This window comes from Cornus florida, unplaced genomic scaffold (genome assembly GCF_030987335.1).
Source record: "Cornus florida cultivar Cherokee Brave unplaced genomic scaffold, ASM3098733v1 CherokeeBrave_3.0.0_Hap2_Chr11, whole genome shotgun sequence".
Lineage (NCBI taxonomy): Eukaryota > Viridiplantae > Streptophyta > Magnoliopsida > Cornales > Cornaceae > Cornus > Cornus florida.
This window is the reverse complement of record NW_026775581.1, coordinates 139,481,923-139,617,991: the sequence shown is the minus strand read 5'-3', so window position 1 is coordinate 139,617,991 and position 136,069 is coordinate 139,481,923. Positions and strand designations below refer to the sequence as shown.

The window sequence follows — 136,069 nt, the reverse complement described above, 5'->3', positions numbered from 1 at the left end:
TTTTCTCTTTTCTTATTCACCTAATGTGACCCCAATCTAAACTCTATCCGTCTCGGAGGTTCATCCCTCTCTTCTTATCCACTTTCAATTGCAAGTTTCCCTCTCTTCTTGTTCAGACTCAATTGCAAGTTTGTCTTTTCACCCAATCACTTTTATGTTTGATTTTCTGTTTCTCATGATATTTTAATTTGTTTGGCAGAACTCAATAATTTTTGGTACATGTGCGTAATTCCAAATAATTGTTTTTTTTCCATTGACGTTTCAGGTTGTACTTAATTGATTGGTTTGAGGATGAATTCACCTAACCCTACCTTGCCGCTCCATAGAGGTCTTCCAATCATACTGAAGCTTGTTAAGGCGGAGAAGAATCAAAGTGATGTTCAATTTGTATGAGCAAAATTAACAAAATTGAAAATTTCTAATGAAATTATATGAGTTTGGTTATATATATAGTATTTCAGTTGCTAGGATTTTGAATCATAATTAAATTTGTTAATTTGATCAGTAGTTGTTGCAATAGTTACCTTGGAGTTTTAGTTCAAAAGTAAGATTGTGTTAAATGTATTTGTTCATTGCCAAACACATTTTTGCTTAATGTTTACAAAATTCAAGAAACAAATAAATCTTACAAAACGAGTAACATATAAACACAAAAAATACCTCTTAACTTTCAAACAAAATGTTTAATTTAAAAGAAGTTTATGATACAGTGATATATGAATGAAGTCATGCGATTGTGTTCCATGCATTAGTAATAGGTTAATAATATTAAAATTAATTACTATTGACAATAAATAAAAGTTTTATTATTATTATTATTATTATTATTATTATTTGTTCAGAAAAAAAACTCGTACCTATATAGAGAATTAAATATTTTAAAAGGTGAAAAAATGCTACTTTTGTAAATTTTTTATTTATTAAATTATTATAATAGTGTGAAAAATAATAATAATTTTAATAAGATAGATAAATAAGAATGCAGTGGAACATCTATGGTTGTTGACACGTTGCTCAAAGATACTATTAACGAGAGCCACATGGCACCAATATATAATTGCATCTAGAGTAACGCATTCCGACATGCACAGAAAAACGTAAACATTATCATGTTCACCTTCAATTAATTTACTTGATTGTTTCTTCTATATATATATATATATTTTTAGTATTTAGCACATAAGTCCTACAATTTTTTTTTAAACAGTTACACTTTGTAAATAATTTTCAAAAAATTGAATTAACTAAAATTTTTGTATAATTTTGTAAAAATAAAAAATTATTCTCAAAATTACAAATCAAACAAACTTTAAAATTTTATTGTTTTACACTCGGTTCAATTTCGCACTCATGTTCCATGTGACTTATTTCGTCCAAGTCTTCAAAAATGCTAATGTTGGCATTTAAAAAAAACACACTTGGGCATTTTTTTCAAGTGCCCAATCTGCCCTTTTGTTTGTCGGTGCAATCAGTGAGTGATTTGAATGTAAGACAACTTAATTTTGGTATTTGCTTCAACATGTGATTGATCCAAATTTAATATGCAATCATTGTTTGGGATATTACATTAGTAGTGTAATTTATTTATTTTATTGGGTCTTACATGTTTAAATTAAAGAAAGCTCAATTTCACCATTTATCATCTTTCTTCTTCTTCTTCTTCTTCTTCTTCTTCTTCTTTTTCCATACAACAATTTAAGTCATTAGAAAATGCTCTAATATAGCATGATCCATGCAAATGGTTAGTTACTAGGTTGAGTAGGAAAAAACATTATTACAAGTATATATATGCTCATCGAAAGCCATGTAAACCCCAAAAAATTTCTTTTTCCCTGTTAGGCAAAGGTAACAACCTAGCCAAATTTTATCCACATTAGGATTCACAACAACTACAGTAGAAACATTTTATGCCACAACAACACAACCAACAAGACCAACAAAGCAATGGAATACTAAAATCTTGTGCCAGGATTTACACCTGTTCAATACAATAATGCTCAAAGTTTTGCTTCCTTCCATTTCCATTGAGTCTCTTGATTGAAAGTTACAATCAAAAAAGTCCACAACATGCACTTGACTGCCTATTGAATATTAAATAAATAAAATAGCACTATAAAGTTTACTCTAGGTTAACATGAAAGCAGCAAATATGATAATTAAAATTTCCCAATTTATTGTGTTATGCTAGATGATGGTTTCCATTAAATATATGGTTGGAAGTTATCCCCCAATCCCCTTTATCACCTCGCGTGAAGAGCAACAGCTCATGTACATCTGTTGCCGTTCTGTTCAAAATGCTACCCAGAAACAATTTTCATTGAAGCAAACAGAGCATAACGAAAATATGTTTGGTTTCATATACACCTCATAGTAACACATTACTCGATGCTTCCAGTCACAACAATTACAGGATAGGTGTTGATGGAAAAACTTACACATGGCTGCAAGTGCTTTTAGTTACAAGATTTGCGAGTGTGGTCCTTGTGAGCTAAAATGGTCTGGCAGCTGCTTCCATCATCTTTTTAACTCTCGTCAGTCTACCTATCTCCTTGAGAACCTGAAATTATCATAAACGGAAAGAGGAATCCCCTGTAAGTCTGCTTGTCTAATTCAATTCAAACTTAAGAACATGTTCACAATGCATATATATTTCTTCACCTCCAAAGCCATGTCTTCTGTGGTTACTGCATCCAAATCATCATAACCTAACTGAGAAGCCACCTCTGCTAAGACAAGTAGCCATTAGAAACAATGGAACTTAATAAATTCAACATAGCATAAGCCTAAGTTGCAGAAAAATATACTTGGTAGTGAAACAGTAGCATCCGCTATAGCATATCCACCCCGCATTTCTTCGTACATCACAGTTAGCTGAGTCATCACCTGATTAGCATTCCTCATAAATAGTTAATAGAAATTCAGGAGTGCTCTAAAATGCCGAAAACAATAGCTGGAAGTTTGAGTGGAAAGAACAAACCTCAGAATTAGGTACAGAATTAAAATTTTCTGATGCAGAAAGTTGACATCCATCTTCTACGAACCCCCTGGCTACCATGTCTAAAGGGACATCTATCCATATAGAAATCCCATGTCTCAAAAATGCCCTATAAACGTTAATTGGTGAATAAGTCTTAAACAATGAACTTGTGAAGAGCATCATGGTGAGCAGAAAAACTATAGACTAGTACAATCAATGTTCATATAGATTGACTAGGGAAAAAAAAAAAAAAAATTGTTCATACAGATTGGCTGCACTCTGAACTGCACCATTTCCAGCACAAACAACCAGACGACCCATGGAGGATAACTGCTTGAGTACTTCAGTCTGCAAATAAATATCAATTCAAGAATTAGCCAGCTAATTAGATTCTTTAGAAAAGCAATTTGCAAAATTGGTGTACTTAATGTTAGCCACTAGTCATTTTTAAAAAAACTGGAGTCTGTCCCCATGTAAAACAGATGTAATTATCTCCTTTAAGCATGATAACAAATGAAATTATAAAGAAGTCCACCTCTGATTCATGAAATCCCTTCTCATCTGTCTCTCTAAATGATTTGGTAGCAAAATCACCAGCAGCAGCTTCTTCCACCAAACTATCACTGCTTACAGAGAAGACAAAAGAATCACTTGGGCTATAATATGTGGAGCTACCCTTACGTGATTTTGCAACAATGAGAACACATGGATACCTGTCAAAGTAATAATATCGCAATGCCTCTGCTAGAAGTTTCCCCAGACTAGTTTTGATGGTGTTATTTATCCCTGATGTTACAGTAATTATTACATCGAACATACAAGTACACATACAAAGTTGCCATTAGATTCAAGAACCGAAATTCTTCATTCAATACAAACTGAAGCTTACCAACAAGAAATATTGAAGTTCCTTTTAGTTCAGAGGATATCTCTATTGCCTTCTTCTGAATTAAAACTGAACAGTTAAAATGAGCACTTTAAACCATCTGAAAACTATTTAACGCCATATATCATTGTACTGGAAAAATAAGGTAAATGATAAACCCCAATAGCCTATGTGGGTGATTCAGAAATAGAGGGAAAAAAAATGGAAGAAGAAGATAATCCTTCATTATACAGAAAACTTCTGGGAAAAAAAAACATTCATTACATATATATTGATAAGCAAAAGTTCTTAATTATATAGAAACACTGAAAGCCCTTTCAAAGACTTCTTTTTTTTTTTTTAATCAAAAAACCAATTCGGGCCTTTACAATTAGGTTAGGTAGGCTTTAAGGTCTTACCTTCAGTGTTAGAGAAGAATCAATACCAACAACGTTTGAAGCTGAACCTTAGAAAGAAGAAAACATAAACTATGTTAAAAGAAAAATAGATTTATGAGTACAACGTATAGTTTTCAGAGACTGCACTTGATATCTTAGAACCATACCCAACAAATTTGAACAGTCAAATGCCTTAAAATAGTTGAACGTGAATGTGACAAGTTAAAAAATAATTCAAACAATACAGGAAAATAATCAGGAAAATAATTCAAACAATACTGAAAAATTTCATAAATTAAAAATAGGAACACAAAACTGGCAGCAAAATATTATCGAACACTTGGTATGCGAACTATCAAGGTTACCAATTAAAAAACGAGCACAGTAATAATTAAAAAATTGAGAGTTGCAGGCGAAAAACAAAAATGGCAAACAATAATCCAGTAATACTACTACTTTAGTCAGTAACTCCACAGATTCGTAAGAAACAAATAAACTAGTATATATATGTAGATGATATGGAATCAAAGGTTTTCTAACCACCGGAAGCAGCTTCATCTGGGAGTGAACGGGTTGTGCTGAGTGGTTTACGGAATGATTGAAGACGAAGTTGGGGGTTTGGAGGGAGAGGCGAGGTTGGAAGTGGTGTGTGAAATGTGTGGTTGTAATTATTAGAAAAAACGGAGGAGGAGTGAGGAAAGCCAAGGCTCAAAGCAGGCATTTGAAGATGGAGAAATTGGAGGTTGCTGGAACTCCAACTCCAACTCCAACTCCAACTTGCTTGAATTATCTCCATTCTCTCTCTCTCTCTCTCTCTCACTCTCTCTCTCTTCTTTTGCTCCCAGTTTCTAACACCCTTCCTCTCTCCTTGGGGCTCACTAGTATTTTACCCAACTTCTATTTTTTCTGTTTTTTTGGATTAGTTTCTATTTTCAAAACCCGAAAAACATTTTTTTAACATGAGTTCATTTTATATTTCAATAGGGGGCTATTTCAGGTTTTTACAAACTTGTGTTTTGTATCACTGGCATGCTGATTTTACTCCTCTTTTTCTATTCCGTCTGTCCTTTCCCCATATATTTAAACCCAGTTTTTGAGGAGTAATTTTTAATTTACTTGGTATCAGTTTTTTTTTTTTTTTTTTTTTTTGCCATTCCAAAAAAAACTTCCCTATTGTTGAACAACTTTGATTACCTTAGAAATTTAATGTATCCGTAACTGTACCCTTCCTTCAAAAAAAAGACTGATCTTCGTTGAGGCATTCAACTAATTTCTTGCTCAAGTGTATTTTTATTCTAAATCATCCTCCCAATTTTTTTTTTTTTTTTTTGTTAGGTTAAGTAATGATTATTCCATCAAATAACTTAACTTGTCCAACCTCTCACCCCAAGTTTACTGTCACAGGCCTAGAGATTTGGCGCAGCGGCACGACCCGTGCGGTACCAAGGCATTGCTTCAATTTGCGCAAGCGCCCTGGTCAGCCACTACGACCTGCCCTCCCAAGGATACATGCTGACTGGTTTCGGCTTGCCTTGACCTCGTCAGGGGAACGGCTCCAGCTCCCAATCAGTTTGTACAGGGATGACCAACTCCCTTCTTCATAGTCAAGTCCACGACTAGGGACAAGCACCTCGAACTGAACCAAGTCGGCCTCCCTGAACTCTGAAGATGTACCATCTTGTGGTCCTGCACGCCCCTTCCTTGGAATCATTCCTAGTCAATGAATATTCTTAGCCAACCAGCATGCATATCTTCTATGCTCATGGCGTCGTTAGGAATCACAACGTGACACTCTCCCACCTGAATGCTGCGACGACCTCGTCGTATTACAGCGCTGACTCCACTGCGTCCAACATTCTAAAGTCTCTCTCCTCCAAGTGGTATGCTCGCCTGCCCACCATCGCTTCCTTGTACAACCTCTAGCTGCACTCGCCCAATGATAGGGTTTCGGGCTAAAGGGACGCCTACTTTTTCGGGACGCCTACTTTTTCGGGACGCAACACCACATTATGCTGCCTCTGCGACACCCCGAGCAAACAAGGGCCCTCCGGCTGACTTGATACCCGCCCTTCACAACGGTTTGCATGCCTCTTGAACTTGCAAGAACTTTGGTGCGCGCGGCCCTCCGACTTCAAAGGACACATCTTCTTGGGGAGATAGAGGCTCTCCTCCAACAGCATTGATTGCCCATCGACGCTTTAGTGCACCCACTTTATTCTCAAGACCCCCGGATTGACAAGAGGGCACACCTCTGTGCTTTGCCCCAAGTCCTGTTATGATACCATTTGTCACGGGCCTAGAGATTTGGCGCAGCGGCACGGCCCGTGCGGCACCAAGGCGTTGCTTCAGCTCGCGTAAGCACCTTGGTCAGCCACCACGACCTGTCCTCCCAAGGATACATGCTGACTAGTTTCAACCTGCCTTGGCCTCGTCAGGAGAACAACTCCAGCTCCCGACCAGTTTGTGCAGGGATGGCCAACTCCCTTCTTTATAGTCAAGTGCACGACTAGCGACAAACACCTCGAACTGACCGAGTCGACCTGCCTGAACTCTGAAGAAGTACCATCTTGTGGTCATGCACGCCCCTTCCCTGAAAGCATTCCCAGTCAATGAATGTTCTTAACCAACCAACATGCATGTCTTCTATGCTCATGGCGTCGTTAGAAATCACAACGTGACACTGTCACGTACTTGGACCTTTCCAAGCTCACATGCGGCCTTAGACACTTTCAAGCTCCCTTGAAGCGCTAAGTCAGCCTACCTTAGTGTGCTAGCTTAATGAAGACTAAAGCTAAACAAGTGTTTTGCTTACTTAGGTGTGTAGAAAGAGATTAGGCAAGTGAGCAAAAGAGTTTGGGAATGTATAGAACTTGTATTGCTTGAGAGGAGAAGATTACAACTTGGTTGCTTGGTGAGGGGCAAATGAACTCCCACCTCTTATTTATAGGCCTTTGGCCTTATAAGAACATTCTAGATATGTACAAATGTGTGGCTTAGAATAAGTTTCTAGAATCCTCTAAAGATATATCTACACAATTCTAAAACTATCTACGATGTACAAGACAAGTCTAGAGAATTCTAAAGAATTCTATACAACTCTAGACAAGTCTAGAAAAGGCTAGACAACTCCATACTAATCTAGAGAATTTCGGAAAGTTCCATACTTGTGTAGAGAATTCTAGAAAGCTCCGATCCATGCAGGCTCATATCATCGTTTGCTGGGTGTCTGCGTGGCGTAGTTTCTTAGTTGCAGGGCGTGACATTCTCCCCCACCTAAGCTCGCGACACCCTCGTCGCGTCTTCTTGCTTGAACCGCTGGATATGCTCCGCGAACTGCCAAAGTGTATCCTTATGCTCCCAGCTCGCCTCGCTATCTGGCAGGTTCTTCCATTTCACTAAGTATTATGTATACTTGGGTACACCTCTCCTGCTCATCACACGATCTGCAAGGATGCAATCAATTTTCTTGTCAAAGAATGTGACAACGGTCGTGGGTGCCCTTTGCGATATGCCCCACGTAAGGTCTTCCATGTCTTCATGATAAGGCTTGAGCATACTGACATGGAAGATTGTATGAATCTTCAACTTGGGTGGAAGCTCCACCATATAGGAGACCTTACCCACCCTTTTGACAATGGGGAATGGGCCCTCGTACTTCCTTACTAACCCCTTATGAACGCTCCGTAGAGACTTGAACTGTTGGGGTAGTAGCTTAACCATCACCTGGTCTCCCACTATGTATTCCACCCGTCTTTGTTTGGTGTCGGCCCACTTTTTCATCTTCTTTGCCGCCTTGTCAAGGTACACCCTAGCCAAGTCGGACTGCTCATGCCACCTCTTGGCAAATTTGTAGGCCACCAGACTCTTACCATCGTAAGTCGAAACAATGGCGTTGGGTGTCATAGGCTGCCGTCCGATAACAACCTCAAAGGGACTGTGATTGGTAGCCTCACTCCGTTGCAAGTTGCAAGTTGCAAGAAAACTATGCCACCCCAAGGAGTTTGGCCCAATCTCACTGGTTGGCACTTACATAGTGCTGCAAATAAAGCTCCAGGAGAGCATTGATGCGCTCCGTCTGCCCATTCGTTTGGGGGTGGAAACTCGTAGAGAAGTTGAGATCCGTCCCAATCTTTTTGAAGAGCCCCGTCCAAAATTTACCCGTGAAACGCGGGTCTCTGTCACTGACAATGTTCTACGGAACTCCCCAAAGTTTGACCACATGGTCGACAAACAGGTATGCTGCCCTCTCTGCCATGCAATCTGCTGGTGCGGGTATGAATGTGGCATACTTGCTAAACCGATCTACCACCACTATAATGCTCCCGTAACTCTCTGACTTGGGCAAACAAGTGATGAAATCCATAGAGACGCTCTCCCATGGTCTCTCTGGAATAAGCAGTGGCTCCAGTAGGCCTGCAGGATGCTGTTGCTTTATTTTGTCTTGTTGGCCCACAAGGCAAGTCCTTACATACGTCTCCACGTCATCACGCATTCGAGGCCAATAGTAAGAATCTTCTAGGAATGCTAACGTGCGCCCTATACCTGGGTGGCCTGCCCATTTGGTGTCATGACACTCCCGTATTAGCTAATTCAGTAAGTTGCCCCACCTGGGCACAAGACTCGGTCCCCTGTAATGAGGAGTAAATCATCCCTTAGCCAAAAACGCCGAGTCTTCCCTTCCTTAGCCAGCTGAATAAGGTTTTTGGCTAAAGGGTCATGCTGCAACCCCTCTTTGATCCGCTCCACAAGAGGGTGCTGGGCTGACTGATAGCTGCGAGCTCGGCCTTACGACTAAGCGCATCCGCCACAACATTGGCCTTACCCAACTTGTATTCAAAATGATAAGTGAACTCCGCTAGGAAGTCCTGCCATTGAGCTTACTTGGGGCTGAGCTTCTTCTGTGTCTAGAAGTAGCTGGTGGTAACATTATCCGTCTTGATCATAAATTGTGCCCCGAGCAAGTAGTGCCTCCAAGTACGTAGGCAATGGATGACCGCCGTCATCTCTTTCTCCTGCACCGTATAGTGCTGCTCGGTGTCATTAAGCTTGCGGCTCTCATAAGCTATAAGGTGTTCTTCCTGCATCAGCACGCCCCCAATAGCAAAGTCTGATGCATTCGTGTGCACCTCATATGGCTTGGAGTGGTTGGACAAGCTAAGTACCGGCTCCTCTGTGACTGCCCTCTTTAAGTCATCAAATGCCCCTGGCATGACTCTGTCCAACTCCAAGCACGCGCCTTCTTAAGAAGGTCTGTCAATGGGGCTGCTCTTGCGGAGTAACTTTTGATGAAGCGGCGGTAGTACTTGACAAGCCCAAGAAATGAGTGTAGTTCTGTCACCTCAGTGGACGGCTCCCACTCTTGAATGGCCCTCACCTTTGCCTCATCCATCATCAGCTTGTTATCCCGTATCTTTTGCCCTAGGAACAACACCTCTTCTTATGCAAAGGAGCATTTCTCTGTCTTCACATATAGGTCGTTCTCCCGTAGGACTTGGAAGACCGCCCTCAAGTGCTGCACGTGTTTCTCTAGAGTGGTGCTATACACAACAATATCATCCAAGTATACCACCACAAAACGATCCAGGTAGGGATGGAAGAGCTTGTTCATTAAAGTACAAAAAGTAGCAGGTGCATTGGTGAGACCAAATGGCATAACAAGGAACTCATAAGAGCCATACCTCGTCACACATGTAGTCTTAGGCTCATCCCCATCCGCTATCCGCACCTGATAGTACCCCGAGCGCAAGTCTAGCTTAGTGAAGTAGCGTGCTCCACCAAGCTGATCAAAAAGATCGGCAATAAGAGGAATGGGGTACTTGTTTTTGATAGTCACCTTATTTAGCGCCCGGTAGTCAATGCACATACGCAAGGACCCATCCTTCTTCCTCTGGAACAGTACTGGTGCGCCATATGGGGCCTTCGAGGGTCGAATATAACCCGCATCTAACAGTTCCTTGAGTTGCCTCCGCAACTCCTCCAACTCTGGGGGTGCCATCCGGTAGGGCACCAAAGTAGGGGGTTTAGAACCCGGTTCCAGTTCAATCTTATAATCCACCTCCCTCCTAAGTGGAAGCTTTTTGGGCAGCTCCTTAGGCATCATGTCCGTGTACTCGTCTAGCACGGCTCGTATCTCCTTAGGCACCTCTTCTTGTGGGGAAGGGACTAGCTTATCATCGGGCGTCTCCATCTACGTAGCAAGATAGTTAGTCTCCTCCTTCCTGAAGCCCTTCTTGAACTGCATAGCTGACAAGGCTTGGGCTTCCAACTTGGCGCCTCGCTCTACTGGCACCATGCATGCTGTGTTGCCTTCTATAATACACATAGCGTTAGTAAAAGGAATGGGGAAAGCTCTCACCTTGTCTAAGAACTCCAACCCAATGACTAGTTTGAAGTCGTCCATGGGTACCACCGATAAATCTATGTGGCTACCCCACTCACCAATGCATGCTTGGACGCCGTGTGCCATGCCATATATAGTCTTTGCTGCCGAGTTAACTGCCTTCATGGAGCCCCCTTCTTTGCTATACTTGAGGCCCAACCTCTTGGCCTCGTCAAGGCTCACAAAGTTGTGGGTCGCACCCATGTCCACCAAAGCACGTGTGGGTGTCCCATTGATACTCGCCTCCACGAACATTAGCCCCTTAGCCGCTGCCTTAGGGACTTCAGTTTTAGCCTTGATGGCATTAAGGATTTGTAGTGAACCCATCTGCGCCTCCTGTTGCTGTTGCTGCTCCTCATAGTGGCTTGCGCCATACTTCTTCCTCCACCATAGCATGGCATGGTCTGTGAGGTAAAGAGTCGCCGTGCGTATCTTGATGGTCTCATCTGTCATGCCAGTAGCCTCAAAGTACTACTCCATGCTGAATAGGAAGTTTTCCAACTCCCTCGCTACCCGGTTCCCACCATAGCACTTAAACTTGGGAATATTAACCCGGGGTGCTACTACCCCCGTAGTAGCTATGCCGGACGCCACCGCCCGTTTGCACAATGTCCGCTTGCATTTCCTCTATTTGCTAGCGGAAAGTGCCAAGCTCCCGATCAACATAGCCACGTAGGGTGGCAAACTCGCCCAACGTAAGTTCTCAAAGTGCTTGGAGCTCCTGCCGAAAGTCACCACTTAGGGCATTGAGCGACCCTTTGACAGCATTCTGGACTTCAGCGTCCTCCGACTCCAGCCCATCCATGCACTAGTGAGCATCCTCAAGCTGCTCTTTCACGTTGGCCATGGACTCCTCCATGTTTGCCAGGCATGTCTCTAAGCCCGCCATGATGTTCTTCGACCTAGCCCTTGTCCTCACTCCGACTGGAGGGAAATTTGCTTCCCTACCACTTGTCTCCTCCTCTTGGGTATTAGTCATGTCTGATAGCTCCGCCATAGCTTCTTCCACACAAGGTGTAACGCCTCACAACCTTAGCTCTGATACCAACTGTCACGTACTTGGACCTTTCCAAGCTCACGTGCGGCCTTAGACACTTTCAAGCCCCCTTGAAAAGCTAAGTCAGCCTACCTGAGTATGCTAGCTTAGCGAAGACTAAAACTAAACAAGTGTTTTGCTTACTTTGGTGTGTAGGAAGAGATTAGACAAGTGAGTAAGAGAGTTTGGGAATGTATAAAACTTGTATTGCTTGAGAGGAGAAGATTACAACTTGGTTGCTTGGTGAGAAATAAATGAACTCCCACCTCTTATTTATAGGCCTTTGGCCTTACAAGAACATTATAAATGTGTACAAATGTGTGGCCTAGAATAAGTGTCTAGAATTCTCTATAGATATATCTGCACAATTCTAGAACTATCTACAATGTACAAGACAAGTCTAGAAAATTCTATACAACTTTAGACAAGTCTAGAAAGCTCCGGTCCATGCATGTTCCATGTTATCTTCTGCTAAGCGTCTGCGTGGTGCCTGCGTGGCGTAATCTCTTGGTTGCGGGGCGTGACATTACTCTCTATATAATTTATTCCAATTGCGAGGTAAAAGGAGATACATTGGGGTACAGACCTTTCTTTGTCCCAACATCGTCATTTGATGGGGGTAACTAATGAATACTCAGTATGTAATTGCTGGTGAATGATTGATTATCAAGTATTACAAGCACCAAATCCAAAATTGTAAATTATGAATATTACTTGGATGAAATATGTTATAGCTGGTGAATGATTGATTATCAAGTATTACAAGCACCAAATCCAAAATTGTAAATTATGAATATTACTTGGATGAAAAAAAATGACTCTCCAAGAGCAATGAGCTGGTAAAACATTTTAGAGGATGCACCACAGAGACAGACCCCTTTAGATTTTTTCTAACAGAAGAAACAACAGCGTGTCTATAATTGATATAGTTCAAGTCCTGGAGACAAAAATAGTATTAGTAATAATAATAATCAGCTGCATGAAGAAAGGAGCCACAGGCATTTCAGGCTCATCTCCTGCTCTGACTCGATCTGTTGGGTCATGACAGGGTGTTGCTGCCATCCTTCTCCACTATTCCAACGGCACCAGCAACTGAAGTTTTTGAAGGTGGAGGTTCAGCACAGGCCTTCAACACAGCTTCATTCTGCAAGACCATTGCCACATCATATGATACAAACCCTTTTAGGAATCATTTTTATATCCTAAAAAATAAGACAATCATGCATTACGCTCCCTGATGTCAGAAAGGTAAATATAAAACCCAACATATGTTACAAATAGACCAAACCAATAATTTATCAAAAAAACAAAAACTCGGACAAAAATTAACTACAACGAATGCAAAAGGTGAACATATCAGGAAATGCCAAAGGGAACACATGTAACTTTAGACAGTTCCCAATTGACACCAGACTTTGATTAACAAAAAACCTCAACCTATCCAATTGATTAGAAGCCAGTTCAGTACACCTGAAATATTATCCAAGTGAGAAAACAAATAAAATACAATGTTAAGTATCTTAAGGGCATAAAAATTCTAAAATAAAATTTACATAAATAAGAAAGTGTATTAACATTAACATGTTTGATATTGCATCCAACTATTAACTAAGTAAATTTTCAAAAAGTTGAAACCACTTGCAGAGTAGCTACTACCTAACAGGTATGTAAGCACAACAAAAGTGATCAATCCCACCTACTTGGTGTCAGCCATATCGATTTTCTCCAGACCATTCTAGGTAAATCCTTATCGTAGGTTTAATTTAAGGCAACCAAACTTTTCTCACCCTATGTTAATCAATTAGGGGTAGCCTGGTGCTCGGAGAACTATATTGGTGAAATTGGGGATCAAGAAAGTGTAGCCATCAAACAATTAAAAAAAAAACCATCACTCAAAGTTGCTCTGGTAGAAACCTGGTGCTTGGAGAACTGGATTGGTGAAATAAACTTACTCTCGATATTTTGACTCAGAAGAACTACTCTTAGACTTGAAGATGTATCATCACACTTGGCAGATGTAGAAACTAGAAATGGCTCCTAAAAAGTGAACATGGAAAGTGGTCTAAGTTTGTAACCTTCATTTCCCTATATTCTCGGGATGTGAGCAAGTTTTTTTAATTTATTTTTTTTCTCGGATAAGCAAGTCTTTAAGTTGTTAAGCCTCTTTTTTAAAGTTGTTAAGCCTTTTTCTCTTTGGTTTTATAGTTTCTTTAGCTGAGAGCGTGCTATATCATTTCTTCTTCTTTTTTCTCTTTTTGGGAATATAATACACAAAAAGACACACACACACACACACAAAAAAAAGAAAAAAAGAAAAAGGAAATGGCTCCTAAAGTTAACAATACAATCATAATATTTTTAGTTCTAATACATATAACAAATAAATAGTACATATACTTCAAAATGGGTAAAATAGAAGAGATTTGATGACAAATATAAACACACATCTAGAAAATACAAGGTAAGAAGAGCCACATGGTCCTCCATAATAGATTAATTTGCTTGATAAAGGAAAAGGCTAATATTCGATTAACAAATAACCACTTCCACTTGTGTCATAAAAAAGTTACAGCACTACTACCATAAATTGTCAAGTTTCGGATGTACAACAACCATGGACTTGCAAATTCCAAGTTGTTCCTCCAAAACAATAGTGGCCAGGCATGAGGTTCCACATTAACTATACAACAGAAAAGCTTGGACATTTGTAGCTAGAGTGATGAGGGTTACGGTTACCCCATCATAAAGAAAGGACACCAAGGGAAAAAAGGATGTCTTAGTCATGAGCTCTTTCAATTTCAGATCCTCTAGTAACCAGGTACTGGATGAAATTTCCTGCCGAGGAGAGGTCAATCAAGATAATTGGATGGAGTATTTTAAGGTTGAAAAGAGGACTATACATGACATGTTTTTAATGAGAATGCCTTCTAGAACTTTAGTCCGTCCACAAATACATGTAGCAATGACCTAACAGTTGAAAATGGATCAGAATGCCTAAATAAAATAACAAGATTGAAATGAGTGACCCTCACAGCCCTAAGGCTTCGTTTGGATATATAGGAGAGAAAAGAAAGGAAATGATTATAAGAGAAAAGAAAAGAAAAGAAATGATAGTTATAGTTTATATTCATGTTTGGATAGATAGGAGAGAAAAGAAAAGAATTGACAATATTGTTGTTTGGATAACACAAAGGAGAGAAAAGAAGGAAAAGGATAATAATGAAATTACCATCTTACCCTTATTGGTAGGGTTAGTAGGGCAAAATCATTTCAGCCTCCCAATCGTCTCCATTGTTCTCTCTCTCTCACCTCCATCGTTCTCTCTATCTCTCTCTCTCTCTCTCCAACTGGAAACTACAAAATCTACAAGACTCAGAACATCAAAACCTATATCTCGGCATATCATTTCAAATTGTTCCAAAAATAAAAAATGATCAATTACTACAGAACAGAGGTATGCATCTCTCTAGCTCATTCTCTATTCAGTCAACCATGGCTTACACATTCTGGTTCAATTAGGTATTTGGATTAATTTCAGTTTTAGCATCATCAATTTTGTCTTCAGTCGCATGCATTTCCTCAGTGGATTAGGTTTCTCCTCTCTCTCTATATATAGACACATATATTATATATATTACCTGTGAATCATTTAGAAATCTGCGCAACTCTCTCTTTCTCTCTCTCTCTCTGCAACTGCACATATATATATATATATATATCATGCTCCCCAATAGCCTCCATCTCCTTCTCAGCCTCCCTCTCTCTCTGCAACTGTATATCAAAACCCAAACAAGTATATCATTTCAGATTGTTAAAAAAATTAAAACCCATATCAATCAGTTTCTTGTTGTTCCAGTTCGGTCGCCATTCGCAACTTCAGCTGGCTGTCTCTCAACTATCTTGCCCCTTTTGTAAATTTGCTCCATTTCTCTCCAAATCCCTCCAAATCTTGTCAATTTTGGAGAGATTCCAAATTAGGGATTTGGAAGGATTGCTATTCCTCCAAATCTTTTCTTTTCTCTCCTATTCCTCCCATCCAAACACACTCATTATTATCCTTCCCTTTCTTTCTCTCCAAATCCCTCTAAATCCCTCAATCCAAACGAAGCCTAAATATCTCTTTCAATCTATATATCGTGACAGGTAGTGAAATGTGACAGAACTATATATACTTAAGGGAGAGGGTTCCCTGATCTAAATTTGATGTTAGGCAATGGTACAGCTTTACAGCATAATATAACGAAAGTGTCATTTGTTGAAGCTTTAGACCAAAATGCAACATAAAGTTTTCTTACGTTTTAGGGGATAGATGTTAAACTTGATGTTCATAAGCTTTCGGGGATAACAGTTAAACACTTTACTCATGAGGGAGCACATATGTCCATAGATTATTTTGTTAAGTTTTTGGGCAATGCATACCTTTACTTCTGAATTTGGTTGCGTATTTGAAGCAGCCATTTTGGGCAAAAAATAACACAAAAATTTAGTTATGTCTTCAACCTTTCAGGGGTCATTGTTTGGTGGAATGCAATGGTCAAAAAATTAGGTTGCCTCTTTTTTTATAACCAAAGGTACATAGGACAGTCCCCCTCCTTCCTTTGTTTGGCACTTTTTAGTGGAATTTATTAATCAAAAAATAAAAAATTAAACCATTTTCTCACTACAATTAAAAATATTTACCACCAACTTCAAAGGTAGTTCTATAAAATAAAATATAAAAAAAATAATAAAAAATAAAAAATAAAAAAAAAAACCCATTTTCGTAAAGACTCTACTTGCTTTTGTAGAAGACAAATTTCAGAAAAAAATTGCCTAAAAAGATATAAATTTAAGTTTTGTGGCACATTTTTCCTAATGTCATTGAAGAAACACCATATAGTTTCTCTTTGCGTGTGGCAGGATAACCATATAGTTTAAGAAGTATCATATGCTCAAAAATAATAATTCTCACCGATCTCGCAATGCAGTCTCTAGAACAAAAGAAGCACTTAAGCAAATATTCTTGAAACATGAGCATTATAGTCGTCACAGATAATTCCCATGGCAACGCTAACTTGACTGATAATTCCCAATTCTTCAATAAATCCCTACTTTTATTCACAATGAATCGTTGTACACTTATTTGGGATAGTATATAAAAAAATTACACCTGCCAAATCCACAAGGAATAGCTGAAAAATATATATATCTTATTGATTAAATACGAAAGTCAAGCCATGTATAGTGATGCAGAAAGTAACATCAGTCTGCAATTACGGTGTAAGCAAAAGATCCTCATTTAGTACTGGAAACCTAGCATTCTCGGAAATTTCGAAAAACCACCAACAATAAAACAAAAAACAATGAAGCATGACTATTTATTGATATTGAGATTGAAATGAGTAAGAGAGAGAAAGAGATACCTGCCAAACCCTAAGAAGTCTCTTCTTGGCATTAGCTTTTCTGGTGGTGGTGAGTTTAATTCTCTTCCAAACAAGACCTCCCGAATCATGCTTCTTCACTATTTCCATCACCCTCGTCCCCCAAAACGCTCCAACTCCTCCCATTTCCCCCCCTCTCTCTTCTTTTGTTAGGCTAATAGGTGGTTATAGGTCACCTCTCTGACTCTCTGTATCTGTATCTGTATCTGTATGACATGTATTTTCACACTTTCACGAGGTGTGTATACCCTGTACTTCCTTCTTAGAAGCAAAATGACAATAATGGTGTCGTTTCCTTCCAAAAACACAGAGATGACGTCGTTTTCGTGTCCTCGTTAACAAGTTGGCAACAATATTACTTTTGTTTTGAGTATATTATAACCCCATTTTCATTTTTCCCCTATTAACTTGATCATTCCATCAATTTTCTTTTCTTTTTTGGTAATAAAAAAAATAACTTGATAGAACTTAAATTTTCTGGAGTGAAAAAAATAAAATAAAATAAAATTCTCTCAAATTCATTGTAGACTAATTCAGGAGAGCGAAGAATATTTCGCGAAAATTTTATGATACCTAAAATTTGATTGGAGTCTCACCTCTGCACAGCCAAAGTGAGGGGTCATTAATAACAAAATGATTTATTTTAGAAATTCACTTTTCAGTTTGATTAAGTTAAACTAAATAATTATAAATTCATCAAAAATTATCCTTAACAACTAAAATGTCTTTAAACTCTTACTAAAAAAATAATAAAATATCCTTCTTAAAATCATGTAATTTCAAAAATTATTTGCCATCGAATTGAATCATTCGAGAATGAAGAACTCTCAATAATTTCAAATGGTCTTTCAAGCTTTTCAACTTGTCCAAACAGATCCACCATGCATCCATAATGCTTAATCTCTGGTTTCAAATTGAATTTTTAGTTCATCACGTAAAAATACTCAACACTCATCAACTAAACATTTTTTCTTTTTTTTTTTGGACACCAACTACAAATATATCATAGAATTATTAGAATAGGAAAAACGATACAGTCACGGAGAATAACATTTAACAACAACTGAAATTATATGCTCCACTCCAAATCATCACAATTGACTTCAAGAACTTTTTTTTGGTCATTAAATGAGCCACAACATTACCATTTCCAAGGTGAATACAAAAAGAATTGTGATTGAATCTGGCTGGATTCTCCCATCAACGTCTGATTAAAAAATCATGCGCTCCATATCGAACAATCATTGAGTTCCATGTAAACTAATCTCTGCTTTTTGCATCCCATTGAAGACACTAAGAGCAGTACCCAAAGTTCTGCATTTAGCATACATATCTACAGAGCAACAAAAGCATTGTCCAATCTATGCATTTAACAACACTACTCAATACACCCACATGAGCACAAGAAGAGACCAAGCTAACAGGACCAAACCAATCAAAACCCAAATCCAAATTTCTCATTCAGTGATATATCTTTAATGCCTGGTAGTGCAAACCCACCCGAAAGTAGCACGAAATCAAAGAATTCCAAGACATCAGGTCCCTTTCCGGCATTTCATCAAACAATTCTGTGCAATACCAATCCAACCATTTATTGCATACAACTATACAAGTTGCAACCGAATGAAATTTGGTACCAACATAAATTTCCATTATCACCCACTTTGAATAATCGAAAATGAACCTTTCTGTATCTTATACTGTAACACTCTTCCGAATTGAGTATTCTTCATTCTGGAACAATCCAATCCGATGGCAAATTTTTTTGTTTTGTTTGAATTATGTGATTTTAAGAATATTTTGTTTTTTTTAGAATAAGAGTTTGGAAAGTATTTTGGACCTTAAGAATAATTCTCGATACATTTGTAATTATTTTGTTTAATTTAATCAAATTAAAATATTAAAATATTAAAATACACCATTTTGTTATTTAAGACTCCTAAGTCTATATAATTTTCCCTATATGGTATCACATATTATGTTAATATAATATGTCTACGTGAACCGTATTTCAATTTATAAATTTGCTTAAACTTTCAAAAAAAGAAAAAGAAAAAATATGTCAACATAAGTACATTTACAACACCTTTAGTATTTGTACATGTTAAAAGGTCCATACTTAACGCATGCAATCCAATAAATCTGTACATTTGTTTCAAATTCCCAAATAAATATTATTTAAATTATATATAATTACAATAAACATCTTAACCAAATAACACAAACTTAACAAAATTTCTAGGAGAAGAAGGAAAGGTAATAAATGTCTAGATAATTTATTTGTAAATAGATACACAGTTAATTATTCAAAGACTACAATATTTTTTAAGAAATTGTTGGAATATTTGTTATGATTAAGACATAACAAAATTTTAAAAATGACTAGTATGAAGTGGCAACAATTTGTTATCATTTCTTGAAATTATAGGATCATTCTAAGTTGTACATATATATACTGATTTTTATTTTGTACTAGATACATTTTGGTTTATTGTTACCTATAATTAATTGTCATGTAATTTTTATTTTTATTTTTTATCATTTTAGGAAAGAGAAGCCATTATAAACTCGAAAATCCCTGAATTGAGATAAATACAAGTGTCAACTCAAGGGATAGCCGTGAAAGTGACTTATAGATGTATCATGTGACCGAGATACAAAACCTTATATATAGTGAGGGGCGAGGCATTTGAACCAACTAGACAAAAAAATAAAATAAATAAAAATTGATGCTTCAAAGGCATAAGAAGTTTTATTTGTGCGGGAGAAATTGTTTTCTCTTTGGAATCCGAAACCGGAAATAAAAGGTTGTGTGCCCCATTAGCTCGCCCGATAATAAATTCGATGATTCGTAAATATGAAATTCACAAAATTAAATCCGTGAATTGAGATAAAAAATAAAAAATAAATAAAACCGTCCAAGTGTCAACTCAAGGGGAAAGCCATGAAAGTGACTATTATAGAAGTATCGTGTGACCGAGATATGGGGCGAAGCATTTGAACCGGCTGGAATGAAAGAAAAAAAATAAATTAAAAAAATTTGATCTGTCAAAGCCATAAGAAGTTTTAATTGTGCCAGGGAAATTGTTTTCTCTTTGGACTCCGAAACCGGAAATAAAGGTTTTGTGCCCCCATAAGCCCGCCCGATTATGAATTCCATAATTCGCAAATATGAAATTCACAAAATAAAATTCATTGATTATCAGATCAGATATTTAATAATAACAAAATTGAATTCATTGATTTTTCGGATTGAATCGAATTAGCTAAAACTCTTATGCTGTGTTTGGTGTGTAGGAATGGAATGTCCATTTCAATCATTCATTTGTTTGGTATGTAATTTAAAGTGAAATGATAATTCCATTTGAATTAAAATTCATTATTGGAAATGAAAATCTATTCTACAACTAAACATATAAAATGGCCATTCCATTCCCAAATAATTTTTTTTTTTTTTAAATCAACTTCCCAAAAAATCTTCATGTTCGAGGTCCAAAAACCACCAGTATCTTCTACCATAACCACCACTAACTTTCACTACTACCACCACCACCGACTTCCACCACAACTACCACCACTGCCATCGACTTTCACCACCTTCCACCATTACTGCTGCCATAGCCTTTCACCTCCTCCACCACTACCGCCCTACCACCGCCGCCGCCACCACCACCACCACCTTTCACCACTACCATCACTGTCACCGCCTTCTACCACCACCAGCACCACCCTCCACCACCACTACTGCCACCGCCTTTCACTACCTCCTGTTGGAAACGGCATTAGAAAACGCAAACTTTGGAAGGATTTTTAAAAGATTCCGCTAAGAATTTTTTGCGAATCTATTGACGAGCGCGTTCCTCTCTGCGAGGAGATGAACGTGATATATTTATTTTTCTCAAATCCGTTTCCGGGTGAATGAGAAATTGGCTCCAAAGTAAGTGATTTATAAAGCCTAAATGGGTGTGAATAAAGTGGGAAATGCTTGTCCTACATCGAAAAAGTAGCAAAGCAACCTTGAGTATATATATGTCTAGTATGGGATTTGGGTTTGGGCCCAAGGGCACCCAAGTTTTTAAGAGGGGGAGGACCTAGGCTAGCCTGGATCCGAACCAACTACCACACAAGCGCGCGCCGCCCGACCAACCCGACCCGGTCCGGGCTAGGGCGGGGTGGGGCTTGATTGTGAAATGGGTTTAACTTTTTACACAAAGTTGAGATGGGCCTGTGTGGTTGAATTTTATTTTGTTGCTGGACTTATCAAAATGGGCCTGTTTACTGGGCTGAATTAATGGCCGCCGAGTTGGATTGTTTGCTTGCTGGATTGGACGAAATTAAAGGGCTGGGCTGGATCAAAATTAAAACGGTTTGGGTTTATTTAAACCATAAATCAGTTTTATTTTTGAACCAAGGGTTGCACCCTTTACAAATTAAAAACCACCAACAGATTTTTAATTTTGATTGGTCAACAATGGTTGCACCCATTCGGACTATGGGTGCACCCATTCAGAATAGGCACCAACAAGCCTATAAATACCCATCATTGGGTTCATTTCAATACACACCAATTCAGAAATCTTCTTCTCTTCTTCTGATTCATCTTTGTTCGGTTCAGCCACTGGTTTGGGTTCAACCTAAACTGGTTTGGATTGGGTTCGAACCTTGGTTTCCAAGTTTGGGTTCAATCTTGGTCTCCGAGTTAGGGTTCAATCCTGGTCTCCGAGTCTGAGTTCAACTGAGAGTACTACACCGAGTCGGTTCGCCTATTCCATTGGTTTGAAGTGCTACTACCAAAGGAAGAAAAGTCGTTGTATCCTGGGAGATAGACGCCGAAGAGTCCGTTAGCACCGTAGCGGGGCGTATCTGTCTTAAGGCTATAGAATTAAATTATAGCCTCGACTTTAACAGGTTCTTTTATTTTATAGTTTTATTTTCTTGATATTAAACTATATAAATATATATAGATTATTATAATAAATATTATATTTACAAATAATATTTAAATAAATTATACTATAGTATATGATACATTTTTGATCCACAATCTTAAGACAGATACGCTTTATACTATAGTAATAATTATTTAATTATTATTGTTGTTATAATTATTATAATTTGACTCCTGGTCTGTATATCAATATATAACAGACAAATGGCAAGTACGAGTATTACCGTGCCTAATGTTCCCGTCAGTCATGGGGAAAAGCCCGAAAAATTCAACGGGACGGAGTTTAAAAGGTGGCAACAGAAAATGATGTTCTACCTTACAACTCTGAATCTAAGCAAGTATCTGACTGAGACTGCTCCGGTGTTAGATGAGGGTGATACAGACATTACCAAACTTGGAGCTGTTGATACATGGAAGCATGGAGACTTCCTATGCAAGAACTACATCCTCAATGGATTGGACAACACCTTATATAATGTGTACAGTCCAATAAATACTGCTAAAGAGCTTTAGGAGTCGTTAGACAAAAAGTATAAAACAGAGGATGCTGGCTTGAAGAAATTCGTGGTTGGACGATTTCTGGACTTCAAAATGGTAGACTCCAAGACAGTCGTGAGCCAAGTGCAGGAGCTCCAGCTGATCCTACATGAGATACATGCTGAGAAGATGACATTGAGTGAATCCTTTCAAGTAGCTTCAATCATTGAAAAACTGCCACCTACTTGGAAAGATTTCAAAAATTACTTGAAGCATAAGCGCAAGGAAATGGGACTCGAAGACTTAATTGTCAGGCTGAGAATTGAAGAAGATAACCGTACATCTGAAAAGAGAGCCGAAAATTCTTCAATGGTGTCAAAGGCAAATGTAGTGGAAGCTGGACAGAAAAATAAGAAGAGGAAGCACTCTGGAGAAGGTCCTAACCAAGGAAACTACAAGAAGTTCACTGAGAAGTGTTTCATATGCGGCAAGCTAGGACACCGAGCTAAAGATTGTCGTAGCCGCAAAACACATCATAACCCCAAGAAGAAGACCACTGAGGTGCACATAGCTGAAGAAGATAAGTTGATAGCTGATGTATCAGAGTTAAATCTTTCAGCTGTGGTTTCTGAAATCAACCTGGTAAGCAACAACAGAGAATGGTGGGTGGACACAGGAGCTACTCGTCATGTTTGCTCTGAAAAGAGGATGTTCACTACCTATGAAACTATAGATAATGAAGAACAACTCTACATGGGGAATTCTTCTACTGCAAAGGTTGAAGGACAAGGAAAGATCAAGCTACTAATGACCTCAGGGAAAGAGCTCACTCTTAATAATGTGCTGCATGTACCAAACATCAGGAAGAACTTGGTCTCTGGGTCACTACTAAGCAAGAATGGGTTCAAGTTGGTCTTTGTATCTGATAAGTTTGTGCTGACTAAGAATGGGGTGTATGTGGGCAAAGGGTATCTAAGTAATGGACTATTTAAGTTCAATGTAATGACTGTTGTACCCAAAGCTATTAATGATAATAATAAAGCTAGTGCTTCTTCTGCTTATATTATTGACTCATCTGATGTATAGCATGCTAGGTTAGGACATGTTAATTATGATACTATTCGTAGATTAATTAACATGGAATCTATACCTAAATTTAATATTGATTTAAATCAAAAATGCCAAACATGTGTAGAAGCAAAATTGACTAGAACCTCATTTCACTCCATAGAGCGAAGTACTAAACCTCTAGCATTAATTCACATTGATATCTGTGACTTTAAATCTGTGCCAACTAGAGGTGGGAAAAAGTATTTCGTTACTTTTATTGATAACAGCACAAGATATTTGTAATACCTCTAATTTTAAAAAGGATATTTCTGGTATTTAATGGTATTTAATTTATTATTTAAGTGCATTTTATTTGATTATGTGTCATTATTTTTTTTTTATTAGGTGCTTTATTGTTTTCTTTTGTGGTGATTTAATTTATTTAAATGATATTTATTTTTAGTTATTTGATTGGAATTACTTGTTAATGTTTTAATTATTTAATTGGCATTAATGGTTTAAGTGTAATTGGTTTAGTTATTTGATTGGAATTACTTGTTAGTGTTTTAATTATTTAATTGGCATTAATGGTTTAAGTGCAATTGGTTTAATTATACTATTTGTGTCTTATTTTATGTGTGTCTTATTTGGTTTAATTGGATTTACTAATTATTATTTTGTTCAATTAGATTATTTGTTAAGTATTTAATGGTGAATAGGGTAATTAGGTAAATACATCTAACTAGGGTTTTAATTACAGTATAAATTAGGGTTTTATATTATAGCCGTCGTAGGTTTCTACGTTAATTGGATGGGCCGGTTAAGATTGTGAGTTGGACTTAAATGAACCTAGGGTTTAGGAAAACTCTATAAGTATAAGGTAGACGTCTATGTAGGGTTTTTTTTAAACAAAGCACACGTTTTGTGGAAGTGGAGAAGGAAAAACGCAGCTTTTCCATTCTGCCCAGATTTCATCAAACATCCGATCCCGCTTCGTCCGTGGTCCGATCAAGCTGAATTTTGGAGGAGAGGTTCACGACTCAGTGACGCACAATCTGAACGGTGGAGATCAGAGTTTGACCTCGGGAACAGTGATTCGTACTCGTGAACAGTAACTGGGTCGCACAGGTTTTTTCCATTCTGCCCAAATTTCATCAAACATCCGATCCCGCTTCGTCCATGGTCCCGAGGTCAAACTCTGATCTCCACCGTTCAGATTGTGCGTCACTGAGTCGTGAACCTCTCCTCCAAAATTCAGCTCGATCGAACCACGGACAAAGCGGGATCGGATGTTTGATGAAATCTGGGCAGAATGGAAAAACTGATTTTTCCTTCTCCACTTCCACAAAACGTGTGCTTTGTTTAAAAAAAACCCTACACAGACGTCTACCTTATACTTATAGAGTTTTCCTAAACCCTAGGTTCATTTAAGTCCAACTCACAATCCTAACCGGCCCATCCAATTAACGTAGAAACCTACGACGGCTGTAATATAAAACCCTAATTTATACTGTAATTAAAACCCTAGTTAGATGTATTTACCTAATTACCCTATTCACCATTAAATACTTAATAAATAATCTAATTGAACAAAATAATAATTAGTAAACCCAATTAAACCAAATAAGACACACATAAAATAAGACACACATAGAATAATTAAACCAATTACACTTAAACCATTAATGCCAATTAAATAATTAAAACACTAACAAGTAATTCCAATCAAATAACTAAACCAATTATACTTAAACCATTAATGCCAATTAAATAATTAAAACACTAATAAGTAATTCCAATCAAATAACTAAACCAATTACACTTAAACCATTAATACTAATTAAATAATTAAAACATTAACAAGTAATTCCAATCAAATAACTAAATATCATTTAAATAAATTAAATCACCACAAAAAAAATAATTAAGCACCTAATAAAAAAAAATAATGACACATAATCAAATAAAATGCATTTAAATAATAAATTAAATACCATTAAATATCAGGAATATCCTTTTTAAAATTAGGGGTATTACATTCTTCCCCCCTAACAAAAGGAATTCCGTCTTCGGAATTCACTCTTACCTTCTTCCAATATTTCAGGAAACCGGGAGCGAATGACATCATCTCGTTCCCAAGTGGACTCAGACTCATTGTGATGACTCTACTGAACACGAACCAAAGGAATAACCTTATTACGAAGAATTTGATATCGTCGGTCGACAATACGACACGGTGGCTCTAAATAAGTTGCATCCGGCTGCAACGCAATCTCCCCAACATCGATATGCTGATACCGATCCTCATCTCGAAGAAATTTCCGCAACATGGAAACATGAAACACGTTGTGGACGCGATCCAAAGTATCTGGAAGTGCCAACCGATAAGCAACAGCTCCAATGCGATCCGTAATCATGAATGGACCAATAAATCGCGGTGACAACTTCCCTTTCTTCCCAAAGCGCATAACACCCTTCATAGGAGACACTTTGAGTAGAACCTGATCCCCAACCTGAAACTCCAAAGCCCGAGTACGACGATCAGCATAGCTCTTCTGCCTACTTTGGGCAGTACGCATGCAATCTCGAATAAGAGCAATCTTTTCAGAGGTATCCTTGATGAACTCATGACCTAAGAATCGATTCTCTCCAACCTCCATCCAACAAACAGGTGACCGACATGGTCGACCGTACAATGCCTCAAATGGTGCCATACCAATAGTCTTCTGGAAACTATTGTTATAAGCAAACTCCACAAGTGGCAAATATTCCTCCCAGTGGCCCTTGAAATCCAGAACACACGACCGAAGCATATCTTCCATAATTTGATTCACCCTCTCAGTCTGTCCGTCAGTCTGAGGATCATAAGCAGTACTAAGGTGTAACTCCGTACCTAAAGCCTGCTGAAAACTCTTCCAAAATTCAGATACAAAGCTCGAATCCCTGTCCGATATAATAGACAATGGAATACCATGTAGCTTCACAATCTCTGAAATGTAAAGCCTCGCCAACTGCTCCGAAGTGTAGTCAATGCAAATAAGCAAGAAATGAGCTGACTTAGTCAACCTATCCACAATGACCCATATGGAATTATGCCCCTTGAAAGAATTTGGCAACCCTTCCACAAAATCCATAGATATGCTCTCCCATTTCCACTCCGAAATTGGTAGTGGCCGTAGAGCTCCTGGCGGCCTCTGATGATCAATCTTAACCATCTGACAAGTACTACATTGAGAAACAAAAAGAGCAATGTCCCTCTTCAAACCTGCCCACCAAAACTGTCGCTTCATATCTTGATACATCTTATCGCCTCCTGGATGAACAGAGAACTCAGAGTGATGAGTCTCAGTCATCACATCCTTCCTCAAATTATCAGCAAAAGGTACCACTAACCGTCCCTTGTACCTTAAACCTCCATCAGCCCCAACATAGTAGAATGGAACCTCTCCGGAAGCTATCTCTGCGACCTTGTCGACACACTGCTGATCGGTGAGTTGTGCTTGTAAAACCCTGCGAATGATGGAAGGTGTAACCACCATGCAAGCCATAAAAGCATCCGATAACTCATCCACACTCTTTAAAGCATTCCACTCAGCAGTGAATAGAGCAGAAAGACTACCAACAGGTCGGTGACTGAGTGTATCCGCCACTACATTCACTTTCCCTGGATGGTACTGTATAGAAAAATGATAGTCTTTTACAAACTCCAACCACCTGCGCTGTCTCATATTTAGCTCCCACTGAGTGAACAAGTACTGCAGACTCTTGTGATCATTGAATAATCTGAAGGACTCACCCAACAGATAATGCCTCCAAATACGCAAGGAAAAGACCACTGCTGCCAACTCCAAATCATGTGTTGGATAATTAAGCTCACGAGGCTTAAGTTTCCAAGATCCATAAGAAATCGGTCGCTCCTCCTGCATCAATACACATCCAAGACCCTGCAACGAAGCATCCGTGTAAACAAGATACTCTATCCCGCTCTGCGGAGTAGCCAGAATCGGTGCAGAAGTCAGCTTCCTTTTTAGCTCATCAAAAGCTCGCTTACAGTGTTCATCCCACACGAACTGTACACCCTTCTTGGTCAGATGAGTGAGTGGTCCTACTATCTTAGAGAACCCCTGGATGAATCTCCTGTAATATTCTGCCAGACCGAGAAAACTCCGAATCTCAGTAGGTGATATAGGCTGTCCCCACTCAACCACCGCTGAAACCTTGGCCGGATCCACTGCTATCCCTTTTTCTGACACCACGTGACCCAGAAATTTCACCTCCCGCTGCCAAAATTCACACTTCTCGAACTTGGCATACAACTGGTGCTCACGAAACGTCTGCAAGATTATGCGAAGATGTCTAGCATGATCGTCCTCCGACCGAGAATAGATCAAGATGTCATCAATAAAGACAATAACAAACTGATCCAAATAAGCCCAGAAGACTCTATTCATTAAGTCCATGAATACTGCAGGTGCATTAGTCGTCCCAAACGGCATAACTCGAAACTCATAAGAACCATATCGCGTGAGAAATGCTGTCTTAGGAACATCCTGCTCCCTGACCCTCAGCTGATGATACCCAGAACGCAGATCAATCTTGGAGAAATATGTGGCTCCCCTTAACTGATCAAACAAGTCATCAATCCTAGGCAAAGGATACTTGTTACGAATCATAACCTTGTTCAACTCCCTGTAATCTATACACAGATGAACCGAACCATCCTTCTTCTTTACAAACAGAACCGGTGCTCCCCAAGGTGATGTACTCCTACGAATAAAACCCTGGTTGAGTAACTGCTGAATCTGATCCCTCAGCTCTCTCATCTCTACCGGTGCCATCCTGTAGGGTGCCCTAGCAATAGGCGCAGTGCCTGGAGCTAAGTCTATCACAAAATCGATCTCGCGACTAGGTGGCAACCCTGGAATCTCCTGAAATACATCCGGGAAATCCTGTACAATCGGTATGTTATCCAATGACACAGTAATCCCCTCCTCATTTTTCTCCTCCACATGGAACAAATAGGTGCTACCGCCCCCCTTTAGAACGTGGCATAGCTACTACATACATATCCTGACCAGGTATGGTAAAAATAATAGATCTATCAAAACAAACAACTTGGGCATGGTAGTGAGACAATCAATCCATCCCAAGTATCACATCATAAGTGTGCATGTCCAAGACCAATAGATTGGCTAGAAATCTGAGTCTGCCAATATCTAGTGTCACAGGCCCATCACTCTCATGTATAATAGCTGTATCCCCCAATGGTGTAGAAATACGCTGAGGTCTAGTGCATACCCTCGTCCTCATCCCAGACAAAACAACAAAAGTCCTAGCTACAAATGAGTGTGTAGCACCCGTATCAAATAAAACACGTCCATGCAAACCATGAATAAGAAACTTACCCTCAATAGTCTGAGGTGCCTGAATATCCTGTGGCATAGGGTTATACACCCTGCCATAGTGCAACTGCTGTGGTGCATGTCCCTTAGTCTGCGGCGGTGCCGGTAAAGCCAGATGTATCTGTCCCTGAATCCGTGGAACCTGTGGAGCTGGTAGAGGCACTGGCACCCTCTGTCCCTGCTGCACATACTGTATCTGTCCCTGTCCTTGTCCTGCTTTAGGATACTGCCTGGTGGTATGACCATACTATCCACAAGTGTAACAACTACTCTGGAAAGTACCAAATGGCCTCCTCTGTCGGTTAGCCTGTGGCTGACCCTGTCCTGCCTGTGGTCCCCCATTCTATTGCCTCTGAATAGGTGCCCCATTCCGGTGAGTATCTGAACCACCTTTGTGCTTCTTCCAAGGCTGTTGTCCTTGGAACTTGCCTTTGTCATTCTGCCGGTGACCATTGCCATTCCCCTTTTCAGCTGACTGACTAGTAGAGTCTTTATCTCCCCGCTTCTCACCACGAGCCTGTCTGATGTCCACAGTCAACTGATACTGTTGTAGAGCGGCGTCTACCACCTGAGCATAGGTAGTATAGGCTGGACTACCTGTAATAGCTTTTTTGATAGACCACATCAGTCCCTTGACAAAACTGTTGCGCTTCTTCTCCTCTGTATCCACCTCCTTCGGTGCAAAGAGAGACAAGCATGTGAACTGCTGCTCATACTCCGCCACTGTCATGTTTCCCTGCTGCAAACTTAGAAACTCGGTCTTCATAGCTGCCCTGACTGCATAGGGAAAATATTTCTCATCAAAGCGAGCACTGAACTCATCATAAGACAATGTCATCCTCTCCTCTGAGGTGGTAACTGACTCCCACCACTGTAGTGCATCCCCAACTAGCTTGAAAGTAGCAAGCATCTGCTTCTGAACCTCCGTGCACTGAACCAAACGAAGATGACGCTCAATGTCCTGTTTCCACTGGTGAGCTGCTCTCGCATCGGTTGAGCCTGAGAACACAGGTGGACTCCCCTTTACGAAAGAGCTCCTAGCCTTTCCCTAAGAATCCGTCTGAACCACTGGTGCTGGTACAGGTGCCGGCTGTACCTGAGGCTGATTCCGAAGTGCAGCTATTACCCCAGCCTCTATAGCCCGAGCAACGAGGTCATTGAGGTGAGGAGGAATCTCTGGATCTCTGACCTAGTCCAGAGTCTGTTGAACATTCTCCTGTTCCTCCTGAAACTGATCCATGTCATCATAAAACCCAAGCCTTTGCTGCTCTTCCTCCATTTGCTGACGCCGTAGGAGATATTGTTGCCTACGTGCCGTTCTCCTTTCCTTCCTAGTTCCTTGCATGTTCTGTCCATTTCTAGCGTTAACCATCTGTTAACACGAAAAGACAGATGTCAGTACCATTTCTATACGAACCATAAGGAATACAATGAATCCTAACTTAAGCTCTATTTAAGAGAAAACGCTACGCGGAAGACTTAATACGAAAACATCCTAGAGACATTTGAACCATGAGTGCTCTGATACCAACTGTGATACCCCTCGGATCCGAGACACGGGTTGATCAGGCCCAGGCCCAAACCCGAGGGAATATCAAACAATTAATATTTTATAATGAACACGGAATACAAAATAAATTAAGAAATGAAATTAAAGCTGGAAGGAACTAAAAATAGAATCCGCAAAATATTATAATTATTAAAATCCATCAAACCCAAACTCCAAAACTCCATCAGTTTACAACTTGGGAATCCATCTCTAGTGGACCCCTATTAAACATCCAAACGGAAGATAGAACAACTGTAATAAACGTCCAGAAATAAAACTATAGAGAGAGCCCTACATCGTCGGAAGAGTGAATAGAGACCTCTGCTCAGCACGAACACGTCTAAGCCTAGAACTGTCGTGTACCTGAAAAATAGAAGTGGGTCAGGCCCACGCACAAGTTCTATACTACTACAATCCAAACAGAGGCCCGATACGCATGTACATCCTAAACAATTCAACAATAGCTGATAGTCCGTAAATATATATATAGTCGCACTAAAGGTCTCTCACTGGACTACAGGCCGGTCTCAACCTGAATAGAGGTAACATGCTAAAACACACACGAAGTGGGCATATGTACCTATACCTAAACAGGGTACACCTCCAACCATCGTAGCCAGCTACACATCTCGATGCATATACGCTCCCTAGCCATCGGTTCTGAGGCTCAAGCTCATACCGAGGCACCATAACAGTACATATATAAAATCCATCCAAAATCCTTGGTATTACCGCTCAACAAGTAGTTGCCATGACAATACAAATCCACGGGACTTAACTTTTAGTTAATCCCATCCTTATTCCAAGTAGGTGGGTAATGGTATTGTTTTAAAAACCAAACCCATCCTTAGTATGCCACCGTCCCATACCGGTGCCTACTTTCCAATCCTCCAGTAGTCAATAATACCAATAAATCATATATCAACTAAATTCCAACATCCAACATTCAATGTTAGCAGTGATAAAATAAGCATTGATAAACAGGGTCACAACAACAACATATACATGCCCAATTTAAGTTGTTCCCTTTAGTCTGATATAAAGACAAAATTAATTAAAACTTCCATTTAACACCTTACAAATGACATACAGATATGTAGGGTATGTATCACAAAATCCTAACCTCCACAGTTGATACTAACTGTGATAATGTAAGCATCAATACAATATTCACAGTATGTATGTAGACATGCTCAAATTATAGTGTTCCACAAAACCGATCTAGTGTTAAACTCAAATTCTCCTAGTATTTAAGTTCCAACAGTTGCTATTACAGAAGTTAAGATAGTTATCATTTAGACCCATCCTTCCAATAATTTATACTAGCAGTGGTAAGGAAAAACGTGAACCACAGAATCACAATGCATCCACAAACATGCTTAGTCTAGGTTGAACAAGCATACAACACTACTGTAACTACCAGTTTCATAGCAAAACAGATATCATTTTAGTTTGGTTTAATCTTCATTAATCCTGAAATCATTTAAGAATGCAAAGAGTATGAAGCCTAAGGGAAAGAGTAAGGATAGAATCTTGCCTCAGAAACTTTTGTTCAAAGTTTCAACGTCGTCTTCTTAAAAAAAATTCCGGCGAGTTCCAAAACCCAGTTACTGTTCACGGGTACGAAACACTATTCCCGAACTCAAAATCTAATCTCCACCGTTCAGATTGTGCGACACTGAGTCATGAACCTATCCTCCAAATTTCAGCTCGATCGGACCACGGACGAAGCAGGATCGGATGTTTGATGAAATCTGGGCAGAATGGAAAAAGTTGTGCGACCCAGTTACTGTTCATGAGTACGAATCACTGTTCCCGAGGTCAAACTCTGATCTCCACCGTTCAGATTGTGCGTCACTGAGTCGTGAACCTCTCCTCCAAAATTCAGCTCGATCGGACCACGGACGAAGCGGGATCGGATGTTTAATGAATCTGGGCAGAATGAAAAAAACCTGTGCGACCCAGTTACTGTTCACGAGTACGAATCACTGTTCCCGAGGTCAAACTCTGATCTCCACCATTCAGATTGTGCATCACTGAGTCGTGAACCTTTCCTTTAAATTTTAGCTCGATCGGACCACGGACGAAGCGGGATCGGAGCTTTGATCAAATTTTGGCAGAATGTGAAAAACTGCGTTTTTCCTTCTCCACTTCCACAAAACGTGTGTTTTGTTTAAAAATACCCTACATAGACGTCTACCTTATACTTATAGAGTTTTCCTAAACCCTAGGTTCATTTAAGTCCAACTCACAATCCTAACCGGCCCATCCAATTAACGTAGAAACTTACGACGGCTATAATATAAAATCCTAATTTATACTGTAATTAAAACCCTAGTTAGATGTATTTACCTAATTACCCTATTCACCATTAAATACTTAACAAATAATCTAATTGAACAAAATAATAATTAGTAAACCCAATTAAACCAAATAAGACACACATAAAATAAGACACACATAGAATAATTAAACCAATTACACTTAAACCATTAATGCCAATTAAATAATTAAAACACTAACAAATAATTCCAATCAAATAACTAAACCAATTACACTTAAACCATTAATGCTAATTAAATAATTAAAACATTAACAAGTAATTCCAATCAAATAACTAAAAATAAATATCATTTAAATAAATTAAATCACCACAAAAGAAAACAATTAAGCACCTAATAAAAAAAATAATGACACATAATCAAATAAAATGCACTTAAATAATAAATTAAATACCATTAAATACCAGGAATATCCTTTTTAAAATTAGGGGTATTACAGAAGCTATGTCTTCTCCTGAAGCTAATTTATGGAAAGAAGTCATAAATAGTGAAATTGAATCCATCATGCAAAATCATACTTGGGAGCTGGTGTATCTTCCTCCTGGTACTAAACCTTTAGGGTATAAGTGGATTTTCAAGAGGAAGATGAAGCCTGATGGTTCAATTGAAAAATATAAAGCCCGACTTGTTGCTAAGGGATACAGGCAAAAAGAAGACTTGGATTATTTTGATACATATTCACCAGTCACAAGAATAACATCCATTAGATTGTTACTAGCTATTGCAGCACTGCAAAACTTAGAAATACATCAAATGGATGTTAAGACTGCCTTCTTAAATGGTGAATTAGAAGAGGAAATCTATATGGAACAATTTGAAGGGTTTATAGTTCCAGGAAAAGAAAAGAAGGTGTGCAAACTTGTAAAATCCTTATATGGATTAAAACAAGCACCTAAACAATGGCATGAAAAATTTGACAAAGTGATGTTGTCAAATGGTTTTAAAATTAATGAGTGTGATAAATGTGTGTATGTGAAAAACACTCAAAATGGATATGTCATTGTGTGCCTATATGTGGATGATATGCTAATAATGGGTAGTAATGATGTTATAATCAAAACTACTAAAAAGATGTTGACCAAAAATTTTGATATGAAAGATTTAGGCATAGCTGATGTCATACTAGGAATTAAGATTTCTAGAACATCAGATGGTCTAGTATTATCTCAATCTCACTATATTGAGAAAATATTAGAAAAGTTTAATAAAGAGGATAGTAGTCTTGTAAAGACTCCTGTTGATGTAAATCTTCATTTATCGAAAAATACTGGTCCTAGCATATCACAACTTGAGTACTCTCGCATTATAGGAAGCTTAATGTATTTGACGAATTGCACACGACTAGACATAGCATACTTAGTTAATAAATTAAGTAGATATACTAGTAATCCAGGAAAGAACCATTGGACTGCAATAATCAGGGTTCTAAGGTATTTAAAATATACTATAAGTTATGGATTACATTATTCTAGATATCCAGCAGTACTTGAAGGATACAGTGATGCTAATTGGATATCAGATACAAGGGATTCTAAATCCACAAGTGGCTATGTCTTTACTATTGGAGGAGGTGCCATATCTTGGAAATCTTCAAAACAAACTTGTATTGCCAGATCCACTATGGAATCTTAATTTATTGCTTTCGATAAAGTTGGTGAAGAAGCTGAGTGGCTTCGTAATTTTTTAGAAGATATTCCAAATTGGCCTAAACCGGTGCCCGCTATATGTATACATTGTGATAGTCAATTAGCAATTGGAAGGGCACAAAGTAATATGTACAACGGTAAGTCTCGACATATACGTCGACGACATAATACCGTTAGACAATTACTCTCAAGTGGGATAATCTCAATAGATTATATTAGGTCAAAAGATAATTTAGCGGATCCATTTACAAAAGGTTTGACAAGAGAGTAAGTGTATAGTTCATCGAGGGGAATGTGATTAAAGTCGAAAGCTAACGAGTCATTGTAATGGAAACCCAACCTAGTTGACTGGAGATCCCAAGATCTAGGTTCAAAGGGACAACAGAAATTTTGAATGGCTCACCAGAAGCACTGGGAAGATTTAATCTTCTACCCATTTCTATGATGAGACAGTGTTACCTACAGCGATGAGTAGGATATGCTATGCTTTTAATGACTCTTATACCTTGAAAATTCAAGTGGGGTATGGTAGGATACTCTTAATAAGAAGTCACCTATATGAGTGTGAAGTGGGGCCGCTTCTATGAAAACTTCTAAGGCTAAGTTTTCTAAAGCTCTCATGAAATACCAGGCGTTGTTCAGGGCCATATGAACACAACCATGAGAATCGACTCTGTGCGTGAAGGAACTGTGTGTTTACTATTGTCTTGGTTTATATAAACGGCTGAACAGTTCAAGACATCATGTTCACTGGTTAGCCAGTAAATCCGATAGTAATACACTAGGGAAGGTTCAAGGCCAAAGGCTACCTATCCCGATGCAGTAACTTTCCAACAGTACTCTCTATAGTGTCTGTATCTTCTCCTTTTGTAATCTGAACAAATTTTCATTCATGTTGGGGATTTTTGGAAACGGCATTAGAAAACGCAAACTTTGGAAGGATTTTTAAAAGATTCCACTAAGAATTTTTTGCGAATCTATTGACGAATGCGTTCCTCTCTGCGAGGAGATGAACGTGGTATATTTATTTTTCTCAAATCCGTTTCTGGGTGAATGAGAAATTGGCTCCAAAGTAAGTGATTTATAAAGCCTAAATGGGTGTGAATAAAGTGGGAAATGCTTGTCCCACATCGAAAAAGTAGCAAAACAACCTTGAGTATATATATGTCTAGTATGGGATTTGGGTTTGGGCCCAAGGGCACCCAAGTTTTTAAGAGGGGGAGGACCTAGGCTAGCCTAGATCCGAACCAACTACCACACACGCGCGCGCCGCCCGCCCGACCCGACCCGGTCCGGGCTAGGGCGGGGCTTGATTGTGAAATGGGTTTAACTTTTTACACAAAGTTGGGATGGGCCCGTGTGGTTGAATTTTATTTTGTTGCTGGACTTATCAAAATGGGCCTGTTTACTGGGCTGAATTAATGACCGCCGAGTTGGATTGTTTGCTTGCTGGATTGGACGAAATTAAAGGGCTGGGCTGGATCAGAATTAAAATGGTTTGGGTTTATTTAAACCATAAATCAGTTTTATTTTTGAACCAAGGGTTGCACCTTTTACAAATTAAAAACCACCAACAGCACCCATTCGGACTATGGGTGCACCCATTCAGAATAGGCACCAACAAGCCTATAAATACCCATCATTGGGTTCATTTCAATACACACCAATTCGGAAATCTTCTTCTCTTCTTCTGATTCATCTTTGTTCGGTTCAGCCACTGGTTTGGGTTCAACCTAAACTGGTTTGGATTGGGTTCGAACCTTGGTTTCCAAGTTTGGGTTCAATCTTGGTCTCTGAGTTAGGGTTCAATCCTGGTCTCCGAGTCTGAGTTCAACTGAGAGTACTACACCGAGCCGGTTCGCCTATTCCATTGGTTTGAAGTGCTACTACCAAAGGAAGAAAAGTCGTTGTATCCTGGGAGATAGACGCCGAAGAGTCCGTTAGCAACGTAGCGGGGCGTATCTGTCTTAAGGCTATAGAATTAAATTCTAACCTCGACTTTAACAGGTTCTTTTATTTTATAGTTTTATTTTCTTGATATTAAACTATATAAATATATATAGATTATTATAATAAATATTATATTTACAAATAATATTTAAATAAATTATACTATAGTATATGATACATTTTTGATCCACACCTCCACCATCGTTACCGCCTTTCATCACTGCCACCGTCACCGCCGCCGCCTTCTACCACCATTACCTGCATCACTATTTCCTTCCACCACCATCACCATATTATTGCTACTGTCGCTTTCCACCTCCACAACCATTGCCACCACCGCCACTACTACCATTTATTTTTAAAAAAATTATACTAGAATGTCATTTTGTTAATTTAATTTATTTGTTACTTAGAGGGATATTTTGGAAAACTCAATTTGAAATTTATTCCATTCTAAATTTTAAATTGATCATACTAAACATTATAATGGTTATTATGATTTCATCTCTACACATTCAATATTTATAATTAAATAATAGAATGTGAACGATCATTTATTCCATTCCATTCCTATTTTCATTCTATTTCCACTTGTATTTTATTTCATTTCATTCTTACATACACTAAACGCAGCATTATGGAATGATCAAACTAATTGGTTGATTTATAAATATAGAATTTAGATGGATACGCTCCATTGGCAATTCTTGAATTTTTAAGTTTTTGATAAATTAAAAAAATGTAGCTAAGAAAACTTCCAAAATTCATAGCTCATCGGCTGTCCCTTGGACCCTAGTTTTTACGTTCTTGAGTCTTCACTCTCGCAAGGAATAGTATGAGAAAATTAAAGATGAAAATGGGTAACGGCGGTCAATGTGTTTAGTGTTTGATTACGATTTAGAAGTCCCTCTTTCCTTGTCATTAAATAAAAAATAATAGTAAAACAAAAAAGTATGACTTTGACGGTTCCATTCATACAACATTGACAATCAAATAAATTGCAAGCAATGGATATCTTCCACGTCACACAACTTTGACGATTTGAACCGCATCTCCCCCACTCGTAGCGATACTCACTTCCTCCCTCTTACACGCGCAAAAGTAGCGAGAACCACGCGCAGTCAAAATCCCCATAACAGCAATAGTAATAGTAATAGCAATATTTCTTGATTTGAGTTCACCACAGTCACCCACCGCTTCACGTACTTAAAATTCATGTACTCGCTGTATTCGCTTGACACGTTTTTGTGTATAAAAGGATTTTGGTCTGGTCAAAGTTGTGCGCACAAAGCATCCCTTTCTACACATGTCACCGTATTAGCGATTGCCCTTTTTCGGCGAATAACGTTAGAATTTCTCCGCTTCGCTCTTCTTCGGCTTTCTTCTTCGTCTCTCTTTTCATCTTCCACGATCTGTTATTTCTTCTAAGATTATATTAGATTAGATTAGAAGGAGAGAGTATTGATTTCTCTCTATATCTATCTCTATATCTGTATAGTTAGTATATCACTGTAATTGGATTCGTCTAAAATGAAGTCGTCTTTTGGGAAGCTGCGAAAATTTGCACTCCACAAAGGCGATGCCAAGCAAAAGAAAGAGTATCAAGGTTCCACGATTTACGATGAGCTCGTTCAAGCTTCCGAGGTACTCTATTATTTGCGTCGAACTACTTAGGTGTTTTCTTTTGTTCTAATTCTTGTAAATATTTATTTACTCTGGAACAAGGATTTATAAAATCACCTTCAATTCAATTAGGGTCGTTTAGTCAATTAGTTTATCATAACTTTATTTACACTATATTTTCGACTTTTTGTTATTGTAATGTAATTCATTATAAATCATCTAAATCAAAAGATATGAATCTGGGTCATTGCAGCTAAATCATCTAAATCAAAGGGTATGAATCTGGGGCATTGCAGCTGCCTTAACTAGTATGAATGATTCGAACCAAGTGTTTCACGCAGCAACTGCTATACACAACTGCTTTCTACAACAACAACCAAGCCGCCCTTTTCCCAATTAATTAGGGTTGGCTACATGAATCTCATATTTCCATTTGGCTATTTTCAAGGCCATAGTCTCAATCAATTCACATGCTATCATAATTTTTTACTAATTCTACCCAAGTTAACTTTGATCTTCCTCTTTCCCCTAATATTATCCCTAATGTGAACTATGTCACTTTTGCTAACTAGTGGACTTAAAATGTCTTCTTTATCCATGTCCAAACCATCCTAACCGATTTTTTTTCTGATTTTATCTACTATTGGTGCTACTTCAACCATCTCCCGACTTTGATCATTTCTAATTCTCTTGTTTATAGTCTACCACACATTCATCTCACCATTCGCATTTCTGCCACACTCACTTTATGCAAATGTTATTTCTTAGTTGCCCAACATTTGTTATGATAAAGTATGGTTGGTCTAATAGCTATTAGATGGAACTCCCCTCTCAATCGTTAGGGAATTCGCCTATTACATAATACACAACTGCTATCTGATTGCCAAATTAAAAATTTCAACCATTTCTCACTTTGATAGGGATTTAATACATATTTGAAGACACACACACACACACACACACACACATACAACTTATTTAATTTACATAATGTGTGATTTTCTTTTTTAAAAAGTGATAGGATAGTTAAGATAATAGGATCACTGTATTGCTGTAGAACTGGAGGGGAAAAAAGTGCATGCCGAGCATAAAAGAGCTTTCAGAACCCCAAGTCCAAATTTTAACATCTTTATATTATTAAGTGGTGCATGGCAGTAGCAATAAGCTGGTGTCCGGCAGCTGTAGGAGTGCAAAACCACGAAGGAAAGGTATTTCCAGCAATAAACAAGCAGAAAAACAGAGAGATAAGCAACAAAATTGAAGTTGGAACGTAGATAGGTGAGTTCTAGGGCAAAGAAACCCGAGAGAAACTCTAAATCTGATTTTCTGGAATTAAAAAAAAAACTAACTGCATACAAAGTCTCTTAATAGACTATTTATATTAGGGTTACAGAAGCCCTAGCATCCTAGCCCTTGATTACTTCAATAACTAGTAAATCCTAACCCTCCAAAATACTTAAAAACTCACATGACAGTCACATGATTATTTAAAAAGACTAGGACTGTAACTATCATCTACCAAATAACATAAAACATAAAAATCAAATAAGACACATACAAACCCGGTTGGGAAAAACTCGATTCTGACCAGAGAGCCTTCACAACTTCAGCATATATTTTTGGATCAATTCTTTTCATCTCTTCTTCAGCAATACATGTACTGGCACTAGCAGGTTTACCCAACCATTTCACTAGAAACCACATATACTGGTTGCCCCTCCTTGATTTCGGCTCTTTAACATCGACTACATCTTCGACAAAATCTGGTTGCACTTTGGGAAAGTACTTAGAGTTGTGCCTCTGAAGAAACTGGTTCCCATCAAATCCTTCAAACGAATACAAATCAGACACATTGAAGATTGGGCTTATTTGGAGCTCAGGTGGCAACTCTATAGTCTATATTGTACGCATTTGAGCTAATTTTCTTCAGCACCTTGCATGGCCCAAACTTCTTTGACTTCAGTTTATGGTAACTGCGTTTTGGGAATCTGTCTCGCCTCAAATGCACCAAAACCATGTCACCCTCGTCAAAATCCTTGACTTTCCGGTGTTGATTGGCTGTTGTTGCATAGGATTCATTACTAGCCTTTATTGCTGCCCTTACTTCTTCGTGCACTCCTTTGATGTGATATGCAAGTGCCTCTCCAGCATCACTCACTTTTACCTCTTGTGGTAGTGGAACTAGATCAAGAACATGCTGAGGTTTTTGTCCATAAGCAGCTTCAAAGGGTGTCTTCTTTGTCAATCTATTCATGGAATTATTTTATGCAAATTCAGCTTGCAAACCATGAGCTGAAACAATAAAGCCAAGAAACACAACTTTGTCGCACAAAAAAGAGCACTTTTTAAAGTTTACATACAGCTTCTCCTTACGGAGAAACTCCATGACTTGGTGCAAGTGGACTAAATGCTCTTTACTTGTATGACTATATATTAGTATGTCATCAAAATAATAAACCACAAATGAGCCCAAGAAAGGTTTAAGTACCCCTGTCATAATTCGCATAAATGTGCTAGGAGCATTGGATAGTCCGAATGGCATCACTAACCACTCGTAAAGTCCATTTGGAGTTTTGAAGGCTGTCTTCCATTCATCACCACTCCTCATAGGAATCTAATGATACCCGTTTCTCAAGTCTATTTTGGAGAACACCTTGGACCCCACTAACATATCAAGCATATCCTCTAATCGAGGGATAGGAAACTGGTATTTTATTGTAATTTTGTTGATGGCACGACTATCCACACACATCCTCCATGATCCATCTTTTTTTGGTGTTAGCAATGCTGGAATAGCGCATGGACTCTTGCTCTAACGCACAAAACCCTTAACAATCAAGTCTTCCATTTGCCTTTGAATTTCAGCTCGTTGTGCGGGTGGCATTCTATGAGCAGGAAGATTTGGTAAAGCTACACCAGGCACCAAGTCAATAATATGCTGAATACTCCTCATGGTGGCAAGCCTTGTGGTAAATCATCACCAACAAGGTCTTGGAACTCCATCAGTATATGCTGAATTTCAATTGGATGCTCATCAAATTTTAAAGGCTGGTCCTCTTGTACTTTCTTAGCAACAAGCGCATGCATAACTCCCACTTCCTTGCTCTCAAGTTCAAACTCGTGGGCTGTCAAAAAACCCATTAACTTTGGCAGCCTAAGGAGTGTCGGTGATTTGTTCTTTAAGTGGCTGCAAAGTCAACTTTTTCCCATCTTTATGAAATGAGTAGGTGTTGGCTCTAGTATGATGGATCATGTCTTTGTCAAACAACCATGGCCTTCCTAATAAGACATGACAGGCATCCATACGAGCAATATCACACCAAGCTTCATCGTTAAGTGTATTACCAGTGAATTTAACCAAACACTGTGAAGTGACCGGCACCTCGTTCCCCTTTCGGAACCATGCAACCTTGTAGGGATTAGGATGCTTCTCAGTTTGTAACTTGAGTTTGTCTACCGCCTCATGCGAATTAATGTTTTCACTATTTCCTCCATCAAGAATCATGTTACACACCTTTCCACCACAAAGGACTCGGGTCCGGAATATATTGTGTCGTCTCCGGTCTTCTTTCTCGACTTTGGGTGTCTCATCACTCGTCTCACGATCAAAGTTTCTCCTTCTACCGGAAAAAGATCAATAACTTCCTCTCCGTTGTCATACTCATCAAATACTGGTTCACGTAATTTTGTTTCTTCATCTTCAAACTCGGCTAAGTTCACCCTTCGTTGTGGACAAGCGTAAGACGTGTGCCCCTTCTGTCCACAAGTGAAACAACGAACTTGTGAAGTGCTGCCACCCTTTGAATTGCTTACACCAGCACAGTTTTGTGGTCCGAATCTTAATATTTCCTTCCCCTTTTCACTCCTATCAGCACCCCCAATGTTTCTACCTCCTGCTTGGGCACTTGGGATAGCACCTTGAGCACTTCGAACACCTCCAACAGCAGCTGTACTCCTCTGCCAAATAATATCTGGGCGTCCAGAAAAAACTCTCCTGCCGCCACGATGCATCACTCTTCTTTCCGCCATTAAGGCATATTGTCGAGCATCTTCTAGCCCCATCTCATCTCTAATGGACCGATGCAAACCAGAGAGATAACGAGATGTCAATTGTTCGTTACTCGTTTAAACCAACTCGAATCGTGAGATTGTTGAACTCAGATGTATATTCTTCAATGGACATGTCTTATTGTTACAAACTATGAAACATTTCATAAACTCCATTGAATAATCAGCAGGCAGAAACTGCTTTCGCAATTTTGATTTCATATGTTCCCATGTGTTGATTTTTTGCTTCCCTTGCTGTTCTTCAACTCTCTTCCACCATTGAAGTGCAGTACTCTTCAACTTGAGCCTTACAAACAATACCTTTCTATCTTCTGCCATAGGCTTCCACTCAAAGTAAATCTCCAAGCTTGCCTCCCAATCTAAATAATCTTCGGCGTGCATCTTTCAATAGAAGTCAGCAACTTCAATTTTAATTCCTCCACCATTCAAATCCAACGCACGAATCAACCTCTCTTCCAATCCGTCGCGATCCAGATTTTATGGATTTCTAGCATTATTAAAGGGTTTTCCTTTTCTTTGTCAAAATATTCATCCTCAAGACTACCTTCCGGTACATCCAATGGGCCGCGGTTGCCTTCCGGAATCTCCATACGGGCTTCTGCACGTTCCTTTCATTGAAGAGCTTGCACTGCTCTTGACAAATCTTCAATCATACGCCGCATCTCAGCCATCTCTGTTTGTTGGGCTTGGTTTCCTCTTCCACGACCTCTACCACGTCCAACCATGGTGTAGTCCTAGGCTTTTTCTTCGGCTCTGATACCAATTTGGTTCAGGCCAGTAGCAATAAGCTGCTGTCCGGCAACTGTAGCAGTGCAAAACCACGAAGGAAAGGGATTTCCAGCAATAAACAAGCTGAAAAACAGAGAGATAAACAACAGAATTGAAGTTGGAACGTACATAGGCGAGTTCGAGGGCAAAGAAACCCGAGAGAAATTCTAAATCTGATTTTCTGGAATAAAAAAAACTGCATACAAAGTCTCTTAATAGACTATTTATACTAGGGTTACAGCAGCTTTATCATCCTAGCCCTTGATTACTTCAATAACTAATAAATCCTAACGGTCCAAAATACTTAAAAATTCACATGACAGTCACATGACTATTTAAAAAGACTGACTGCAACTATCATCTACCAAATAACATAAAACATAAAAATTGAATAAGACATATACAAAATAAGCAAATAACTAAAATTCTAAGATAACTAGAACCCAAGCCCAGTTGGCTAGCAGGCCCGATTAGTCTTGGAAAGCCTTGTAGATGCTCCTGCATCATTAAGGTAATGCATGCACTAAAGAGGATCATAGAGAGTACACAACATCCCTTTTACAAAAGAGAAATAACATTTGCATTGGAGGCTGTAAAAGAAGATAAAATGAATGGGATACCACAAGCCTTAGCCACATTGTTGCCACTCCAAATCTGTTGCTCTTATTTCCCCCACTGCCACTACGACAAGCTTGAGTATTTATTTCATGTTCTACATTTTGTCTTGTTTTTAAGTCCGCATGCTTGTTAATTTATGGGCAAACTTGCAAAGTATTAGGTGTTGATACTTAACAATGACCTAGAGTTAAGTGTTCTGCAGCTCCCAAAATTTCCTATATGTTGCTGTTATTTATATATTAGCAATGGGAATGAATCTTTCCCTAGATTGTAAGGGAACACAAAGGCGCGAGGATACATCAGCATGCTAGAACTAATTCATTCCTGAATGTCCCACTTAGTGGTAATCATATGAATGTACCTATATTCTCAGTTGTCATAGTCCTCATTGGGGGATCACATGTAAAGAATGGACTTGTCAGAATCATTTCTTGGACTTACCCTTTTACTCTTTAACTTTGCTCATAAATACCCCAAGCTGAAAAAAAAAAATATCACAGAGATGATAAAATTGTTTATGAATATGTGGTAGGCCATTATAATGGTGACAATTGAACGCTGTTTTACCAGCAGCGTCCTCTTAAAACACTTATCTCCCTGTATATTTTTATATCTCCTTTATGAGTCTTTACCAGCATTCTCTTCATTATTCACATTTTTTTCTCCCTTGTGTTGTAAAGAAGAGGCTTGAAAGTTGAACCTCACCCTCCCTCAAAGTAGTTGGAACTTGAAACCAAGGCTGTTGAGTTAAATTGAACTATGATTTTGCGTAATTATCAAAAGCAGTCATCTCATTTTCCTCGATGTGATTGAATAATCTGCTTAGAAAGGTTAACCCATGCCAATCAAGAGATATACAAAATAATTTACTGGTTCTCAAATGTAATTTAAATTTACTCATAAAATGCATGTATTAAGAAGATTGTAGAAAGTTCAAAGCAATATCTCTTACAAAAGAGGAGTAATTCATTCACTGGAGCAATATGAAAGAAGAGAAATGCTTGATGTATCTGATACCCTCCACATGTTGTTGCATTGTTGGCAACACTATCTTTCTTATCGCCATTGCCGCAGGCCTTTGGTGCCATCTACACAGGCTATCTTTACTCTCAATTATGTATGAAAACTTTGTAGTTTCATTCTATTCACTCTTGCTTTTCCTCTGCAGTTCTCCTGGAAAACCTTATGATTTCATTTATTTCCCTCTTTTTACAGGATATGCAAAGCATGAGAAATTGTTACGATAGCTTACTTTCTGCAGCTGCTGCCACAGCAAATAGTGCATATGGTACTTATGGACTGAATTTATATCTAAAGTCATTTTCTTGCCTTCACATAACTATCAAACTAGGAATGGTGCAAAAGTTCTCTTAAAATGCCATTTCAGTAATGTTTTAACTTTATGTAACAATATATAAATCTTTTAGTTATCTGCATTTTCAGAATTTTCGGAGTCATTGAGGGATATGGGTGCCTGTCTAGGGGAGAAAACTGCATTTGATGATGATGAAGAAAGTGGTAAGTTATTGCTTGGAAGAAATAAATAGTGAAATCGGCATAGTTTGTATAGTTTTGACTGGAGTTGACTTAAAAGCAGAACTTTGGATACTTGAAAACGAAAAGTATGGCAAATTATTATACAATAGATATTTTATAATGTTATACACTATATTTATATTATATTATACGTAAATACTAATTATATATTTTATTACATATAATATATATTATTTAACGCTTTTAATTTATTATAATAATTATATGTTAAATATATCACATTTTAATGTTACACATAATGTATGTATGTGTATAAATACAAATGTTTGGTGATGGTGTTTTGTCTTAGTATATCTTATTTTGATTCTCTGATGGAATGGAATGCTCATTCATTTACCCTGGAAGAGGAATGGTCATTACAACATTTCCATTAAACGTGGATAGAGTTAGTAAGGAAGGATATGATAGCATGCGGTTTAAGAGATAGTATGGCCTTGGAGTGAATTGGAAAAATCTATTCATGTAGCTGATCCCAAGTAGCTAGAAAAAAGGTTTTGTTGAGTTGAGTTGAGTTGAAGTAGAATTGCCTGAACTTTCCATTTGTGTTGTGCTAAAGTTAAGAATTTATTAGGCAAATCACTCTTATGCTTGGCTTCATTAACAACGGTACCATTTCTCTCTTTGCTTCGTGTCCAATTGTTGCCAGATTTAGTAAACTTCTGCTTAAACTAGAGAAACGAGCATTTTTAGTATTGTAATAATTTTTGTTTTGTTTTTTGAATTTCAAGAAATATATAATTTATGCTGTACTTGCCCTTTATATATGTAGGCAGAGTATTATCAATGCTGGGGAAAGTGCAGTTCGAGCTCCAGAAACTTGTTGATAGCTATGTGAGTGCTTGTTGCTATGTTGTATGCTGCAGCACACTTTGTGGTATCACTTTATGATGTTTACTTCAACATAGTAATGACCTGCTGCTTTCCCATCTCAGCGCTCTCATATAATCTCAACAATTACAACCCCATCAGAGTCTCTTCTCAATGAACTTCGGACAGTGGAGGTTGGTCCATGTGGATTCTGTTACTATTGTTGTGGTTATTTTCGTTATCCATATTACCTCTTATTCCTTTATATTGCCTTCTCCAAGTGAGTTGCACCAAATTGAATCTCTTTGTTTCTTGATATATCTGAGCTTTTGTCATTGTTTACAACATGCCTAATGCGTAGTTGCATAGCACATACATTTCACTGAAATAAACTTCATCTCACCTCTCGAAAACTATCTTTGTGTAAAGTCCTTATGTTTCGAACATTAAATCTATGTAGAGGATATAGTTGTTTAGACAATTTTATTCAGTGAATTGTACTAAGATAGATCTCTGCCTATATTGTGTTCAGTGTATGATCTTTCACTCCGCCTGTACCAAAGCTTGGAGAGGAGCTGAGACTAGACTCATAAAAAAAACTCATTTAGGCTCCTTCACCAATCGAACATACCAAATTCAGCCTTATTTTTCAAGCTTATTACTCAATACGTCAATCTTGATCATAGCCAGCTTCATCAAAAATTGGTTTGTGAACAGTTGAAGGTGGCATCATATAGTTCCTGGAACATAATCTTGAGCAGCTTATCCAAATAAAAACCTTTAGAAAAAATGTTGACTGTCAATATATGTACAATCTTTTAGGCATGACATAAGGATTAAAGTATATGAAAAGGGTGCTGGATTAGGCTTACAAACAGGTTTGCTATGCCCACAAGCTTGATCTTAGTCAAACCTAAATATTTTAAGGTTAAACAGGGAGTTGAACTTGACAGAGCTTGAGTTCAATTCAAGCTTGATCTAGTTACAACTAAGCCAAGACTGAACAGCCAATACTGGGCTTATTTGCAACTATAATGTTCTATTTTTTAAAATATAAATATAGTTCTCTTTCTTGTGATATTAATAATAAATCATGAAGATAGGAGAAGAAAAAACAGCAAATAAAAAAACTGCTTCCTGTAAATAAATTAATAGAGTTCTTATTTAACAACTTGACATGTACCATAATTTTCTGAGGGGTGAGACATTGCATTAAACATGGCATGTTCATACATACACAATCACTTGTTGTGTTTATGCATGCATATTCAGGCAAATGCTGCATAGAAGTGTAAATTTTATATTGGTGCTCTGTTAATCTTGACCCTTGCCAACAGTCTAGACAATAATATCCAAGCGAGCCCTTGATGTAGTGCTGCCTTGTAAGTGCTTCAATGGCATTTGTGATAATAATCAATTACAGGTGCACCCAGCTGATTTAATTGATAAAAATGAATTTCTTGTAAATTTGCGCCCTATTAATTTTCGTTATGTGATGCGTGGGCTTTATCCTTAGCTGGGAAGGCCCATCAGGTTGGTGTCTGATAGATGCCATTGTTACTCTGGCATTTTATTTTCACAGCATCATAATGTAAATTATGCTCATATTGCTTTATCTTGTTTGCTGGTGCAGGAGATGAAAAGGCAGTGCGATGAGAAAAGGTACACAACATTTTAGTTTATCAAGTTTCGTTGATTGAGGCAATATATTTATTGCTTGGTTGTACAATCTTCAGAAATTTATATGAATATGATGGCACAAGCTGCACAAACAGTATAGATCACTTCTGCATCTAAGTTTCTTTGATTGAAGTATTATTTATTCATTAGTCAAACAATCTTCAGAAATGTATACAAATACATGATGGCACAGCAGCGAGAAAAAGGATGGTTAAAAAGCGGAAAAGGGGAAAGTTTTACTCAGCAGCAATTACAAGCAGCGCGTGATGAGTATGATGATGAGGCAACTCTATGCGTTTTTCGATTGAAATCTCTTAAGCAAGGGCAGTGCCACAGTCTCTTAACTCAGGCAGCTCGTCATCATGCAGCTCAGGTGTTTCTTTTATCTTCCCCTAAGTTCAAATGTCATTTTTTTTTTTTTTTAATGACGTGAATAATTGTTTATTTGCCTTCTCCCTTTTGTTCTTCCATGAAAGCAGTTGAATTTCTTCCGCAAGGGACTTCAATATCTTGAAGCAGTTGAGCCACACATAAAACTGGTAACAGAAAAGCAGCACATTGATTACCAACTAAGTGGACTTGATGACGGGGAAGGTGGGGAGGATGAAGGTGTGAATAGCTATGGGACTACTGATGACGGGGAATTGAGTTTTGATTATAGACAAAATAAGCAGGGGCTTGATGCTGTTTCTATATCAAGGAATTCAATGGAGGTAAGTTCATTCTACAGAGAAACATGATATGCCAAGTTTCCTTTCATATATGCCAAGACAAAGCTCTGAATTTCTTTTTTGTGTTTTTTTATATGAAGTGGTTGCATTAAGATGCATCCGTTAGTTTATTAATATGTTCCTAATATTACACCACACGCACGAATTTCTGTACCTGAAACTTTTTAAAGACCAGTTCTTTTAAAAATATTTCCAATGTGCTAGCATATGCATATCATATGATCATCATAGCCTAATTTTTCTGACTCATTTTCTGAATACGTAGATCTGTTAATGTTTAATCAGAATTTGAAGTTAGACTGCCTAAAACTTACAGCTGGAGTGATTATGCTTTTCACGTTGGCGAAAGATAAACAAATTTATACTCTGGGGCATCCTGGATATCCTATTGTTTATTTAGTCCACGACACATTTAACACTAGAAAAGACTCCGTGTTTGGTATGTTAATGATTTACAGCTTGTTTCTAAACTGTTGTTAACTTATATATTTAATTTATCAACACACTCTTTCATGTGCGAGCTAACTTCCTCTCATAAGTGCCTAAACACATGAATGTGTTATAGTTACTAGGGGGATACTTACCCCAACACACACGCACACAAATAATAAAAATAATGATATATTAACCTTCAAAAGCACTCTCACACTCCACAATTGTCCCCAAAAGGACCCTTACATTCCAGTGTTGAGGGATAACGTGTCATTTTTTCATTAGATGGTCAAATAACGTGTAATAGTACTTTTGTGGCGGTCGATTTCACATCCTTTTTACTTTCATCACATATTCCATTTTTTTATTATTATTTTTTGACTATTCGTACTTAATCTTCTTAGTTTATGCCTTTATGGACATTTTAGGATTTTGCATAGTGACTTTCTTTTATCATCATGTTCTTAGTAAGAATGATTGATTGGGCAAGTTTGGGATTCATTCTCACTTTAGGTTTCCCATCTTCTCACTTTATGAATCATACACGAATGAAACATATATGGTGTGACATTTATGTCACAATTAAGAACTGATTGCAGCTTAATGATATTGTTAATTATATTAATAAATCTATAAATAATATTTAATATTAAGATTGTTTTCTATTAATGGATTTTGGTACTATTCTAGCTCAAACTTAGTATATGAGTTTAATAAATAAAAAAGGGGGCAGTAGTGTACCATTTTGGGTTGAGCACCTATTGCAGTGTCAATGTCATCCTCAACCCAAATCCAATGTATTTATTAAATATCCTGGATAGTTTAATCCCATTGTCTTACCTGTTTCAAATCCTTCAATCCAAGAGATCTTGGGAGACTTCGCTAGCCTATTATTCCCACAATTTTCAATTTTCTTTTAATTGAATAAGAATTATAAATCTTTTCCGAACAAGAAATCCAATGTTAATTAGCTTATGTTTGTTTCTAGAACTGTCTTGTTTGGTGGGATTTAAAGCTTGTTCAGATGAAGATACATATATAATTCGATAATCTTATCTGGTTATATGTTGAACTGAATTGGACCACATAAATCCTCATTTACTATTCAGCTCTATGACTCTGCCTAGTGCCATATTCTTTGCTTTAACGTAACTCATCACTTGTTTTCTTGCTCATCTCAACTCATGTTCTCTTTGGCCTTCCTCTTGTTCATGTAACAAATTCAACTGAAATGATGGGATCACTTGTCATTTTAAAACCATTCATTTGTTTTCTTTGCACATTACTGGACCATATTAGAATTTTTTCTTTCATTTTGCCCTATCATCCTCATCTTAACCAATGACACAGCCAGAAAATTATTTAGTGGGGATATACTAAAATCTTAACAAAATTATAGGTATAAAATATAATCAAAAGAATTCAGTGGGGGCTCGGCACATCATAGCTCCGTCCCTGATCTCAACTTGATTCAATTTTTGAACTTTACAACCATATACTTCCTAAGATGGAGGAAAGTTGACCTGAATTTCTCTTTGATTTCATTGGTCTCCTATGATTACACAAGATTATATTCATGATCTTTTTTACAATGACATAAAAGTTAAAAATGTTTTGTTAATTAAGTTAAAATAACAGTTACCACATTATATATCATCAATGAGAATTTTAGTGGCCCATTAGGCGTTGAAAGGCCCACCTGCCGACTCAGGAATATTCCTGTATTACATGGACTCGGAAGGAAAATACAATCTGATACATGTATTTAAATGGGTCAATTTCCATATTATGTCCTTAAATGACATTGTTTTGTTGGATGTTATGATGATCTGGGTTAAGGATTTCCCTTCTCAGGGTGTAACCATCATCATGGACATGCAACCCACCCAGTCTAACCATTTTTTTCCCTTTGCATATTTAACTACAGATGGTGTGGGCATAATGATTATCAGAGTGTGGGCTTTTATTTTGTTTTGCACTTATTAGTTATGTACTGCTCTTACCTACATACATCAGATCTTAACCCTGTGTCTCGCATGGCTGATTGTGCAGTTGGATCAAATGGACCATTCATGTACACAGGCTTCAACAGTGGAAAATGCAGAGGTACAAAATTCTGTGTCCTTTTATAATAGTTTATTGGAATTGTAAATTGTTTATAGATTTTCCTGAGAACAAATCCATTAACTATCCCTGTGAGAATTAATACATAATCAAATCCACCAAGTATTTTCATTCTCGGGTATAAAAACTGAACTTCTTCAGATAAATTCTGTCTTTGTTTTTTTTTTTCCAAGTCTGAGTATCCCTTCAATTGTCAGCTTACATATATCTATTTCTATGATTTATCTTAATTTTTCACATCTGCAGATAAATTTCGACAAAAACCAAGCGGAGCAGGTTTTCATTCGGGAACCTCGAGTGGGCAGCTATTCTGCCCCAATATTTCCAGATAAGAAGTTTGATCCTGCTGAAAGGATTAGAGAACAACCATCAACTGAACGGAAGTTTCACTCTTATGTGCTACCCACTCCAGTTGATTCAAAGAGTTCAATTCCTTCAAGAACAAGTAGCTCCGCTCCCCGCTCAAGGCCCCAGAATTTGTGGCATTCTTCCCCGTTGGAACCTGCAAAACATGATAACTTATCAGCATCTACCATATCAAAGCCACAATCGGTACTCAAAGAGAGCAACAATAACAATTCGTCCATCCAACTGCCCCCTCCTTTGGCCGAGGGACTTTTACTTCCACAGTGTGATACACATAATGTATATGATACTAAAAAATTCAAAAGACAATCGTTCTCTGGTCCATTAACAAGTAAACCATTGTCAACCAAGCCTGTTTTGTCTGCCAGCGGCCCCATTACCTCTACTGGACTTCCTCAACTGGTTTCTGGATTGCCTTCTAGAGGATCAGTTCCTTATCCTGCTTTATCTCCTAAGGTGTCCCCCACTGCTTCACCTCCCCCTGTATCTTCGCCCAGAATAAATGAGCTCCATGAGCTTCCTAGGCCCCCGTGTAGTTTAGCTTCCAAGCCAACAACTTCGTCTGGTTTGATTGGGCACTCAGCCCCATTAGTCTTCAGAAATCAAGAGCTTTCTCCAACAAATAGAAACCCTTCAGTAGCACTAAATGTGGCATCTCCACTTCCAGCTCCTCCATTAACTGTTTGTCGAAGTTTCTCCATACCCTCTAGCAATCAGAGAGCAATAGCATTAAATGTGGCCAAGCCATTAGAAATGCCTCAAATTTCAGAAAAAACTGAAAAAGTGGCTTCTCCTCCACTGACGCCTATTTCCCTTTCGAATGTCAAGCCATTATCAATTGTTTCGGAGGTCTCCTCTCACTCTGGGCAAATCAGAGGTAACTAAGATACTTCTTACAATACTATTTCATATGTTGGCTGATAGATGTTGAAAGATCCCATAATCTCATTTACCCTTAATTTAGGCGCTATAATTCCTCATAGGCTGCTTTTGGAATTTGGGGAAAGAAAAATTTATGAAATGGTTGTTTATGGTGGCACCCTGAAATATTGGGAACTGGGAAAAAGCTTTTGGGCATATGCATTCCATTACCAAATGCAGCCTTAAATCAGTTTTTTTTGTTTGCTGTGAAGTATTGCACCTATCATAGTTTCTAAAGGTCATCGTGATTCTCTTTTGGGCATATGCATTCCATTACCAAATGCAGCCTTAATCTGTTTTTTTTTTGTTTGCTGTGAAGTATTGCACTTATCGTAGTTTCTAAAGGTCATCGTGATTCTCATTTAGAACTGAGAAATTTCTCAACTTGTTCGATGCTCCAAAGGTCCATGAGTGTGTGGCAATTGCATACATTATTGGGTTGGGGGGTGGTGGTGGTTTGATTGTCATCTCCAAAACCCCCAAATGAAGCTACATATTAATATATATTGAAGTATTTATTGATTTATTTTATCCTGCTTATGTTTTTTTTTTTTTTTTTTTCTTTTTTTTTGTTTTAAATGTGAACTTGGTACAGGTGGGAGCTGATTTTCATGTAAATTTAATGAAGCTGTATTATTTTGGTTGGATTTTTTTCTGATCATCTTGATGCTCTGGGTAAAGGTCTGTAAATATGATTTTTCCATGTATTGTTTTGTTTTCCACCGAATCCTTGTTCATCACGGTCATTATTTACAATGAGAATTTAGGTCATCACAATTTTGTTGTTACAATGATCATGGATCGTATCATGTATATCTCTTAAGGAATGAACGTTGCTTCAGTTTTTCTCCACTGAGGAAATTGTGGAAGGAGGAGATGTTACAAATGAATGGTTTTGCATATTCTTGGTTTATAGTGCAAGGCAGAATTGATTTTAAAGTTTGGGCTTTGTTTGGATAAAATTTGGTAGCCAAAGGGCAATATTGTAGTGTTGGAACTTTATGGCACCGTTGATTCTTATGAAGCTACTCTAAAATATAATGTATGGATGGATTCCTTTTGTGCGAATGAATGTTTTTGCAAATCAGTCTCCATAGAGAACAAGTGGTGGTTCCCCTCCCTTATATTTGGTCAATTTTGTTATATAGTTTTGTGTTTTTCGCATGACTGACAAGAATATTGAGAGAATCTCAGTTACATTACTATGTTGGAGATGGAAATGAGACTAGTTGTTTTCATGTTCATTAATGAATTTTGATGTGTGTGAGTCAGCAAAAAAAAAGGTATTGAGTAGGATGGTGAAAGCTGAAATTGATTAGAGTGGAGGGTAATTTTGAGGTGAATGGTAGTAAATGCAAAATAAAAATGAGAGGCAGGTGGTGGAGTTGCTTTTGATGGGGATGGGGATGGGGTGACGCTCATTCCGTGGTGGCAGAATTGTGTTTTAGTAGTAGTAGGAATTAGGTGGATGCCTCCTTTTTACAATAATAAAAAATTGCTACTTAGCCCTTCTAGGCTTACTGGAGTAATAGAATGTAGTAGTAGCATATTGTTGTAATTGGCGGGAGCTTTTAGTCACATGGATCAGTAATGAGCATTGGTATTGGATTGTGCTTCCCACTGGTTTGATCTCCACCAACTATTAATAGGGGGTATTATTAAGTTGATTCTAATATGCCGGATGAGAGAGTGAGTTATTAGGGGGTCCACATGGTGTGCGGATGGATGCTCAATGTCAACATCATATCATCTATCATCTTTTCCGTGTCCTCAACCCTTTGGGATCTCTCTTTTTTTGTTTTTTCCTTCACAAAATGCTAAACAGATTCTAAATATAATAATATATATATATATATATAGGAGTAGATAATGTATATACAGGAGTAGGTCACTCACTTTCTCCTCCTATCTTTGCATCTTCTTTCTCTCTCAAAAACCATTCTCCTTTTTTATAATAAACGCGTGCCATCTCTTTCTTATCTCTCCCTAAGATTGTTCTAGTGTTTGAGAAAGGCAATAATAAAAAAAATATGTAAAGCCAACAGAGACGAGAATTAATACAAATCACACATGTTTCATTGGTTTGCTTGCAATTCACATCTCTCGGGTTATGCCAAATACGTTCAAATTTGTAATGGAGAATCCGAATTTGAACTCTTGGACACTCACCACCTCTCAGTGAGACCATCACAACCTAGTGGGGTCCACATGGTGTCCTTAACGATATGCAGGGCTGGATCGAATTCTCTCCTCACTATTCAATTTGTAATTAGAGAAGAGGAACAATACTTCAACTTAGGCCAAATGCATTGAATGCATCCCACCGAGGATGCATTTCGCCCAACACTGGTATTGTAGTGTATTTTGATTGGGTGAGTGTACAAATAACATGATATGCTGAACTCACTCAATATTTTTTAGGGGGTCGGAAAGAAAATAAGTAGATAAAAAAAATACATTAACAACAATTTTTATTTATTTTTTCATTGGCAAAAAAACACTAACGCACCCATCATGGACTCCAAACTCACCTTCCTATTTGAAAGGTAAGGAGAAATACCACTAAACTGATTCATTGGTCAACTAAAAGTAATCTCATCTTAGAGAAGTAGAGTAGTGAAAGAGGGGTAGCTAGCTAGGTTTCAATGGTGAAAACAAAGGTAAGAAGTGGTTGCTTCCTCCTCCTGGTCCTTATGATAAGATCCGTTGCAAGAGATCCCACTTGAACATGTGGATAACGAGGGTTGAGGAGGAGGGCCCAAGCACTCATCATCATGATCATCAATACTACCACTGCTGTCTTCCTTGCTGAAACCTCTCATCTTTTTAACCTTAACTTTGTTGGTGTTAGAGAGGAGAGTTTTGAGGCCACGATTTTTGTTGGATTTCCTTTTCTTCTGATATATGCAACACACAACCCAATCTTCCTTTTTCATTCTAACTCCACTCTGCATATATATATATATATATTCAGAAACATGATATATACATCAAAATTAACCACATACATACATGTACATGTACATAGATATATATATATATATATATATTGGGTACCTTTGATGATTGATTAGGGGTGGTCTGAGAGGGAGAGGGCACAAGGCGAAACTGATGCATGACCCAAGTGGTTGGAATTGGTTGATTCCCAACTGCTACTGTATGGTAGAAATGCAGCGTTTTCCTCAAACCAACAACTACTAATTGCGCCACTGATTGCTCTTTGTTGATTCCATTTCCAATTCCAATTCGGGAAGATAAAATATGCTTTTCTTTCCCAATAGCCTTCCAATAACCACAACTACTACTACTCATTCTGCTGCATTTGTACTTCATCACATCTTCATCACTCCTCCTTTTACTGAAGAAATACCTCTTCTCCTTTGAATCACCTATATATATTTTTAATAATTAAATACTTCCATCATTAATTTCACAAGTAGTAGCTAGCTATATAATATTAAAGCAATATATAAGTATATATATATATTAATTACCTGGCAAGTCCCAGGGATTGATTTGATAAGCATGATCAAATTCGGGAATGACAGTGGCCGGCAATGGGGCAGAGTAGACCTTCCGCTTCAAATAGTGAACAACCAGTTCTTCATCGGTGGGACGGAATCGAAAGCCGACGGGGAGTTTCATCACTACTCCATTCCCACTACTAACTACAACGTTTCGCCCCTCCATATAACTACTCTATGTCTTCAACAACCTTCAGCCAACACGTCTGTCAATACTGAACCAAAGTTGGGGGGAGAGAGAGAGAGAGAGAGAGAGAGGACTTTGTGAAGTGTTTGGAGGGAAGGGAAGGGATACAAGTAAGTGTGTGTGTGTGTGTGTGTGTGTGTGTGTGTGTGTGTGTGTGTGTGTGTATATAGAAATGAAGGGTGGACTAATATTATTATTAGTGGCGACTGCTTTATTTTGACCAAGGTTTGAACACAAACGTGTAAAACGTATTAAAGCTTAAACTGTACCCGGTCAAGAAGCACAAGGACAAAGCAATGCCACTTTCACTTGCATTTGCCTAATTTCAAGGCCTGTGAATTTGTTAACACACAATAACCCTCTACATATTATTTTCCAAACAAGCAGCAATTGCTTCTGTTTTCTTAAAGCACGTGTGCCGATTCCATAAGACATGGATTGTCATAAATTTTTTAATTAATTAGTTAAATAAAAAAATGCCTTTGGAGTTTCTTCTCTCCTTTCAGACATTATTTAGGATGACAAGAATTTTCAATAACCTATTAATAAATTTAGGTTTTGACTACAAGCGGAACCTCAAAGAACTCGATGATACTATCTAATAAATAAATAATAATAACAATAATAATTTTTTAGGTTGGTCCAAATGATACTAAATCTAAATTTTAAGTAAACCTACATACCCACTATATATATTATGTTTTTTTTTATTGAGATTTGAACATTATATACACATATAATTGTAATCCACCTTAGTTTAATGCATTTATTTAAAACGGAGCTCAATGGATCAGGTTTGGATTTAAAATTTGAATTACATGTTTGATACCTTGAATTGAATTTGAATTAATCTTTAACCTGCTCATTCATTCATATTGTAAAGAAGGAGGTCAAACGTGTCACTGAAAAGAAAATCATGAAGAGTATTGTTTTCCTTATCAAATGAGCTGAGATGTTGAAAAAAAAAAAAAAAAAAGAAAAAAAAAAAGAGAGCTGAGATGTGATATTGAAGATATATGTATTAATTTCAAATTAAAATAGGGTTTGTTCCCAACAGAATTTTTAGTCAAATATGTCACTAAAAAGAAAATCATGTCCGTGGGATAAGCGTGTTTATTTGTTGTGGTGTGATAAATATAGTGTCCTGTCAAACAATACAAACATTTGAGGCACGTTGACTGGGTGGGTTACTACTTCAACGACTAAAGTTTTCAACTTTTGAAAAACACGACTTCTTCTATGTGTGCGTGTTTGAACAGTCTATAAACATGCTACAATTTTAAACCTCTCATCATCAACTTCAATTAATTGAGGATTTTAATGTCCGTTTGTGTGACTTTGAAAGTGACAATTAATGTGATCAACTCACCATTTCTCCTTTTTTTTACCATTATCATCCCATCCTTTTCTTTTTGTTTCGAGTGTGAAATTTTGTTTTATTACTTTTCACTGGGTCAACCTGAATTTAACCATGCGGAATTTGATTCTTTTTTAATTATAAAGACTTTGATATCAAACCATTTGAATTTCTTAAAATCAAGCTCTAACAAAATTCTGTTGGTCTCAGACTGGGGTATTTAAGGATCTATATGATTTATTACTCACAAAATAATTTTTAAGAATTTAAAAACTTATTTTAAGATAATTTTTAAAAAGAGTTATATGAAAACAATCATTTTTGTAATGACTTCTTAAAAAACAATTCTCATAAACTATTAACTAGTAAACATGTAGTTTTTGTAGAGTTTTTTTATTTTCAATTTTTAAAAAATTAAAACTATTTTAGAAAACTAAATCAAGTAGGACTTAAGAATTTATTGATTCTGTTTTCAAAAAATAATTCTAAAAAATTAAAATTTAAGAGTGACTAATGTTTATATGGCCGAAAGAAAATCCCACTTCAACAGTTCAACCATCCACTGAGTGAGGAGCGTTCATTTGAAATTGTTCTTTCAATTTCATTACTCTTTGAGTTTAAATTATAAAAGGCAATTATATAAAAATATGTATTTTTTAAATTAAATTTTCAAAGAACATATTTTCAAATTTGATAACCAAAAGTTTCTATATCCATAAAGTGTTCTATTTTCAGTTATCCAAAGACCAAAAAATAGTCTTGAAAAACTAAACCAAACAAAACAAGGACAAAATTCGATTGCAGCTTCATTATTTTGTACAAGGTTGATTATCAAACTTGTTATGATGTATGACAAAAATATATATATATTTGTGGATTTATCTTAACTTTTCTTTTTCTTTATGGTTGTGGAATTATTATTTTGAGGTGATTGTCTAAAAAGACGATAGTGCACAAGATTTCATTTGCTTGTCATACCAGTAGAATTATCATTAATGTTAAAGGTTTCAGTATCTTATAATTTTTAAGCAAATAGTCCATTGGTTCTAAAATAAAAAAAAAAAAAAAAATTAAAAAAGAAAAGAAAATTGTGACGGGTTCTTGTCAACCCAAAAGCAACCAAAACTTCTCATCGTGAGCTCAAAGATTTAACTGAAGGCTGAACTCATTAATGGTTGGGTTGGAGTGGACATGGCCAGATGGTTTCATAATTTGCATTTTTTTTTCCTTCTTGAGACTTCACAATTTTCCATTATCAAGAAAGATTGATAATTTTAATGACTCTCCAGTCTCCAATGATCGAGGATATTAGGTGTAAATACTTTTGAGAAATTGTATATTTTCTTTTTTGGAAAGTAAATGAGACACCCAGTAGGCTACAAGCTTACAACGCCTTTGGTTCACAATTTGAATTAAAACCTGCTTAAATCTAATTCATCCAATCCATCAAAAAAATTACACCGTTAGGAAAGGGTAGCTATGCCATTTTACTTGTAAGTTCTAGCGTATTGGTCCTGATTGGGTACTGGGCTGGGCCGAAGCCCGTCAAATATGAGTTGGGCAAGTATTTGAAGGTGGTTTTCTGTGAACAGTGTGGCACATATCCTGTGATTCCGTCATTAGTGTTCCTGACTCCTCAGTCTTTGGTGTGAGAAAGGAGGACTTGGTGTGACAAAGGAGGACTTGAAGCCTCACCTTCCACTTTAAGAGAGAGAGAGAGAGAGAGAGACAGACAGACAGACAGGCGTAGACAAATAGAAACATCAAAAACTAGCCCTATGTATGTATCCAAGATCTATTTACACCAGAATACCAGTTTGACAATCAAAACCTATCTCAGAATTTGTATCAAACCCATAAAAATTGTGTATGTTCAATATCATGTACCCTAAAAAATATATTGAGAAAGTCGATTCCAGAAGATTTTACAAAATTACAAAACACATTTATCATTGATAGAAAAGAGACGTTTTGGACACTTTCTATTTCATAACACTGAAAGGATACGTTTTGGACGGACCATAGACTACAGTTGGCTCCCATAACACTGTAACTCGGACTACTGTATGTCCCATAACATTATGCCTCCCATGACATGCCCCAGAAACCAACTGCTCAATAACTTCCTCTACTCTTCCCATCTATTCTTCAATTCAATGGAAACAAGGTACACAATTAGCATATATTAGCCACAAACACTACCCACAATTCTGTCTTGGGCAACCAATGGCATTTTGTACAATATTTTTCCATAAGCAAATATTGCTAAGCTGGCAAAAATAGAAAACCTAAAAGAAGAATTTTAGGAAATTCTGAAGAGAATCCTATTGAACTATGTACGACAGTATTGGTTCATAAATGGAGGACCAACAGTATTGTAATGTGAAGAGATGGGGAATGACAAGTGCATATGTATGACAGTCTAGAAGACTTCTGCTACCTCCACGTTTAAAATTTGACAACATAAAAGGGAAATATTTGCAAATTCTCTAGTATAATTGCAAGTGCATCCTGGTTATAGCTGTATCAGTTCTGGTATAAGCTTCAACAGAAATGACAGCTCCTTTTGTGAGAAATTTGGCTTTGTTTCAACTTGAACCCGACCCTCTTCCTCTGACAATATATCTCCTTCACCGTCTCCTGATGGCTTGATCATATCTTTAACAGCCTCTGTGATTTCTTGAACCAAATCAACAATCACTCCCTCAACCCCCATTAGATGTTGCAAGTAGACTGCTTCTGGCACGTTACTGTGTCATGATTTTCACAATCAGTATCTATATATATATATATTATCTTCGCAAGAAACACACTCACACACCCACTTGCCCCTATGGGACTTGAAACCCTGACCTTCTATTTTGGAAAGCAAGAAAGTACCACAACACTACAGCCTTTGCTTGTTTCACAATCAGTATTAAGTACAATAAATTTAACAATTCTCTCCTCTCTTTCTTTCATTTTATTTTTCTGGTAACTGAAAAAAATAACAATCCAAACGGGAATTTTATAAGTAATTATACCATTCAAAAGGAAGAATAATGTACAATTAGTAAAGTCAGAAAATTGAAGGGTTAGGTTGACCAACTTGGCCATGACCAAATCAATTGAGGTGCAATATGAAAGTCTCTAGGATTGACAAGGTCCTCTAGCTGTAACCACTAATTGTTATAACTTGATCTTAAAAGTCAAAAATCTAAAAAAAATAAAAATTAAAAAAAAAATCCCAAGTCATATAATTCAGCTGCTATGACAGGAAATTAAAAAACTTACTTCAATTTGCCAAATGTCATGAGTGAGAGCTTAGACTCTTTGATCTTGGTTACTGCTCCTGGATTTCTTAAGAGCCCTCTAACCTCTGATACAATCCCTTGCAAACCACCCTCTAAGCACAACTTTATGGCAGCCTCCAGGGAGTTCCTTCTCACATCATCGTATATTTCAGATCCTCCATTTGTAAGAAAGAAGACCTGGTTGCAATCATTAACAAATACCATCTGGGCTTAATACTTTTTTCAGTTTTGTTAGTGGAGAAAATAAAGGGAACAAAATATAAAGCATGGAATGTAAATTTTTCCAGTTCTGGAGAGTTCACTTACAGGGTAGGTGCCCTGCAGTTTTTTGACAAGGAGTGCTGCATCGGGTTGAAAGGTTGAGAAAATGATGGGCCTCTCTTTGGCGTAATCAAACACCACCTAAGTTACAAATTTCAAAAACTTAACAACAAAACAATTAATAAAGAAAAAGGAAATTTAGCTAATAAAGATAGACTTTCCGTTACCTGCAAGATGGTCCGAAGAACATGGGTTAGATGTTCTTGTTGATACACAATGTGGTCATCAAACTTCAACTCAATGTTAAAGCCCAAAGAAGGGTTGATCTTCTGAAATGCTTCTTGAAGAGTACAGAGGGAGTCATCAGTCTCGACGTTCCAGCTTACAATCTTTCCGTCCTTTGTTTTTCTTAAGAGAGACTTTCCCATCTTACTGGCCTCTCTTTGGGGGCCATAGCAAAGGAACTCAGATAGACACAGTTCTGTCACTCTCTTCTCTATTATAGTACCCTAAAATTTACAGTTCCAAATGAGATGGATTAAAAAAAGAAAAGAAAAAAGCAAAGACACTGAAATGAAAGAGAGTGGGAATAGCTTACATTTTCTTCAGAGAGAATGAAGTTGTCATGGAAAATGACCGGGCAGTCATCTTTTATCACCTACAAAAATTACATTTGTTTTCACATTCCCGTCTAAGTCTCTTGTCTCAACTCCATATATACTTTTTTTTGTTTTTGTTTTCAAGCTATGAGTGTAATAATAAAAGCCCCAAAAGGAGAAAAAGAAAAGAAAAGAAAAGCTAATCAGTACCTTTATGATGAAACTCAGTAAGAACGGAACAAAAGGAAAAAAAGAAAAAGAAAGAGTGATCCCTTGTTTATGTGGAATTCAGTGAAAATTATAAAATTACTCATAAGCCCATACATCATCTTTGATTCAATTAGGCAACTGAAGGTATAACAAAGTTCATCTCCTACAAGCAACTAACCCACTCTAGATTAAAGTTCATTTATAATTCTATATATCTGGGAAAAGTAGGAACAATTCTGTCCTTCTGTGTTTCTCTTAGTAACTTTGGATGCAATTAATTTGATACCTAATTACTATTATTAGGGGGACTTTCATAAAAGAACAATAAAAAGACTCGAATATACACTGCCATGCGGCCATGCCCTTGTTGCTAAAGGAATATATTACTACCTCCGTCTCTTTTCAATTATTTGCCTCGTAAACTGACAATTAAAAAGGGACGGAGTAGCATTTTTTAAAAGCAATACAACAAACAAAGAGTGATTCTACTCGACCACGCTGCTCGGCCAGCACCCCTCTTACAGGGTTAAATCTATTCTGTAAGATTGGCTCGCCGGAATTACAGTGCCATTGAAACCCTAGAGCTAACGGCCACTAACTGGTGCGGGTGTGGGGACCGACTGATAGGGTTTGCGGGTTTAGGCCTCTTTTGTATCTAGCTTTGTTCAGCCCAAGTTGGGCATTTTTTTTTTTTTTTTTTTTTTTTTTTTTTTTTTTTAATTTTTAAGGCCTGTGGGACAGGGCAATGGGCCGGTAGTCACGGACAAATTTTAATGTTTATAACCGGAAATACCAAGAATGAAAATAGTAGCAGCTTTTTAAAAAATCAATATAGGGGACGAGCACGAAGCGTATTGACGGCCAAACGTGACCGTTAATTATTAGGAGCACCAACCATTTAACTATGTTTTGTAATTATAGATGAAAAGGATGATGATTAACCATTTAACTATGTTTTGTAATTATAGATGAAAAGGATGATGATTATTGGTAACGAATGTGATGGGTGGGAATGGAAGAATGAATTGATATTTTTACCTGAACGTCAAACTCAATGAAATCAAGGGCGAAATTTGAGGCAGTTTTAAAGGACAGAATAGAATTCTCTTTAACGGCCTTCATTCTCCGATCCGAAGATTGCAACATGTTCATACCATTTCCTCTGTGTCCAATCACTGCAAATTTCGGAATTCTGGACCCACCTCTACCACCATCAATCCCTGCTAATTAATTTCGCAACCATTCAAATTCAACACAATATGTGTGTGTGTGTGTGTGTGTGTGTGTGTGTTTTCATGGTCCCGATCAATAATGTAATTAATGGAGAAACATCAAAAGAATGTAAAAGTATTTGTTACCTCTAGAGAAAGTGAAAGAGGGTGAGTGGAGTGCGAAGGAGGCGTTTTCATGGACCTGATCAAGATTGGGAACGTCGGACACAAGAACGGCCTTTAGAGCCATTTGTAAGAGAAGAGAGATGGAGGAGGAGGATACAATGGGAATATTAAAACTTGTTGGGACAAAAGGCCTTGGCGCTGGCAGGGGTATTTAAGGACTGGGAAGATCCCATTAATCAAATGGAACGGCTCTCCGCGTAGAATATTCGGATATTCTTTTCTTCGTTCCAAATTTTATCACAAATGTCGACGAACGTCGTCTATCTATTCCGTCTATTTTTAGCGGAGTAGTTACACGGCTGTTAAGAAAATTGGTAGTGGATGGATCAGTCATTATTTATCACAATTCTCTTTTTCTAGAACTGGTTTAGTATGCGAAAATTAAGTGGGCTTGGCCATTGACCAAGATCACCTGAACAAAGCAGGTGATGGGAGCCGTTGGATCCCCAACTTTTGGACTTGGGGGTCAACACAAACAGTGGCTGCCACCTAATAACTATATTATCCTTTTAGCTATAATTTCACGTGCTTCACGCTTACTATTCATAAGTGGCTGATGATGTGGATCCACGATGGTGGGAAATATTGTTTATAGTTTGTTACACCTACTTTGCTAAATATATACAAATTGGTAGATGAAATAGAGGGCCATTACAAAATATATCTGTCTTTAAAGCAAAAAGTTTTAGTACGAAATGGTTTCATAGAAAGTTCATACATCAACCCAACAATTTTCTGTAAATATATTAGATTTAACCGTCTTCATTGGTTTATTTAATAATAAGTTAAAGCTTTTGTTACCTGTTATAATTTAGTGATACATTTTTTTTTTTTTTTTTGTCTAAATCGATGATTCATATAATTCATATATAGGAGCGGAGATGATGGAAGCAAAATAATTGTATGGCATAAATATATACTTACCTGCTTTGGTACACTTACAGTCCAAGATGATCTATATATAACCCAAACAAACATTTCTCATCTTATTGCTTTGAGCTTAATTTCTTCGATAAAGTGTAACAATGTTTAGTAATATGCATGTGGGATGCTCCTTTTTCACATCAACAATTGAGTGCCTTAAAATTGAGCAAATCAGAGGACTTGTTTGTGCTGTTTCTGTGGAGGAGTGGGACACCGTCTCGTTTTATCTCATTTGAGAAACACGGATCACATCCACATCCTAACCAGGGACAGGGTTATCTATTCCTTATAAAAGTTTTTCTCACCATTTAAATCTCCTGACTCTTCTTCTTCCGTATGGAATCAGGTCGTAGTTTGGTATATATATATATAGCATTAATACATTTTAATTCCGTATAATATAACTCAGAATTAAGTCTGCTGCTCCACCGATCGATGTGGACCGCACTTTGTAAAGGAGTTTTATTGGACTGATTGACGGGTCAATTTGTGAGGCCACTGGTGCTAAAATTGCAACATTTAGCCTCAAAAGTCATTTTACGTGCCTGGCTTTAACATGGAAGCACGTTAGGTGGCCCATATCATTTTACTTTTATTTTATTTTATTTTTTGTTTTTCCCAGTTGGTAAGGAACTCACACACACGATCTTCACTAAAGTTCGAATTCCTGACTTTCCTTTAAAAAATAGAGGCATTGTACCGTTATGTCACAAGCCTATTGATTATCATTTTACTTTTCATAAATCATGAATGTCTCATTTCTCACTATCTGCTTCTCTCTTGATTAATAAGATATAGCATTATATAGCTTACTCATTCAACCAAAAAAAAAAAAAAAAATATATATATATATATATATATATATATATATAGCATTATATACAAGGGGTGGATTCAGCATTTCTGAATGGGGTGGGTTAACTTTGGATTGGACTAATTTGAGGTGGGCTACCATTACTTAATTTTTTTTTTTTTGGGTGGGCTGAAGCCCACTCTCGCCCACCCCTAAATCCACCTTTGATTATGTATATGCAATGGCAAGGAAAATAAAATAAGCATGTGATCTAATGGAACTTTTCCATTTGTAAGGCCTTTTAAAACATCAAGAATGAAGATGTTGTTTGGATTAAGCGAGCTGTTTAGCTATACGCCCCCTTCCCTCCAAAAAATATATATGTTAATATTAAAAATCAGGACATGAGTACGACATAATAGAGTTTGGTGATATGACAAATCTCAAAAAGCCGCTCCTAGTAATCAACTAATTGCATTTGTGAAGAAGCGTGTTGCGTGTTTTAGTCGCTGATCGATTGTTACCAGTCTGTGTTGCGGGATTGTTACTATTGGGTCATCACGGATTTTGGTTGCTTGGGGTTGGGGATATCCAGGTAGGGGCCGAACCTATGACCTTCTGCTTTGGAAACAAAAGGTTCAGCTCATAAAGCTCAAGGCTCCTAACCCTGCTAAAGGGTCGAGACAACCGAGCCAAACGAAAATCCCTCAAAAAAGGAATGGTTCCAAGCCCAATGGCATGTGATGTTTCTGTTTTTAACTATTTTTTATTTTTTTGGAATTTTCTGATTTTTCAGCGGCATTTTCGTCTTTTCTCGTTTTGCGTACTAGACACCGTAGAGTGTGTCGGTTGTGTCCGAGAGTTGGTTGGGGCATTTCATGGAGTTCAGGACTCTTTGAAATGTAAGTGTTATCATTTCAGTATTTTTCAGTTTTCCGGACCGGACAGTCTTGGGTGAAACCGTTACCTGAGTTGTTGTGTACGGGAGTTATGTCTCAGGTCATTTGCATACCATGCATTATTATTTTTGTACCTAAGTAAATTATTTAAGTGCTAAAGTGTGTGGCTACGATATAATTGGAGCATATATATATATTTATTGGTGGTAGAAATTAAGAAGAAAAGAAAAGAGAAAATATATATATATATATATTTTTAAGTGGGGCCCACCATCTACTTTAATGGTGAGGCTAAGAGACCACATGGGTCTCATTCTCTCTCACTCTCCCGGCCATCTCTCTCTTATCTCCTCTCATTTCCTTTTCATTTTTCATTTTTCTTGAGGCTTTGATTTTCTCTTCCATTTTTCGGCTAATCGGTCTGGTTTCCGGTCTAGGTTCCTTGACGAAAAACGTTCCTCTCATCGTTCTCTATCACATAGTCAAAGAGTTTATTTTTCAGAGGATCGGTGATTATTTTATGAATTTTTGAACATTTTGGATCTAAGGCTTCGGATGGGGTTTTGGGCCACTTAGAGTCGGATGGCGGTGCTGGCCCTTTGGAGCAGTAGAATCTCCTCGTCGACGGCTACGTTTTCAAGGAACAGTTTTCCGTTCCGCCGCTGTTGACCGGCGGTTGACCGCGTTGACCGGCGTTGACTTTTTCGGGCGGAGATGTATTTTGGCTACTTTTGAGGTAGGGATGCTCTAATTCACAATTTCTTAGGTTCTATGTGAATTTTTCCATTTTAAATTGACTATAAGTATGTTTAATTTCAATTATTTTGGCTATGTGATTATTGTTGATTATATGTAAAGTGGTGGACGTATGCTATGTGATAAATGAGTTTGTAAATTTAATTACATCCTTATAGTGAAGAAGCATGCATAGAAATGACAAATTGTTTACTTTATGTATTTCAATTGCCATGGAAAATTGATGTCATAATCGTAGAAATAAATGTTTAAAATATTCTTTTACAAGTTGTGATTATGATATGGGTAAAATGTATGGAATATTGTTGTTGAATTTGGCATTTGGAATCATGAAGCATTTATACATCCATTGGGAAAGAAAAAGGGGAAAAGTATATTAAAAAAAAAAAAAACCAATGTAATTGTTTTGGGGAAAAGTTTTTGAAAAGTGTTTGTGAAAACCCGGACGCCTAGGAGGGGCCTAGTGGTCCGTGGTGTTAGTGTGGTCTAGAGAGGGGACTAGGGAGAGACCCTAGTGTGGTTGAGCTAACCAGGCCGGATGCGACGCCTTGGAGGTGCCTTGTGGTCGTGGATGGTTAGCCAATCCCCCTTTCGTGACGCCTTGGAGGTGCCTTGGGTCGGATTACACTAACGGTTTGGAAGTTGAAACGGTATGGTTTCGGAAATGGGGAGTAACATTGCATGGCATGGCACATCATTGGTATACGTGGTGCATTTGGTAATTGGTTGAGATATGTATGTTTGTTGATGATACAGTGGTTTTACTTGACTCCCGAAATATGATCCCGTTCTCTTGCTTTCTATTCTCTATGTGGATTCACGGGGTCATAAGAGGTGTGTCTTAGACACTTCCTACTGAGCGTTTAGCTCACCCCATTATTTTAACATTTTTCAGGTCACGGGAAGGAAATGGCGGACGGCGTTCCTCTACAGGTCTTGATGGGTTAATAGATTGTTTGACCTATTTTGTAGCTATGACCTCATATTATTATTATTATTACTAGTATCATTATCATTATTATGTATTGACATAAAAAAGGACGGTAGTGCCCTTAGTTGACCTCGGGTTCGGATAAGGACCCGATTAGCGATTCAGACCCTCGGGTTCGGGTCGTTACAAATTTGGTATCAGAGCAATGGTTCGAATACCATTAGGACGACGGGTAGAAGCCTACCTAGGGTTGTGTGGAAAGTCATTTGTATCATTTATGTGGTTATTTGCTAAAGTGTTTTGTTAATTAAAAAGTATGCTTAACTATCTATTTGTTTACATGTCTATGTGCTTACAGTTTTGAAAGACATGCTTCCTTACTATGTGTTTGCACGTTTATATGTTTATATGCTAAAGTTTATGTTACATAGCCATGTACAAGGAATAGTTAGATGATTTAACCGTGTAAATGAAATGTGAAAGAAAAGGAAAGCATGTTGATTGTGTATGAGGAGTATGGTGATGAAAATGGTAGGCATGGTGTGTGCAGTTCTAAATTAAATGCTAATGTGACAAGTAATAAACATGGTATATGCAAACATGTTTTGTGTAGCATTGTGGGTTTCATTCATTTTGTGTGTGTGTGTGTGTGTATATATATATATATATATATGTCTATATTCTTATGTGATTATACGGTTAAACATTTGGATGGTTGCTAGTACAGTAGAGTACTCGTTGCGGCATAGATGGTTATGTGGGTTTTGACCTGAGTAGGCTAGGAGCTCGGTTGCTCTAGGGTTGTTTGGGTATCGTTCTTGTCGAACTAATGACATGGGCTTCTAACTCGTGGATTGAGCTATTTGACATATAGTCATCCTGATCTTCTTAGTTACATTTTGTGCGGTGCTTAGAGCACGACTTTAGAATGGGTTCATATTTCATGGCAAGGTGCCCTTGTTGTGTGTGAGTTTCATGTATTGGTGTATGGTTCTGGTGACCGTAGAGGTCAAATGTACGAGTGAGGGTTTCAGTATGACTTTAGGAGGTCGGTGTTTGCGACTCAAGTCACGGTTTGGTGTAGAGGTTCTTTTCGAACCGATCGTGGTAGGTGTGACGAGGGTTGCTCGAGTCACGAGTGTAGTCTTTAGGTTGTAGACGAGTATTTCGGGTATTCTGGTACGATTCGAGGAAGCATGTTGGTTATGATTGTCAAGAGGACTTGTTGGACTCTATAAGTCTAGGGTGACGTAGGCATTAACTGGAGTCATGCCAGTGTTGTGTGATCGATCGTTTGATTTGATTGAGTTTGTGGAATGTAAAAGTCTGTTTTAGAAACTGGTTTGTTGAGGAGTGATTCCCATTTCGGAGAGCTACAGGAGTGTGTTGTAGGTAATTGATTCTCAGTGAGTTGATTGCAGGGCTCGGTGGATGAGCAGGGTTATTGGTTGTCTCGGTTGTCAAGAGAGTCTCGAAGTGGTGTATAGTGGTCAGTTTTAGCCGTGTAGTGCAGGGTTGCACCATAAGGCAGGTTGTATGAGGTCATTGAAGTGCTCGGTAGTTTACGGATGAAGTGATTGATGGTAGGTACGATGTTACCAAATAGACTGTGTTCTAGGATTTGAAAGCTGTGGACTGGAGTTGGATTTTATGTTATGTTTGAGGTATCAGGAGATTGTGCTTGGTGTTTGAGGATTCGAAAAGGTAGATTGATGATTAGAATGATTGGGACGAGGTTGATTTTGTGGGTTTAGTTGTTAGCCCCATTTGACCTTTTATTGGGGCTAAGGATGTTCTGAAGAACGGTGAAGAGGGGAGGTAATGGTGTTGAACCTAGGGTATGAAGTTTCTTATTTAGGCATGTTGATTACCTTAAGATGAGTGGTTTGAGTAGCCAGATAAACGTTTGTGATTGATTGCATCGCTGATGGTATTGAGGTGATAGTTGGGTGTTGAGCATTCTGGGCTTTATGCTCATTTTTGTTTTGAGGATTTATCGATATGGTATTGTCGTATTGAGGTTCTTTTCTAGTGGTATGCAGTGATCGTTATGGGGGAGTATCGAGAGTGGTGCTTATTTTCTTATTATGATGGTCTTAAGGAGGTTGAAGGATGAATTGCTTAGTAGTGGCTTGAAAGTCTGGTGGGATAATAGGTTTGAATTGTCGATTTGAATGAGTGGCAGTGAAGGTGTTCTGGTGTGATGTTTAGTAATGAGGAGCGGAACAATTTGAGGTATGATCCGAATGTGATTTAGGATTGTAAGTGTTGTTGTATGTTGTCAGGTAAATGATGGGATTGTGCACCAATTGAGGCAATTGTGGTCAGTTTAGTCTTTAGAACCAGAGAAATAGGTGTTGCCATATAGGCATTTTTTTCTTTTAAACAGTCAGTGATCTTGTGCGCACGGTGATCGAGGTAATGTTGCCTGGGTAAGTAGAGATGAAATGAATGGTAAAATGTCATTTTATGGCATAGAGGTTGTCGGTTAGGAGTGACTGATTCTAGGTAGAACGGGATACGGTGTCCGAAGGGCTGTGATTATTTTTAGTGTTGTGTGTCATGAGCGTTGGTGCTCTTACCTGATTGGTTTTGGTTAGCAGGGGTATCACGGTGTATCGTATGCGAGGTCTCTGTGTTGATAATGTGTGACGGTCCGTTAGTGGCGAGTTCGCCTAGAATTGAGTTCGTAGTTCCGTATGGGTATCCATTTGGTTTTTCTCTTTATATGTAAGGAGTCTAGTTCATCTCAGGTGAGATTGGGTGTCCATGGTTGGACAGTTGGTGTGTAGCATGTGACAAGGTGTGGGTGCATTCAGGTGCGAGTCGTCAGTCTCTTGTGAGAGCGGGGTTTGTTACCCTTTCCATTTGTTCTAGTCCTGGCAAGGACGTCGTTTGTTGTGAGTCTTGTTTTCCATTTAGGAGTTGTGCGCGTTCGTGGGTGAACGGACCTGTGTGTGATTTGTTATGTTGTTGAGTTCATCAGTAAAGATTTGGTTGACTCACTCTCACGGAGAGAGATAAAGTCATCGGTTTTTAGTAGTGCTCATTTTCAGAGAGGTTTTGACGGCACGAGTTGCCGAATAGAGATTGTAAGTTTCTGGAGTCTAGTACTAGCAGTGATGGCTAGGGGATGCGTTATGAACCTGGAGTTTGAGGATGATTAAGTGATGAGATGTGAGTCATGTACTCAGATATTTTGATAGGCGTTTGATTCGAGCAGTGTCTTGAGGATAAGTGTCGATGTTGCATTTGAATTTTGTGATAGAGAAAGCAAATGTGTGATTTTATTGAGGAATAATAGGAATAATTGACTTTGGTTTTGAGATTTCAAGTATGAGACGGTCATATTGTGTGTTTTGAAGAGGTAAGAATTGAACCAAATAATGACATGGAGTTATTTACCTAGTATGGGTGTTATGAGGGGATTAGAGATCTTTTTATACTGGTTGATGATTGTGATGTTTGGTGCCGTGTTGTTTCCGGCTTGTTAAGAGTTGTGTCATTAATGTATGATTGGGATTTTTAGAGTGGGTATATGACTGTATAGTTGTTGAGGTTACGTAGAGTGATGGATTAATGGTGAGTGGATCTCATTGTTGTTTTGTGAAAAGTGTGAAAGTGTATTTAAGGTGTGGACCTGAGGACAAGAACGACGTCTGTGCTGAGATTGGATCGAGGATGAGGATGGCCTGGCCAACCATTTCTCCTGAATCAATCCCTCTTTAGCACGATATCGGGTCAAAGGTCAATGATTGCTTTGAATTGTCACGAATAGTGAAAGCAGGATATTGCGGGATGTGTCGACGTGATAGTGTGGATTTAAGTGATTTATCTCAGGCGACAAGGTATGTTAAGTAGGACCAAGTGTCCAATCCGTTTGATTATCGAGGATCTGTTTTGAGGATTGTGTCCTAAGTACGGGGATAGTGCGCTTTTCTATTTTGGTAACTAATGTTTATGCAGCCGTTGGGGATTCATTGTTTAGCAATCTTGAGGTTACAGGCGTAATGATTGTCGTATAGTGTGGGTAGCAGTCGTTGGTAAGATTATGTGATGGTGTAGATGTGTGTTAGATGACGAGTATTGGTTTGACAAGGACATGTAGATTTGAATTTGAGCTTGATTGTGAGAGGGATAGGGTTCCTTGTCTAGGATTTTGTGTGTCCTTTAAATGATGAGTTGAGTTAGGATGTTGTCATGTTCCGGGGTCTTGTGACAGTTTTTCTTTTGGGACTTTGGAGCCTTTCGTGGCTGTGTGGAATAGGCCGATGCCCGTCTTGAGTCAGGTGTAAAATCTAGCTGATCTTGTGTTATGAGGAATAGGAGAGATGAGTACCTGTATTGGGCTTTAGTGGCAGTAGTATGTGATTGCCTAGTGACGTCCGGCGACAAAGGCAACAATGTTAGTGGGTTCATGGTCTTGAGGTTTTGTGAGGTTTTCTCGGGGTTATGTGTGGTTGTGAGCCTCCTTCTTTAAGGAGGGTAGATTTCGAGGACGAAATCTTTTAAGGAGGGTAGGTTGTGATGTTTCTGTTTTTAACTATTTTCTATTTTTGGGAATTTTCTGATTTTTCAGCGGCATTTTCGTCTTTTCTCGTTTTGCGTACTAGACACCGTAGAGTGTGCCGGTTGTGTCCGAGAGTTGGTTGGGGCATTTCATGGAGTTCAGGACTCTTTGAAATGTAAGTGTTATCATTTCAGCATTTTTCAGTTTTCCGGACCGGACAGTCTTGGGTGAAACCGTTACCAGAGTTGTTGTGTACGGGAGTTGTGTCTCAGGTCATTTGCATACCATGCATTATTATTTTTGTACCTAAGTAAATTATTTAAGTGCTAAAGTGTATGGCTATGATATAATTGGAGCATATATATATATTTATTGGTGGTAGAAATTAAGAAGAAAAGAAAAGAGAAAAAAAAAAATATATATATATAAATGGGGCCCACCATCTACTTTAATGGTGAGGCCAAGAGACCACATGGGTCTCATTCTCTCTCACTCTCCCGGCCATCTCTCTCTTATCTCCTCTCATTTCCTTTTCATTTTTCATTTTTCTTGAGGCTTTGATTTTCTCTTCCATTTTCCGGCTAATCGGTCGGGTTTCCAGTCTAGGTTCCTTGATAAAAAACGTTCCTCTCATCGTTCTCTATCACATAGTCAAAGAGTTTATTTTTCAGAGGATCGGTGATTATTTTATAAATTTTTGAACATTTTGGATCTAAGGCTTCGGATGGGGTTTTGGGCCACTTAGAGTCGGATGCCGGTGTAGACCCTTTGGAACAGTAGAATTTCCTCGTCGACGGCTATGTTTTCACGGAACAGTTTTCCGTTCCGCCGCCGTTGACCGGCGTTGACTTTTGTTGACCGGCGGTTGACCGCGTTGACCGGCGTTGACTTTTTCGGGCGGAGATGTATTTTGGCTACTTTTGAGGTAGGGGTGCTCTAATTCACAATTTCTTAGGTTCTATGTGAATTTTTCCATTTTAAATTGACTATAAGTATGTTTAATTTCAATTATTTTGGCTATGTGATTATTGTTGATTATATGTAAAGTGGTGGACGTATGCTATGTGATAAATGAGTTTGTAAATTTAATTACATCCTTATAGTGAAGAAGCATGCATAGAAAGGACAAATTGTTTACTTTATGTATTTCAATTGCCATGGAAAATTGATGTCATAATCGTAGAAATAAATGTTTAAAATATTCTTTTACAAGTTGTGATTATGATATGGGTAAAATGTATGGAATATTGTTGTTGAATTTGGCATTTGGAATCATGAAGCATTTATACATCCATTGGGAAAGAAAAAGGGGAAAAGTATATTAAAAAAAAAAAAAACCAATGTAATTGTTTTGGGGAAAAGTTTTTGAAAAGTGTTTGTGAAAACCCGGACGCTTAGGAGGCGCCTAGTGGTCCGTGGTGTTAGTGTGGTCTAGAGAGGGGACTAGGGAGAGACCCTAGTGTGGTTGAGCTAACCAGGCCGGATGCGACGCCTTGGAGGTGCCTTGTGGTCGTGGATGGTTAGCCAATCCCCCTTTCGTGACGCCTTGGAGGTGCCTTGGGTCGGATTACACTAACGGTTTGGAAGTTGAAACGGTATGGTTTCAGAAATGGGGAGTAACATTGCATGGCATGGCACATCATTGGTATACGTGGTGCATTTGGTAATTGGTTGAGATATGTATGTTTGTTGATGATACAGTGGTTTTACTTGACTCCCGAAATATGATCCCGTTCTCTTACTTTCTATTCTCTATGTGGATTCACGGGGTCATAAGAGGTGTCTCTTAGACACTTCCTACTGAGCGTTTAGCTCACCCCATTATTTTAACATTTTTCAGGTCACGGGAAGGAAATGGCGGACGGCGTTCCTCTACAGGTCTTGATGGGTTAGTAGATTGTTTGACCTATTTTGTAGCTATGACCTCATATTATTATTATTATTACTAGTATCATTATCATTATTATGTATTGACATAAAAAAGGACGGTAGTGCCCTTAGTTGACCTCGGGTTCGGATAAGGACCCGATTAGCGATTCAGACCCTCGGGTTCGGGTCGTTACATGGCAATTCAGGAAGGTGCTCGAAGAGTCCACTCTCAACTTCATTACACAAAGTGCTCCACAGATAAGTCCTTGTACTTATTGTTGAAATTTTTTATTTAATTCCTTTTGTATTGGTAGAACTCTTACCCTTGCGACTTCATTATTACTTTCTGAATTTCGATTGCCTTCTATATGGCTAGCACCACCCACATAACAAGGGTGTGATGATAATATTATTTTTCCATTATACTTGGGTGTGACTGTGTGGACTTCTCCCAACAGTTTAAAATTTTACAAGGTTTTATCATCAATGTACAGCTACGTCAAGTTGCTACAACAATTAAGCTCATAGTGGTACAAGTACAACAAAGATCTCGATGGAGATTAAAGTAAATAAAGTAATTAGAGTCATTTTCGAGGGACATATTGAGTCTCCATTTAGGAGAAAAAAAAAGAAAAAAAAAAAGGACAAGAGTCCGACTATTTCCTCTGCACAGAAAGGTGAGATAATTAAAACTTCTTTCGTTTACTAGAGAGACGAGACGACTACCTCTTGTATTAAAAGGGTCACTCTCATTAAGATTACACCTCTTTCCCACATAAAAGAACGAAGGGGCAATTTCATCTTCTTCCCTCGGTAAAAAAACCAGGGGTTCACTACTCCCTTATTAAAGGGTAAACTCACAAAGCTCGAGCAAAACCATTCCCTTCTTAAAAGGGGCAAAAAAGTAATCATCAAACATGCTTAGCTTGGAAGGACTTGGCATTCCCGACGCTTGACAAGCAAGATTACGGGAATGGGGGCTACTGATACAGAATATTTGATTTGATAAGAATTTCACGTGACTTAAAGGGTATGGATAAACTTAAGGAGATAGAAATAACAACTACTACCCTATCCAATGACTCTTACAATCCTTAATGGACAAGGAAAATAAATCTTGTATAAAAGAAGTCATCGGTCAACTACGCCATAAATTTCATATTGAATTCTTTATCGGATATTCATTTGTCAGGTACTAACTTGACCGTCGGAGTGCAACGACCGGCACAACGCCGGTTGTCACTTCTATCTTATCTTGCAGGAAACATCTTCGACTCCGACCTGTGTAGATTTTTGTATCAACATATATAATCTATATTTCGAAGTAATCGACCACCTAAATCTAATTGTCTAATGGCAATTGATTTACCCAAGGCACAAAAAACCTATAAAATATTTTCTTTAATATCTAAAATGGTGCTCGATAATGGAAAAAGAACTCTTGGCACTTTACCAAAATGAAATTTGGAAGTTAATTGTGTTTAAAATTGACATGAATGGCATTACTTGAGTGTGAAGCGGGTCTTTAAAACTAAAATTAAAATTGATGACACACTTAGGACCCATTTATTAACGCTTTTACTAAAATTAAAACTGATGACACACGCTTTTAAAACTGATGACACAATAAAATTATGATTTTGATTTCTTGAACTAAAATAGAAAGTGAAATATAATTTTTTTTACTTTCAATATTTTGAAAGCAAAAAAAAATAGGAAGTAAGTTTATTAAATTTTAATTTTAATTTTGCTTTCCTAATATTGTGTGTAAGAGATCGGTAACATGCTTCTTGCCTCTCATATCAATGCACACAAATGATTACAAACACACACACACACACACAAGGTGCGATTCTGGTTGAATTCACCTCTGTATTCCATGGTATATAGAAAAAGTATAGAGATTGATGAGGCTAATATTCACCCCTTATAGACCATTTCCAAACTAAAAATCCTTCAACAACTAAAACAAAATCCATTAGTTCCTGTTAGTGAACCATCTCTCTCAATCTCTCTTTATATACTATGTGCCGATGCCGGAATCCATGGAAACCAAAGCCTCAAACTTGGATCTCCCTTTTCGATGCTGGAATTCACGGACAAACTGACTGGGAATAAAACTTTGGAGTATGAATTGCTTGTGGATGCGAATTTGGGTCTCCCTTTCTTATGCCCAATTGCCGGATTCCTTGCTCACATCGTCACAGTCTCGTCGTCGTTCGGTCTGCTGATAAGTTTAGTCCGGCCTCAGCTTGGAGAAACTGCTCGCGGCCGCCGTTCATCTACTTTCAACCAAGTGGGCTTAGGTTAAACCAGTAGAGAGAGAAACTAGAGAGAGAAAGTGATGAAAGGGTTTCAACTTGCTCTTTCAGAAAGATGAAGCCTGAAGGGGTTTCAGTTTTCAATGGATGATCGACGGTGTTTGGTAGCAGTTTGTGGTGGAAGAGAGAAGATAGATGGTGGTGGTGATGATACTTAGTGAAAAGGGGGTGATACGGGTGAGCAGTTTCGTTACAGTAGCGGAAGTAATTCCTCCGCTACAAGGGAGAAAACAAGAAGGTGAGGATTAATCACTTTCTCTCTTCTTCACAAAATTAGAATGTATTTTCTTAAAATAAAAAAAGTAAAAATATTTTATTAAAAATAATTTTTACTTTTGATTCTCAATTTTAAGAATTAATAGTAAAAATCAGAAATTATATTTGTTAATAAACAGGTCCTTAAGATGTTAAAAGCTCGATTAGTTTCCGGGGTAGATTTTTCTAAAACACTCTCTCCTGTAATAAAGCCTCCTACAATAATCTAATGGCAAAAACACTCACCTAATATTTTGGGGTAAAATAATAATAATAAGAATAATAATAATGAGGGTAATTATTCTATGTACGTGGGATTATAGGTGGGATGCTCTAATAGGCCCTGCACCGATATAAAAAAAACGGTTTAAATCGGGTGCCAACAATGGGGTGTAAAATTTCAGCCCAGACAGAGGCCGGTTAAGTCCTGGAATTAATGGTTGATAATTATCCGTATATATTACTGTATTAAGATTAAAGTGGGGGTTTAGGGTTTTTGCAGACAATCACCGAGGAGGTCACCGCTATGGATTCTTCGAAACGAAACTCCGCTGAGTTGCAACAACTTCTCGAGGTCAGATACTTTTTATCTGTATTTTCGTGTACGATTGTCTTTATTTATATGTCTAGGTGTGGATGAGCCTCTGTACTTGCATGGTTAGTGGGCGATTTTTTTTTTTAATTATAGGGTAAACAAATTTCAAATTTTGATTCTGTTTTAAAATTTTCCTAAATGTCTTAAATTGTATTTGACGACTGTTATTTATAACAACTCGGCTTCAGTCAATATTTTGCATAAAGAACTCTACAGACAAAACTCTAGAGGGTGATTTATGTACATTTGACTATTTGAGAGCCGGATTTCTGACCCTTAGGAGTTTGTATACTACTTTTTATACATATATGTAGTATAGAAATTATTCCTCCTAAATCTTCCTCCATGATCACGTGGGATTGGAATTTTTTTAATTGACAGTCACATTGATCGTCTTTTGTTTTGAAGGGATAGGAAACAATTAAGTCACATCATTTTGTATGCAACATTACTCATGAGTACACATTCATGATAAACTCTCTCTATATATATGTAAAAGGCCCAAGGATTAGGTATAGAGTATAGACATATTAAGTTTCCATTATTCATTTGTATTTGGTTAACCTTTCCGGTTTCTTTTAGATGCCTTGTATTTGTACTAGATTATTGTTATTATTGTTGCTGGTTGTTGCTTTTGGCATTGCCGCATTGCAATGTGACAAGTTTCCTTGAGGGTTTAGGGATGCTTGTGATGGGTTGCTGACATGGTGGTAACATATGCTGATGATTAATGATAGTTAGGCAATGATCGTGTTGGGGTGTTCTTAATATTGATGACAGTTTTTGGTTCTGCAAAAGGGATTTTAGAGGTGGTTGTGATTTCAAGCTTGTGATGTTTAGCTGTGGTAGCTATCTGTTACACTATGTGGCAGTGGTGGGAACTCATGATGGGTTTTCCTCCAATTAACATGCACCGTCACCAAATGCAACTGTATTATGGAAGAAAACATTTATTTAGTTTGTTTCTTTGTGTTTTCAACACACAAATTTAATTTTCTGATCGATCTGAGACAATAAACATAAACAACTCAATTAAGGGACAGTATAAGTATAAACTCTTCCTTCGCTACGTTACAGCTCATCTCTATTTTTGTCACTCCCAACTCCAATTTTGTGTACATTAAAGCTATAAGATGAACAGCAGCTTACAAAAATAGCAGGGCATCGGGCAAACCGATCTCTTGGACCCTTCGATTTAAAAAGAGCTGTTCTCTTATGGGTTTACTGATGTGAAGATTAAAACCGATCTCTTGGACCCTTCGATTTAAAAAGAGCTGTTCTCTTATGGGTTTGCTGATGTGAAGATTAAAATTGAAATTCCATGTCTAAAACTGGTCATTTCTTCCTCCTCTTTTTTTTGTTAATGTAATTTTTTTTGTGTACAATTAAGAAGGGGATAGGATCACTATATCCAAGGTTATGTTCTGAGTGTTACTCATAATTGATTTTTTTTTTCCTTGTTTACAAGATAATTATATGGTTTTTAGTATGGATGAAATTTATGGTTTGGTTTTTAGTTGAATTTCTGAGTGTTACTACAAATGATATTACAACAAAGTTGTAAGGTTGTTAGGATCAGAATTCTGCGTAGGATCGATGAGGGGGCCATAGGATCGGAATCGTAGGATCGGATTGAGAATCGTAAGATTCTATAAAATTATTAGATAAGTAACTCAAACTAACTTTCTAAATTAAATATTTTCGATATAAGTAGAGAATAAGGTTAATTAACCAAATGAGACACTCTAGCAAAATCAACTAACACTAAAAGATACTAAGACACACAGGGGCGGAGCCAGGAATTTGGTTCAGGGGGGGCATGTTAGTACTGATAAAATATTTTTTTTTCAAGCAGGCCGAAAATATAATAGTGTAATAAAAGTGTATTAGAGTAAGTGAATAAAAAATTAATAAGAAGAGAAAAAAGAAAAAGAAGGTTATTGCACATAAATTATGCATTAGTGCAAGAAAAAGAAATTTTTAAGAAGAAAAAGGAATTTTTTAAGAAGAAAATGAAATAAAAGGAAAAAAATGAAAGAGAATGCATAAGTTTTGAAGATGATAAAAAGAAATTTGAAAAATAAGAAGGAAAATGAATAAAGAATTATAGACATTTTTAAAAATAGATAATTTTATGGGGATAATTTATAAATTTTATGAGGGTGTTTTATAAATATTTAGAAATTATACGCATAAAATAAAATAAAATTTAGTGGGTTCAAGGGTAGGGGAGCCATTTTATTAATTTTAGGGGGGGCATTATGTCAATTTTTAAAAATTTATGTATAAAAATATATATATATGTTCTAATGGGGCAGCATGGGCAGGGGGGGCAGCTGCCCCCCCTGGGCACATGCTGCCTCCGCCCATGAAGACACATGACAAACACTTAAAATCAATTTCTTGATTTCAACAAAAAGATCAGCATACAATTAAGCAAAATCTCAGAGAAGAAATTAAAGTCTAGTCTAAACAAATAGAAAAGGGAATAGTGAAGTAGAGAGAGAAAAGTATAATTTAGTTGCCTAAAAGAAAGAAGAAAAGAGAAATTAAGAAGAATAAAACAAAATAGAGGAAATTTTGAAGTTTTGAACCTTACTTTTGAAATTCAGAGTTTGATCGTCTCTGCATTTGACCTTCGTTTCTTTGGTTTTTGTTCTTTATTTTTTAATGTAATTAGGTTAAAGAGTTGGATTTTATATATAAAATGATTAAATTTATTAGTCAAAAATTAAGTGTAAGCCCAAATAAATCCGGAAGAAGAACAAAATAATACGATTTACTAGAATCGGTAGGATCCGGCTATCATATGCAATTCTACGATCCTACTTCCGATTCTACATATGCTACTAAGATTCTACTTCTCAGTGATTTTGGATGGGATCGGGATCGATTTGGTTATTTGGGATTGTGGAATCGTAAGATTCTAAGATCCAAAATCGGGATTTTAATAACTATGCGAAGTTGTAGCTCACATCTCTTTTACTCCTCAAAGACAAGGAAGGTTTGAGTTCTAACTAGGGCAAAGAGGGTGTGTCTCGTACTTATAGATAATTAATAACACTTGCAAATGACGTTGTGTTTGATGAAGGTTGGTACGCATTGGTTTGTTGTGAGGTGGAGCCATGGAGGTGGCTTGTAATTATGAAACTTCATATGTGATTAGAGGTGGTGACAGTGATGGTGGTGATGATGTTTTTATGACAGCTATTGTGGTGGTGGTTTAAATCCATTTAGGTGATTATAATGGGGTTTGGAGGGAGAAGGAGAGGGAGGCAGGGCGGGAAGGTGGGCAGTTGTGGTGTTTGCAAGGGTGGTTGACATTATTGTTATGTTTTGGTTGTGGAGATAGTGGAACCAAGGTTTAGTATAATGAATGACAAATGTTAGCTTTGTGCTTTTGTCCATAAAAAAATAAAAATAAAAATAAAAAAGGGAAAAAGGGGGATGATAGTTTATGGACTTGAGAAATTGCTGACTTCTTTGGATTATGGGGTAAAATTGTAAAACTGAAATTTTCGTTACTACAGTCCACCAGTCAAATTTGACAGGGTCACCACCGAATGTTGACACAGGAAATTCCCATAATTGGTAGAAACCTGAGAGGAGTTTGATGTAGTTTGCCAAACTCTTTGTAACCAACACATCATCTCTATTCATAACAGTAAGTAAACAAAAGGATTCACTTAGGTCAAATTCAGTTATGCGGACCAGTGTTACTGTTTTATTTATATCTAGAATGAGTGATTGTGTCATTGCTATATTCCATAAAGGGTTTGGTGTGGTAAGCAGGTATGTTTTTTCAGGTTATATCCTTGTATAGGTTTGCTTTCTCTAGTTTGTAAATGTTTTTTTATGTTTTAATATTCTTTCTTAACAATTAATAAATAAGTAAATATATTAAAGGTTCAGCTAAGATGCATTTATGATAGTACCTGCATTTGAGCCTAAGGATAAGATGGATCATACAAGGCATGGTAGTGGTCTGTGAAGCATTCATCCCACACTGCTCAATACCCCCTTTTACATGTTTCTATGAAGGGAGAAAGATTTATAAGCTTCGAAACTCGTAACAATGTGAAGAGGCTTAAGTGTACGTTTGGTACATAATGATTTGGGTTCCCATGGATGGATCCAGCTCCTCCTCATTAGTGATGTGGGCTGCTGCTTTCCACTGGTTGATTTAGCGGTTATGTCGCCATGTCAATTTATAAAATAAAAATAAAAAATAGATTGGCTTTTGGTTCAGTGTTTAACTAACATCGTTTTTATGCTCCCTTCTCTCTCTCCTCACACCACACTCTTCTCTTCCCTCTCACACGACTCTCTCTCTCTCTCTATTCTGTCAATAAGATCTCTTCTTAGTCTTTCTATTATGCCATACACTGTGTATCTTAATATTTCTCCCTCTCTCTCACACACTCTTTTCCCTCTCCTTTAATCATCCCTTTGTTCTACTCAATAGTCAATACACATCCCTCTGATTTTCCTCTCTATAAATGGGAGAGATGGTGGGTGGGGTTGTTTTGCACATATAAAGAAGGTTCATTGGAAAATAAAATTAGTGGTTATAGGGGATGAGTTTAATTGATGGTGGGACGGGAGCAATAGGTACCGAGTTTATGTCGCTGGAAAAGATAGAGACCATGTGTTTGATCCTTCTTATTCAAATGTTTAACAAAGTTATTTGCCAGAGCTCAGTTGGGGGAGACGGATGTGAGCAATCGGCCGGTCATTGGAGACGGAGAATGAGAGGAGCCGAATCCACCATTGATATTATTAGATAATTGTACTGTGTGAATTAAATATTCTTTGAGATTGCTTTGAATCTGGAATAGGCCAGGGTTCTTGATTTGGAATGGCTGGAGTGGGGGTTGGGCGACGCTTATGTATGGTTGGTCCCCCTGGGGGAGGGAGGAGCGTATTAGTGATAAATACCATCATGGGGTTTCCACCTCAGTTATTTTATCAGAACAGGCCTTAGTTTTAGAAGGCAATAAACAAAACTTCTTACAATATTGGGCGGTCATGGCCCCTTGAGATATATGTTCATCTTCGCTTGGCTTGAAGAAATGCATTAAAGTGTTGGGTAGCTTTGTTCAGTTGTGGTGGTCATTTATTTGGTCCATTTTTGCTATCATTCATTATCTATAGATGAACCACCAAATGCGTTGTCAGCTCCTTTTGTGCACGCCACTACATCTGTTGTTCACTCTTACTAATTGTTGAAATATATAAATATTTCAAGACTAATTTATATTATATGCAAGCAAGATCCATGACTTTGCATCTATAAAATAGTTTGTGAAGCTTATGAATCCATCTCAAAAAGTTGGAACATTCAAATTTCAAATTTCATTCTTTAAACAGATAGCAAGGGAGCTTTGAAGAAACAAATGTAAAAGTATGTGTTGAAAATGTTGTAAATTATCAAATGTTTGCCTATCATATTTGCTTTTCTGTTTCTACTGTTCCAAAGGAAAGGGTAATTACTTTACTATCTTTTCTTTTAGAACTGATATATTTTGTGATACCATTTTTGTATTTTGGAAATGTTTTGAGGTTTTTCCTGACGGTATGGTATTTATGCAGCAAGAAAAGAAGACGGCCTTGCTTAATCAGATGGTTGCAAAGGTGACAAAGGAATGCTGGGACAAGTGCATAACTGGTACCCCTGGAAGCAAGTTCAGCTCTAGCGAATCAGCATGCCTTTCAAACTGTGCTCGGCGGTATATGGACACGAGTATCACCATTATGAAACGTCTTCAGTCCATGCGTTAAGTTATACTTGTAACGGCCAGATATATGAGTTAGTTGATTCAAACATTTTGCTGTCTGTCCTTTTAGCACTGAGCAAATGCCTCATTGTTTCTGATATAACTGTATATGGGAATGGGTCACCAAATTCATTTTTTTTACTGCATCTTAAAAATGGTTGCGAGATATTCTTTCCACAAGTTTTGAAACATATAGAAAGAGATTGACCACTCCATGTAATCTTTGATTAAATGCAAGGCAAAATTGTATCATGTTGGCTTGAAAAGGGCACGTTTTTCTATTATCCTCGTGTGTTATTGTTTCCTGGTGTTGATTGCATCATTCACTTGCACATTCAAACCCAACTAATGACCTCTCATGTGTTACCACATAGCTGCTGATTCTATTTGTGTGAACTGTGGAGTCTCTAGAAACTCATTTGTGTGGACTGTGGAGTCTCTGGAAACCATTTTCTGTATACTTGAAATTGCTTCTCCCCCAGAGCTATCTTGGAAGATTTAACTGCTGTAAGGCCCATTTGAAATAAAGTTCACCACTCTCCCCTCTAAATGCCTGACACATAAAATCAGATGTTCCAGATTTACATATGTGAAAGTTTCTCACTTATGCATCCTCTTGCTACATTACAACAACATTAAATTAATGATACAACATTCACCATCCTTGATTAGATCTTTATTGTATTCTTGTTGGGTCTCCAATCACTAGCCCTATTTTATCTTCGTGTCCTAAACTACAACATTGTTTTGTAGGAGCAGCTTAGTCCTTTCATAATTTTCATTGCAGATAATTGAGTCATTGACGGTCTTCTTTCTTATTTAGGATACCAAATGTGCATTAACATGTTTACTCATCTCTTGGTCTTGTAATACCCACTATGCCCCCAGTATGTAACGGCCTCTTTCCATTTTAAAATTTTGGATACTAGAAGGATTTCTCATCATCAAGGAGGATAAAATTTTATAAATAGTGATTGAGGTGTGGAACTAGTCGTATTAAAGAAGAGACAACAGACCATCTCTCTCTCTCTCTCTCTCTCTCCTCGGGTGCATGAGAGAGAGAGAGAGAGAGAGAGCATTAATACACACTATGAGAGAGACCATTAATACCCACTATGCCCCCAGTATGTAAAGGCCTCTTTCCATTGATACTAGAAGGATTTCTCATCATCAAGGAGGATAAAATAATATAAATATATACTCGCATGTATATATATATATAGTGACTGAAGTAAGAAACGAGCCGTATTAAAGAAGAGACAACAGACCATCTCTCTTTCCTCTGGGTGCATGAGAGAGAGAAGGCCATTAATGGTGAAGACAGGAGCAATTAATCATTCTGACCAGTAACTTTTAATGCCTTGTGTTTATCGCTACAATTGTTTGCCTGGCCGTGGCTACTCATCTCCACACCGCTTTCATTGCTACCTCTACTGCCCTGCCCTCCCCACATATCTCTCTTTTTATCTCCTCAATCTTCAACCAACAACTCTCCAGATCTCAATTAATGCTCTCTGTGGGTACAATAATTAATGTCAAGTTGAAAAAATATACACCAAAATTTTAATGTTCTTTTACGAAATCCATTGCCCAAGATCCATGAGCCAAAATATTGGTTTTTTAAAGGGCAATAACACACCTCATCGGGAAAAACAGTAAAAAGGCTCAAAACACAACTTGTTTAATGAACAAAACAGCCAAATACAACTTGTGTAATTGTGGGTTTTGGTTGTTAATTTCTTGATAAGTGTAGCTTGTTATTGAAGTCGGAGCTGAGCTGGGTTGTGTTTACCTGTAGCAGCTTGTTGAACCTTGGACTGGCTGATGAGACCACCTCTGCTCCTTCTCCTCCTCCTCCTCCTCCTCCTCCTCCTCCATGTGTGGTGGACATTGAAGTAGTAGCTGCAGCTTCTTTCATTGATGGTTGTGGGGGTCTCACTGCAGGAGCAGGAGCAGGAGCAGGTTGTGATGGTGTTGCACATACTGGAATTACTGACCTGATTTGGACTGCTGGAGCAATCCTCCTTTGTGGGTTGTACTTGTACCCTCCTCCAATGCCAATGTAGTTGCTGCATGTGGGAGGACTACACTTGATGGAAGAAGACATTATTGGCATTGGAGATGTAGATGGAGTTCCAACAAGCCTGCTTCTCCCACTATAATTGGCTAGTGAAAATGCTTGCCTGTACATAATAGAGTTCGGCCCCAGCCCACTATCCTCCTTCATCACATGATCTGATGATGATTTTCCACTCAGCCATTCATCCTCGTCCTTTTGATGCTCATCAAGTGCAAGTGGTGGTGCCACTGCTACCTCTTGCTTTTTAACTACTTGTGATTGGCATTGCCCCGTGACTATGCTACTAGGGCTATGATCTGATGAATATTGGTAGTACAAAGATGAACTAGTGTCTCTAGATGAAGTTGTTTGCAAGATTTTTGAACTTGTTCTGGGTGGTGGTGGAGGGAGCAGAGATACAAAACTGTTCTGTTTCTGTTCAGGACCTTCGGAGAAAGAATCCATTAGTAGATCCATAGGCCTCCTCCATAGATGATGATGATCCCTATTCAATATTCCTCCTCCTCTTGTTTGGTTCTGAATCTGATCATCCCTTCTCGGCCTATTTGGTTTCTTTTCCTCCCTGGGTCTGAAATTTGAGAGAATTCTTGCCACAACTGCCTGATCCTGCTCTTCACGAATGTCTGTTTCTTTATTTGTCTGATGACACATTGAACCCAAGTTTGGCACTGCACATGTGTATTCATTTCATTGATCATGAAACCCTAATAATATACCTCTATGAATGAGGGAGGGGAAAAAGGAAAATCTAATAAAAAAAAAAAGGGGATAACACAAGAATTTACTTACTTTTCTTCAATGAACACCAGGCTGCTATTGCAGCATTCTTCTCAGCCTGTTTCTTTGTCTTGGCCGACTCACCTGTGAAATTCATACCAGCAAGCTCCACTGTAGATGTGAAGACGGGGGCATGTCCGGGGCCTGATCTTATAGTGGTGTATACAGGGAGGTTGAGACCAGTCCTATGAGCTGTTTCTTGAAGGAGGTTCTTATACACACCGGTCTCGTCCTTGGGTTGGGGTGGATCATAAAAAAAAAAAAAAACAAATTAAGAAACAAACAATAAAGAGAAGTAACAAAATTGTGAGAGAGGAGAGGAACTTACAAGAATTCTGGCAGTTAGAGACCTTGAAGGACCCCTTGTGGACAAGACATTGAGAGCTACTTCAGCAGCTGCGTGCTCAGCCTTTCTTAAGGTGGTGCAGTAAGTGGGGCTTTCAAACAACTCACCATTGAAGTTCACACAAGCTTTGAATCTTGGTGCATGATCAGGCCCTTCTCTGATGCACGCATAAGAGGGCAGGTTGAAACAACTTCTTTGTGCTAGTTCTTGCAGTTGACTCTTATACATATCTGCCATTCCAGATCAAACCAATCAACAAAACCCATTTTCCCAATGTCTTTCACTCATAAAGGTCAGTGTAAAAGAACAGTGCATAACACAATACACAGAAAAGAAAAAGAAAAAAACAAAAAAAAAAAAAAAAGACACTGGCATGAGAATCAATCAAAGAGCCCAACCATAGCATAAAGAAGATGGATATGTGAATGAAGTCAAAAGCAGTGAGAACTGGTTAAGAATCAATTGCTTCACCTGATTCACTCTCCTACATTGGCATGAGAATCTTGTCTCTCAGAACAAAAGAATGTGGTGCAGTAGTTGTGTCTTCAAATCAAAGGGAGAGGAGGAAGTGGAAGGTGATTTGGTCAGTGGAAGTGAAAACCTTTCCCCATCAGCAGCTCTGGACTTGTATTACTCTCACCTTTTTTCCCACCTCAAACAAACAACACAACTTTTATTCATTTTAGTAAATTATTTTCATCTTTAGGGACCCCTGTGCAGCAGGGGTGGAGCTAAAAAATCAACCCAATCTCATCGGTAGGGGTATTTATGACATTTAGGATGTCCATGGACCTTTGATTTTGAATGCAACACCAACAACCCAACTCCCAATTTTGTTATTATGCAATTAAGACTGGGTTGACACATGTCAACTCCAGCTTTTCAGTGGACTAAACAGGTTTGCGGGCGTTGACTTGATTCTATTTTGAAATAATTTATATTACCACTTGATACCTGTTGTGTGGTGATCAAACAGAACTTTAAGGATTGATTGGCTCAACTCCCTCCTGCTCGCTTTTTCCCGGCCAAGCCAATTCATTTTATTATACGAGTACTGATTCTACTTGAGCACCACGAGTTTGAGCCTTCAAGTCTAGGATCTCTCTATCGTAAAAAATAAAAATAAAATAAAATAAAATAAATTTGATCCAGGTCTTCCTTCCCTTTAGGCGGATTGACAGCGTTGAACCCGCATTTCATAGGCCCAACTCCAATAGATATCAAACCTTTTGCACTCCACACCATCGGACCATTGCAGCTTCCAAAACTGACAGGGACCCGAGGGGAGGGGGTCTTAAGTCTAGTGTTTGAACCTTTGGAGGGGCTACGTCTTTGTTTATTTTTAATTATTATTATTATTATTTTCAACTTTCAAAAATATTTTAAAAAGTGAGATTAGCATATTGATGCCATCAGAATTCATACAAGTAATAAATATCACCATTAACACATAATTTCTCTTCCACGAGTTTGTACTTGTATCCTCTACGATGGAGAGTTAAATCAATAACAAGTTCGTCTCCTCCACATTGTAAGTACTCTCATCTCAATCCATCTAAAAACTTTTTAGTAATCGTCCAGATGTCCTTCCATTTGGAAAAGAGTTCCAATGAAGAGTTGTAGCTGCCACCAGGTAATAAGAGTAGAGACTTAAATTGGCTTCCTAAAGGCAAAGATTGACGAAGGGCCTGGGCCTACTAAGAATTAACCTTCCAACACAGCTTAATCAATCAACCCTTCCTTGCGCTGTTTACTTGTACAAGTGGGAGCTAATTATACAGTCACTTTTGTGCATGACAGTTTGGATTGGGCCATTTGGACCAAACCCAACATTGCCCCGGTGCACTACCAAAGCTATGCTTATCAGCAGTAAAATAGTCAACATTACAGACACAGAGATAGAGATAGATATATAGAGAGGGAGAGAGAAAAAGGGAGCACAAATTGGAAACTAACTAATTCCACAAATGCAGTACAAAATCAGGACTGAAGAAAGTAACTCTCTTAACTCCCACACGACCACACCATTCATTCTTTCCTAAAGCACAACGGTCAAACCGACAAACCAAGTCCCACACAGTCGGCCACCCCAAACCAACACTTTTTGTTTTTTTTTTTTAACATCCGCCAAAGCAAGTCCCACATAATGCACAAAAATAACGTGGATATTGAATGACCAAGCATCATACCTCAAACAACCTGCTTCACACCCACCAAACAATTCTCTCTCCATTTGCAATTCTATCTTATCTGTCACACCTTTGGTTCTGCAGGTCGAGAGGTCGCCAACTTACTACTAGTCCCACTCATTCGGTTTGCTTCCCCCATTCTAGACGACAAAGCAAGAACTTCAGGTGACATTTCCCAGCTTCCACTTTTCCTTCCCCAACTGGAGCGCCTGGGATGATGAATTCCAGCACGATCTCCCTCATCTACAGTAGTCCTTAGATCTGGGGAAGTTTCAACTAATCCACCATCTTTAAAGTTTGTTCCATCATTATTGCTAAGTTGCCCTCCGCAATGATCAGCCCCAGACCCTGCATCTACCCACACTGCTTTCCTGCCCATTTCTATGTCCTCCACAGCCTTCCCCATATTTGGACTAACAAAACCACCACCTGTTGATACAGACGGTAACCCAGGTTCCCTTGGTACCTTTGCCCTGAACTTGTTCTTGGATTGAGGGATGCCAGTGCAAAATATCTCCTTGAAGTTCTGCACCACTCCTTTATTATAAGGGTTGGCTCGCCGATCATATCGATATCTGAAGTTCTCATAAGTTGTCTGTAAAAGCATCATCGCAAGGGAAAAAAAATCATGTTATTTAAGATTAATATTTACTTGGGAGCCCATAAATTAATCGTAATTTAAGGCTACAAGGTACTGAAATGAGGAAAAATGCTCTCTTACCTGATTTGTACTGATGAGATATAAATGGAAAGCAGTAAGGCCACCAACAAACCACACTGATATGAAGGTATAAACTATTAGGACAATGGAGGCAGGGGTCTTGATCATTGCTTTCCATATTGTTGTCTCCTCGGAATCCATGATCCTCTTAATGTAGACCCAACAGAAACTAAAAACATATATACAGAGAAGAGTCGTCGAGAATACAAACATGAAGAAAAACCGATAATTTCTCTGCACCCATAATTGTCAAAGTTCAGATTAGCACAAGGTCCAAAAATTAAAGAGATACAAGGGCCAAAGTGAACATATGCTGGTGAAGATAACATGAGGGATATCATCCTAAAAACTGCAATAAGATTTTCACACCCAGCATTTGAGCATCATCCCAAGGAAAGTGTAGTTACAAATATGCATCTGTTTGCATGACATAAGCACCAAATTAAGTAGCATGTCAATATCTACTTATCTAGCCAAAACTAGAAAACAGAGACATCTAGGGAGCTAAAAGATTTTCCCAATCCTACCAGAAAATATCTACTTCTACAATTTTTAAATCTTATTAATTAAAAAATACAATCATGCAGGCTACAATGAGTTTGTAATTGTCAAAAGAAGGTGATTGATATCTTCTTTCTCGAATAAAGTCCATGTCACTCATGCTCTCATTTGCTAGAGACTGCTCAAATATAACTCCAATACAAAAGAAATTCCAAAATACACAACATAATATAAAGAACACGGATGACCAGCAACTAGTACTCCATAACTCAGCCACTATCTAATGCGCATCCAGTTATTTCTTTCTGGATTTCTTTATTATTTATTTATTAATAATATAGTCCATCTCTTTGGATATGGGGAACATTTATGGTATAAGGATACAGAAAACACACAAACGCTAAATAACTTAGAGAATGCATTTCTTACCAGCCCAATACACTGACCAACCCATGGGCAATGGTGGTCAAATCGTTCAACACAATTATTGCAAATTGAACAGTGTGAGCAGCGAGGTGGTCGGTAAAGCATGCACGTATCGCAATATTTAATCTTCACGGTAATCCCATTAACTTCTACTTCTTTCATGCGAGGAAGGCGTAACTGTGGAGTTTGCCCACCACCTTCTGCAGTCCCATCATAGCCATCTGGTTCTGGAGGGTGTGCATTACGAGGAATTATACCAGGATCTCTTCCAGAGGTTAGCAGGAGAAGAACTAAAACCTGAAATCCAACAAATCAACCAGCTTAGATTCAATATTATGATAATAAATTATTATTATTATTTTTTTTAAGAAACATCATTCTGGGGGCAAAAGGATGTCAACGCTAGAGTCGGACATAAGATATAAAATGTGGACAAGTACTAGGCAATTCCTTTTTGACTCTTGACGTGAGTCATCTCATTTGCAATCTGCCATCCATAAATGAATCAAATTAGTACATCCAGCCAATTTGCAGTCAACCTCCCCTCTGCTGGATATCTCATTCATACACATCGTCTTTAAGAGGGGTTTTAATGTGACATAACCAAGGTAGCACAGACACTTCTATGAATGACACATGTCCGTGGCAGACACCAACATTTTTAGGACACTTTCAGACACATCCGGCACACCTTAGATGTGTCTAAAAATAAATTTTTTTATTTCAGACCACTTGGCCGACTACTTCATTTGTGCTCTAGATAGACTAATGAATCTGGAATGTTGGGCAAGAGTTTCTCATAGCATGGAAAAAAATATTCATAAGAAAAATCACAATAAATGCTGTATAAAATTTGTAGAAAGTTTAACATATATTAAGAAAATCAGATATCGGAATTTTAATTCAAAGAGTGGGTATGAAAGTAGGAGATAAGTTATTAAATTGAGTGTGCATATACATGTACAGATTTAGATACACAAAGACATGCATATGGGTATACTTCGCGTCTTTGTTTTGTCTTTACTTATGTGATAGGAGCAACGATAATAATAGGACTTAATACGTTAAAAATTTTAAATTACAATCATAAATTCTATATTTATCATATATAATAATATATTACCGTATCAGTGTCATGTTAGCTGTGTTATGTGTCTCATGATCATATCCATGCTTCTTAGAACAAAACAAACGATGTTGTTCTAGGTATTCGGCTAGGGGTGGCAATTCATGTTTGCGTGTTATATTCGTGTCTTACTTGTCATGATATGGGTATTCTATTACATGGGGACACGATTATTAAACAAAAAAGATGACAATATATGTGTAACGTGTTTAATAAATGGATTAAAACCAGACATGACATGTCATGAAATGGCAGTGCACATATAATTAAAATCTCATATTATTGCAAACATGACAAGTTTTGTTAAACTAGTCATTTCTAACATCAACATGACACATTTAAGGCCTGTTTGGCAACTGCTTCTACTTCGTGTTTTTTTTTCTTCAAATAGTGTACTGTAGCGAAGCAAAAGCACAAAGTGTGTTTGGTAATGTTTGTTGCGATTTGAATAGTAACAAAGCGCTCAAGAAAAAGAGGCCAAAACCGGAAGAATCAATTCTGTAGCAAAAGCACTGTTCACCAAAAAAAAATACCTTTTTAACTAGCCATTTAATTTTTCAAACTTAGAACATTTTTTTACCAAACATGTTTTCATATTTTTGCTTCCAAAGATTTTGCAACAAATATACGTTACCAAACAAGCTTCGGAATAGTATTGAACACACTCCAGAGCCGAAATATTGCTTTTGCTTCGAGTAAAAGTAAAAACACAAAGCAACTGTGGTTGCCAAATGGATCCTTGGCTAATCAAATTTTAATCAGGTTATAAAAGAATTAAAAGGTCAAACACGAACACGATGCGTTTAGTTAACTAGTCAATTTGGGTCGATACAATTATAACCCCAACATACTGAAACCAAACCCAAACCCACTTATCCCATGTCGTGTTCGAGTCGTGCCAAATATTTCCACCTCTATATTGGGCCAAAATTTCTATAACATTGTTATAATACAAATTGTGGAATCTATGCACGACGACAACTTTGATGACTGGAGTAGGCCAAACTTTGACTGTGGATACCATTCCTAAAAAGAATGGGCACCAAATCCATGCCTCATGTTCCCCCCTTGCTTATCACGTAGGTCAAAATGTTAAATACCTGCTACGTGAGGTACACGTATTACTACCTGAAAGTTGTTGATCTAATGTGGCTGTCCAAAGAACTATCACTTGGAGTGATGTGGTACTTCCTGAAAGTTGATAAATATTCTTTGTAAAGACGGATTTGTTCATCTAATGAGGCTGCCCAAAGAATTATCACTTGGAGTGACGTAGTACCTCCTCAAAGTTGATAAATATTATAAATTTAGAACAGTAAGTTAAAGAATCATTATTTTGTGATGTGGATGTTCCCAGTTGAGATATTTGAGATGTGTTATGATTTGGTTCCAAATTGTCTCCGGTCTGAAAGTGAACGTGGGAAAGAGCATTTTGGTGCCGGTTGGGGAAGTTCCTGAGATCACAATTTTAGCAGGGGCTCTTGGGTGTAGCATTGGTTCATTTCCTATCTCCTGTTTGGGTTTACCCCTTGGGTCATCCTCAAGGAGGGTGGGACGCTAGGACCCTGTGGTGGAGGGGTTTGAGAAGAGGCTGGTTGGATGGAAAAAACAATATCTAAGGGAGGAAGGTCACCTTATTGAAGAGTACACTTTCAAGTCTTCCTACTTGCTTCCTCTCGTTGTTCCATATTCCTCATTCTGTGGCTGAGAGGATTGAGAGGCTGCAGCGGAATTTTCTTTGGGGGGGATTGGAGGAGGAGTTCAAGTTCCATCTGGTTTGCTAGGAGAAGGTTTGTTGTCTGATTCGTGTCAGAGGCTTGGGTATTAGAAGATTGGTGCCTTTTAATAAGGCTCTCCTCGGGAAACGGCTTTGGAGGAGGAGGTTCGAATTCCCTTGAGGCGTACTCTAGGGGAAGTTGGTGTTTGAAAATTCATTCAGAAAGGATGGGATGTTATTTTGAAACACATCAAATTTTGGCTCAGGGATGGTAAGAGGATCAATTTCTAGGAGGACGTTTGGTGTGGTGACCGCTCGCTTGCTCTCTCTTTTCCTCGGCTTTTCAGGATTGCCACGGATAGGCAGGCCATGGTGGTTGACTGTTATTGACTTGATAGCGGAGATGTTCGTTTCGCGAGGCACTTTCAAGATTGGGAGATCGAGGATGCCGTTGGTCCTTTAGAGTTACTTTATTGCCAGGAGATCATGAGAGGAGATTCTGATGGATAGAGGTAGGTCCCTGCTTCTTAGGGTCACTTTCATGTTTGGTTCTTCTGTAGATGTTTCATGGAGGGACTCGGGGTTTCATTCCTGTGGAAGGCTGTTTGGCACTCCAAAGCCCCCTTAAAGGTTGTTTTCTTTGTTTGGACATTTGTTTTGGGGAAGATTTTGACTCAAGATAATTTAAGGAAAATGAATCAGGTTTTGGTCAATTGTTGCTACATGTGTCGAAGAGATGAGGAGATGATGGATCACCTTCTCTTGCATTGCACCATGGCTAGGGAATGTTGGAATTCGATGCTTAGTTTGTTTGGTGTTCAGTGGGTTATGCCAAGGTCTTCTAGAGCATAGTTGTTAAAGGCTCAAGGCGCACTAAGGCACCAAAGGCCTTCTGGAGCCTAAGCGCAAGGCGCAATATAAGGCGCGAGCCTGATCGAAGTAGGGCGCGAGTATAAAATAATGCATAGTCAAACATATAATATTATATATATTCATAATCAAGCACTAATTGCAGTTAATGTAAGTAGTGAACCATAAATTTATGAATTTTGTCAAATATTTCATAAGTTTAAAACAATACGATATATGATATAGAACCTTTTAATTTAGTAGTCATTAAGTAAACAAGAAAATGATACAAATAAATGATTAAAAAATACAAGGCGCGCCTTTTTTGAGCTTGGTGCCTACTAAAAAGTGTGAGCCTGAGGGCTTTATGTGAGTCTGATTGAAGGGGTCTCGCCTGTAGTAGGTTGAGACGCTCTAGCTGAGCCTTGATGAGCCTGGGGTTTTTTTGGAGCTTAGGCGCGCCTTTAACAACTATGCTCTAGAGGGTTGATTGAAGCTAGGAGAGGTTGCATAGTGGGGGCCTAAGTCCGGGATGTTTGTAAGGTTACGCCATTGTGGGGCGGGTGGTGTCTTTGGCTCGAAAGAAACAAGAGATCCTTTGAAGGAAAGGAGACTCCTATCTCCATGCTTAAGTTCTCTATTATTACTACTCTTTTTTGTTGGGTTATAGGGAGAAATTATAGATATTTAGAGGAGATTGTAGATTTTTTGGACTCCTTGAAAGTTTAGAGGGCTTTTGGCCTTGTGTAGTTCCCTTGGAATACGCTCCCCTTTTGAGTATTTTTTATACATTTTACTTATCCATATATATATATATATATATATATATATATAACCAATATCGGATGTTCCATTATAGCAAAAAGTCCCCCTACATTACCAAGGCACTAAGACTGAAGCTAGACAACTCCCATGCAAAACAAAGTTTAAATTTTCAACAATTTAAGAAAATCCTTCATCTCTATAATATGACAGAACTTCAAGCTTACTCACCATGAAGATATGCCATGGGCTCGCATCAGCCCTGGAATTAAAAACATCAAACAGACACCAATGCGGGCCTTGATAATGAAAACAAAAGATTAAAAAAAGGGCACCATATTGGTTTGCCTCTGTAAAGCCTTCTGTAAAACCTCTAAATCACATCCCAATAACATTTACTGGTTGCCTAGTATTGAACACCAGTCATAAGATAGCAAAAAGAGTAATCCTCCATGAAAAATGACCCTAGATTTCACAAGTTCTAGATGACTGACAAAGAGACCATATTATGCATCAATTTGAGCTTGTTTATAACATTTCCAATCTGCCAAACAACTTTGTCCAAATAAAAGAATATAATAAGCATTAAATAAGGAGGTGATTGACACTCAACTAAAAACCATATAAGAAAAAAGGAAAATGCACCAGTGACGAATTGGGAATACCTGCTCTCCCGGGCTAGGTAATCTGCTACTAAATTCTTGTAAAAACCGGTGAATCAAACGAAGAATGATACATTAGATGCAAAGTTACTTTCTGAATGAGTTGCCCCAGGTAAGAGGCATCCCAACCTCCATTAAGCTGGGTGCAGGCAAAGAACCAGCTAACTACATAGTTTGGTTGAGAAGATTTTAGGACAAAATAAAGAAAAAGGGGGAAGGATGGTTGCTATCCCTTATTAGGCTATTTGGTGAGAAGGGAAAAGGTATATGGATCCAAGGCAATGCTGTCAATGTCAGGAGAAGTGGAAGTAAGAAAGTATCACTCCATCATCTATCCTACAATCTTTCTACAAGAGAATATCATCCTAGCACCTATCCTACAACAAGCTTCCCTTTTCTAAAGCTAGATTCTCCTGTAAACAAGTCACACGCCAGAGGCTGCTTTTCCTTAGCTTACAACCATGAGGCTTCACTACTTGCAAATATCCACAAGCATTACCGCCTCCCCCTTCCCAGATCCCACTCACTTCCTTCCTCACTCAACCATGATTCTCACCAAATATTCCAAACTCTAAGACACTGTCAAGTTCAAGCATGCCAAAACCTAAACAGCGTCCCCAACCCAAATTTTTACACACTTTTTATCCAATCGAGTTCGGAATGAAATTGACAGGTTACTTATCTTTGAATTATGGAGTTCAAAAGAGACGGACATTGATAAAGCATTATACCCAATGTTGTTCCACTTAATACATGTTCAACCTCACACATCTGAATTTAAATTTGGAAAAAAGAACAATAAAAACTTAGCAACACTGTAAATGATGTCAATTGCCAATTAGGCATCCAATTGAATAGCAAGGAACCTGTGCGCAATAATACTTATATTGTGTTAACCAAACCAAAGAGTATATATATATATATGAATTGCATGTACGTACACATGTGTGTCTACTTGAAAGAGAGAACTCACGTAAAATGTGAATGCAACAGCTACAACCATTATGGATTTCCCCAAGTGGTGAGAAAAATCATTCATAAGTTTTCTAGCAACGAAGACGCAGAAAATAGTGACCGGAGCAACAATAAGAAATATGGTCAGCACCAGTGATCTTACATCTGGTCCAAATATAAACCTTCCCTGGAAAAAAAATATCTGCAAGCAAGAAAGGAATTACCCTGATTAATACTTAAAAGACGAGTTATTCATGTAACAACTTCAAGTTTTGAAATGCCTAAAACCTCAATGTGAGCACCCAAGAATTGAAAAGCATGCACACTAGGTTTCTACTTATAAAGCATACATATTTTAAGCTGCAGCTACATTTTAGTGGGATTATAGAATATTTTTAAGCAATACAAATACTTATCTTTTGGCATTAAAAGGCTAGCAATAAGATGAATCTTTTTTTCCCCCTTATTTACCAAATGGATAAGAAGGTTCAATCTGAGATGGGTACAACTAGTAAAAATATTGAAGCCGACCAAGAACTAGTTCTATAAAACTAGAAGAAATTGCACAGAAAATGTGATGCCAACTCCACGTTGTTGAGATAATAAGATGAAGACAATGAGTATTAGAATATCACACATGAACAAAAACTAACAAGACTATTTATGGGAGGGTTAGAAAAAAGTTTTTTTATAGGAATATATGATAAGTTTCCAATTTCTCTCTCAAGATGCACGAAAATGATGGTCCCGCAAAAATAAAATAAAATCAAATCAAATACAAAACTGAAATAGTTTATGAACTGGATTTATTAACTAAGCCTACTGATGTAAAGATGTTAGAATTTGCCGAAAAGTTTTATTAGGGCAAAATTTTGTTTTAGCACAGTTGATTACAGAACAACCAAAACATTGAAATAGAAAACTGCATGCTTTTACCTCATTTTTTTTAATAGAAATCTGTTTCGTACACACAAATGTAATAACATCAATCAGAACCTAGCCACAGAAATCCTGATTCCAGTACACATTCAAAACAGATACTATTTGCAAAAGAAATATATAATTGTCAGTTCAATCCATAACCAAACAGAAAAGTAAGAAAATGGAGCTGTCTTTTAATAGTGAGTTTGTTTAATAACAATATTCAAGATTTTGACTGGCAACTTAACAGGAAAAATTACCAATAATCTTAATTTAAATGCAAAACACTGAAATGGAAAAGAATGTGAATTTAAAATTCAACCCTAGAAAATTAAGAGGAACTCACATTGCTGCCTTTCCATATCTGGTAAATCCGTAAACCATCCGATGCGATCGTTGAACCGGATACCAGATCGGAGCGCTTTGGAGGAGGAACCACGTACATCTCTCTCTTTCCCTCTCAACTTGAGATCTCCAATAAAAAACAAACTATAAAAAGCAGGTACGAGTATAATACATACAACAGGACCTCAAAGGTAAATTAGCAAGAACTAAGGAACATGGAGTTTGAATTTTCCGGCCACAGAATAAGTTGTAAAACGGCGATTAACCAGCGGCCGATAAATTAACGGCTAGTGTGTATTTGGCCAACAAGCCATGAGAGAGAGAGAGAGAGGTACTGAAGGGTGAGAAGAAGAGGGTGTCTGTGCGTCAGTACTAACTTTACTTTGTCGTCGATAGACTTTACAGGATGTCAAATTGACGTGGCATTGTGTTATTGGAAGATGAGTGAGCTGGACAGTTGGGGGTGGTGGTGTGTGTGGGGGACCGTCTGCTTTTATCCAACAGAGAAAATGACCCACCTGCCGACGTGGCACTGTTATACCATCCCATGCCCATTTGATGTTGATGTTGATGTTGATGATAGGCATAGCCCCCTTCCCCCACTTGACCCAAATTGGATATGTTGTCGGTTCGCGGTTTCCTCAACCGCAGTTGAAAAACACCCACTCCATTCCATGTATTACAAGCAAGTGCCCTGTAATACTACGAACATATAGAAATAGTTACACTGACTCACCGACATAAGCGTAATTACACACAAACCATTCTTCTAGTTTAGAAGGCTTACCATTTAAATAATTTTAAAATTGAAAAACTACATATAAATTAGAAAAAAAAAAATGTTTTATCCTGTCTTATTGATTCTGTTTTCAAATGAATTTCTCTCTCTAAAGGGCAAGTCCTAGGTTGCACACGATCTGATTTTATATGATTCCAGACTAAATCAAAATTGAATCAATACAATAATTCTTAAGAAAACTAGAATCGAAATAGATACTTGAAATCAAACCGAATCGAACTTATTTCCTACACTGAGACTTCTAACAAGTAACAATCACAAAAGATGGGCATCTGCCACCGACTTTGAGGATTTTTATATTTATACATATATTTTCTCGACTGGAACTAAAAGAGAGGAGGGTGAGGCTAAGAGCAAAATCAAGCAGGAGCACTGTTGGGTGGCAGAAGAGAGAGTGGATCTCCACCAAAAAAGGTCTATTTTTTTAATCTTATTAAATATCATGTTTTCCGGTTTGAATCCTTGTGCATGTTAGTTTTTTTTACAATTTCTCTGACTTGTTCCATTTTATTTAAAAATAAATAAATAAATTCTCTCTAATTGGTACTCACCCTCTCTTGTGCATGTCAATATTTTTTTACCATTTCTCTAAGTTGTTTCATTTTATTTAATAAATTTTGTCCTTAGTTATTTACAGGTTTTTTTGCATGTTTGAAAATTCTTAATGAGAATTGCAATTATTATGTATATTGGAGGATGACTTTGACAATGGACGATAATAACCCATGTGTATGTGTTTTATTCAAAGTTTTAATCAATTTCAAATCTTCCTGTACATGTATGGAGGTAGGAAAGGCTAAGATTTTAATAACGAGAATAACTTTAATATTTATTGAAAAGAAAAAGTTTTATAATTTACTTACGGACAATACTTGTAATACTTGTCTACAGTAAGAAGTCCATACTTATCGAATAAAAGATTTTGCAAAATATTCTGGTTAAACCTGATAACGAATCGAATCTAAATTAAAACCCTAATCTGAATCTCTCCCCCTTTCATATCTCTTTGTACTCTTTAAGAATTTAGCAGAAGAGAGACTTGCAAATCGCTCTTCCTCACCATTGACCGCCTCTATTTTTCTCCATCACTATAGATACCTATAGAGGTGTCAGTCGATGTTTTAAGTTAGCCATGGTGTTATACATAGTACTGTTATAATAGGGCATTTTCCCTTTCATTTAATTAGGAAATAAATTTGCAGCACCTACGTGGGATTGTTGATAGGCATTGTAAAAGAACATTCAAAAACTTTTCATCACATTTCGACCCAAATTCATCGAATGTCTAATAAAGCTGTCCATAACCATTCCTTTCATCCTCATATCATGCTATGTAATGAATTTGCCTAATGCTTCAAGGATTATGTGGTAATTGATAGTGTTCCAGGATTTCCAATTGTTAGATCGCCCGCTTGAAGAACATAACCATTGCATCGTTTCACCTCCTAAATTCCCTCTGTCAACTATTTTGGCCACCACATCTTGCTTGAAGTCCATGCGGGGATGGAGAAAACTTTAGAGGGATTTGCAGGTAGTGAGAGCATAGAGAACCTGAATGAAATTTGTGTTTTAGTTTGTCCCATTTTTTATTGGGTTTAACTCGGATGTCTTTGGATCTTTTATTTTTTATTTATTTAAATATTAAGTGCTTGTGTCAGTTTAGCCTTGCGGCACATACGTGATAAGTATGGATTTTCTACTTACGGGTGAGTAGACAAGGTATTGTTAGTTCCCTCTAGATAAGGAGTAAGCAAAAAAAAGGAAATTTTGTGGGTAGCATGGAATTGGTATTTTAAAATTGAAATTGCATAAAAATTAGTTTAAAGTAAACTCCTAAAAAAATAAAAAAATAAAAAGGTTTTTGAACTTATTTTCCTTACATTTTAATTCTTAGGCACCAATTTTATGTTACCCGACATAACATCAATAATTCTCTATAAAATGAAAATTCTTGCATTTAAATTTGCATATAGAAAAATGGTGATGACTATACACTTTTCTGAAATTAGATATATTTTTTTTAACTCTATTTAAAACTGTTTATAATTTTATTGATTTTACCTTTGTTCTTAATTCTTGATTTTTTTTTCTTGTAGAATTCGATGGATTAGGTTCATCCAGTTTAGGTTTTTTGATTAAGTTCTCTCCTCTCTTTTTTCACTCTTTCTTCTATTCTATTTGATTATGATTTATTGATTTTACTTTTGCCATTATTCTGTAAGGTTTCAATTTTTTTTTCAAGGCAAGAAAATATATTAATAGGCAAGTCAAATACACTGCTCCACTACGGCATCCGTCAAAACAAGAGGAAAAAAATCAAAAAATTCAACATCGACCTTCCTAGACATAGCATACTTTGCTAGATTATGGGCAGCAGTGTTGGCATCCTGGGAACAAAGCTAACAACAAACCCATTTGAATGTTTCAGCCACGTTTGGACATCCTCAATCAACTGCATCAAAGCGATTGGACATACCTAAGTCCCGTTAACTATGTCCACCACCTGTTTAAATCAATTTAAAAAGAATTTTAATTCTTTCTTATATTCTATTTGAATATGATTATGTTAATTTAATCTTTTGCCGTTATTTTTTATGTAGCATTGTTGCTTTAAACCCCAAATTCAAGTTGTCAAGTTGCCCAAATAAAAGTTATGAGTGAATTTTTGGTCTAATTCAATTAGTATACGTTGGCCGGAAAAAGGGTTGTATGTGGGTACAGTTTTATTGTTTGCAAGGAATAATTGACCAAAAATATATAGTGCATCCCTTCCTTATCACTGGCCCAATTCATGACAATTGACAATTTGGCTAGTTAGGTAATAATCATATTATTTTAGTCACTTTTTATAACCTAGAATAATTTATCTTTCTCAATTATGCAAGAAAATCAATAATTTAGATTTTACTTTTTATCTTTTAAAATTTTATGTTATTGACCTGTTATAATTTACAATTATGTCTAACTGCTTAAAATATGAATTTTCATATTTATTTAAAAGTTGTATTTATTTCTTATTGGTAAGAATTATTTAAATGAGAAAAACTCTTTAAACTTTAATCTTTACTCTTAAAATTTTATTTGTTATCAATAAATGTGTAAAAAGACAATACGTAACTTCATAAATATATAAAATTTCAATTACTCAAAATAAGTTGCTAATTAATTATTTGTAAAAGGAATTTTTTTTAAAATAATTTTGAAAAAAAAACGTATAAAGAGTTTTCATCGCGTGCATCACACGTATCTTTTTCTATTATATATATACACACAACACCTTTTCACATTTCACATCTATCCCATTTAATGAGTTTTTTTTATATAATTTAAATAAAACTTTTTTTTTTTTTAAATACAACAAACATATATTCTTAATTATATTAACCAAATAATAATGCATATACACATTATATAAATATATATGTTATGCTTTTCTTTTTGCCAAAAATTTATTGTTATCTAATTATGTTGTAAAAATATTTGTATTGGCGCATTTCGAATTATATGTGCAAAAGATAAACCGATTCCGTTCCGTAATACCGATATAAATCTCGATTCGGTTATACGCGATCGCGATCGCAACTGATAATGCGACTACGAACTTTAAATAAAACAAATATTTATGTGGTACTTTTTTTATTTTAAGCATAATTTTCATTATTTATTCTTCCTCCAAACCGGAATAAGTACCGTCATCAACCATGCATATTCCGCATAGATACATTCACAAGCAAACGCTTGACGTAAAATTAAAGTCTGGAAGACATGGAAATAAACATATCATTTCAAAAAATTTACCTGGACAAGATATGCCTTATTTGCAAGATGGAAGACCTGTCAATATTGTCTTCAACCCATTAAGAGTACCTTCAAGAATGAATGTGGGGCAAATATTTGAATAGTGTCTGCACAGCTTAGGTGGAGAGCGAAAAAGGCCTGCTCCCTTGAATCCATGTACAGTTCTTTTAGTATATTTATAGTACTTACCCATTTTACACAAAAAAAACAAATATATATATATATATATATATATATATATATATATATATATATATATATATCAAACGTATAAAGACTCAAACCACAAATATACCACTTTCTCGGAATCCTTTGTTAGTACAATAATTTAAAGTAATTTATCATTATGATTCGCTGTATCGGTCGGTTTGTAACCCTTTTTAAAGTGTCCGATACTGTTACACACCTCTATATATCCGTTCGAATTAGTTAACCAGCGATTTCACTTGCGAATGCGGACCATACTTGTCACTGTTCTTGATGTTACGTACTTTTATATTCTTTTCAGCCCTGATGTGGAGATCCTGAGCCTGTTATAATGATGGAGTTGGATCTATAAATTTAATCTGAGGAGTAAAGAGGAGGTTTTGCTGCAAAGAAACTGCAAAAAAATTAATAATAAAAAAGTCAACAATTATTCCATTATCCCTCAATCTCATCCACTAACAATCATTGTAGGCTCAACAAATTATGATTTAAGATCGGGATGATAAAGGGGTATATCAAAGATCACTGAATTTAATTCTATAGGTTTGAAAGGCGAAGCACCGGACAGCATTGGTTCCATGGTGTAGTGGTTAGCACTCTGGACTTTGAATCCAGCGACCTGGGTTCGACTCCCGGTGGGACCTGTGCCACTTTCAAATATTTTTTGAACAACTAGCCAATTGATATCCAACTTCATTTTTGGGAGGCAGATAATGTTTGATTTCACTTTTTAACTCTTTCAAGTTATTTTTGATAATACGTTATTAGACAATAATAATAATAATATGGAATTATTTTCTTAAAATTGAAGTTAGCCGAAAGTTTATTCCAAACCAAACGTCAAGCAATTTTCTTTAGAATTAAACTCTTGATTGGTTAAAGGATTTGGCCAAACATAGTTTTGGGGACACACACACACACACACACACACACACACACTGACCTTTAGCTGCTCAATGATATATGGAGTTTTACTAATAGGAAAATGATTCCTAAATCCATTTGGCAGACCGATCAATCTTGTAGAATGGTTTCATCCCGCCCTTCGATGTAAGGGACTGGACAAAATATGGAGTTTTATTGATAGGGATTTTACTCTTGGCTGACCACTCATACCCGTCCTAGACGAGTGGCATAGCTGATCAAAGTTCAATACATAAATTGAAAAACATGCTACATTCTATAATATTAAGACAGCCAATGGGAATTCTCTCATCTCGTAAATAATGGGGTAATACTTCTGTATCTAAATGTACATCACGATCTGTACCAAATAAATAATACTCAAACAGTTCTCCCAGAAAAAATTGCCAACTCGAAAGCCTGGAACTACTAGATTAGTGGAACAGTTAGCACAACATTTTTCTTTGAATTACAGAAGGACTCGAGATAATTTTCATCAAATGTGCCGAAACCAGATAATCGGATACCATATGCGTCCATCCTGCGGACATCCCGCGGAGTGGGGGATTGCCAAAGTCCATCCCACCAAGCAGGAGGGAGAAGTGGTGTGAGGGCACATTGATTAGACTGGTTGTGACAACTCAGAGGACCTGCGAATCTGTTCCATACATGTCCCCACCCAACCTGATTCCCCAGACCTTCTGAAAGCAAATTACTCTGAAAGCTGCTGAGGAACGAAAAACTTGAACCAGCAGAAGAATTCTCTACTGGAGAAAAATTAAGAAAAAATCAATATACCTAAGATACCATTTCTTCAGAAGGAATGAGCCAAGAGTAATGCAAGAAAATACCAAGTTTGTGTGCTGCAGCTAGTGCTGCAACCAACTGAGCATAAGTCGTTCCAACACGTCTATGAGCCCCAGATATAACAGCATGTTTTGCACGCGACGCAAGAAAGAAGTCAACAAATGCAACCCATCTGGGTGCCGAACCCCAATCCTTTACCCTAAAATCTGAATTATGCAATCTATTCACTTTCCCAGATATATTTCCTTTAAAAAGTTCATAATCAAAATGAAGGACCTGGAAAAAGAAAAACCAAGTTAGATGCATTGAAAAAGTAGCTATATCGCAAATAATGAGTGTAACCATATTCTTCTGTGAAATTTTGGGATTAACATGGAGAAGGTGCCCAAGATAGCTCTATATTCGTAGAGGTCGAATATATTACATGAAATTACCTCTGCGAATGCATCTATGTTTATTGCAAGAGTTTTTATCAAAGAGGGAGTATCTGAAATCAAAACCACCCTTGGTCTGGACTTCAGTTGTAGATTGCTCATGGCGTTTCTGATACAGCTCAATGCTGCCTGAACTGCTCTCACAGACCTGACACAATGAAATCAAAAGCCTGCATCATTAATCAATTCAAATTTCAAATCTTATCCTAAGGGTAGCTTTAATATTGCATGGAAAACACTACACATCAAGAAGTTACATGGAACTTTAATTTTACACTACGTTCATATCATATGAAGTATATCCATTATGTGTGCATGTCCAGTATAAGTGTTACAGAGGGTCACTCGGATTCAGGATATACCGTCACTCCAAATTTTCAATCATTTTTGGCAACCTCCATTAGGAGGATGCATTGTGCACTAAAACCATAAAATAAATATATCAAACTATATCACTCCCAGCAATCCTACAAATGCCCCTATAAAATTTATGACTAAGCTGCTTTGAAATAGCCACTTCAATTGAAAAGGTTTATGCAGGAGTACAAGCTGTTATTTCAGTTGGTTAAATTAATTAATGCATGCATCAAGCAATAATATTATGAAATTTTTTTTTTTTACCATTGCAACATCTATGCTCAGAATTACTTCTTTCACTAATATTATACTCCGCATTTGTTTTATGTGATGTTAATAGAGTGTAGTGGACAGAAAAAAGTTCACAAGGGGAAACAGTAATACCTTCTTGAGCTATGCTAAGCACAGTCACGATTTTGCAAGCTCAGCCCTTGGATCTTACGAGTCCCACAGGCGGGGCCCACCCACACAGATCCAAGGGCTGAGCTTGCGCAGTCATGACTGCACTTAGTATTCTCCTACCTTCTTTCACCAATCTTGTCATGGAAAAATTTTAAAGCATAAGTGTCCCCAAATCGAGGAACTTGACAGTTCACTTCCATACCTGTTCATAAGCATCCGCATGTGCAATGTAATTTCTGGATCTATTCCACTGCCAACAACCCACTCTACTGCCTCTTTAACATCATCTGAAGGAGATATGAGAACTCTCATAAGCTCCCCAAATACATTAGCCCTATGCTGAAGATACTTTGGCTGCCCAAATAGATCAGAAGCAGCATTCCTCATCTCAGAATGTACATTCTTCAAGAAAAACTGAGCTGCCACCGCATCTGTTGTATTCTGCAACCTGCTCTGATAAGCTTGATGATCATTTGATGATTCCTGAAAAGGAGTAACAGCTGATAATTTTAGGTGTACTCATGTTACCATATGATAGGTTGATCCCATTCCCTCCAGTTGCTACAAAGAACACTCGTTTGTGCTGGTTTCTGAAAATCATCAATTCTCATGACTAGATGCCTTCCATATTTTCTTACACAACCATTCTGTCTCCACAGATGTTTGACTTCTTTCAAGGTAAAGGACAGGTTGGTATAAGAAATGTATTCCCCAAAAGGATACTTACCCCTGAAAAGATGGAAGTAAAGGAATAAGTTGGATGAATAAAAGCATCAATTGTGAGAGTAATTTCAAATTATATCCGTATATCTGACCCTAGATTATATCATGTGTTCTTTTAAGTTAAGTCCTGAATAGAGAAGAGAAGAACAAACATAATAGAGTGCTTTTTTGGACTCTTCAGGCTTGTGCTGGAAGCCTGGAATACACTACCCCCGCTTAGGACTGTATGAAACCAACAATAAAAGAACACCTCTAGCGCATGTTATTCCAGTGCCTTTAGAACTGTATGAAACCAACAATAAAGGAACACCTCTAGCGCAGGTTATTTTAGTGCCTTTAGAGGTTAGAACTGTATGAAATCAACAATACACCTCTAGCACATGTTATTCTAACCCCACTAAGTGATATAGTAAAATCCACAAATAGAGAGTAACTAAGTAAACCAATCCATTGATAAGCCCCAAAAGTATGCCAATCCATTCATTAGCCCAAAAAAGGATTTCTTGTTGATAATTTAAAGCGAGAGATTGTTAGAAAGGTGGTATCTAATATCAAATATAGATATACAGTCATAAAAGAGAACCAACATGCCTGGTTTGCCCAATTATCAGTGACCGATTCAGCATCATACTCAATGCTGCAGCAGTTAAGATCTTGTACATTTCATTCCCAAAACCTGCTTCTGATGCTTTCCCTATCACAAAACCATGGCTGCAAAATTGCTCTGGAGGAAGGGCTCGAATTCTCAAAGGACCTGAAACGGGAAGTAGTAGTGTGACCACTTAAAATGGATCTCCCGATCTCTCATTATCATCCTCATCTTTGTCTCATGAATTATATTGGCCACATGAATATTATTTTCACGTTCTTTTTTATTAAAGTAATTTCCCATATTATATTTAATATTTAAAAATCATTTCTAATGACTTCATCCAATGTTCGTTCTAGACAGACCCTCCCTCCCTCTCAATATTTTTGGCCTTGATTGCAGCCTCCTCCTTCAGATCACCCTTACTTTCTCTGCATGTGTGTGTATTGCTATGCTTCAAACAACTCTCTAATGATTTTCCTGCCAGCTACCCTTTATCCACATTAAAATAAAAGTAGTTTGTTTCGGACCAATATGATACTTCTTGTCTAGTGTTCCGTCAAAGCATACAACTTTCAGAAATAAATGAAAATGTCATTGTGATTTGTCATAAATTGCAGATTAAATTAAATTAAATAAATAATAAAAATTGCTAACTTTCTCTGCATGTTTGTCATAAATTGCCTTCAATAAGAATAATAGAGTCTTGATATGTAATAGGTCCTCAATGTAGATGCAATCACTGCCAATTAAGCAGCATATGTTATGTTTGGATTTGGGATTGGATGCGGATTCGGTACCGCCAAACATAGCAATATAGTATTTTTTTTCAGTCATCCAATCTAAGCATCCTATTTCTTTCACTTCTCTTAAGTAATCATAACAAAACCCATTAAATGAAAGTATGAAGCAGAAGGATAAGTAAAGCACCCAATAACGTGATATAAAAATGAAAAGTTCGCAGTGAAATGACAACAATTTGATTAATAAATAAGATGAAATGAGTATAATTAGTAGCAAAGTAAGTAACAGTACCGTTGAGAGCAAAGTGATGGTGAATAATTCTTCGGACCTTGAGACTTTCCTCCCAAAATCGGCCACTAAAAGCAGCGCCCATCTCCTCCACCGTTGCACATCCTTTAGCTCTATTAGGGTTAGTGTTGTGGGCCTCTGAATCATCGTCTTCTTGTTCAGAGACTTTTCGGGTGGAGCTGATGGGTAAATCTACATCGGTGGACAAATCTAGGGATCTGAGAGTGAGGATCAATAGGCCAACACCAGTAAATATTGCACATTTTATCAATAATCCGTCTACTGAGGGTCGCCTTCTTCGTGATCCCAACAACCTCATTTCTTTGATCTGATCGCACTCCCACTCCCCCACTCCCACTGCTACTGCTTTGCTTTTAGATGGTGATTGATGATTGCTTTACTTTGTTTTGCTAAGGAAAAAAAAAACCAATTGATTTAGCTGCTGCTAGGGATTGATTTCTTATCCCTGGAAGGAATGGGGGAGATTCTCCTCCAACTCCAAACGTTGTAAAATGTGGATGGAGTGCTGGGAAAAGTAATAATTGTCAAACTACCCTATGATAAAAATAACAACATGACTGTATTTTAAGGTCAAATGAACTTAATACCCACTTTAATCTCGTATCAGACGTTCATGTTTAGAAATGAAAGTTTTTAAGGCATGTACAATTAATGCATTGTTCTGTTTTCTAAAATTATTAATTTATTTTTTTTAGTTTATATATATATATAGTTCTTGAGTTTAAAATTTTTAAAAAATATAAAAAATATTGATAGAAAGATAAAATTTATTTACTAAATTTTTTTAAAGTGATTCGAAAGTGAACCAAGATAGCACCGACACATGACACATTACTCTAATCCTATGTATGGTTGGAGGGAAGAATTAAGGAAGGGTTGATAAAATTAAGTGGATTTTTGGGGAAGGGAGGGGAGAGAAAACAATTACTAATTAGAAAAATGCAATTTTCAATTTTAACTTTTTTTAAAAAAATTCAAATGATAATCTACTTTTTATTATCTTATACAATAAGGGCAAATTGGTAAAAAAATATATATATAAAATATTTTTCCCTTCCAAACAAATAAAAAAAGAGTATCACCTTATCCTATCCTTTTTGGACTGAAATAAAAAAAATAAAAAATAAAAAAAGAGATAATGCTTAGGTCCTCACTAAAAAAGATTTACAATGTCCTCACTTCTTATGTGGTCCAATAAAAATAAAACACGTACGTCATCTTTTGTTAAACAAGTCAAAAAAAATAAAGAAAGAAAAAATAAACCTGATCATACCCGAATGAAATCGGGTAAAGAGTTCAATTTTTATTTTTTCTAAATTTTTCTAGGGTTCAACATATGGTTCTCTCTTTCTCCTCTCTCTCCACCGTCTCCTTCCTCTCAAATTTCTAGTCATGGACAACATCATTCAATTGCCAAGAATATTTAAAGGGTGTATGATTTTTTTATTTATTTTTTTATTTTTTTACACATTTAGGATTCTTTTTCTATAAAAGGGCTTTCCATGAAGATTATGTGTTAGAATGAATGGAATTTGTAAAAAGTGAACAGAGAGACCAATGATCAACTTGTCACTTTAATCGTTCGTGGAAAGCCCTTTTCTAGAAAAAAGAATCTTAAATGTGTAAAAATAATATATATATATATATATATATATATATATATATATATAGATCATATTTTTTTCAAATATTCTTGGCAATTGAATGATGATGTCCAGGACTAGAAACTTGAAAGGAAGAAAATGGTGGAAAGAGAGCTTAAGGTGACAGACGTTGAACCCTAGAAAAAAAAATATAATAAAAAATAAAATAAAATCTAAAATTGAACCCTTTTTATCCGATTTTATTCGGGTAAGATCTGTTTATTTTCTTTTTCTTTATTTTTCTGACATCTTTAACTAAAGATGAAGTATTTTTATTTTTATTAAACCACATAAGATGAGGATATTGTAAATCCTCACTAGTGATGATCTAAGTATTGTCCAAAAAAAATTTATCTTATATTCCCTAGCAATTACTTATCCATCCTTGTTTGCACCCTAAAAATAAATTTTAATTTGGCCACATGGCATTGAATAATTTGACAAAAGTTCTTACTTCAATTACTTAAAATTAATTAATTGTTGTATGGCTTCTTATGATGGGTTGTAATAATAAATGATTATTTACAGTATGCAAACACTTAGGACTCTTATTCAAATTGGAGTCTAAATTCAAGAATTGTCTGATTTAAAGCTACGGCGGTTTTTATTCCAAAAACACTTTTATTTGGATAAACTTGAGACAAAAGGGGTTGCATTTTGATAAGCTTAAGACAAAGCAAGTTGCTAATTCAAATATAATATTTGAATTTGAAAAAGAAATTGACTGCTAGAAATAGCTGCTTTACAAGATTTCTCTATAAATAGCATCAGAAGACATTTGCACAAAGGCCCGGACCACAACAAATTTCCTACTTTTGCAATTTCATTTTATGAATGTTTTTCATTTTTTGCAAATTTACTTAAGTCTTTTACTTGTATTTTACTTCTGTTAACAGGAGTAGCCTAGTATTAGATTTACACTTCTTGTACTCTGTATGTGAATTTTACTTATGAAATAAAAGTCGACGCTTGGCTTCAGTTCCTCTACTTTTGTTTTCTAAGTCTCTTGGAATAGATTAATGCCCGTGTAATTCGTTTTACTCTCTTCATTCATTCTACTTATAGTGCTGAAAGTCCTCTTTATTGAAGCGTTGAAGAACCTGAAGGAAGGGGACCAAGGGGTCATCCTTGCCTTCCAGCAGTCGTCTGATTCACAAAAAGATTGATTACGAATTCGGTGATAGTTTGACTATCCAATCCCTTGGGTTGAAAAACATACTCTGACACGCTTCTAAAAAAAAAGAGCCAAACAATCCCTCCCTTTTATCTCTTACATCCATTTTTCTATCACTCTAGCCAAATGAAACATTAGTTTATCTTACTTTTTTTAGTTTTGTTTTACACTATATCTTTGTGAATCCGTCTCTCCCATCCACAAGCTTTTTGCAAATAAAGTAATCTCATACAGTTCTTTTTTCTCTTCTTATTTAATTGATTCTCACTTTGTCCAAATTTTTAGCCCTCAACTTTATATTTTGACATTAAAAATGTAACACTAAAACATCTTATTAATGGTCCTCTTTTGTTAAATTTCAATATAAATTTAAAATATTGTGGCTATTATGGTGCAAATTTAAGAAATATTTTGTTTTTAAGAATTGTTTAGGTTTAATACATGGAGATTGGTGAAGTTTGTCGCCGTGTAAGTCTCATGCAAAATAAAGTATTACTTTGTAATTTCGAGATGAGAAACTCAATGAGATCTTGACATAAAGTAATGTGAATTCTAAATATTTCTTCATTTGCATTCACACACACATAGTTAACTTCAGTTAACAAAGTTTTGTTAATGATTAATTTTTGGTAATATTTGTCCTAGTAACAAGTTTCAATATTTGTAACAGGATAAATAGACAATGTGTAATAATAGTAGACAAGTCAAAATTTCATTACTTTCAAAAACTTTTTAACTTATCCATACTTGAATATTATAACATACTAATATGTTTTAATAGCAGACATGTTAAAATATAATATTGTTTGAAAAAAGTATGTTATAAAAATTATTTGAAAAATATTTGGGTTTATTTTTGAAAGGGTTCTCTCCATAAACGGACTTCTTATATGGAATTAAAATATATTAGTATGTGTAATTAAAACGATCTGACAAACAAATCATGCAAAATTGTCCTTTGGGATCCCAAATTACTTTATTTGTGTGTGATGTAAAAAATGGGGGAGAAATGAATGGAACTCTTTTCATTTCGTGGTGACTTTGTTGATGATATTCAATGGTTGTGCGTGTGATGCAAAAGGAACAATAACATATTGATAAGAAAGATGTGGAAACACGAAGTATGTGGTAGCCAGTGAAGAAAACTTGCTACACATTGATAACAGAACAAACTGACTCCCCTATCCCTATCCAAGAAAACTTCCACGCTTTGTGTAGTGTACGTACAGTCCCCGCCCTTCTATCTCTCTCCGCTCAACATTTTGTTATACAATATGACCAATTCAATCTTTCAATACTATATCCATAAATAAAATTAAAACCAAATAAATAAAATAAAATGATAGAGTAACTTTTTAAATTACAGTATAATAAAATAAAAATAAACCGTTAATATATATTTTTGTCACTTGTGCTCTTGCTTGCCCCTTTCAATCTCTCTGTATCGCGATCTCTCCTGACTTCTCTTCTTCAAACCTTTTTTTTATTATTTTTTTTTTATTTTCCTCGATACATTTAAAAGAAATTAACATTCAAAAACATCTTGATCATATTCAATGTGGTTCGGAAAAGATAAAGGCTTTCTTCATAAGTCGGACGGTGGGGAAGACAAGGACAAGGACAAGGACAAGAACAAGAACAACCAGCAGCAACACCACGACGACCACGGTGATCATCAGAAGCAAGAGTCTGACAATGTGTCTGGTGACCAACCCGCTGAGATTGAAGAGAAATCAAGCTATACCGAGACGGATATCAAAGTGGATGTGGAAGAGGTGGAGGAGGAGCCAATTATCAAAACGAACGACGAAGACCCTTCCCCTTCTCCGCCTGATTTTGACAAAGTCTCCAAAGAGATCGATGAGTTCATCTCTCATCTGTCCACCGCACAAGGTGAGGAATCCGAACCACCTGAACCTGAGGTACCTGAATTCGTGGACCAATTTGCCTTCTTTGTTGAGGCTAAGATTGCCAACTATGATTCCATCGATTGTCCCATGAAATGGACTCAGGTGCCAGAGGAGGATTCGTCCTTGTTTCTGGAAGCCGTGGATCGAGTCTGCAAGCTGACGACATCGCTTTCTCAATTCTCATCACATTCAAACTACGCTCCGCTCATCAATCGCATCGGTGGTATTCTTGACCGTGCAATGTCCTACCTGGAGGACGAGTTCAGATCGCTTCTCGAGCACTACTCTCTAAATTCCTCTGCTAATAATGATTCCGATCATAATAATATTAATGAATCCAAACCAAAGCAATCGTCCAACGAATCGGATAATTCCTCCACCATGCCGGAATCTGACTCCACCGAGGAAACTCATTTTCCAGGATACTCAGAGGCGGTGGTGTCGAATATGAAGAGATTAGCCAAGGCGTTGGTATCGGGAGGCTATGAGACAGAGTGTTGTGAGGTTTATATAGTTGCAAGAAGGAACTTATTTGAAGAGAGCTTGCGTAACCTAGGGTTTGAGAAGCACAGCTTCGAAGATGTGCAGAAGATGCAATGGGAATCACTTGAGAAAACGATCGTCTCGTGGATCAATACCTTTAAACAATGCACCGCCGCGTACTTCCCCGGCGAACGTAAGCTCTCAGAGGCAGTGTTCTCGGACCACGCATCCATCTCCGAGAGACTCTTCAGCATCCTCTCAGGATGCGTCATGATTGAACTTGTCAATTTCGCTGAAGCTGTGGCAATGTCCAAGCGTTTGGCGGAAAAGCTGTTTAAGTTTCTCGACATGTACGAGACCTTACGTGATGTAATTCCAATCATGGACACTCTTTTTCCAAACGAATGCATACGTGATCTCAAATCTGAAGCTTTATTGACTCGAATCCGATTCGGCCAGACAATAGTTTCCATTTTCCTCGAACTGGAGAAGTCAATCAAGGCTGATGCAGGAAAGACTCCAGTTCCTGGTGGTGCAGTGCACCCCTTGACCCGCTACACCATGAATTATCTAAAATACGCCTGTGAGTACAAGGACACATTAGAACAAGTGTTTAGAGAGATTCAGAAGATCGAGCAAGCAGACCCGGACAGTACTGCCACTGGATTGGATTTTCTCTTCTGTGATCATAATAATAACAAGGACAAGGTACAAGGCCATGATGATGGCAGTAGTGATCAGACGTCGGAAAATGAATCTATGTTTGCAACGCTGGTGATGAAAGTGATGGATCTATTGTATACAAATCTGGAAGGGAAATCCAAGTTATATAGGGACACTGCATTGAGCTTGATTTTCCTGATGAACAATGGGCGATACATCATGCAGAAGATCAAGAGTGCCGAGGAGATCAACGGCTTGATAGGCGCCATGTGGAGCCGGAAGAGATCGTCTGATTTGAGGCAATACCACAAGAACTACCAAAGAGAGACGTGGGGCAAGCTTTTGCAGTGTTTGACACTGGAGGGGTTGATTGTGAAAGGAAAAGTGCAGAAGCCGGTACTGAAGGAGAGGTTCAAGAGCTTCAACGCCCTGTTCGACGAAATACACAAGACGCAGAGCACGTGGGTGGTTAGCGACGAGCAGCTTCAGTCGGAACTGAGGGTATCAATATCGGCGGTGGTGATACCGGCATACCGGTCGTTCTTGGCGAGGTTCAGTCAGAACTTCACACCAGGGAGGCAAACAGAGAAGTACATAAAATACCAGTCTGAAGATATAGAGACACATATTGAGGGGCTATTTGAAGGTGGGAATGCAGCACCCTCAATGTGGAGGAGGAGACCATGATGAGATCAATTAACATAGCTTAGTTTAGTAGTACGAAACTATCAAGAGTTCATCAGTTTCAACTTCAAGCAAGGGACAGTGCAATCAGGTTAAATTAAGCCACGCATGCACCATCATTAATGGATCATACATGGTTCTCTGTCAGGCTCAGCAGGAGACTCCAAAAAGATGCATTTGGACTTTGTAGCAATTAGAAAAATTGAAAGCATCGAGTGTGGTACATTAATCACGTCAATCATCCTTTTTTTCTTTTTTCTTTTTTCTTTTTTCTCTTTATTTATTTATTTATTATTATTTTTTTTTTAAGTTGAGTAGGAGGCACACACTACATCCTGTTTTTCACAGCCTAAATGTATTTTATGAATTGCTTTAGACTTAATGTTGTAATTTTCGTTAGCCAACTTGGGCCATTGCACAGTGTGTATATATATATCCATTGCTCTTGTAGAATTTCTACTAGGCGTGGTCAATCCCTAAAAAATTATAGGTACTTTTGAAGAAGTTAGGGTTAATTTCACTAACACATCTTTAGATTTGGTCAAATATTACTCTTAAATATCTTTCGAAAATAATTGTCACTTTGGTCCATTTCTATTTTTCCGTTAAAATCTCCGTTAACATGAGAAAAGATAACTTTACTCCTAATTTTTTAATCATATTTATTCCAAAATATCAGGTTAATTACTTAAATGATCATTATACCTCTTAGATATATCTATCTATATACGCTATAAAAGTGTATTCAATTTTAATTTTTTATATACATTTTAAAATAATTTTTTTAATTTACAAAAATACATTTTTTTTTAACACACGGCTTTTGTTTTCTTTCTTCTTTTTTTCCAAAGAGTGGATGTTTCCTTTTTTTTTAAAGGCAGGTACCTTGACGGCTTAATTTTATTATTAAAATTACATTTGTGATTTTGTATAGATATATGAAGCATAAGCTAACAGTAACCCACTCATGAACATATGTTTGTAATATTTAGCAATGGTTAGTTGGGTCTTTGTATATCAAACTAATAATAACTCTCACATGATATTATATATCTCTATATACCCTATAAAGTGTATTCAATTTTGATTTTTTATATACATTTTAAAATACTTTTTTTAATTTACAAAAATATTACACGCCACATTTCCTTTTTACACACTGTTTTTGTTTTCTTTCTTTCTTCTTTCTACTTTTATATTTAAAAGAGACGTCTATTGTGAAAGTAGGGCTGCAACTTGAGCGGGCTAACCCAGCCCAACTCGAATTTTTGAAAATTGGGTTTTAAATTCACAAATCGGATTCATGTTCGAGTTGGGTTTTGTCAAAACCCAGACATATTCGGGTTGGGCTCGGGCACAACCCAAAACCCAAAAAAGAGAAAAAATTATTTTTTCTCCTTTCTCTCTCCTCTCTTCTTTTTCTTTCTCTCTCCGCCGCTTGAGAGTTAAGAGACAGCGGCGAGATCCACCAGTGCCAGGAACGCCTCCAAAGACGACAACCTCCGCCGGAGAGACGAGAATATCACCAGATCCGTCAACACAAATCTTCCCACTTTCTACAACTTGTAATTTGTAGACGAAGAGGAAATGAAATTCCTTTTTTTCCAAACAGAGAGAGGAAGGTAAGCTTGAGAGTTGAGAGACAACGGCTGAAGCTTGCGAACGGCGAACCCGAACTGGAATAGCGGGCGATGGAAACTGAAAGATCTGGGTTTTGATTTTTTGAACAATCTGAAATGATATGCCGATCTGGTTTTGATTTTTTGAACAATCTGAAATGATATGCCGATGTGAGTTTTGAACTTTTGATTCTTGCAGACAGATAGATAAAATTGAAATATATGGCTTTTTAACTTCTAATTCTTGTAGATTTTGTAATTTGCAGTTGGAAAAATGACTATAAGAATTAAAAATATCATTAAATATATAAGGAATGATATTTTTAATCCTTATAGTCATTTTTCCAACTGCAAATTACAAAATCTACAAGAACATGATATTTTGAAATTCACTGGAGGCATTTTTTAATCCAAAGGGCATGACTTTCCATTCATAATGACCAAAGGGAGTGGTGAAAGTAGTTTTATACCTATCTTTTTTTCTCAAACGAATTTGCTAAAATCCTGACTTCATATCTAATTTAGAGAAAATGACTACCTGACTTAGGCGGCTAATAAGGTCCTTCTTATTGGGAATAGGATACCTGATCCATTCTAAAACCTTATTGAGGGGAACTCCCTCTTTATTTCAGAATTTTTCTGAACATAAAAAACTGGGTATGACCAAGGTGACTTGCTTTTTCTAATGATCTTTTTATGTAAAAGATCAGAAATTTCTTTCTTACAAAATTCCATAACTTCAGGACTCATTTGGATTGGTCTTGCCTTAGTGGGAATGTGTCTTCTCCTAAAGCCTTTAATGTAAGGTAACCTAGTAAGTCCTAGATCCAAACAGTAAGACCCAAGGAAGGGCCCGAGCGGTGCGGCATGAGCAGATGAACGCGTGGATAGGATATAGGTACCACTGTGAGAGAAACATGACCATAGTATGTTTTAACCAGCCAACGAGATTAGTTTGAGTCCATCAATAATGAATAGGTTATTTAAATCTTCCTCTTCAATAAGCTCTAGATTTAGAGCTAGTACTAGTCTACCTCTTCCAATTCCAAATATAGTCAATAAAGAAAAGTATCGAATTAAAGATACTAATTTAGACTTTAGTAATTGGAATATTCCTAGAGTTCCAACTAGAGAATTCTACAAAGCCAGTTTCTTTAAGTCTACCTTTCTTAGTGATTACACAGTCAAGACAGTTGAACAAATTTATTCCCTGTCTAGAGAACATGAAAAATGTCAGTTACTCACAGCTAAGTCAATCCAAAGTCATAGAGATCGTGGATACAACTTTATCCATATAGGTTTAGTTCAAGTAGCAGTCAAACCATTTACCAATACAGGACTTAATGCCCCTGTGTTTCTAGCCCTCTGAGATGCTAACTTTATTGACTATGAAACTAGTCTCTTAGGAATAGTCAAAACTAGTCTTTGTAACGGCCCAGTTCATTTTAATTGTTACCCAGATTTAACTGTTTGTTTAAGTGACCCTCATCTATTGAAAGCCTTAACCCTTAATGTTAAAATATCAGGTTATCCTTTGCTTCTAGGATCACAACCTTTAGGTTTGATCTATAGGATTTATTATAAAACAAGGAAAACTAATCTTAATGTCAAAGCCATTAAGAAAGATATAAAAGGTCATACCCTACTGATTGAAAGCAGTACCCCTGATGCTAATATTCAAATAAAGAAAACTATTGCTTGGAAAGATATTTCACTGCCCAATGAATGGATTCTTAAGAATAAGAATCACCCAGTAAAAATAAATAATGATACTAGTAATCTTAATAGAGTGCAGGAATTTCTTAACGAAACAGTCAGAATAAGCTTTGATGAACAACGCCTTCTAACTCGCTCACGTCATTCTACTTCCTTTGATAAACCAGATGGTAGTTTATTAGACAAGGAAAGTGAAGTTCCTCCTCTAGATAGGAAAAATTCTCGTTTTCATCCGTAGCCAAAAGATACTAAGTTAAAAGGTATTCAAATAGAAGAACAAGTTACTCACCCTTGTTATGTTACTCCCACATCTAACAAATCTAGGTCTACACCTACCTCTCCTACACCTTCTGATTTTATTGCAAACCTTAATGCACTAAACCCTTAGTTAAATATTATTAGTAAACCTTTTAAGTATAATCTTTCAAAATTACATGATGATTACTCATCCCCAAGTAACAAAGAAAAGCGAAAATCTTTTCGCAAAACCCATACTGAAAAAGAACAAAATAAGATTCTCCGTTATTGGCAAACATTCATGATAGAACACCAATTAGAAATCAAAATTTTTGATTATCTAGAAAACTGTCATAACAAGGTCAATGTCCTAACTAAAGTTAATTGGAAAACCTCTGATACAACAACAATCTCCTCTTCCCATCTGGAAAACGTGATTCTTGATCACATGGGAGCTAAAATCACTGGTTCTCCTTTAAAAGTCAATACCACAGCTGATGCTAATGCAAGAAAAATAATTGAACAAAATAACTTCATTAACCAGTATTTACATACTCTTGGTACCTAATTAGACAAAATTGAGCTCTCATTAGCTCAACCTCCCAATCTTCCAGTAAAAACTCCTACTACTTCTTCCATGGAAACACCCATTATTTCTATACCTACACACAGAAAAGGTCTTCCACCAGCCTTGCCAGACCCTTCTGTTATACTCCAAATTGAAACCATCCTCAAAACCCTCGAAAAAGGTAAATCTCAAGTCAAAGACGAAAAAATTATCACTGTAATCAATAATACTGATAATTCTGATAATTTATCCTCTGATAATTCTAGTTACCCCTCTGACATCCAGAAGATTAAGAATGCTTTCTCCAACCTAGAACTCAATCGTTTAACTAACAAACGAGTCAACCCTACTAGTCTTACCAAAAATTGGTACCCAAGACCGACGCCTCCTGATCTCCAATATGAAGAACGAAATATCCAAAATCAATTCTCCATTTCTTCGGATAAACTTTATGAATGGAATATAGTTGATTTATCTGAACAGGAAATTCTCAATAAACTCAGTCATATATCCATGGTAGCTAACAATTATGTTACTTCACATAACCTTAGTCAGCCGAAAATAGTTGATTTACTTAATTCAGGATTTTCAGGAATGTTAAAATCATGGTGGGAAAAACATCTCAATGAAGATTCTCGTGGAAAAATAAAAAATGTTGTCCAAAAAGACAACAATGGCCTTCCCATCTTTGATAAAACCATAGGACGTGGTATTCCTGATGGAGTTAACACATTAGTCTATACCATAGTTGAACACTTCATAAGCACTCCAAGTAACATCACTTCCAGAATACATGACCAGCTTACTAACCTTACTTGTCCAACCATGAGTGATTTTAGGTGGTATAAAGATGTATTCCTTTCCAGAGTTATGCTTAGAGATAATAGTAATAAACCATTTTGGAAAGAAAAATTCATTAATGGCCTACCCAATCTCTTTGCCCACAAAATTAGAGATACTCTTAGTAAAGCCATAGGAAACATTGATTATGATAACCTCACTTATGGCAATATCATTAGCTTAATCCAAAAAGAATGATTAAGGATGTGTATTGACATGAAAATCAGTAACCAGTTACAAGATGATAGGAAACGAGCTAAATATGAAATGGGAATCTTTTGTGAACAGTATGGTCTTCCTCCTATAGCTCCCTCAAGACAAAACTCCAAGCCCTATAAGAACACCTACAACAATCACAAAGGTTATCATAGGCATTATAAGAATAGAAAATCAGTATTTCCCAAAAATGAATACTATTCTAAAGAAAAGTCTAGACCTAAAAATAAATTCAGTAAAAACACTTCTCGACAAAAAGATAACAAAGATATCAAAGATGTTAGCAAAATTAAATGTTACAAATGTGGTCGACTAGGTCACTTTGCAAAAGACTGTTATGTGAAAAAGAAGATCAATCAGTTGCACATTTCTGATGAAATTAAAGACTCTATCTACCAAATACTCCAGTTAAGAGACACTGATGATAGTAGTAGTGACCCAGAAGTCAGTTCTTCCTCCCAGTCATTTGATAATTCTCCTAGTTCTCCCAACATTACATTAGGATGTAAAGATAGTTGCTGCAATCCTAGTAAGACACTTAATGTTCTCACAAAAACTGATGAACAAGAACATCTACTTATTGATTTAATCAGCAAAGTAGATGACCCAGAATTAAAAACCTTATATCTTAAAAAACTTAAGGTATTATTGGGTAACTCAGAAACTGAACCCCTAACAGTTAGTAAACCCAATTTTAGCCTATAGAAAACATTATAAAGGTTTAATAACCAGCCTAAAGAAGTCACTATTCAGGACCTTAAGGCAGAAATTAACATAATCAAAACCGAAATTAAAAATCTCAAGTTACAAAACTAAGTCATAAAAAATGATATCAATGAGTTAAACACAACCCCTGTGTTTTCCTTCAAAGGAAAAGAATCATCTAATGAAAAAGTCTCTGAACATTCAATACATTTAGAACCCTCTCAAAAACTCCAAACTTTAAATCACATATCATTCCAGAAATGGTATGCTAAAGTTATCCTTCTCATCAACAAAGATTTCAAACTTGAAGTCATTGTTTTGATTGATACAGAAGCTGATCTTAATTGCATTCAGGAAGGTCTCATACCAACCAAATACTATGAGAAAACATCTGAAAGGCTAAGCTCAGCTAATGGAAGTAAAATGGATATAAAATACAAGTTATTTAAAGCTCATATTTGTCAAAACAATATATGTTTCAAGACATCTTTTGTTTTGGTAAAAAATATGACTGATAAGTTGATCCTAGGAGTTCCATTTATCTACCTCCTTTATCCATTCACTACTAATAATGAAGGATTAGTCACTCGTCCTTTTGGACAAGAAGTCCAGTTTAAATTCCTAAGCCCCCCTCTAGGAAAGAATTAAAATCAGTAATCGATTCCTCTGTTTCCAAATCCGTAAACTTACTTTAAAACAAAACTCAACAGTTAGAATTTTTAAAAAGAAGAAGTTAATTATAAACGCATTGATGATCAGTTAACTGATCCAGTGCTTCAACAAAAAATTCAAGATTTCGAACAACAAATTAAAAACTAAGTTTGTTCTGATCTTCCAACTACCTTTTGGCATCGAAAATGACATTCAGTTAGGTTACCTTACATTAAAGGCTTTAGGAAAAGACACATTCCCACTAAGGCAAAACCAATCCAAATGAGTCCTGAAGTTATTGAATTTTGCAAGAAAGAAATTTCTGATCTTTTACATAAAAAGATCATTAGAAAAAGCAAGTCACCTTGGTCATGCCCAGCTTTCTATGTTTAGAAAAATTCTGAAATAGAGAGAGGAGTTCCTCGTCTAGTTATAAGCTACAAGCCCCTCAATAAGGTTTTAGAATGGATTAGGTATCCTATTCCCAATAAGAAGGACCTTATTAGCCGCCTAAGTCAGGCAGTCATTTTCTCTAAATTTGATATGAAGTTAGGATTTTGGCAAATTCGTTTGAGAAAAAGAGATAGGTACCACTCCCTTTAGTCATTATGAGTGGAAAGTCATGCCCTTTGAATTAAAAAATGCCCTTAGTGAATTTCAAAATATCATGAATGATATTTTTAATCCTTATAGTCATTTTTCCATTATTTATATTGATAACATTCTCCTCTTTTCAAAGTCAATTGATGACCACTGGAAATATTTAAAAACGTTTCTTGCTGTCATCTAAAAAAATAGTCTTATAGTCTCTGCTTCAAAAATCAAGTTATACCAAACCAAAATCTGCTTTTTAGGTTATCACACTCATCAAGGCCAAATCCGTCCTATTGACCGATCAATCCAGTTTGTTGATAAGTTCCCTGATGAAATTCTTGATAAGTCACAACTCCAGAGATTCTTAGGATCTCTCAATTACATTGTTGATTTCTACAAAGATCTTCGTAAGCAATGTAAACCACTCTTTGATCGTCTTCAAAGTAATCCTCCTCCATGGACTTCTGTTCATGCTAGTATAGTCAAATCTATCAAGCAATATGTCAAGTCATTGCCTTGTCTTGGCATTCTAACTACTAATTCTTTCAAAATTATTGAAACTGATGCCTCAGACATTGGTTATGGTGGGATCCTCAAACAGCGGGTCAGTCCAAATGCACCTGAACAATTGGTTCGATTCTATTCTGGTGTTTGGACAAAAGCACAAAGTAATTACAGTACTATTAAAAAAGAAATTTTATCCATTATTTTATGTATTAGTAAATTTGAAGATGATATTTTAAATCAAAAGTTTTTAGTTCGAGTTGATTGTCAAAGTGCAAAATATGTTTTAAAAAAATATGTTGAAAATATTGCTTCTAAACAGATTTTGGCCCGGTGGCAAGCCATATTAAGTATATTTGATTTTGATATAGAATATATTAAAAGCAGTAATAATTCCATTCCAGATTTTCTCACCAGAGAATTCTTGCAGAAATCTGATGGCAGACCGACAGCCTCCCCAGAGGCCTCAACCAGTTAAACCCTTTGATATTTACTCAGGCAAAGCTTCAGTTACCCGATCACAGTCACAATCCTCTTCTGCCCTAGCAGTGGTCAACCGGTTCCAACCACTTGCCTCCCAATCAACCTTTAAGTCAACTCTGGTCAATCCAGCACCAGACCCCTTCTAAGTCCAAACACAAGTTCAAACCTAGTCCCAAGCCCAAAAATCAACTACTAGAAAGCCATCAAGTCCATATTATGAAAAAGCACATGTTATTCTATTCCACATTGAGCCACACCTTAGTCATATTAAGGACCCTATAGAATTAGCTCACTCTTATTTTCCAAGTAACCTTCACTATACCCCAAATCATCCTCATAAAACTCTTGGGTTTTACAGAGATATTTTGTACCATACAGAGTCCATCACCATTAAAACAACTTATGATCGCAATGATTCTTCCAAAGTCATTTACTACTCCCTATATATCCGATGGATTATTTCTATGGAAGAATGGGGCAGTCATCCCTACTTACCCCAACCACTGCCTAATCATAATATTCAGTTTACATATTATGATTATGTATCAGCCTAGTTCTCTATATTCCTATACCAAAATGAATCATATACTCATTCCTGGTTTCTCAATTTTGATAATCATTTCAAAAGTCAACTCCCTACCTGGTTTCTGCATTGGTGGTCTCATCATAGCGCCATTCCAGAAATCTTGCCACTTTCCCTTGCAGATCAAGTCAAATACTTCCACACAGTTCATAAAGTTAACAAACATAGTTCACAATTCCCAGTCCTCTTGTTATTTTGCTGCAAGTATAAGGTCCAATGGATATTCAAATGACAATACGATATCTAGGACAACATGCTCATCCGTCGCCACTATGTTAAATGGTGGGACATTTTCAAAATTGACAAAATTATTGGGTATGTTGAAGATGATTACCCAAAACAAGCCTCAAGACAAGTCACTCCAACACTAAAACCTCTAAACACTATTACATCTACCAAGTCTCGGAAGCATACACCCAAGTCAGAAATTGAGGAACTTAAAAGGATGGCAGCTATACTGACTGATCGCATCCAAAAACTATCCCAAGATGAAGAAGAAGCAGATGATGCTTCCTTTGCTGCTGAGTCAAGTCACCCACAAGATCCTTATTATAATCTTCAGGATACCCAGAATCCATTTGATTTCTAAGCCAGAAAAAGTCAAAATCACTATTTGGTCAGAGGTACTATTTGTTACAGTACCAAGTCAACATTACTATTTGCTACAGTACTGTCGGCAGATCACTATTTCTACAGTCACCCGACAAAACACTATTCATCTACAGTGCCGTCGCTGTCAGCGCAAAAGGACAGGAACATTAATATCTACAGTAAACCTCAGTCAGAAAAGTCAGAAGTATCTTTCAAAGCCAAAAGTTATGCCGCAGATTTCGAAAAGATGTCTCCAACAGTCCTCCAACAGTGCAGGATCCCAGCTATAAAGAGAGAAGCCATTCCATCGGATAGGCAGACTCCATTCAGAGGGAATTCAGGCTTCAGTTTTCGCAGTATCAGTCTTCATTTGTAATATTCATATTTTTCTATCTTTGTTGTATTACATCTCCAGTATGTTGTATACAACCATCTACCAGTTATCTATCAGTTTGTAAGTTAGCAATAATCTATCAGTTTGTAAGTAATTTTCATTAATATCAGTTAATTTCAGTCAATTTATTTTGTTATCATATTTCATTAATATCAGTTAATTTCAGTCAATTTATTGTGTTATCATATTTAAGTTAATTTGTGCGCTTCCCCTATTGATAGTATATAATATAATATATATATAAATTTCCAAAAAAAAAAAAAAAATTACAAAACTCAACCCGTCAACCCGACCAAACCCGCCCGAAAATATTCAGTCCGGGTTATGATCATAACCCATGTTGAGTATAATTCGGGTTGGCCCAACCCAACCCGCTTCGGGTTGAGGTTGGGTTGGGACTGGCCCAAATTGCAGCCCTATGTGAAAGGTTGTCTGCCGCTTATATATACCTGCCAGTAATATGATCTCAAGAAAAAAAAATTCTTGCATATTATCTCTTTTTTGTAAAAACTTTTTTTCATTTTCAGGCCAACATTATAAGTGTACTATACTTTTTAAATAAATTATATATTTAGGTTACAATTCGAACTTTTTATGTCTCTCTGTACTTTTTATATTTATTTAAATTTTCTTCCATATCACATTATTATTAAAATATTTTAGAATTCCTTTTACATATAACTTTTATTCAATATACTGTAATTATTACATGAAATAGTTTCTTTATAAAACTATCTCTATCTTTCTATGTATATACATTTTTGTCGTTGCTTCGCAATAAGTTGACAACACTGTCAATAGTAGATAGAGTCAATGTTGTATTTTTTATTTATAGATAACAATTTATGATTATGATTTAATTTTAGTGTTTCTAATTATCTGTAACTTTTTTTATTTTGAAGTATCGTACAAGAAGTGTTTTAATTTAAAATGCAACTGTTCAATATTTTACATTATTTTTTGAGTGACAAATATCATAAAAACACAATTAAAATAAGTGTTTCAATTGAAAAAGGTCACTAACTCAATATATGGGTGTTCATAATTGATCAATTTTATAAATGACCTACCAAATAACAAAAAACACATGTAAAATAACTAAAATTATAATTAAAACATTGATAAAATAGTCAAACACTAAATGGACTACGTTGATAGAGAAAAAAACTTTTGAAAATTCAATTTCTTTTGTGATGAGTTGTGTATCTTAGAATTTTTTTTTTTTTTTAAACAAGATATATTTGTGTAATGTATGATGTTATACTAAATTTTTGAGTTCATGGAATATGGTAAGGGGAGGTGGGGTTTCCATTTTGCTTAGAAGTATGAAACCTTCTTTGGTATTAAATTTGAATTTTTCTTCCTCTTTAGTCTGTCATAATATGACTTGGAGTATCACTGCGATGTTTTTGTGATAATAATAATAATAATAATTTCCATCCAACTTTTTTTAGCTAAGTCACACTTGGTACTCATTTGTCCCAATTGGCATATTGCGCATGTTCCTTGCATCATTTATGTGGTAGATTTACGTATTAATAAATTTTTCAAACTATAAACACAGACAAACCAAGGAAAACTTATTGGTTAAATAAAAAAATTTCTTCTCTTCTGAAGCTTTGGGCTTTTTATGATGTATATGATCATATTTTGGATACTGATCAAAAAATTTCTATGCATTTGTTTTCTTTCTCATGTATCAATAATCATATACCGACTCTCTTTATCGCTTCAAAGTTTTATTTTTTAAATTATTTATTATTGATTGTTTACGTAACTTAAAAAACAAAAAAAAAAAAAAAAAAAAAAAAAAAAAAAAAAAACAAAACAAAACTACTTAATGAGTTACAATCTTAACAACAAACACACCTTTTAAAAATCATTTCCTTAATGCAAAACACTTCTAATATTTTAATAATTAGACAGAAAGGTGATTAAGACCCTCATATAAGTCATGTTAATAGTTATGTGACTTTTTAAAATTCTTTATATTAATAGTTATCACTCAAAAAATTAATCATAATTCTAATTAAATTATTTTCTATTTGTATACAATTTTATTAATTAAATATTAACTTAAATAAGTTAATAAAAAATAATTAAAGAGATTTTAAAGTTACATTATTGTTATTAATAAGTTTAATCCGAAACAACACATCAATTACTGAAGGACACGAACATTCATGTAAATGACACAACCTTTCACAAAGGACACATATGTCGGATAAAATAGTAAAATAACAGTTGTCCAACATATTCAATACAAGAACTAAAACTAAATGATCATGAAATAAATAACAAGATTAACATAAATATCAACAAAGGAGAAATTAGAAAAAGTCGCATCACCATTCGGTAAAAATCAACCAAAAAAAATTAAATACCAATTAAAAATGATTTTTCTGCTACAAGGAGTCATTGTGATAAAAAAAAATATTATTAGTTAGTCAATATTCCATGATAAAAAATATTTTCTTCTTTTATTTTTTGGTTTGGAAGATTCAAAATTAAAGTCAATTTTATTTTATTTTGAGATAAAATAATATATAAAATACAATTATTTATCCAATATAGATTTTTATTTACGTGCATTGCACGTGTCCATTTTCTAGTATAGATATATGTAACAACCGCAAGTATATATATGTGACCATCATGACCCACATTATGATGACGGCGACATATATCAGTTAGGCACAAAGGAAATGACGGCGAAGGCATCGAGATCGGTTGGGCATTACAGCGATGGCGTTAGTCTTTTTTGCCGAACTAATAAATTGGCGATGGTCGATAGTGATGAGGTGATGGTGGATATTCACGGTCCACGTGGAAGAAGACAGAGACGACAAAGTAGGTGAATCCGCCACCATGGAAGAAGACAATCACGGGCAAGAGGTCGTCGGACGATGGTGGTTTGGTAAGAAGGAAGACACTGAACTAGAGATTGTGGGTGAAGTCGACGGCAACATCTGTAGTCTTGACGCCTTTTATAGGCTTGGAATTGAGTGGAACTCTGACGTAAAGGAAGCGGACCACCAACCATCACTGTCCATGGCGTTGGGTGGACGTTGCAAACGGAGCATTTTAGCAGTCGAGGGTGCCTTCCGGGTCAGTCGGCATGAGCTTTCCGCAGCCGTACACGGCGCGGCCGCCAAGTCCAACGACGTGGTTTTTCAGGCACCCCCTTGTACCTGGGTTTCCTCGGTGGCGCGTTAGCTCTATTTAGGCTTAGTATATTAGGTTGGGATGAGTTACTGAGTGAGTTGTAACTTGGTGGCAGCTCAATCTCCTCTTCTTGATCCTCAAACTCCTTTAACACTTCTTTCACTAATACAATAACTATAATATAGAAAGAGCTAACCATAAGACACATATATTGTCACCGATGATGAGACTTAGCTAGTTTTGGTGTAATTTGATTTGGGGGTGTTATAATAATAGGTTTTAGAAGATAAGATAAGAGGAGTGAGAGAGTGTGGCCACTAATTTCTCTCTCTCTTTGCAAAAAAAGCTTTGACGCGAAGGAAGCGAACTGCGACGCGTTGGTGATGATAGAGATGACGGCCGGTTAGGGTTTTACAAAATATTTAGGAATATTTTAGTCTTTTATCTAATTATTTAGGCTAAAGAGTTGTTTTGAAAAAGTTAAAAGATATTTAAGTCATTTTACATTGTGTCATAATTGTATAAGTAATGGTTGGGGTGTGAGTGAAAAATAAAGTAAAAGTTTGTAATATGAGTAATAATTATTTTTGAAAGATGTTTGAGGATGATATATGACCAAACTTAAGAGGGTGTCAGTAAAATTAACCCAATAAATTAATATGAAAATTTCTTTTAAAATTCGTTCATGATAGGTTAATATAGTGAAATGTAATATAAGCAATGAATGGAACCATTCAAATTCATGAACGCTCAAGCAAAATTAATAATTTTGATCACTTAAACTTAGGATTGGCAATTGGGTTGGTTTGGATGGGTTTTGGATATGTTGTGATTGGGCGAGTCAGTAGTGGGTCATTAATCCGTCAGTGAACAATTATGTTGGATGGCTACATCTAACCGAATAACTCTCTCTCTCACACACACATATGTATAATACATTTTTTACAAAAAAAAATAAAATAAAATAAAATGTCTTCTTTGGTTTGTTCATATCAAACCCCATAATTTAGAGAAAAAACTTAATTGCGCAAGTTATATTAGTGACGTGGTATCACTAACTAATTAGATAATGACACGTATTGATATAACCCAATAAAAGTAAAGCACTTTTACTTATATGACATGATACAATTGGTTGATAGAACAGATAACGAAGTATTAAATGTGCATATAAGTCTTTCTCCATAATTTATGTGTTTGGATCTATTTTGATATACTAGGGAGTAGGGCTAAAAGTTTTATATATATATATATATATATATATATACTAGTAAAATAAGAGATCGAAATCTCGAAAATAATTATCATAAAAAAATTGATTATTCGTTAACTTATTACTTTATTATATAATTCATTATTTTTTTAGAGAAAATATTATTTTAGGAATATTAATAGATTTAAATGAGTAAATTATTATTAATTTTTTTTTTTTTAGTAAGATAAAAGTTTACATTAATTTTTAAGGTCTAGTAGTTCCTCAAATGAACAACTTACATGAATAAACAAATGTGCAAATAATATATGATATATTGAAGTATATATAAATTGTAGCTCGTCTCAAACAAGCAATATTAAAAAATGATATTTATCTTAAGCTACTTCAGATAAGATAAGATATGTTCACTTAATATTCATTCAAAGAAAATTAAAAAGCAATGCTAAGAGGACTAAGATCCTCTGCTGTAAATTGGTCATGATGTACCCATTCTGTAGTGCAAAAATATATGTTTTTAAAAGGAATAATTTTTGAGTGAGACGGAAAAAAGGAATGATGTTACAGTAAAAATATTACAAAAAAAATAAAAATAAAAATAAAAAAAACTACCAAACATAACAAAACAACAATAATAATAAAATAAAATATTTTGCTTCAGCACCTCTTTCATCGCCATCTCGTAAAACAAAGACAAATAGTTGAAACCAAAGTAACCTAATAATATAATATGTGAGAGATAAAGTCCATATTTTTGTGGTAGACTTTTTTTTCCCCAAATTACTCAGATTTGAGTTTGAGAAAAAAATCTCTTGAGGTAAAGATTAAAGTTGTTGATAATAAGTTTAGAAGGTGTTGAGAATAAGATTAAAATGTGTTGAAGTAATATTAAAGGTGTTGAGAAAAAAGAATAAAGGTGTTGAAAACAAGATTAAAAGTGTTGAAAAAAAGATTAAAAAGTATTGAAAACAAGATTAAAGGTGTTGATAAAAAGATTAAACGTGTTAAGAATAAGATTAAATGTACTGAGAACAAGATTTAAAGGTGTTGAGAAAAAGATTAAAAAGTGTTGTGAACAAGATTAAAAGTGTTGAGATCAAAATTAATTGTGTTGAGATCAAGATTAAATGCGTTGAAAAAACTATTAAATCTTGTTGGGGTAAAGATTAAAGATTTTTCTCAACACCTTTAATCTTTTTATCAATACATTTTAATCTTATTCTCAACACCTTTTTAATCTTATTCTCAACACTTTTTAATCTTGTTCTCAATACATCTAATCTTATTCTTAACACCTTTAATCTTTTTTCTCAACACATTTAATCTTGTTTTCAACACCTTTTAATCTTTTTCTCAACACTTTTAATCTTGTTTTCAACACCTTTATTCTTTTTCTCAACACCATTTAATCTTGTTCTTAGCACCTTTAATTACCTCAACAAATTTTAATCATATTCTCAATAACTTTAATCTTATTCTCAGCACCTTTTAAACTTATTATCAACAGCTTTAATTTTTACTTAAAGACCCTATAAGTTTTACCTCAATAGCTTCTAATTTTTTCTCAAAATCAAATCTGAGTAATCTGAAAAAAAAATAATAATAAGTCTACCACAAAAATATGGACTTTGTCTCTCACATATTATATTATTAAGTCACTTTGGTTTCAAATATTTGTCATTGTTTTGAAAAGATAATGTCCAATGTTTTTAAGTAAATACTAATTATGAAACTGTTTTTAAACAAGAATTTTATTCTATATGTTATATATATGATTCATAATTAATTAGCATCTATATTTTTCAAAAAAATAGTGGGACATTGTCACATTCCAAGGCAATAAGGCGCGAATAGTTAGGTAAAATCGAAAAGTGGAACAACAATCCTCTACTAGAAGAAAAATAATTTGTGCAACGATTGATAAAAAATTCATGAAAAATTCAATTTCAAAATTTTAACACATGAAACAAGTAGAGATAAATATAATTGAAATTTAACCAATTTAAGTCCCTATGCTTGGAAAGATACCTAATTAAATTCTTCTCAATACATTTTAATCTTATTCTCAATATATTTAATCTTGATCTCAATACCTTTAATCGTATTCTAAACACCTTTTAATCATTACCTCAATACCCTTTAAGTCCCTTTAATCACCTTTAATCACCTCAACACCTTTAATCTTTATCTCAACACGATTTAATCTTATTCTCGACACCTTTAATCTTGTTTTCAACACTTTTTAATCTTTTTCTCAGTACTTTAAAATCTTGTTCTCAACACCTTTAGTCTTTTTCTCAACACATTTAATCTTATTTTCAACACCTTTTAATTTTTTTTCTCAACATTTTTAATCTTATTTTCAAGACCTTTATTTTTTTTTTTTTTTCAACACCTTTAATCTTTTTCTCAAACACCTTTTAATTTTGTTTTCGATATCTTTAATATTATCTCAACAACTTTTAATTTTGTTTTCAATAACTTTAATCTTGTTCTCAACACCTTTTAAACTTATTATCAACAACTTTAATTTTTACCTCAAGACCCTATAATCTTTACCTCAATGCCTTTTAATTTTTTCTCAAACTCAAATCTGAGTAATTTGAATAAATAAATAAATAAAAATAGTTTACCACAAAAACATACTTTATCCCTCATATATTATATTATCAGGTCACTTTGACTTCAAATATTTGTCATTAAAAAAATTAAAAGAAAAACTTCTTCAACTAGAGTCAACGAAATCAAGTTGATCAAAAAATATTTTGTGCTTATTTTCAGTCAAGCACACAGTTGCATTAAAGATTATCAGAATAAATGATCCAAGAACAAGCCAACTTGATAGAGCAACAAAAGAGGTATCGCCATAGACTAATAAAAAATTAGAACGACATAATTAAAGAAAAAGTGGAAAAAAAAAAAAACCCAAAAGTATTAAGTATAGGTGATATAGAATTCTTAAAATAAAGTTAGTATAATTGATATAAAACAGGAGAATTATAGTAAATTATTTTTTTAGTTGTTTTAACATTGAAGAATTTCGAGTATAATAGAGTTATTTTTAATTGATAATTTATTTTATTATTTTATTTATAAATGATTTGAAACAGAGGAAATACACACCTTATTATAACTTATTGTGATGGGACTTTGCTTATTAATATTTTATTTTAATTGAATTTTGCTTATTGGCATTTTTAGTGTTTTATTTTAGTTGGATTTTGCTTATTATTATTTTATTGTATTATTTATAAATTAATGATTAAAAAAAAAAAAAAAACAGACCTTAGGGGTCTCTTCACGCAAATACATCACATTGCCTCTTACACCTCTCTCCATATCATAATCAATCTATAAACCTGAAAATCAATGACAAAACATATGCATATATAATTATTGGTGTATAAAAAAAGGGGGAAACCCACACATGTATGTATATATATATATATATAGAGAGAGAGAGAGAGAGCGAGAGAGGAAATAGAGACCTTAGCGGTGTCTTCACCCAAATACATCCCATTGCCTCTTCCACCTCTTTCCATATCATAATCAATTTATAAACCTGCAAATCAATTACAAAACATATGCATATACAATTATTGGTGTAAAACATGTACATATATATAATTAGTTTGTATTTAATAAAAAAAGAAAGAACTACAAAAGAAAATTTATAAAAAAAAAACCAGTTAATTGGAATCAATAAGCAATATAAAGGAAAAAATAAAATCAAAACTAATCTTTGTGTAAAACATTACCTTCGATTAAGAAGTGAATATCGATTAAGCAGAATAAAAAAAAAAATCCAAAAACCTCACTCAGGAAACTAACAAAGAAAAGCCCTAACAATGAATGACATTACAAACACGTCAATTGGAATTAAAACTAATCTTTGTGTAAAACATTACCTTCTGATAGGGAAAAATAAACCTAAACTATCTTGACCTAACGATAGAGGCAATTAAGTGTTAACCAGTCGCCAAATCTCTTCTACTTTCGAAAGATAATATTTTGTTATCAAGGATAACGATTTTCATTGGATAAATTTCATGGGAAGCATTTTCATTTTTCCAATAATTCGTGGAGACAAAGGTATTTCTGTCTTTTTGCATGTTATGTTCGGGATTGTGGTTGGGTCCATTTGCATTATGCATTTTAATTTATGTAGGTTGAGTAGTATTTTTATGTAGTGGTGCACTATATAAGTTGTGTGGTGTAAAAAAATAGATGATTAAAGAAAAAGAGTAAATAAAAAGAAATTTTGGGGCCCACCACTATTTCAAAAGTGGTCTAGAGACCACTATTTTGCTTCACACTTTCTCTCTCCCCGTAAACCCCTCTTCTCTCTCAATTTGTCTTCCATTTTTCTTTTCTTTTTGAGACAAACTTTGATCTTTGATTTCATCTTCATTACTTGCCGGAATTGGGTGCCGTTTGAGACAAGATGATGAGCACGACGCATCCATACAAGCAATTTCAGTTTTAGTGCCCTCCTTGGAGTTCGAATCTAGGGACCCATTGTTAGGGTTTTGATGCAAACTTGAGGTAAGGGCATCTTAATTCATGTTTTCTTACTCTTTTGTGAATTATACCTTCCCTGTGTGATAATGTGTTTAATTTAGGAGTTAATTGTATCAATGATTATATTAGTGATGTCTAGAGAATTTCATGATATTGAATGTGACTTGTATTATGTGAAAAGCATGTCTAGATGCTACCTTGTTGTGTTTAATTTGATGATAATCCATTTTGAAATGTTGAACATGATATATGCTTGAGTGGTTGTTGTTGTTCTTTAAATATCTTAATCTTGGAACCATGGAGCATATATATACAAATGCATCATTGGGTTGCATGAAATGAGTGGAATTGGTTTTGAAATGAAAAAGGGGATTTTTGGGATATAAATGTTTTGGAAATGGTTTTATGCAAACCCGGTCGCTGCGGGGTTACCAACGGGCCGGAAGTTAATATAGCCTAGGGGGGACTAGGGAGTCGCTCTAGTGTGGTTGAGCTAGCTGGGCCCATAATGAGGCCGCGGGGTTACCAAGGGTCAGGGACACTAGCCAATCCTCCTCTCGTGTCGCGGTGGGGTTACTAAAGGCCGGGATGTATTAACATTTGGAAAGTGATGGTTTTGAGAATGAAAATGGGGATTGGTATTAGCATGCATTCGCATTCCAAGGCATAACGTTCTTTGTATTCTAATTTGGTTAGAATGATGTATTAATTCCCTATATTGCATGCTCCCTATTTCCCATTGGCCTATACTTTGATTGGATTCACGGGGACACAAGACGCATGTCTTAAATGTCACCTACGGAGCATATAGCTCACCCTACTATATATATATATATTTTTAGGTCTTGGAAAAGAACCGGCTTATGCCAATCCACCTCAAAATTGAAAGATGTTTGAAGAGGATTTTTTTTTTGCTATTTTGTATTTGGCCATTTCACGTATAATCATAATTTTTGGAGAATGTAAATAAGTTTGCAATTATGGCCATTGGATAATGTAATTAAGTTTTATCCCATCATAAGCCTTTTGTGTATTTAAGTAACGTGTGGTAGTTCATGTTGTTGATGGTTATTGTATTTTTATTTGATGTTAAAATGTAATTATTATTTTTGTACACTAAATCCTTTATTGTATTTTACTGACGTGTGGCAAATTGTGAGAGCAACGTGGTTATTGTTGAAGTTGGAATGTATTAATTTTGTACGTAAGTGTAGTGACGTGGGTGGTTGAACGACCAAAAGTTGGAGTACAGGTCACACAGGACAGTGGAAAGTGGGAGTGAAGATTTTCTGGAACCGGTCGATGTATAACCCAAACCGGTTGACCGGTATCTTCATGGTATGTTTGAGCCATTCACGTCCCAAACCAGTCGACCGGTATCCATTGTAACTTATGTTCATAACCAGTCGACCGGCAGTGGGTTTCCCACTGTTCATATCCCAAACCAGTCGACGTATAAGGAGTATACGTCGACCGGTTTTGCCTTTTCATGTAATTACCAATTTAAGTTCTTAAAATTACACTTTGGCATCATTTGAAGTTGAAATTAATTATTTTTATGACTCAATTAAATGCCATAATTATATTTTTGCGCCAAAAGGACTGTTTTACCTCGGACCTTATTTTAATTATTGTGTGATGCACGTAAATGACTATGACGTCCTTTGGGTCTTAATTTATTGAAACATGGCAAATTACCATCTTGCCCTTTTTGGAACTCAACATTTTAATTTAAAGTGAAATTACCGTTTCACCCTTGGATGTTTTTGGGTCGAGTTAGGACCCGTTTAATGATTCGGATCAATGAGGAGCTGGGTCGTTACAATAATGACAAATCTTATCAAGGATAGTTCCATGGGATAAGGATTATGATATTCCTTTATCAAGAATAAGGAAAGTGAGGATAAATAGGAAGACGACTCGGGAATAAGGTACGACTCGAGAGTAAGGTACGACGAAAAAACTATTATTAAATCCCTGCCTTCCTTTTAGACCTTTGGTGACTAACTTGATCGTCGGAAAGCTCTTGGCAGGCACCACACCAGTGTTGTCAAGGTTTATCGATCTTCTCCTATCTTCCTTGCAGGAAAACGATGTCGTATCGGACCGCGTGGATTTCACCCTCAACACCTTTGATTAAGAAGAGAACTTCGATTAAGCAGAATAAAGAAAAAACCCAAAAACCTCCGTCACGAAACTAACAAAGAAAAGCCTTAACAATGAATGACTTTACTTATTAGCATTTTAATTAATGGTGTAATAAAAAATGGGAATGTCTTCATGCAAATACATCTCATTGTCTCTTCCACCTTTCTCCATATCACACTCAATCTATAAACCTGCAAATCAATGACAAAACATATGCATATATATAATTATTGGTGTAAAACATGTGCATATACATAATTAGTTTGTATTTAATAAAAAAAAAGAAGGAAAAACAAAAGAAAAATGATAAGAAAATCAGTTAATTGGAATCAATAAGCCTCTACACATGAATAATATATTAAGGAAAAAAAATCAAATCTAATCTTTTTGTAAAACATTACCTTCCATTAAGCATAACAAAGAAAAATCCAAAAACCAAGAGAGTCCTAACAATGAATGAATTTACCTATTAGTATTTTATTTTAATTGGACTTTGCTAATTGGTATTTTATTTTAGTTGGATTTTACTTATTGATATTTTTTTGTATTATTTTATTGTATTATTTTACAAAATAATAATTTGAAACACCTTAATTCCCCCACTTCCACCTCTCTTTCATATCATAATCAATCTATAAATCTGCAAATCAATGACAAAACATATGCATATATAATTATTGGTGTAAAAAAAGAAAAAAAATAAAAAAATAAAAAGGGGAGGGGAAATATAGACCTTAGCGGTATCTTCATGCAAATACACCCCATTGCCTCTTCAACCGCTCTCCACATGTCCATATCACACATAAATAATATACTAAGGAAAAAAAAAAATCAAATCTAATATTTGTGTAAAACATTACCTTTGATTAAGCAGAACAAGAAAAATCCAAAACTTCAGTCACGAAACTAACAAAGAAAAATCCTAACAATATATGAATAACTTTACTCATTAAAATTTAATCCACCCACACATAAATAATATATTAAGGGAAAAAAATACAAAATCAAATTTAATATTGTTTAAAACATAACATTTGATTAAGAAGAGAACTTCGATGAAGCAGAACAAAGAAAAATTCAAAACCTCAGTCACAAAACTAACAAAGAAAAGCCCTAACAATTAATGACTTTACTTATTAAAATTTAATCTTTGTGTAAAACATTACTTCCGATTAAGAAGAAAACTTTAACCAAGTAGAGTAAAAGAAAACCCAAAAATCCAAAACCTCGGTCATGAGACTAACAAAGAAAAGTTATAAAATAAATGACTTTACTTATTAGGGATGGCAACGGGGCAGGTTTGGAGTGGGTTTGGCTAAACCTGTCCCCGCCCCGTCTGTTTAGTGACAAATTCATACCCGCCTCGTGCCCCGGGTCGGGTTGAATTATCAAGTCCATCCCCGCCCCGTTGGGAGATGACAATACCCGTGCCCGCCCCGCCTACCCTGTTAACATTTTTTTTTCTTCCTTTTTTGACTACTGGAATAACATATATATCAATCCATTGGCATATGCGGTTACCCATGTCTTCCATAGTACTGAAAATTATGAAAAAGAAAAAACCAAACAAACAAATAAACAATTTACCTTTGGCGTATTCATCAAATTAGCAAGAGAAAAAAATTTCAACCAAACTCCCAGAAAAATCAGTACCAAAATATTATATGTAGAATCAGCAATTGAAAAAAATAAGAACAAACCTAAATCGACTCAAAGAGCACTAA

At 36.5% G+C, this 136,069-nt stretch overlaps 10 protein-coding genes and 1 non-coding gene across 18 annotated transcripts; 4 read left to right on the top strand and 7 right to left on the bottom strand.

Moving 5' to 3' along the window:
• Positions 1 to 2,334: 2,334 nt before the first annotated feature.
• On the bottom strand, positions 2,335 to 5,128 carry LOC132283938 (probable inactive shikimate kinase like 1, chloroplastic). 5 transcript variants are annotated; one of them, XM_059785987.1, is made up of 10 exons: positions 4,781 to 5,128; positions 4,262 to 4,308; positions 3,867 to 3,921; positions 3,691 to 3,763; positions 3,513 to 3,600; positions 3,243 to 3,325; positions 2,978 to 3,104; positions 2,805 to 2,871; positions 2,659 to 2,723; positions 2,335 to 2,557 (listed from the first exon to the last, which is right to left on the bottom strand). In XM_059785987.1, the coding sequence occupies exons 1-10, from the start codon at positions 5,034 to 5,036 to the stop codon at positions 2,489 to 2,491; spliced, it is 930 nt and encodes a 309-aa protein (XP_059641970.1). In that variant the 5' UTR covers positions 5,037 to 5,128; the 3' UTR covers positions 2,335 to 2,488. The 5 variants fall into 5 exon arrangements, with proteins under 5 accessions (XP_059641970.1, XP_059641967.1, XP_059641969.1 ...); XM_059785984.1 differs by having other exon boundaries at positions 2,805 to 2,883; positions 4,784 to 5,126; XM_059785986.1 differs by having other exon boundaries at positions 2,805 to 2,883; positions 4,262 to 4,302; positions 4,784 to 5,126.
• A 7,241-nt stretch (positions 5,129 to 12,369) lies between these two features.
• LOC132285671 (uncharacterized) lies at positions 12,370 to 17,303 on the bottom strand. The gene is made up of 2 exons (XM_059787863.1): positions 17,058 to 17,303; positions 12,370 to 12,799 (listed from the first exon to the last, which is right to left on the bottom strand). Exons 1-2 carry the CDS (start codon positions 17,199 to 17,201, stop codon positions 12,695 to 12,697), a joined length of 249 nt encoding a protein of 82 aa, XP_059643846.1. The 5' UTR covers positions 17,202 to 17,303; the 3' UTR covers positions 12,370 to 12,694.
• A 20,446-nt stretch (positions 17,304 to 37,749) lies between these two features.
• LOC132281456 (uncharacterized protein At2g33490-like) lies at positions 37,750 to 53,202 on the top strand. Of its 2 annotated transcripts, none has more exons than XM_059783156.1 (11): positions 37,750 to 38,083; positions 44,732 to 44,804; positions 44,960 to 45,034; positions 45,843 to 45,904; positions 46,006 to 46,074; positions 47,514 to 47,542; positions 47,726 to 47,933; positions 48,040 to 48,273; positions 50,776 to 50,829; positions 51,094 to 52,090; positions 52,730 to 53,202. In XM_059783156.1, the coding sequence occupies exons 1-11, from the start codon at positions 37,970 to 37,972 to the stop codon at positions 52,738 to 52,740; spliced, it is 1,926 nt and encodes a 641-aa protein (XP_059639139.1). In that variant the 5' UTR covers positions 37,750 to 37,969; the 3' UTR covers positions 52,741 to 53,202. The 2 variants fall into 2 exon arrangements, with proteins under 2 accessions (XP_059639139.1, XP_059639138.1); XM_059783155.1 differs by having other exon boundaries at positions 47,711 to 47,933.
• Positions 53,203 to 54,588: 1,386 nt separating this feature from the next.
• Positions 54,589 to 55,976, bottom strand: LOC132283330 (NAC domain-containing protein 83-like). The gene is made up of 3 exons (XM_059785270.1): positions 55,629 to 55,976; positions 55,192 to 55,523; positions 54,589 to 55,082 (listed from the first exon to the last, which is right to left on the bottom strand). Exons 1-3 carry the CDS (start codon positions 55,822 to 55,824, stop codon positions 54,777 to 54,779), a joined length of 834 nt encoding a protein of 277 aa, XP_059641253.1. The 5' UTR covers positions 55,825 to 55,976; the 3' UTR covers positions 54,589 to 54,776.
• Positions 55,977 to 59,065: 3,089 nt separating this feature from the next.
• On the bottom strand, positions 59,066 to 63,095 carry LOC132283226 (glycerophosphodiester phosphodiesterase GDPD1, chloroplastic-like). The gene is made up of 7 exons (XM_059785151.1): positions 62,924 to 63,095; positions 62,604 to 62,785; positions 61,355 to 61,414; positions 60,984 to 61,265; positions 60,802 to 60,897; positions 60,476 to 60,672; positions 59,066 to 59,952 (listed from the first exon to the last, which is right to left on the bottom strand). The coding sequence occupies exons 1-7, from the start codon at positions 63,024 to 63,026 to the stop codon at positions 59,718 to 59,720; spliced, it is 1,155 nt and encodes a 384-aa protein (XP_059641134.1). The 5' UTR covers positions 63,027 to 63,095; the 3' UTR covers positions 59,066 to 59,717.
• Positions 63,096 to 73,673: 10,578 nt separating this feature from the next.
• On the top strand, positions 73,674 to 82,873 carry LOC132283890 (mitochondrial import inner membrane translocase subunit TIM8-like). The gene is made up of 3 exons (XM_059785928.1): positions 73,674 to 76,203; positions 76,712 to 76,794; positions 82,408 to 82,873. The coding sequence occupies exons 1-3, from the start codon at positions 76,101 to 76,103 to the stop codon at positions 82,594 to 82,596; spliced, it is 375 nt and encodes a 124-aa protein (XP_059641911.1). The 5' UTR covers positions 73,674 to 76,100; the 3' UTR covers positions 82,597 to 82,873.
• Positions 82,874 to 83,777: 904 nt separating this feature from the next.
• On the bottom strand, positions 83,778 to 86,511 carry LOC132282417 (double-stranded RNA-binding protein 2-like). 2 transcript variants are annotated; one of them, XM_059784090.1, is made up of 4 exons: positions 86,267 to 86,511; positions 85,778 to 86,025; positions 85,462 to 85,681; positions 83,778 to 85,340 (listed from the first exon to the last, which is right to left on the bottom strand). In XM_059784090.1, the coding sequence occupies exons 2-4, from the start codon at positions 86,021 to 86,023 to the stop codon at positions 84,325 to 84,327; spliced, it is 1,482 nt and encodes a 493-aa protein (XP_059640073.1). In that variant the 5' UTR covers positions 86,024 to 86,025; positions 86,267 to 86,511; the 3' UTR covers positions 83,778 to 84,324. The 2 variants fall into 2 exon arrangements, with proteins under 2 accessions (XP_059640073.1, XP_059640072.1); XM_059784089.1 differs by lacking the exon at positions 86,267 to 86,511 and having other exon boundaries at positions 85,778 to 86,255.
• A 1,207-nt stretch (positions 86,512 to 87,718) lies between these two features.
• On the bottom strand, positions 87,719 to 97,350 carry LOC132282418 (probable protein S-acyltransferase 7). The gene is made up of 5 exons (XM_059784091.1): positions 96,970 to 97,350; positions 95,722 to 95,904; positions 89,636 to 89,929; positions 88,706 to 88,939; positions 87,719 to 88,579 (listed from the first exon to the last, which is right to left on the bottom strand). Exons 1-5 carry the CDS (start codon positions 97,066 to 97,068, stop codon positions 88,049 to 88,051), a joined length of 1,341 nt encoding a protein of 446 aa, XP_059640074.1. The 5' UTR covers positions 97,069 to 97,350; the 3' UTR covers positions 87,719 to 88,048.
• Positions 97,351 to 102,344: 4,994 nt separating this feature from the next.
• Positions 102,345 to 102,416, top strand: TRNAQ-UUG (transfer RNA glutamine (anticodon UUG)). Its single transcript has one exon. It is a non-coding gene; the product is annotated as a tRNA-Gln (tRNA).
• A 544-nt stretch (positions 102,417 to 102,960) lies between these two features.
• On the bottom strand, positions 102,961 to 107,573 carry LOC132284384 (uncharacterized). Of its 2 annotated transcripts, none has more exons than XM_059786484.1 (7): positions 107,023 to 107,573; positions 105,990 to 106,152; positions 105,204 to 105,404; positions 104,878 to 105,123; positions 103,917 to 104,064; positions 103,527 to 103,758; positions 102,961 to 103,439 (listed from the first exon to the last, which is right to left on the bottom strand). In XM_059786484.1, the coding sequence occupies exons 1-7, from the start codon at positions 107,336 to 107,338 to the stop codon at positions 103,105 to 103,107; spliced, it is 1,641 nt and encodes a 546-aa protein (XP_059642467.1). In that variant the 5' UTR covers positions 107,339 to 107,573; the 3' UTR covers positions 102,961 to 103,104. The 2 variants fall into 2 exon arrangements, with proteins under 2 accessions (XP_059642467.1, XP_059642466.1); XM_059786483.1 differs by having other exon boundaries at positions 102,961 to 103,442; positions 107,023 to 107,572.
• A 3,840-nt stretch (positions 107,574 to 111,413) lies between these two features.
• On the top strand, positions 111,414 to 114,222 carry LOC132282272 (exocyst complex component EXO70C1-like). The gene has a single exon (XM_059783879.1). It carries the CDS (start codon positions 111,414 to 111,416, stop codon positions 113,598 to 113,600), a length of 2,187 nt encoding a protein of 728 aa, XP_059639862.1. The 3' UTR covers positions 113,601 to 114,222.
• The last annotated feature ends 21,847 nt before the right edge of the window (positions 114,223 to 136,069 follow it).

Coding starts and splice junctions, on each gene's coding strand:
- LOC132283890 (XM_059785928.1), top strand. CDS start 76,101: ATGGTGGTGGTGATGATACTTAGTGAAAAGGGGGTGATACGGGTGAGC. Junction 76,204..76,711: donor ACAAGGGAGAAAACAAGAAG/GTGAGGATTAAT, acceptor GTGGGGGTTTAG/GGTTTTTGCAGACAATCACC. Junction 76,795..82,407: donor AGTTGCAACAACTTCTCGAG/GTCAGATACTTT, acceptor GTATTTATGCAG/CAAGAAAAGAAGACGGCCTT.
- LOC132283330 (XM_059785270.1), bottom strand. CDS start 55,824: ATGGAGGGGCGAAACGTTGTAGTTAGTAGTGGGAATGGAGTAGTGATG. Junction 55,524..55,628: donor CAATCCCTGGGACTTGCCAG/GTAATTAATATA, acceptor AAATATATATAG/GTGATTCAAAGGAGAAGAGG. Junction 55,083..55,191: donor CCCCTAATCAATCATCAAAG/GTACCCAATATA, acceptor ATATATATGCAG/AGTGGAGTTAGAATGAAAAA.
- LOC132284384 (XM_059786483.1), bottom strand. CDS start 107,338: ATGAGGTTGTTGGGATCACGAAGAAGGCGACCCTCAGTAGACGGATTA. Junction 105,405..105,989: donor CTGATAATTGGGCAAACCAG/GCATGTTGGTTC, acceptor CCATCTTTTCAG/GGGTAAGTATCCTTTTGGGG. Junction 104,065..104,877: donor ATGCGGATGCTTATGAACAG/GTATGGAAGTGA, acceptor TCATTGTGTCAG/GTCTGTGAGAGCAGTTCAGG.
- LOC132283938 (XM_059785983.1), bottom strand. CDS start 5,036: ATGGAGATAATTCAAGCAAGTTGGAGTTGGAGTTGGAGTTGGAGTTCC. Junction 2,724..2,804: donor TGCTACTGTTTCACTACCAA/GTATATTTTTCT, acceptor TTGTCTTAGCAG/AGGTGGCTTCTCAGTTAGGT. Junction 2,558..2,658: donor CAGAAGACATGGCTTTGGAG/GTGAAGAAATAT, acceptor TGATAATTTCAG/GTTCTCAAGGAGATAGGTAG.
- LOC132283226 (XM_059785151.1), bottom strand. CDS start 63,026: ATGGCTCTAAAGGCCGTTCTTGTGTCCGACGTTCCCAATCTTGATCAG. Junction 60,673..60,801: donor AACTGCAGGGCACCTACCCT/GTAAGTGAACTC, acceptor GATTGCAACCAG/GTCTTCTTTCTTACAAATGG. Junction 59,953..60,475: donor ATGACATTTGGCAAATTGAA/GTAAGTTTTTTA, acceptor ATCATGACACAG/TAACGTGCCAGAAGCAGTCT.
- LOC132282272 (XM_059783879.1), top strand. CDS start 111,414: ATGTGGTTCGGAAAAGATAAAGGCTTTCTTCATAAGTCGGACGGTGGG.
- LOC132281456 (XM_059783155.1), top strand. CDS start 37,970: ATGAAGTCGTCTTTTGGGAAGCTGCGAAAATTTGCACTCCACAAAGGC. Junction 38,084..44,731: donor AGCTCGTTCAAGCTTCCGAG/GTACTCTATTAT, acceptor CTCTTTTTACAG/GATATGCAAAGCATGAGAAA. Junction 45,905..46,005: donor AGAAACTTGTTGATAGCTAT/GTGAGTGCTTGT, acceptor TTCCCATCTCAG/CGCTCTCATATAATCTCAAC.
- LOC132285671 (XM_059787863.1), bottom strand. CDS start 17,201: ATGGGAGGAGTTGGAGCGTTTTGGGGGACGAGGGTGATGGAAATAGTG. Junction 12,800..17,057: donor GACTTCTTAGGGTTTGGCAG/GTATCTCTTTCT, acceptor ATGGTCTTGCAG/AATGAAGCTGTGTTGAAGGC.
- LOC132282417 (XM_059784089.1), bottom strand. CDS start 86,032: ATGGCAGATATGTATAAGAGTCAACTGCAAGAACTAGCACAAAGAAGT. Junction 85,682..85,777: donor CTCTAACTGCCAGAATTCTT/GTAAGTTCCTCT, acceptor CCCCAACCCAAG/GACGAGACCGGTGTGTATAA. Junction 85,341..85,461: donor CTGGTGTTCATTGAAGAAAA/GTAAGTAAATTC, acceptor ACACATGTGCAG/TGCCAAACTTGGGTTCAATG.
- LOC132282418 (XM_059784091.1), bottom strand. CDS start 97,068: ATGTACGTGGTTCCTCCTCCAAAGCGCTCCGATCTGGTATCCGGTTCA. Junction 88,940..89,635: donor TTGGTCAGTGTATTGGGCTG/GTAAGAAATGCA, acceptor TTATGGGTGCAG/AGAAATTATCGGTTTTTCTT. Junction 88,580..88,705: donor ATCTCATCAGTACAAATCAG/GTAAGAGAGCAT, acceptor ATGCTTTTACAG/ACAACTTATGAGAACTTCAG.